The sequence below is a fragment of the Lissotriton vulgaris genome, chromosome 1_1 (genome assembly GCF_964263255.1).
Source record: "Lissotriton vulgaris chromosome 1_1, aLisVul1.2, whole genome shotgun sequence".
NCBI lineage: Eukaryota > Metazoa > Chordata > Amphibia > Caudata > Salamandridae > Lissotriton > Lissotriton vulgaris.
In genome coordinates, this window is record NC_141685.1 from 65,136,671 (window position 1) to 65,280,849 (window position 144,179).

Here is a 144,179-nt window from a genome sequence, read left to right on the forward strand (position 1 = left end):
TAAAATCTAACCAACCCTTACTTTATAATGACTATAGCATTAGGGATTAGTGCGAAAAGACAGATAGGCTAAAGCAGCAGTAGCAAGCAGAGAGCGTGGTGAGAGACAAGCGGCCATATTTTGCATCAGCGCGCATGAGCACAGAATCCCTCCAGAATGCGAGTGCGTCACATCACATGGGTATGACCGACGCATGCGCAGACTGAATTTCGGCAAAGCAGCCATTTTCAGTGCAAGCTTCGTTTTAGTACGGAAGAACAAACAAGCAAGCATCCTGGGGACACCCGCGTGTTGGGAAAACACTTTATAAATGACGAATAATGAGGTTAATATTATTATGCAGTTTAGACAAGGGTTTTGCATACGAGCAAGGCGCTTTACATGCGAATCCTTGCTCCATCAATCCCCTCTTTGATGATATTTACTATCATCACTACATGAAGGAAACAGATGCCAACTTTTCTCATTCATCCACATCGTTCATTTCAATTTCAATAAACTTATTGTTTAGTTTTCTTTCAGCTTCCCTATGAGAGTGGTGATTCTTCGCCTTTTTTTAAATTGCACTCTTTAACTCTTCTAGTTCTAGTTCATCAATGTTTCTTTTCACCCCCCTCTGATTTACTGTATATTTCTTTTTGCACTTTTGGCATTTGCAGCAGATAAAAATGATCAACACAATCACACCTATTATAACTATTGGCATCAGTATTTTCCACAAAATATTCTTACCTAAGTTAGTAAACCAACTACCTATAGAGGAGAGACCTCCAGTCAGTCTCGTCCAGGCACTGTCAACCTCCAATGGTTTGAGTTCCCTTTCCAAATTAGTTATGTTCTTTACATATTGTTTTAATTCGATACTTTTATCAGGAATGTAGGTGCAACAATGTTGCGCTTTCAGCATTCTACAGACTCCGCCCTCTTTTGCTAATAAGGTGTCAAGGGCAAGACGGTTTTGTAAAACCATTGATCTGATCGCAACCATTTCCGTATTGACCAGCAGGAAACCAGCAGCAGTGTCCGTTGATAACGGTCCACTACTGTAGACAATTTGCAGATTCTATGGGTGTTCAGAACTACCCCCATTCCAGGTATCAGTGCACTAAAAATATCACCTATAATTTCACCTACACTTTCACGTCTACTACGCACTAAGCCATTAGTTTCTTCATCGCTTCCAGCTGCATTATTCACATGGTATATTTTCGGGAAAACAATGCCAAAGTAGCAGCTTCCATACCAGTGATCCGGCAATTTGAAATACGCCTTGTTCCCACATATATAATATATTCCGGGAAACACAGGTTCTGACCCATTTTTGAAACCCCAACCTCCAATTACCTTGTAATTATGTTCACACTCGCTGGAACCGATGAATACATTGTTATAGTATTCTGTCTTTTCCCTATGGATACAAAGTTTCCCCTTTCTTTCAAAATCCAGCAACAAGGCAGGACTGGCTTCGCCTTCCGAGGTGTTATCCATGTGCTCAGCCCACCTAGGGATTCTATCCTTCTCGTCATTTGCCTTCTTCTGAAACTTTTCTCTCCTTCTGTCTGCCATCTTTATAAACATCTTTTCCTGCTCCTGCAGTGAACAGGTCAGATTGTCTTCTCTTGCTTGATCTAAATCTATGTTACCTATAGTCAGGAAATATTCTCCCATATAGCGGGTCACGTCACTTGTAGTATGTACACGGTTCAAGTGTCCTCTAACAGGAAGTTCAGAAAATACTACGTCATCATTTGAATAATAGTACTGCAAGGTGCTTCTATAGAACAGGCTAGCTAATATACTACAGGAGATTCCATAGGTCAAAGGTAGATGGTGGTATGTCACGCCTTCAGCCACTGAGGTTGGTAGCTTCATGCAGACATAACAGTCCTCTATTTCCATAGCTTCTACATAATGCACTAATAAGTTAGCAAAAACATTTAGATGCGTCCTGTTTTTCATTTTGTGAAAATGTAGTCCATCCTCATCTGGTGCTTCTAAATTAGGTCTTGTGTGTGTCAGTCCTACTCTTTTGTCGTGTCTTACTAGGCTACGTGGTGTTTCTGCAGTCTGTACAACCCCTACTTCTACTGCTTCGGATTCAGTAGGGGACAAGTTTGGATCTTTACTTATCATAAAAGGTAGAAAAACAGTTAGTCCTATCCACATTACTATTAGCATGGCTACACTACACAAGCATATCTTACAACAGGTTTTGAGACACCCACACCGGGATCTCCCAGAGACATTCGGATCAGACATATTTAGCTTACAGGTGGCTTTTGCTACCCCTCTTCGTTTCTTTGCACCAAAGGCTCACTTCGGGGCTCTCTCAAGGAGGGTCTTCGTCCGAACTCCGATCAGCAATGGACTCGTTGTCACTGTTGCCACTGTGGTGTGGTTCGTCAATTTCCTCCAACACAAAGTACGTCCACTCAGGGCTCCGATACAGTCGGTTCTGTTTCTTTATTCTGTCGCTCTTTCTCAGCGATTTGCCTTGGGCTGCATTTCTTTCACTTTGAGCCCTTTTTCGGTCTCTATCATTTTCTTCGACTGTCTTTAGTCTGAGCCTTAGTCTCTTGACGTATCGGGGTGCACTTCTTCCTCCGTGCCTCCCAGTGGTTGAGGAGACTGCGCCTTCCTCGTGCACTCTTTTCACTTTTTGGGGTGGCACCTCTGTTTTCCTGCCTGTCTGACTAGTTCCAGGTCTTTCGTCTATTTCTTCTGCCTGGTCCCTATTCTGACCCTGCTCAGATTCAAAACGCACCTTCTTCTTATTTCTGGTTACTGTTGTTTCCGTTGTCTGAGCACTTTGATCTAGTTCTATCTGTTCCTGTTCATGCTCTTCGATCTCTTCACTTTCTTCTGCATGAACGTCAGCTCTAATTTCTAACTGTCCCTTTCTCGGCTCCGGAGTTTCAGGAGGAGTCTCGAGGTCTTGATCTGACCCTACTTGGCCTATGTCCTGATCAGGTGTGGTGTGGCTTTCGTTGACCTGACCTTCTTCTTCTATCTCTGACTCACCTGGACTATCCCACTCACTGTCTAAGTAGGAATATTTCCTGGTTCGTATTGGATCATGAACTGGTTCGTCGGCGGGATACCATTCAACGTCTCGACTTGTGCTCGGCAGTTCGATGTCAGCTAGCTCCGGACTCTCTTCCTCAGAAGCCTCTTCAGCTGCGCTGCCTTCAGCTCCAGTCGCGTTTTCTCCAGATACCCGCTTTGTGTGGCTGGCGTGGATCCACTTCGGTACACCAGCACACTTCACAGCAGTGGTAGTGACGAGGATCACTTGTCGTGGCTTTCCCCACCTTGGCTTCAGGCAACTGCTCCGGGTGTGTTTCTTTAACACCACCCAGTCTCCTGGTTGCAGATTGTGTGCTGGAGTCTTTGGCCACTCGTCTTCTGTCTCTCCAATCTGCTGAGAGAGAGAACGCACTTGGTCACCCAGCTGCTTGCAGTATTCTAGCACCATATCATCAGAAATGCTTAGCAGTTTGTTTCCGGGTACCCATGCCTGGCGCATCACTCTTCCCATCAACACTTCATGGGGACTTAGGCCAGTCTTTCGGTTCGGAATACTTCTCAAACTCATCAGCACCAGGGGTAAAGCCTCTATCCAGTTCATTTTTGTGGAATCACACATTTTTCCCAATCTGGACTTCAGGGTGCCATTTATTTGTTCCACTACCCCAGAAGCCTCTGGATGGTAGGCGCAGTGCAATCTTTGCTTCATTTTGAATGCTTTACAGAGTTCCAATAGGACATCGTTGGCAAAATGCCCACCTTGGTCCGTTTCGATTGTCTCTGGGATCCCATACCTAGGTATCAACTCCCTGAGCAATAATTTGGCTGTGGTGATAGCGTCATTTTTCTTAGCTGGATATGCTTCCACCCACCTGGAGAATAGACAAACTATGACTAAGATATATCTATATCCTTTGCATCTGGGCATGGTTATGAAGTCTGCCTGCATTCTAACGAAGGGCCCTACTGCCTTTCCAATAGTGCTCTGTTTCACAACAGTCTTTTTTCCTGCATTGAATTGCTGACACGCTAGGCACCTCTGGCAAAGCCTTTCCGCCTGGTTCCTGAACTTTGAATTACAGAACACCTGTTCAAACACCCGACACATCGCGTCTCTTCCCATATGTGTTGGTTCATGTATCATTCTGACCATGGGGTCGATCAAACTATCAGGCAGTACAGGCACCCCATCCGGATTTACCACCACACCATCTTCTCTCAACTCGCATCCATTTGCGGCCCACCTGCCCTTCTCTTGCCTGTCTGTGGCTTGTTGTAACTCCTTTAATTCTTCCCACGTTGACACATTCTCAAACAACATAAGTTGGCAGCTGGTTCCATCCCACAGGGCAATTTGTAGGGACATATGGTGTCGGGCACAAAACTGTGCAATTTGGTCAGCGTACCTATTACCGGCAGTCACATCATCATTTCCAGATCTGTGAGCCGCACACTTGACCACAGCCAATTCTTTGGGTAATTGGATAGCTTCCAGTAAGTCATGCACCACCTTCCCATTTCGGATAGGTGTGCCTGAGGAGGTCATGAATTCTCTTTGTAACCACAATTGGCCGAAGTCATGAACGACCCCAAAACAATACTGGCTGTCTGTGTAAACAGTTATTCTCTTGTTCTTACCCCTCTTACAGGCTCTGGTTAACGCGATGAGCTCTGCCACTTGTGCAGATTTCACCTCGCGCATGTAAGATGCCTCGATGGTTCCTGTCAGTGTAACCACAGCATAGGCAGCACTCAGACTCCCACTCTCATGTCTCAAACACGAGCCATCCACGAACATTGTTTTATCCCCGTCAAGTAGTGCTATTTCACGGATGTCTGGACGGGGTTTTGTGCTATATTCAGTTAGATCGATGCAATTATGTTCCCCGTCCTCATCAGATTCTACATCCAGAGGGATAGGTAACAGTGTCGCAGGGTTTAGGACATTGCACCGGGAAATAGTTACATTTTCAGCACCAATTAAAATTCTCTCATACTTAGTCAGCCGACTAGGTGTGAGGTACTGGGTCTTAGTTCTAGTCAGTAGGATGACAACAGAGTGAGGAACATAGACAGTGACGGGATGTCCCATGACAATGTTCTCACTCTGTTCCAGACTGACGCAAGTAGCAGCAACGGCTTTTAAGCATCCAGGCAGTCCAGCAGCCACTGGATCTAGAGTGGCCGAAAAGTAGGCTACTGGTCTTCTGACTAATCCGTGCTCCTGGGTCAGGACTGAAAGAGCACAATTCTCTCTCGTGTCACAGAACAGCTCAAAGGGCTTAGTGTACTCAGGCATACCCAATGCAGGTGCGGTACATAGACAGTTTCTCAGAGTTACCCAAGCATTCATGCTTTCACTGTCCCAGTGGACGGGGTCTTCTACTCCTTTCTTTGTCATATTTATCAGGGGTCGGGCTAGAGCCGCAAATCCTACAATCCATTGTCTGCAGTAACCCACAACTCCCAAGAACATTCTCACCTCCTTCTGTGTTCTGGGCAGTTCCATTGCTTTGATTATTTTGATCCTTTCGGTAGTGACCTTCCTGATTCCTTTTTCTATCTGGTGCCCCAGATACTTTACTGAGTTTTTACAGAATTGTAATTTGTCAGGCGACACTTTATGTCCTCCTTTTCCTAGGTGATTCAGCAAGGCAATTGTGTCAGTGACACAGTCAGTCTGGGTTTTAGATGCCACTAACAGGTCATCTATGTACTGTACCAAAACAGACTCTCTTGGCAGCACTAGGGATTCAAGGCACTTTTTCAGTATCTGGTTGAAAATCGATGGACTTTCGGTGTACCCCTGGGGGACACGATTCCAGACATAGATATGGCTGTCAAATTCAAAACTGAAAAGGAATTTGCTTTCTGGATGCAATGGGATGGAAAAGAATGCGTGGCACAGATCAATGACAGTGAACCATTCTGCGTTCCAGGGAATCTGATATAGAATTACTGCAGGGTTGGGTACAATAGGACAGCAAGGCACAACAATTTGGTTTACCTTGCGCAAATCTTGCACCACCCGGTACTTCCCACTAGGCTTTTTGATCCCAATGATAGGCGAATTACAGGGGCTGCTCAACACTTCTTCTATTATTTCTGCTTCGAGCAGCCTCGTAATTTCAGTCGCTACTCCTGCTTTTACTTCTGCACTCATTTTGTACTGTCTGGTTTTGGGGTATACAGCATTTGTTTTTATTGCTATTTTAACTGGGTCCACGTTTGCCATCAGGCCTACATCTTTTCCTGTGAAATCCCACACTTCTGGTACTACCCTTAACTGGAGCTCTTCAGGTAAATCCTCAATTGTCAAAGGCTTGATATCAGCATCTTGTCTGACTAACATCAGTTTGTACAGGCCATCTTCATCGGGGGTCTGAATTTCGACGCCATTTGGTGTGCAGAAAATGGTACAACGCATCTTGCACAACAAATCACGTCCTAGCAGGTTTACAGGACTGGAATCACAGACCACAAATCTGTGCATTTCCTTGAAATTTCCTATAGAAATTTCCATTGGTTCAGTTACAGGGGTACTTATTATCTGATTTGAGACTCCCACTACTTGGATTGCTTCTCCCGAGAGGGGTAGGTTAGGAACATCCACTGTTCTTACAGTAGATCTGGTAGCACCAGTGTCCAACAGAAAGGTGACGTCTTTTCCCTCTACCTTTCCTTCAATGTATGGTCCAGTCTGGTCTACCGGTAAGGAGGCGCCAAGTACGCACTCCTCATCCTCCCCTCTCAGGCCCCGTCAATCTTGATCCTCACAAAGGAAGGTATCGTTTAGCAAGTACTGTGGAATGACTGCGTTTCTTTCACTCTCAACCTCCCATACTTCCGCCCTCTCATTCTGCTGACCCTGACTCTTAAAATTCTGTCTAGGAGCGCGAGGTACTGGAGGTAATTTTACCTGTTGCTGGGTTTTTCTTGTCCCCTCTTTCGGCACCTGTGGATTTAAACCATTTACAGGGGCATTACCGGCCTGTAGGTGTGGACACTCGTCTCTCCAATGCCCCATCTGGCCGCACCCATGGCACGGAAACTTTTTCATGGCCTCTTCACGACTCATTTTAGGTCTGGGCTTTCCTCCCCCCCCAGTATTGGTATTCTGAACATTATTATCAGAAGTCATTTTACTTAACTGTTTTTCTTGCTGTTCAGCTAATTTCACCTGTGCCCACATGACCTTTTCCTTGAGGGCCTTCTTTTTATTTTCGATTTCATCTTCGCAGTATTTTGCATATTTCAGGACATCATCTATGGGTTTTCCCTGCCAACTGATTTTGTTATCTCGAATCCATTGGGAGATTTCAGGCCTTAATCCTAGCACAAACCTATAACTGAAATGGGTCATGTCTTTCATGTCTACATTATCGATACCACTGTAAGTTTTGAATACCTGCAGTAACCTTTCATAAAATGAATGCACCGTTTCATCACGTTCTTGGGTGGTTCTATCTATACGGGTCCAATCTGTCTCTTTTGCTGGCACCTTTTTCTTGAGGTATTGTATGACTTGCTCATATTTCCTCATTACTTCAGGTGCGGGAGCTCCTGTTTTCTCATCTCTGGGAAACTCCTCACTGGGCCAATCAATTTCAATTTTACAGTCGGTCCACAAATCTACAGGGACCACAATGTCGAAAAACCCATCCAGGTCTTTCAGTAGACACTTCTGAACTTTTATGAAACGTTCTACCTGTCTGTACCAGTCAACTGGTTTCTCACGTAATTTCGGGAAGTCGTTTGTAAATGACACAATGTCTTGTCTGGACCAAGGGACATGGACATATTTTCCTCCCGGGACCTCTCTCATGGGGCACAATTTTTCTGTTGGGGTTACTTCCTTTAATACGAATTCTGAAGTTACTGACCCAGCCCTGCTGCCTTCCTTTTTCTTTGCCCACCTGGTTCTCCATTTCCCCACTTCGCCCCATTTCTGCAAGATTTTCAACAATTCTCTTACTTGGATCTGTTTTCCCATCACATTCAGGCTTTCTAAATCCTTTTCTGAGAAGTCCACTCTGTAGGGTTTCTGAAGAATTTTGGAGCGACTAACATCAACTCCCATTTCTGTGGCGGCATCCATTATCTTTTCATGGAGCACCCTAGCACTCCGGGTAAGATTTTTACTGATGAATAGTAACTCTTCTTCATTATACGAGCTTAGGCGCTCAACTCCCACGTTCCCAGCCATCATTTCTTCTATTTCTATTCTTAATTTATATATTTCCAATGCTTTAGGTTGGGGTGTGGTCTCCTTCTCTAGCTCCTTCGTCCATCTGTCCAATTCTTCAGGGGAAACTAAAGTGGCACTCCTGACTCCAGTTGCACTTTCAATCACCACCTCCTTTTGTCTGGGCTGACTTCTTGTCCCTACTATACTGGCCCTCGACTCCCTTATGGGCAGATCCATCAAACTTCCAGAGTCACACTCACTTTCCTGATCCTCATCTATGAATACTTCCTTCCTCGGGGTCTGGAGGCTAGGAGTAGGCAGTATTGGGGTGATAACAGGAGGATGGGGACTAGTCAGGTCATTTCTATACATTGGAATAGCAGGACCAATAGTTACCGGAATGGTCAAGGAATCAGGATGGGGATGCATCTGGGCAATGGTTCTAACTAATTCCTCTCGCTGTTTAGTCAGGGCTTCTTTCTCTTTTTCCTGCAACCCCCTTTCAGCAGAATTGCCATGCAATACCTGAGGTACTAAGGACGGATAAATACTCGGGGCAGTCGGAGCAACCAATCGAGGGGGACTCTCTCCGAATGGCTGATAATTTGGGACTGTGGACTTAGGTCTGCAAAACCCATCCCTTTCACTAGTTTTACTGCCTGTAGCTGTTCCGTCTGTATCACTTTCCCTCCTACTTCGGGGGTAATTTGTAAAGGGATTTTGAGAATGCACCGGTTCTAATTCTGCAGCATAGGGAGGTGGATTCTTCATTAACAAATCTTCCAGGTGTTCATCTTCTATGTCCCCCATAGGTGCTAGGTGATGGGTCCTTTCTTTACATTTTCCTCTCTTTTCTTCTAATACCCCCATCATAGGGAACAGCCCTTCAGTTAACATAGATTGCCTCCACTGTTTCATTTTCTGCTCTTTGGTTGGCGTTGGAAGTCTGGGATACCACTTACTCACTCCCTTATCCATTCGGGGTTTATCTCGCTCTGCAGCCTCAATCTCCCATTCCTCCAAAGCTTCGTACTGGGTCAACCTAGGTCTAGGGTGTAATTCATTCATGCGGGTCCTTAAGTTAAACAGGATCCGTCCATTAAATGTACCTTCAACAGGGAATGCTAGGACTCCGTCATCTACAGTATACTTTGCCCAATTTTCTAGCCAGACACAAGTGTGATACCCTTTATCAAACAACATGAAAGAAGCAGGGGTATTTGGCGGGGGAATAAGTACGCCTTCCCTCGTCCTAATGGGCTTGTCAGTTTTGAAAAAATTCTTTACTTTATCGGAAAATGACAGTTTTCTCTTTATTCCATACATCATGTGCGGTCTACCTCGTATAAGCTGATCCTTATGAAATCCTAGGTGCTTTGGATTCGGTATGAAATCTGGATACCACATACAACTCTCCAGACTCGCTTCTAACTCGGCTTGATTAATTTTGTTTACCTTTGTGCTTCCAATGCTAGCGCGACTTATTTTTCGCACTACCCAATCAGGTCAAAGAATACAAATACTGTTAACCAATGGGTGCGCGGCCTTTTCGCAAGACTGCGTCTCACGCTTCGGCACTCACCCCTCCTTTACAAATTCAGCTCCACTACCCACCCGCTGTTTTGACCAATACCAGCGCGGCACGGAGTGACGTCAGAGCAGCTCTCCGACTGACTCCCTCCTTCACAAGGTAACGGAAACTTTTTACTCTCTCTAAAGTGCGAGTGCAAGTTTTAGTTAATAACACGCAACGTTTGCCACTATGTCTGAGTGTTCTAAAAAGAGAAAAGACTTTTCTTTCGCTACTAGTAAACCACTTCTGTCTACTTTTCATTCACTCTGGATAGACTTCGTTGCCTGTCCCTTCACACCAGTAATATAGAACCCGTTATTCTTCTGACTCATCCACCTTAGTCGGGGATATGTACTGAGCCAGGATTTCACCAGCGAACTATTTTACTTACCAGACAAGCCTCGGAGACCCTACTACTCCTTCCGTATGCGACCCTTACTAGGTGATATCGCAATGAAAGTTTTATAACGGACTCGTAGCTATCATTCACTCCAGAAACAAAGGTCCTAATTAGTGCTTCCAGTTACTCCTTTAACCCTGCACTAATGCCTCGAACTTAGTGACTTCAACAGCTAACCGGATTCTACTCACCGTTAGCTAAAATACTTCCCCGGGGATTCAGACTACACTGAACACTTACAAACAATTCTGGGTTAATTCAACATACAATAATTATAGCAGCAATGCAAAATCATGTACATTTATATAGAAAAACACATTTCATAGTTTTTGAAAACATACAGTAGAAATCAGCAGCACGTTTTATTTTCACGGTTTGTTTATGACCTATCCTGTCTACCTAATCTAACTAGTCCAAACCATCCTCTGGCTGCCAGAAAATTACTGCTAGAGCGCGCAGTTTCCCCCAGGTCACCCGAGTTACCAATTCTTTTACACGCACTGGGCCCTTTGGCGTGAAGAAAAACCTTTTATTACCACACTAATTTGTTTGGGTGAACCGGGTGAGGATTTCTCCTCCTGCACGCTGCTAAGAGTAATCAAGTTTGGATTTACCTCTGCTTACCATGTACCCGACTTACCACAGGCACAATTCTTCGACGGACCTAGAGCTATTAGGGAAATAGTAGACAGGCCTAACATCAAATACCTTATAATCAGTAAAATACTTTCCACAATTCTGTAAAATGACCACAGACACCTGATGAAGTTTAAAACTTTATATAAGAATTCAAAGAGAAGATGCCAAGATAATAAGCGATACACAGAATAATATATCAAACATTAAAATTAACACCAATAGGTAACTTTGCATCAAAAATATGACCATTAGGATATATGGGAAGACTAAAGGTAGAAGTTTTTAGAACAAAACTAGTCACTGCAATTTTATACTAGAACGTAGGAATGGGGATGAGACCTAGAACATGTACTTAACCTAAGTGTTTAAGCTATTTTTGCTAAGTTCACTGCAATCCACTAAAGGAAAGGGAAAAACGGGAACATGCTATTACTTTTATAAAATCACTGAACTCCTAAAGGAGAGGGGGAGAGAAGGAACCAACTAAAACCAGACACATATATTTGATAATTCAACTGCAATAGAGCAATATCACAGGTAAGAATGCTTTAATAGATCAGAGAAGAGAGAGAGAGGGAGAGAGATACGCAAACCCACAATCAATAATTACCTAGTTCAGATTGAAGACCAACCCTGGCCACGGGTCAGTTGGGAAGACGGGGACAGGGACCCTCAGAAAAGGAATGCCAGAATGCGAGCAGGTACAGCTCACGGACAGTAAGGACAGGATACCCCTCAGGTTCAGGTCAAGGACTGGGCCTCCCAGGGTACGACCAACACCCACAGCTTCGGACAGCAACGCCTGCGTTACCCCCTCCTGCAAGTAATCCGCCAGAAACCCCGATTGGATTTTCGAATTTCCCAGCAAAGTGCTTCGCCAGCACTTAGGATTTTCCACCCCTTAGGAGATTGTGGAAAGTATGGACAAAGTGCTCCGCAGCACTTTCAGAATGAGCACCTATTGAGATCGTAGGGTCAGTGACAGGTCTGCTACTCGGACAAGTCGGACAATTTTCCTAAGCTAAACTAGGGCAATTATACGGTTTTGGGGACCCTTAGACCACCCACTAATGTTGCAAGTGACAGTTTCCCACATTGTGATTGGTCAGGAGAGGTGGTGCGGTCATTACCACCTCCTAGAATTCAACGTTCCCATCATAATTATTCAATTTTGCACACCCGCCCCCCTGGTTCACGTTCCCAGGCATAGGAATACAGAAGACAATGCAAGAGTCCAGCATATAGCAACAGTGTATGACAATTCAAGGTGTAATCTGCATCTTCGGGATGGGTTCCCAGGCGCATCGGGCTTCAGGAGCCAGCTGGCTAGTTTTAGCTTCTGCGCAGTTAGGACTCTCCCTGGTCAGCTGACAGGGTTCAGAGGAGCCTCAGCATGGCGTCGCTCATGTATGCCCCAGCCCACAAAGACGCGGTACATGAAAAGTAAGCGAAAACAAATTAAAATCATACATAAAAATGATCGCACTGTATACCATGATAAAATCTAACCAACCCTTACTTTATAATGACTATAGCATTAGGGATTAGTGCGAAAAGACAGATAGGCTAAAGCAGCAGTAGCAAGCAGAGAGCGTGGTGAGAGACAAGCGGCCATATTTTGCATCAGCGCGCATGAGCACAGAATCCCTCCAGAATGCGAGTGCGTCACATCACATGGGTATGACCGACGCATGCGCAGACTGAATTTCGGCAAAGCAGCCATTTTCAGTGCAAGCTTCGTTTTAGTACGGAAGAACAAACAAGCAAGCATCCTGGGGACACCCGCGTGTTGGGAAAACACTTTATAAATGACGAATAATGAGGTTAATATTATTATGCAGTTTAGACAAGGGTTTTGCATACGAGCAAGGCGCTTTACATGCGAATCCTTGCTCCATCAAACACACATCTTTTTCGGGGTTGGGGCAATGCACCAGTGAGAAAAGACCAGGTAGAATGTACTACTTTTCACAGTTCTCCCATTAGAATCTAAATAATGTTGATAACTCTGCAGTGTAAGCATCTTGTAGAGTTAAGCACTTAAAGGAAATAGGCCCCAGAGCTGTGAACACTTCACAACTAATGTGCTTGCACCATTTGCTTTGTGGAAACATCGAGCTGTAAGACTAGAATCAGTTCCTATTTTAAACATGTTGTTACATTGAGCAGAAAAAATGAGAAGACCGAATGCACTCAACTATACCTGGAACAAGAAGCCAGGTGCTTTGAAATTCCGTTTAACTGTATCCACTCTTGAAACACCCGCCATAGGGCACCCTGAGTAACTAGAAACGTAGACACCTTGTCTCAGACCCATCAGGACACCCGGTGACCTGTCAATGGCGCCTGTGTGAGGCTTTGCATTAACTGCGCATGCGCTGAGGATAGATACACCTGAAGAGTGCATGCTGCTTAACAACTGCGCATGCGTGGAGGACTGACCACAGCTGAAGATTGACCATTGAATAACAACTGCGCATGCGCGGCGGACTGACCACAGCTTAAGATTGCTTTTGATTAACAACTGCGCATGCGCGGAGTTCTGGCATTTCGTTCCCACTGCGCAGCACCCGAGCGAAGGTTACCGAGGGGCTGTTGGATGAACCACCTGAGCATGCGCTGAGGACAGACACGACCGCGATTGCGGGTTGAAGATAGTCTCATGATTAACAACTGCGCATGCGCGGAATACTGATACTACGATCCCACTGCGCAGCACCTGAAGAAGGGTTACTGGGGTGGGGGGGGGTATGTTGGGTGAACCATTGCGCATGCGCGGAGGACAGATAGAACTCTTGGGCCTAATATTAACAGCTGAGCATGCGCGCAGGACAGACTTTCTCTCGGGCCCTACATTAACTGCTGAGCATGGGCGGAGGACAGACACTCCCCTCTGTACCTGAGCACGAGAAGTCATCGAATGAAGTGCATTGGAAGAAATAAATATCAGACATTTCTATATTTTGAACAATGAGAAGCTCTAAACATATTTTGAAAATAATGGGAAACGACTGGAATGAAAGGTCACTAACATACAACCTCTTTCTAATATAACTACATTTTTAAACTAATTGCGGCAAAGTTTGATGGGGCTGAGAGACACTTGCTTAGCTTGACAAGACCTCACTCGTGGATCAACACTGGGAAGCAGCAGACAAAAAGGAAGTTTTAGAGGCCAGTGCGTCAAGAAATATTGACGGACCAGTTAGTCTGAATCACTTTTGCAAGTGTGCGCTCAATACAATTATACAAATCTCAATCTCGGCTGCACAGAGAGTGTTATTATTGACCTTGAATAATCTTTATTCGGCAATTTTTTCACCATAAAAGAACACAATATATAAAAACAATTCAATTCAGATATGAGATTAAAATACAATAGGAACAATGTCACATTCACAATTTGCTGACAATAAAAATCGTCCTTAACTAGAGGATTTTCCCGTTTGGAGTCTCGGCAACCGGCAACGTGTCCTCCACGCACTCCCTAGGAATTTAGCCACCCCACAAATCATACTAGCAGATGAAGAGTCTGACGTAAGGACACGTAGTGCCTGACTATGGCACCTCAAACCTAGTTCCCTACAGACGGGTTTCAGCCAGAATTTCCGTGCCCCTTTGTAGGCTGGGCAAGCGAAGAACAGGTGGGCCACCGTTTCCTTGGGGGCCGCACAACCTGGGCAACCATGTGAGCTAGCATCTGTATTCTTCCATTTACTCGTGAACTCATGCACCGGGAGTGTCCCATACCGTAATTTTAGGTACAGTGCTCGATCCTGCGGTTTAGTTATTAAGTCTAAAAAAGGTTCCATGTTGCGTGTACACTTAATGGACAAAAATTGGTCAGTAAGAGAACCCAATTTCCTAGACCGCATAACATTGTTCTGTACCCAGTCCCAGTATAGTTTTTTTATAACCTCTTTCGGTGGAGGTGATTGCAACTCCCATGCCTCACTGAGACCCAGAGTAAAAACCAGTTCCCTCAGGTTGTTTAACCATACTATTTTTTTACCGGTGTCTAGTAAAAGTAGTTCATCTAGGCCTGCTGCATACTTTGCCAGCTCTTCAGTTCTTCGTAATCGGGACCAAAATAACAACGGGCGGAGCCTCACCAAATCCTTTACTGATTTCCTCCCCAGATCTAGTCTTAATGGGATCATGGGGGTGGATGTGGGAAGGGCTACCACTTTCCTAAAAAAGTTGTTTTCCGCTGTCATCAAGTCAGAAATCCCTTCAAACCCCCACAACTCCGATCCATAAAGTGCTGCAGGTAGGATCTGACCCTCATAGATGGTCATAGCTGGGGAAACCGGTTTGCTGGTTGACTCGCGTATCTCCTTCAGCGTCACTCCGGATACTCTTTGGTGGTTTAGTAGCATTTTGGACAGATGATCCTTCCAGGACATGTGGCTGTTAATTCGGACGCCAAGGTAATCAAAGGACTCGACCAGTTCAAGGGGGGCGTTGTTAAGCACAAAATTATTTTTAAATCTTTTCGAGGGTGCAAAGGCCATCAACTTGGTTTTCGAAGTGTTGATAGTTAAGCCCCTGGAGGTGCAGAAGGAGCTAAACCGATCCAGGAGTTTTTGCAAGCCCACCGGGGATTTAGAAATTAATAGGGTGTCGTCGGCGAAAAGAAGTGTGGGTATTTTCTCCCCCGCCAGGGATGGGGCATCCGACTCCACCCCCATTAGATGGTCCACCACTCCGTTTACGAATAGGGAGAAGAGAGTCGGAGCCATAACACACCCCTGTCGCACTCCTCTCCGTACAGGGATCCTATCTGTAAGTTGACCCTGGGATCCCCATCTCACCCTTGCATAGTTCCCCTCGTGCAGCTTAACAATTAGGCTCAGAAGCCCACTGGGAATACCCAACTCTCTTAGAATTCCCCAGAGTTTTGTGCGAGGGACCAGGTCAAATGCGGTTTTAAGATCAATGAACGCCATATACAGACTACCCTTCATGATAACAACCGCCTTCCAATATATGGCGAACAGACGAAAGACCTGGTCCATCGTACCTACCCTCCTTCTGAACCCCGCTTGTAAGTGGGAGAGGATACTAGCCTCCTCTATCCAGTCACCTACTCTTGAAATGATGACCCTGCCGACTACTTTCTGAATTATATCAATCAGACTAATAGGTCTGTAGTTTGCAGGGTCATCTCTGGCCCCCTTCTTGTACACCGTGACTACCTCGGCCCCTTTCCAGGAGTCTGGGACCTGGTGTCCCCTCATGATCAGATTCATAATAATCGCAATTAAATTTGCCCAGGCCTCCGGATCTGCCAACAATAAATCCCCCGGGATCCCATCCTGCCCAGCGGCTTTTTTTGGTGTTAGGTGTCTAATCGCCAAAACTACTTCACCCGTTGAAAAGAAAAGATCGCTAATATCCGTAGGAACCCCTTCACCCTGACTATCCATCCCTAGGCTAGTTAGTTCTTCCGAATCGCCATAAAGAGTTGAAAAATGTGCAAACCATTGCTGACAAGTTATATGATTAGCCAATGGTTGCGATCTTCTCTGCCTTGATCTGTTGACCAATTCCCAGAAGAGGTTGGGGTACCTGCCACTCGCTGCATTGGCAAGATCCAACCAATGCTGTTCCTCCCACTCCCTCTTGGCCAGTGACAATGCTTTCTGGTAATCCCTCCTGGCCGCTCTAACCAATGTCGGGTTCCCTGAAAGCAAAGCATCTGTCAATTTTTTCCTATAATTTTTACACTGGTCATTATACCATACTTTGCTAAGAGTAGAGGGTGTAGCAGGAGCCCTATTACCTTTCCTCTTGGAGATAAAAAATTGACCAACTTGGTCTATTGTCCTTTTATAGGCAGAGTCAAGGGTGGGGTATTGGGGGGTGTCGGTCCTGTTTTCACCAACCCATATATTTAAGGTAGAAGACAGGCCTTCAACCAGTGCTTTGATACTCCCTATATCACCCTCATTGAGCCTGGCCTTATCCCATTTCAACCTACGATTATTATTAAAAGGGATAACTTCTTTAGTTATTTTTGGGATGACCACCCCTCGTCTGTCTTCCCGTGCTCCCCACTGAAACTTACAGCACAGGGGATTGTGGTCACTATCCTGGCTTGGGACGACCTCCATATCAATCAGGTCCGGCCAGGATCCAACATCTATCAGGATGTAGTCGATTCTGGACGGGCCCGTAAGTCTATTGAAGGTCCATGCCCCTGAGCGGTCGGATATTGTCCTGCCGTTCAGGGCTCTTAATTTATGGTCCCTTGTCAGTGCATTAATTTGTATAGCTCTGGACGACCATTTTCTAACAGGGGGCAGGGAAAGGGATGGGATAGACCATTTTGAATCCTCCTCTTCGATTCCTAAGGGATCGTCTCCGAGGAGGGGTTCAAAAGTACAGTTAAAATCACCCCCCACCAGAATTTTAGCTGAGCAGGGGCATTCAGCTAAGGTCAGGTCCAGGGTTGTTAGGGTCAAGGAGGTGGAGTCACCCTGTGTCCCTCTTGCATAAACATTAAAGAGGTCGAGCCTAACAACGTCCTCCCCTCCTTTCACCGAAAGGTGGAGTATATCATTGCACTCCAAGCTGTGTCTTGTAACCACCCAATTCAAATCTAGTTTTATCCATACTATCAAGCCGCCCGAAGGTCTGCCCCTACCCTTGCTTACAGCGGGCACACAGTAGGTAGTATACCCCGATTTATGTAGTGGAACAAAACTCCATGTCTCCTGAAACAGGCAGACATCGAACTGCTCAATTTGTGTGTGCCACTCCGGGATTTCTAAATTCCGCTTTAGCCCAGCAATATTCCAAGAAAGGAGTTTTATTACCCTCCTTCCTCCAGGCATAGAGGTATAACCCATCTTGGGCAACCTCTCTTCAACCACCCTGAATGGAGAGCGCCTCCCCTTCTGTGTTAGTGTAGTGAGGGTTGCAGAGCAGCCAGCCGTGCTCATCACGGGCTCAGCTGACCTGGAATCCTCTGATGTTACAAGGGTGGTCACCATACGGTCTACAGCTAGACTAACTTCTTTTTTACCAATGCTATCCCGACGAGAACAAGAGTCTTCAACCCCAGGAGGTTCATTATCATTCCCCCCACCCCCTAACCCCCACCTTCAATCGCATTCTTCCAGTCCAGATAGCTGGGAGAACCGGTTGTAGGTTTCCAGCGGGGTAAATGGCATCAAGTGGTTCATGTTAGGCCCCTGGTTTAGCATGTGTCTATGTGGGACCATGGACCAGGGGGAGTGTAGATCAGGCACCCTAGGCAGCTGATGGGCATACTGAATTTGGTTGTTGATATAGGGCGGGATCAGGAGTGGCCTATAACCTTGAGGTCTGTTTGTATGCTTAGAGTTAATAACTTTTGACCTGGGATAAAAGTGTGTTAAGGCCCGTGGGATAACACAGGTTTCCCCAATCCCAGGTGGCCAGTTTAGAATGTAATCAACTGCCCGAGGGTCTCTAAAATTGACCACCACTAGGTCTCCCTCAATATCTTTGGTTCTACTCCCCAGCCAATTGATCCGTCTAACATGAACTATGTCCCCGTCTATGTTAGGTGCTATCGGCCTATGCAACCTTAACCAATGGATAATTTTGTTTTTGAGGTCAGAGAATCCCTCCCTCTTGTTCTCTGATAATTGCGGGACTCCCGTTAAGATTACCACATAGGGCACGGCTTCTGGGGGAATCTCCACATGTGGGATCTTTTTATGAGTCATTCTGCTTTTACCCTCGTCTCCTTGTGCAATTTGATTATTGCTCGATGGGGCCTTTGGGGGTGGTTTTGAGGGCCCTGCTCCCAACTCGGTAGCTGATGTTTTAGGTTGTTTGGCTGGCGGTATATTATGAGTTGGGGGCACAGCTCCCCCCGAGGGCTGACCAGTTGGCTTAGACAAAGCAGATGCGGGAGGAATGCTAGATTTATTTTGCGGTGTGGTCGGAGGGGGTATCGACTGTACCGCCACACTTCCTTTATTTTTGGTATGGACAGCCATACTAGTTATGGCGGCTTCCAATATAGTTAGTCTAATTTCCACCTTTTTAATAGACTCATTAATTGGTAGAAGGAGAGATCTTAACAAAAATTCCAGTTTTGCTGATGCCGCGGCCGGAAGTGGAGATGATATGATAGGCGGGGTAGCTCTACTGGGGTTATCAGGGACCTCATCTTGTCTAGATGCTAAAGCTGGACTAGGACCCAGTGTAGCAACTACCTGTGGGGTATGCACCTGCTCGACTACTGTGGGAGTCTCGGATGAGGTCTTGGTCTTAATCCCTTTACCAAACTCAACCTGTAGTGCTTTTGCTTTAGCCATGGACACCCTATGTTTCCTTCTTTTTTTACTAGGGGGCGGACGATGTATCTGGGCGACGGGACAGATGTTAACTTTCTGCTTCTTAGATTTGGATACATCAGTCACCTGACTAACACTAGGAGTGGGTGATACAATTATAATATTATCCTCGGGCAAACAAGGAGTGGCTACAAAGTCACGAAACAATAAGGGGATACCATCTTGACTTACATTGTCCTCACTTAGGCCATTCGAGTCACCTTCCCGGTTCAGTTCGAGTATACTGTCAGTGAGGGGCCTATGTTTCATATTCTCAACAGAGCGACGACGCTCTGCCCTACGCTCCGCTAAGGTGAGATCCTTATCCCCCTCGCTCCTCTTGGGAAAGTAATTCTCCAGGGATCCATTACGTAATCTAGATTTTTTCCCCGGGGTTTCTGTTTCGGTAGCCGTATCCATTATGTGGTACACTGTGTTCTCCGCTATGCAAAAGAGAAATGACCTGGCCCAGCCCGGCCTCCTTCGGCCCCTGACGGCCACAGACGGTCCCGCCCTTGTCCCGGGCTTCTCCCGGCGCACTCCCGCGCGCTCCCGCGCAGCGGGAGTGGCTGCTTCTTTTAAGATGAACTAGGGGGCGTGGCCGGCAGGGAGAGGAGCCCAGCTGACACGGGCGCGCGGGGACTCCTGGAACTCAGAGTCCACCCGCTCTACCCTCGCAGCCCTGCCGGTTTCCCCCTAGCCCCAGGTCAAGTCCGCACTCTGCAAACCGCGAAGCGGGACCCGCGCAGCGGGTCCGGCGAGCAGCAGTGGTCAGCAGGCAGGATTCAGGGAAGTCCGCAATGAAGGGTCCGTGGCGTTCAGGTAGCAAAGTGTTTCCCGCTGAAGTTGGAGAGGGCGGTGATTAAAAGCAGCTGAGAAGGGGCGCGGCCGGCAGGGAGAGGAGCCCAGCTGACACGGGCGCGCGGGGACTCCTGGAACTCAGAGTCCACCCGCTCTACCCTCGCAGCCCTGCCGGTTTCCCCCTAGCCCCAGGTCAAGTCCGCACTCTGCAAACCGCGAAGCGGGACCCGCGCAGCGGGTCCGGCGAGCAGCAGCGGTCAGCAGGCAGGATTCAGGGAAGTCCGCAATGAAGGGTCCGTGGCGTTCAGGTAGCAAAGTGTTTCCCGCTGAAGTTGGAGAGGGCGGTGATTAAAAGCAGCTGAGAAGGGGCGCGGCCGGCAGGGAGAGGAGCCCAGCTGACACGGGCGCGCGGGGACTCCTGGAACTCAGAGTCCACCCGCTCTACCCTCGCAGCCCTGCCGGTTTCCCCCTAGCCCCAGGTCAAGTCCGCACTCTGCAAACCGCGAAGCGGGACCCGCGCAGCGGGTCCGGCGAGCAGCAGCGGTCAGCAGGCAGGATTCAGGGAAGTCCGCAATGAAGGGTCCGTGGCGTTCAGGTAGCAAAGTGTTTCCCGCTGAAGTTGGAGAGGGCGGTGATTAAAAGCAGCTGAGAAGGGGCGCGGCCGGCAGGGAGAGGAGCCCAGCTGACACGGGCGCGCGGGGACTCCTGGAACTCAGAGTCCACCCGCTCTACCCTCGCAGCCCTGCCGGTGTCCCCCTAGCCCCAGGTCAAGTCCGCACTCTGCAAACCGCGAAGCGGGACCCGCGCAGCGGGTCCGGCGAGCAGCAGCGGTCAGCAGGCAGGATTCAGGGAAGTCCGCAATGAAGGGTCCGTGGCGTTCAGGTAGCAAAGTGTTATTATTAGAAAAGAATGATGCTTCATTTCAACCGCGCTATTCTAAAACACAGACTCTTATTTCCTCTGCAAACGACGTAATAATTAATTGCCGGTTAATTGTCAAGGTACGAAGTTGTGGCTAACATGAGGCTTTTCCAAAAATTACATTGCCATGAAGTAAATGCTAAGTAAGGGATTTTAGCACATTGGTCAGGTGGGCTGAGGGATTTCCTGACGCTTTAAATCACAGACGGGCACAGTTAGTTTATGCGATTGTTATTTACGAGTGGGAGGCCAAGGGGGGGAGTCGGAAGCATCTCTGCTGTGTGACTGTGTGTAAGTGTCTAAGTAGAGTAAGTGAGGAGGGAGCGTGCTGGATGCGGAGGGCCAGCGGCAGCGTTTAAACAGCAATCACGTAACTGCCTCCAGATGCTATTGTTTGTGAAATAATTTTTTCTGTTGATGATCAGACAGACTCGTGCCGCTCCGCAGCTGTACTGACACAAAAGTACAATAATAAACTGACTGTACAGTTCTAAGTCAGTCACGGCTCTGCCTGACGCGCAGCACTTTGCCTGTTGGGCTGATGTAACTTAAGTAACACTTACTTGGACTAGACGAGTTCAGACTGCTGTCTCTTCCCGGTCCGTGACCGTCCGGTCAGCAGTGCACCCAGACTAGTTATGCCACACAATGCACATGAAGGACAGGTTGCCGATGATGCCCACGGCGAAGATGATCGATGAGAGCAGCATCACGGCATAAGCGCTATACGAGTTCTCCGTCATGGGGTAGAGTGGGTTCTGGACTTGCGGGCGCTTCTGGTCGGTCGTGGTTCGGTTCCCCAGGGTTCCCGCTCTCAACCCTGTCTGTCTCTGAGGCCCCGCCATGCCTGACTTTGGACGGGTCTGTGATTTACGTGAGTAGTGGCTTGGTAGGCCTCAGGTGGCTCATACTGCTGCACGGCCTTACATCTGAAGTCCCAGGTCTTTACAGGTATACATGCTTGTTTGTGTGAATTGTATTCACTGCTGGAGGCGGCGGTTCCGTCAGTGGCCACTAGAGGGTGCTCCTCGCCTGCTGATGAAACCCACTGAGCCGCACATTGGATGAAAGGGAGAAGGGTTTCCTCTTCCGGGTCAGCGGCGGCAGAGACAACACCAGCAGCGGTGCTGACATCACTTCCGGCCTCTCCTGGTGTGTTCAGCCTGCTGCAAAGGAGGAAGGAGCCATGTCTGGTGAGCAGTTACCTTCATCTTTCGACCTTCACAGACCCGCCTCCCAAGACACCAGATCTGCCCCCCCAGCCCCAGGGAGAGGAGAGAACCTGGACATATCTGCGCAGGTCTCTGCTCAGGTAGGAGATTGTCTGCACCTTCTGCTGTGTTTGTAGAAATAGACTGAATAATCCTGGAGGGATTCTCTGCAGGTTTGCTATGTGTGACATTTTCATAATTTTAGTGTAATTGTGAGTGACATTTCCATAGCTGCCAAGGTTTCAGATTGGTATGTGTGACACTCTCATAATTTCAGTGTAATTATGAGTGACATTTCAATGACTATGAGTGACACTTTCTCGCGAGCAAAATCAAGCAATGAAGATGAGGGAAACACATAAATATCAGAAATGACAGCCATTTGAGCATTGAGAAACTCTAAGAAGATCTTAAAACCACTCCAAAGCACCAGAAATGGAAGCACAATAACCAGAGATAGACTGCGTGACTGCAGTTCTCAGTAAGGGGGGGTGGTGGGGTGGGGGGGGGGGTGCTGCTCAGAAGTGAATCTTATAGATCTGATCATTCATGACTGTGAAATAGCCTAAAAAGCAAAGTTTATAGCATAGCATATTCACAGTGCTTTCTGTAGCAGACTGGGACCCCATAGCACTATAATACTGTTTACCACTGTGCCAACCTGTACTGTATTATGTTTCTATCTGGTTAGGCACAAAACGTTTGCAGCGATTGCATTGAAGTTGAGCAGCGCCATATCATACTTCATTGTATATTGACAGCTTGGCTTTTGGACTCTGGCGCAGACAGAAATCACCACACATCATTCACACACATACATAATATTCATTCTTACTGTGAAACAAGTTAACCCCCAGCATTTTGGAAGAATAACATGCCTCTTGTGTAAAGTATCTGGAGTATTTGCACTGACCTAATACATAGCTGTCAAATTTTGAGACTGCCTATGTGTGACATAGCCATATATTGAGTCTTCTGACATGTTACATATAAATGTCTTAAGTGTAGCACTTTTAGTGGTGCATGAATGCCCATGTTGTGGTATGAAAACTGCCTCAAAACTGCCCAATGTTCCTAAAGTGCCTAAACAAGATCACCGACCTGCTTTCTTTTACCAACAGGGTCATGTGGCAGATATATTTGGCATCATAATAACCAATAAAATATATGTTTGGGAGCATGACTATAGTTTAATAAAGTTGAATGTGAAGTCTAGTATACATTTCAGTTAAAACAAATGGTTTGTTAAGCCATAACAGTTAATCTCAGAGAGCAGCCACCAAAAAAACTCGGAATCTCTGTGCCACTTTCATGAAAGCAACATCTGGCGCATCACCACGGATAAACTGTAACAGGTTACAACATACGTATTTTAAAATGGTGATGATTAACATGGAAAACGAAATCTGAAAGTTTCTTTTAAGAATACACGCATTTGCCAGTTTCAAGAGAAAACTATCCAACGGTGGCGCTGTGCAGAAGGTTAATGATGGATCATGTATAGTGGCTTTAGTAAAACTGTGTCAAGTGAACGTTTAGCCAGCACAGCGAAATCATGTTACATCAGCCCACCGGTCTGAGAAAACTGTTGTGCCGTAAATGTTGTGTGTGTCTGCGTGTCACTGACTGCCCACCTTATGTGCAAGTCTGTGTGTGGCTGCAAGTGTAGGTGTGACTCTTGTGTGCGTGGAACTTGTAGGAGGTCGCAAGGGAAGCCGAGCACAGATTTGCAAGTTAGTTTATTAGCACAATAACTCTTCTTTTATGCCCTTCACTGACTCCAGGGCTAGGCATACTCTTATTTGAAATGAATTCAGGGGAGGACAGCTCGAGAACAGCTGCATTTAATGATTTCACGCGATGCTGGCCTGCTCCCCTCTCTCTGTGGTGACTGGCCGGCCGCATGATCAGGATGCCTCTGACCCTGCCAGCTCATCTTCACAGAAGTAAGACTACAACTTCGCAACACATGACTACAACGTACAGTGGCGGCTGCCTGACCATTTATTACCTACTTGTTCTATCTCTCTGTCTCACTGTCACACAGCCGGCAGTGAGCCGCACGGCTCGGGTCTCCAGACTCTCCCGCAATCATCTGGAGGATCACGATGCCTGATGCGCGGGCCCTTTGCTGAGACTGTCTTCGGGGGGCGCTACTCAGTCCCACACCGGTCTGTGCCCTCAGAAAGAGAGCACTTCAGTGCTCTGCGTCACTGGGTGCATTTTAAAATAAGCAAAACCCTTCATGTGTACTGCTTTTCACCTTACTCTGCAGGCGGGGCCTCAACAAATAAGAATGCTTCTTCTGCAGCTTTGGGTGTCACTGGTACACAGGCCTTACAATTTCATTAAAATCTCAGAATACAGCCCATGGGTTCATTAAGGATCTGGTCTAAGTTTATAAGTACTTGTAACAATGTGCCTAATCTAGAATAATTTCGGACCTTACCTCTACACTTCGTATTAAATTCTGCAAAAATGCATTTAGAAAGCGCGTTGGATGTTAGCTCACACAAAAGAACGCATGGAGGAGGAAAGTGCCTTGTTTGAATGAGACAGTTGGAGAGCACCATTTATGGCACCACGAGTAAAAGATAAATTCATCACCCATCGGTTGCCATGCTAAGATAAACAACGTGCAAACAGAGGCCTCCAGACGGTACAGAGTGTACAGCTGTAGTTACTAGTGACAGTCACAGCGACTCACTGCAGGTGACTCAATGGATGATGTTTTCCGTTACGGTCTCGTCCCAGCCAACCACTTCGGCGGCCGAGCGGTAAATAATAATATTACATTTTATGCGCAGGCTGAGGGCCCGACCAGGTCACTTACTGCACTCACTGCCCAGCCACGATGTGCACTCTGCCACAGGCTGAGGCAGCTGCTCGCCACTCGAGTCGAGTCCTCTGGGCCCCCCGGGCGCGGCCGCTCACAGGCCTTTGATCAAAGCTCAGCTGACTGTCGCCGGCTCGGCTGTGGCCAGGTCATCAAGGTGAGGCTGGGCAGACAGCAGTGTTGCGGCGCAGCTGCCCGCCGCAAATTAATCGATTCTTTCCCCCTTTTGCATGGCGGCGGGCGGCCATGAGACTCGAGTCTGTCTCTCGTGCTGCCTGCTGCTCACTCGGATTCCCCGCCACTTTTGCCAGCCTACTTCCTCTTCCAGTCGTGACGGCACATCCGAATTAAAATCCCGGCCCCCATGATGCCACAACGGTGATTGATAGCAGTGCTATCGAGTCTACTAAGAGAGGGCAGCCCTCCCTCCCCCTGCAGTGTCAGATGAGTAAACCCCGAGCCTCCGGCGCCGCATTCAGTTTCGAGGGCAGAGTGCAGATACATTGTAGCGCTCCCAGCCACTCCGAAAGGATGAGAGCAGTTAACTATTTAGGAACTCGGGATCAGGCAGCACAGCACGTCTCGAGCAGCAGTCAGAGCGCTGGCACAGGCGCCGCTGGTGGCGCGCCTGGCACTGGTGGCAAAATGCGTTACAATGCATTTCAGTGCGGTGATGCGGATCCCCGCACTGAAATGCGTGAGTGTCACACCCGTTGCGTGACGCTTGGCAGGACTGCCCTACTGATCACTCTGGGGCCCCTGCTGCTCACTCTGGGGTCCCTGCTGCTCACTCTGGGGCCCCCTGCTGCTCACTCTGGGGCCCCCCGCTGCTCACTTCGGCCCCCTCCCGCTGCTCACTCTTGGGCCCCTGCTGCTCACTCTGGGGCCCCTGCTGCTCACTATGGGGTTCCTGCTGCTCAATCTGGGGTCCCTGCTGCTCACTCTGGGGCCCCTGGACATCCTGACTTTGCAGCCTTCCCTGTCTCTCCTTTTTACTGATAACGCGGGGGGCCCAAGCCGGGGCCCTCTCATTGTCTGCAGGTAGGGGCCAGCTGCCTTCATCCGGGGCCCAGGAGAAGCACCCGGGACCCAGGAGAGGCACCAGTGACCGGGAAAGACACAACCGTGACCCAGGAGACAGTGCTTAATTAAAAAAAAAAAGTGCTAGGGTTCTGGTCAGGAGGGCACTGCGGGTTGCACTATACATTGCCACTGCTTATGATAATTACCACACAACGACTAACCATCACACTCCTACAAGTGTGACAATTCGGATTATTCCAGTCCCGTGAAGGTATATGAATGTTTTGGGCGCCAGGCAAGTCTTTTTTTAATGTATATTGCATTAATAATTGAGTGTGGTTGTGGTCATCTGTAAATTAGCTAGACAATGCCACCTTGTGGCTGAATGTCACAAGCGCCGGTGTTGACAATTAAGTGCCTGTAGTGAGCACGGAAACCACTGGTGAAAATTAAGCACTGCAGGAGAGGCACCAGTGACCCAGGACAGAGGCACCTGCAACTCAGGAGAGAGACACCCATGACCCTGGAGAGATAACCGGGGCCCAGGAGAGGCACTCAGGGCCCCAGGAGAGGCACCAAGGAAAGGCCCCAGTGACCCAAGAGACACACCAGGGACCCAGGAGACACACCTGTAACCCAGGAGACACACCCGTAACCCAGGAGACACACCCGGGACCCAGGAGTCACCCCCATGGCCCAAGAGAGAGGTATCAGGGACCCAGGAGACACACCCTGGACCCAGGAGACACACCCGTGGCCCAAGAGAGCGGCATCAGGGACCCAGGAGACACACCCGGGACCCAGAAGACACACCCATGGCCCAAGAGAGTGGTATCAGGGACCCAGGTGAGACACCAGAGACCCAAGAGAGGCACCCGGGACCCAGGAGAGGCACCCAGGAGAGGCACCCGGGACCCAGGAGAGGCATCCGAGACCCAAGAGAGGCACCCTAGACCCAAGAGAGGCACCCATGCGAGCACGGAAACCACTGGTGAAAATTAAGCACTGCAGGAGAGGCACCAGTGACCCAGGACAGAGGCACCTGCAACTCAGGAGAGAGACACCCATGACCCTGGAGAGAAAACCGGGGCCCAGGAGAGGCACTCAGGGCCCCAGGAGAGGCACCCAGGAAAGGCGCCTGTGACCCAAGAGACACACCCGGGACCCAGGAGACACACCTGTAACCCAGGAAACACACCCATGACCTAAGAGAGAGGCATCAGGGACCCAGGAGAGGTACTCGTGCCCCAGGAGAGACACCCAGGGCCCAGGAGAGGCACCCAGGAAAGGCACCTGTGACCCAGGAGAGGCACCTGTGACCCAGGAGACACACCGGTGACCCTGTTGACACACCCATGGCCCAAGAGAGAGGTATCAGGGACCCAGGAGACACACCCTGGTCCCAGGAGACACACCCGTGGCCCAAGAGAGAGGCTTCAGGGACCCAGGAGACACACCCATGGCCCAAGAGAGAGGTACCCGTGACCCAGGAGAGACACCCAGGGCCCAGGAGAGGCACCCAGGAAAGGCAACTGTGACCCAGGAGAGGCACCTGTGATCCAGGAGATACACCTGTGACCCAGGAGACACACCCGGGACCCAGGAGTCACACCCATGGCCCAAGAAAGAGGTATCAGGGACCCAGGAGACACACCCTGGACCCAAGAGAGAGGCATCAGGGACCCAGGAGACACACTCGGGACCCAGGAGACACACCCGGGACCCAGGAGACACACCCATGGCCCAAGAGAGTGGTATCAGGGACCCAGGAGAGACACCAGAGACCCAAGAGAGGCACCCGGGACCCAGGAGAGGCATCCGAGACCCAAGAGAGGCACCTGGGACCCAAGAGAGGCACCCATGACCCAAGAGAATTGAATTTGAATTTGAGGGATGTGTAAAGCGCCTGGTTACCCAAAGACTGCCCCGCGCTGACGGTAGGAGCTGAAGTGACTGACAGAGGACCCTTAGTAGCTGAGTGGGAAAAGCCAGGTCTTCAGCTTTTTCCTGAATAAAAGTTTGTTTTGCTGACTTCTCAGGTCCAGCGGGAGCTTGTTCCATTGTATTGGAACCAGGTGGGAAAAGGATCTTCCACCCCATCTAGATTTTTTTAATTCTGGTGGTGCTGAGGAAGTGAGCGTGGGAGGACCGTAGATATTTTGCAGGGACATAGACCGAGATCAGGGATTTAAGTTTAGGAGGGCCTTTGTTATTTACTGCACTAGGGGCAATAACGAGGGCTTTGAATTTTATTCTTGACGCTATTGGCAGCCAGTGGAGGAGTTTCAGGGAATTGCTAACTGACTCTTGCCTCTGGAGTTTGAGCCAGAGCCTAGCCGCGGCACTCTGCACCGTCTGGAGCCTCTTTATCACGTACTAAGGGGACCCCAAGTATAGGGAGTTCCCATAATCTAGACGGGAAACTATCAAGGACTGCAGGACAGTTTTCCTGTGTTGCTCTGGGATAAAAACCAAGATCTTTTTCAGCATCCCCAGGAGTCCAAAGCAGACACCAGACAGTTTGTTCACCTGCTCGCTCATAGAGAGTGCACTATCGAACCTTAAGCCTAGGTTTTTCACCACCAGTTTAGGAACCAGTGGAGTGCCCATGCAGGGAGGCCAGTGATTTAGAGGTCGCGGAATGGCCTTATTTCCCAGGTTCATGAGCTCTGTTTTATCTCTGTTAAGTTTTAGAAAGCTATTTGACATCCAGTTGGTAAATTTATTCAAACATGGGCCCAGAAGTGTGTCTCCCTGGTGGGGGTCCTAGAATGCCAAATTCCTGTATGATAGAAGAGAGCTGCCTCACATATATGTTAAATAAGGTAGGGCTTAAGGAGGAGCCCTGCGGTACACCAGACTTTAAGGGCCGGCTGTCAGAAAGGCAGTCCTGATCCTTAACCTGGAGCAACCTGTCATCCAAAAAAGAGCAGAGCCATTCCAAGGCTCTGCCCTGGATACCTATTCCCTTTAATCCATTTTGTAGCAGGGTGTGGTTGATGGTATCGAAGGCCGAGCTTAGGTCCAGCAGAATAATCGTGGCAGACCCTCCTGTGAGAAGTTAGCCTGGCATATGATGTCCACTAGTTCTAGTTCCAAGACATAGCACCGAGTCTGCATTGATTGCAGCCACTGAAAGCTTACGTGCGCAACTAGATCAGGGCGGGAAGGCAATATTAATATTGCTTGATTTATCCACCACGTTTGACCCAGTTGATCACCATATACTTCTTCAGCGGCTGGCAGAAATAGGTATTACAGATAGGGCCGCAGATATTCTTCAATCCTACCTAGCTGATAGACAACAAACAGTGACGTTAGATGAGCACAAATCTCCCTCCTTTTTTATACCATGTGGGGTACTTCAGGGCTCGCCACTCTGGCCCACCCTGTTTAACATATATGTAGCCCCACTGGCAAAGCTTATTCGCTCCTTTAGCTTTACAGACATATGCTACGCTGACGACACGCACATTGTCATCTCACTGACTGCTATATCAGCACGTTTTAACTCATGCATGAGCCATATTATCAATTGGAAGCAAAGCAATTGCTTAAAGTTGAACACCGGGAAGATGGAGTTAGTAACGTTTGGCAGGGACTCTTCTCTTTGGAACTCCGCTTGGTGGCCTGATACAGCAGGATCTTGCCCTCAACCCATAAAAAAGGTAAAAAACCTCGAAGTCCTAATTGACGATTGTCTTTCCCTATCAGACCAGGTCAACAGCATTACCTCTTCCTATTTCTATACCCTAAAAATTCTTAGGAAAATCCTACCTTTCATTCCTATGCACCTCAGGAAAAGGGTAGTCACAGCTCTGATTTTGTCAAAAATAGATTATTGTAACTGACTCTACCTTGGAGCAAAAAAAGTGTGACACAAACTGCAGACTCTACAGAATGCAGCTGCGTGACTACTACTAAATCTACCCAAATTCAGCTCTATTAGTCATGTAATTCAAGAACAGCTGCACTGGCTCCCCATCTTAGCAAGGATCCAATTTAAGTCCTTGTGTATCTTACATAAGACATTGCATGAAAAAGGACCAGGACAGATTAGACAGTATGTTGAGTGTTATGCTCCACAGAGAGTTCTCTGCGTTGCCTCTGCATCCTTACTTTTAGTTCCAAGGATAAAGACGCTGAAGTGGGGCGGTATAAGCTTCCGATTTTTAGCTCCGAAGTTATGGAACTCTATGCCCCTGCATCATAGAACCCAAAATAATCTACTTCAGTTTAGGAGGGATCTCAAAACCTGGCTGTTTTAGCTGTACATAACCAGCTGCATTTCTCCTTACTCTGTATTTTTGATAGTTAAGCGCTAAGACACCACGGCAGACACACGCTCTATAAATACCCTCATTTCATTTCATTTCAAGGCTCTGTCCTGGATACCTATTCCCTTTAATCTATTTTTTAGCAGGGTGTGGTTGATGGTATCGAAGGCCAAGCTTAGGTCCAGCAGAATAATCGTGGCAGACCCTCCTGTGAGAAGTTACCCTGGCATATGATGTCCACTAGTTCTAGTGGGCACCTTGCACCAGTCTAATCAACCCTTATTGATGGTGGTTGTAAAGTCAACCTTATAGAAAGCCATCCTAGTCGTAGTATGGACCAGCAGTCATCAGCCTAAGACTTCTGTAGGCGAGTTAAGCGAGTTGTTTTACCATTTATAATCTCTTGAGTATCAAATGAAAGTACACCACACAAGGTATATATCAAATATATATGTATTTAGTCTAAACACAACCCCTCTGCACCCTTTATGAGGTCAGAGGTCAAAGTACATTACAAGAATCCCAATTAGCATACGATAAGTTGCACAGTATACATTTTGCCCTAGGGGCCTCACAAACCATATACTAAAATAGTGGTATAAGAACCACGTCTGGGATAGAAAGCAGGCCTGGGGCCTGTGGAATCGCTGGGGCTACTCTGAACAACCAAAGGATAGGAAGTAGGAGTGCCCCAGGGGTCTATATTAAGTCCTCTCTTTTTTAACATCTACATGGCACCCCTCCTCGCTGTGATAGAATCACATGGGATTCTCGTCACGTCATATGCTGACGACACTCAATTGGTCATCACTATTGATAAACAGTGGACGGACGCAGATTTACGGTTCAAAAACTGTCTCTCTGATGTATTCAAATGGCTAAATACAAACCACTTAAGATGCAATAGTGCCAAGACAGAAATCATTCCACTGGGTAAAAATCTGTCTTTCTGTCCGAAAGACTGGTGGCCCTCAGGATCAGAGGCCCCTCCCAGTGCAGTATCATCAGCTCGGAACCTAGGCGTGCAATTCGATTCATTCCTCTCTTTTGATGACCACGTTAGGATTACTGCCGGCCGCTGTTTTGGACTAATAAAATCCCTGAAGAAGTTCTTTGATTTCCTTCCCATTGCAGCCCGAAAGTCAGTCGCGGTAGCCCTAATTCTCTCCTGACTTGATTACTGCAATGGTTTAATGGCCGGAGTGAAAAAATCCACCCTCCGAAAACTGCAAAGTATACAACATGCAGCGGCCAGACTGGTTTTACAACTCCCCAGAAGGTCATCAGCGTCAGCAGCACTAAAATCTCTGCACTGGTTACCGTTGCATAAAAGAATCCTCTTTAAACTGCTCCTTACAGTTTTCAAATCTATGCAAAACACAGGGCCCCACTACTTTGCAAATCGTTTTACGCGCTATAATCCCCCGCGTTGCTTGAGATCCTCTGGGACAAATCTTGTCACAATCCCCAGATTCAAATACAAGACTAAAGGTGGGAAATCTTTCACTGTTCTGGCAGCCAAAGCCTGGAACAACCTGCCAGTCAACCTTAGACTTATTGAAAATGAGAACAGTTTCAGAAAGCTCCTCAAGACATGGGTCTATCAACAATCAGACACCTCTGTATTGGCTGCCATCTAGTTTCAATCTTCCTTCACATCTCACTTTTTCAGTTATCCACTGCAGTTTGCTTAGCGCCATGATGCTCCCTTGGGAGCGAACGTCTGCGCTTTATAAATACACATAAATATCAAATATATCAAATAAATAGGAGGCCCAAGGGAGACGCGTGCAGTGTCTGAACACAGCCGCGGATTACCATTGACTTTCTATGGGAAATGAAGAAGTTACAAAAGTACAACTTAAGGAAACTTCCGGATGGACTACGATGGAACCCTTTTAAACTAGGACACTTCGAGAGTCAAGACCCACGGGAGCACCGGAGTACTCATGTTACCTCACCCATAGGTGCCGTTCGGTGTCGGGTTTCGTCGTCGTTTTCAATGGAGAGCAGCAAAGAAGTTCTGCAGGCGACCAGAGGAAAAGTGTCCGGGTGTATCCAAGGGCGGATCAAAGATCTGAAGAACCTGAAAGCAGAAGGGACAGAGTCTGGGTCACTTGCCAGTGACCAGGATGGCGATGGGAAGCTGCCAGCCAAAGTCGGGTGATTTCAGGTGAGGAAGTAAAGTTTGTCTCTTCAGCCACGGGGTCCAGGAGGCATCGATGATGACCAGGCGCAGGATTCGAGCTGTCGCACAAAGGATCTAGTTGACTGCGGTATCGGTATCCGGATTGGACTCAACAAGCCTTGGCAAATGCAATCCATGCAGGAAGTCGAGATTGACTTCTTTACAGACCAGCAAGGTCTGTGGCGCTTCTCCTTTGTAGGGAAGCTGGAGCAAGCCTGGAGCAACCAGGAAAGCAAGTTAGATTCAAAAGGAGGTCTTCAGGGGGCTCACTAGTCAACGGGCAAGGAACTGCGAAGACACGTCGCGCTGCAGGACACTCGTCGAGTGTGGGGCTCCGAGCTTCAGTGCAAAGGGTGATCGTGGCTGGGGCTTCTCGAACCCCAATGCACAACTGCGCGTTACCTCAGGAGTCGATGCAGTTAGCATCCTGACGCTCCCATCCGGAACCTTGATTCGGTAAGCCCCCCAACCGGGTTACTTGCATGGCCCTGCTACATCGTTCACGTGTGCACCGCCCTGATTTTGAATGTTTTTTTCAGGTTCAACTAATTCAACTGAACTTTCCTGCTGCATTCGCAGCCACCCTTGATACCTAGTATCCCACCAGCTTGCAAACGGTAAGCCTGACCTATCTTAGTGCCCCCGTCCGCCTCCCTCACCAGAATTACTCACCCGTGTAAATACCAGATGCATACCGCTTCACAGTATCTGGCATTCTCATGGCACCATCGCCCGCAAATCGTCCACTGCGACTATTCACCTTACTATGTTGCCATTCCTTAATGCTCCGGCCCACGTTAATTCACCAACGTCAGCACCGTGTATGGGCACTTTGTCACAGTATCCGTCGATTCACCCGCAACTATATCCACCTTATTTCAGCTTCACTCTACTCTTCACCATAGCTCGTATTCTCCACAGGACCAACCTAGGTTCCACTCGCATGACTCATTTGTTTCCCAGATACAAGGATGACTCATCACCAAGCGTCGCTACTCCTCACCTCACTGCCCCTGTTGTATAGGTTCTATTATCTTAAAAGTTTGTCTTTAATTACTCTCCCTATATTTTCCTTCTCCCCCTCTCTCCGTAGGCAACTGAGGCTTCCAACTGATAGGCATTTATCAAATGTCCTGATGATGATCCGAATGATTTGTTAAACGGATCGAAACGCCGTCGACATATGTATGCACCTTATACAAATGAAAAACGTTATTGCCTTCCAAATAATTGTAAAGGTGCTAGTAATGGTATGCTCTATATCTTATAATTGTACAAAGAACGAGATAACAGAGCGTGAATCCCTTGCCTAAAAGCCCTTTGTTTTTGTTTGTTTCTTGAGTTGTTCCTTTTTTCCCCTTCTTTTCATTGTGTGTTAAGCTAGGTACAGGCTTGTGCCCCGCCTTGTACATTGTATGTATAAACTGCCTGACATTGTTTAAAAAGTAAATATTTGACCTCTACCCGGCAGGGCATGTCACTTCAATATAATATAAGATTTTGTCTATATTTATTAACTATATTCCCACGCTTGTAAGGGACCACTGTTGCTTTAATGTTATCTTATGCTGATGACACAAAGCTGATACTGGAAAAATGCCAAACACTCGGACCAAGTATCCCGACTGCATGACCAAAGTCTACGATTAGATGAGAACATACTCTCTCAAACTAAACACTGACAAGACCGAAGTTGCAATTGGCAGCAGATGCTCCTCACCATGGGACTCCACCTGCTGGCCGACCCACCCACTTCACCCACGCCAAGAACCTCTTTTTAGTTATCGACCATCAGCCCACTATGACCACCTCCTGCTTTCACACCCTGAAGATGCTGTAGAAGAGCTTCAAATAGTTCCCCACCAGCAACCACTGAACCGTCATTCAAGCCCTTATCATGGGCCAACTGGATTACAGAATGTCCTGTATGCATTTGACTAGACGACTCCAAACCATACAAAACCCAGCAGACGTGTTCACACTCCTGCATACACATCCCTCTGCACCCCAGGGAGCTCCAAAGGATTCACATTCACAAACAAGCTATGTTCAAACTCATCACAAACACATTCAAAACACTACACAATATGGGCCTGCTTACCTCAACAACTGCGTCAGATTTCACAAATGCACTAGACACCTCCACCCAGCCGGATGCCTGTTTGCATACACCCCACGCATACGCAGAACCAGAACCGGTGGTCATGCCTTCCTCTACATCCCTCCTAAAGCCTGGAACGATCTGCCTCTGCACATCAGAACAGCCTCTTCAATTCTTGAGTTCTGCACAGAGCTTAGGACACGGCTCTTCAACTAGGCTAATTCTAGGCTCAGCCTAGTATGCTCCCCCGTCAACAGAATTCCTGCCCAGGTGATAGAGTGCTTTACAAAAAGTCTTAACATAACATAACAAAATATCAATTTGTTGTTCTCCTCATTCTTTTTATGGCATCTTCTTGTTGTTCCAATCGTTGTTCTTTTTGTTTCAAGAGGTAACAAAGCGCCTCCAGGGTATCTCTTACCCTCTGCTCCAGATCATCAACTCGTGTCTCAACATTGTGAAGCTCTGCCTCACTCCTTGCCATTCTGCTCACCCCAAATGGGCCTACTGGCCACTGCCTTCTTCTGTAAACCCACCTCTTCCTCTTTCACTTTTCTAATCTCCTGAAATATTATCCCTAGAGAAGATTCCTCTTGATCATGTTCCTCCATTCTTTGCACAAAGCCCCATTCATTAAATTAAATATACACTTATATAGCGCAAAACTGCCACCCTACGGGTATCCTGGCGCTTGGATTGTCGAATAGACACCACAAAGCAGACTCAGTTGTCAGTGAGAGGATCTAAAGATCACCCTTTGGAAATAGCCAGGTTTTCAGGCTCTTCCTAAAGCATGTCAGGGAGCTGGCCTGTCTAAGGTCCAGAGGTAACTCATTCCATACACGTGTGGCAGTCAAACCAAAGGCTCTGACCCCCATCCGAGACCTCTTAAATCTGGCAGTTCTTATCAGATTTACATTTGAAGAGCGGAGCCGCCTCCCAGGATTATACCAGGTAAACATCTACTGCAGGGGGACAGGACCCTGACCATGTGCTGCTCTGTATGCAATGCAGAGGGATTTAAAACAAAGTCTCTCCTTGATAGGGAGCCAATGAAGATCTCTCAAGGCCAGTGTTGTAGAGGTCCTTCCCTGTCTGTTTAACACCAGCTTTGCTGCCACAGACTGGACTCTCTGCAACCTCTGCACAATGTATTGTGGCGCTCCCCGGTACAGGGAGTTGCAGTAATCCAGCCTAGACTGAGGGACTAACTCTCGCCACGATTGAAGGGTGAGAAACGGCTCTTATTGGAGAGCACTCTTTTTAATAAAATTGTCGTGAGTTGCTAACTCTTTTAAAAATCTCAATTGATGAAATTCTGAATTTTAGCCTAACCACATACTTGCACTATAAAAATGGATACTACTCACTCGCTGCTTGGGCGGGGCAAAGACCATTTTTGGAACCGGACCCGATTGTAGTAGCGCCATCTTGGGTGGATATCTCTAGTATGCGAAGATAGAGGACTAGAGGTTTTGTTTTTAACGGAGACATGGATTACTGCCGAGTCAATGGTGGAAATAGGGCTTTCATGTCCTAATAGATATACAATCCTGCATAAGCCCATATCCCGAGGTAGAGGGGGAGGAGTGGGAGTCATCTTCAAGGAGGAGCTGGACTTCACGATGTTATCAATAGACGAAGTGGAGGGGATTGAAACTATGAGTTTCTCGTTACAGATACCCAGCGGCAGTCTACTTACAGGATTATTATGCTACAGACCTCCTGGTAGTAATATGCAATACCAACTTTTCTTAGATATTATCACCAATCTAACTCTGACACACACAAGAGTGATTATACTGGGGGATTTTAATCTTAGGGAAGATGGGAATCTTAGTAATCACCTGAGAGACCTAAAGCATACGTGCACTAATCTCAATCTCCCACAGTTAGTAGAACAGCCCACCCATCAGGGGGGACACGTGCTAGATTTACTGTTTTCAAATCAGAATATCTCTAAGATATTAGATGTATCACCACAGCCGTGGACTGATCACTATCTAATACAATTTGAGGTTAGGTGACCATGCTCCAAGTCCAAAAATATCCAATAATGCACCTACAGGAGGGGTAGGGAATGGGCAAAGTTGGATAAGAGTGGCTGCCGCCTAACTATTAAGGATGGTAATCATTTCTCACCTTCATTGACGGTTGAAGAGAACTATAAAACATATACCAGCCATATACAGATGTATGAGATCAGATAATTCCAGTAAAGGAATTAAAAAAACAGGAATAAAATGTCTGCACCCTGGTATAATGAAGGTTTGAAACAGCTGCGTACACTTCGTAAGAAAGCAGAAAGGAAATGGAGAAGGGGTTATAATGATTGAAGACAAAAAAAATCTAAGCTCAATACAATTGAGATATAAAGAACTTATCCTTAAAACTAAGGCAGAATTCTATGCTAGCTCCATCACGCAAGCACCGAATGGTGCTAAAGCCCTGTTCAAGATCATTAAGGACCTTTCCTCCCCCACATGCCTAAAGAATAAGGTCGCAGCATCGCAAAAACTATTTGATGATATCTCCCTTTAATTCCAGGACAACATTTCCAAAATCCTTGATACATTCATTCCTAATAGTGAGGGCGTAGATGAGGTAGAACAACTGCCGAAGGCCGACCTACCTCAGTCGTCGGTTCTGGACAGCTTTCCGGTCCTCACCACCGATGTATTTAACGGTCTAGCTTACAGTGTTACATCAGGGTCTACTCTTGACCCCCTTCCTCATAAAGTTTGGAAGACGTTTGGTAAAGAAACCTTCCCTTGGCTGAGACAGATCTGCAACCAATCATTGATGGAAGACACTGTCCTGGAAAGCTGGAAACAGGCAATGGTAACACCACTGACAAAAAAACTTACACTATATCCATCCAACTTCACCAGCTTTAGACCAATTTCCCCCCTACCTTACCCGGTTAAGATCCTGGAGAAGGTAGTCAGTAGGACACTGTCGGGTTTTTTGGAGGATAATCTCCTGCTGGATAGAGACCAATTTGGGTTTCGTCCGAGACATAGTACGGAGTCAGCGCTCGTCACTATGATGGACAACCTGTGTATGCGAGCCGACAACGGGAATGCCACTATTTTAGTGCTTCTCGATATGTCGGCAGCATTCGACACGGTGAATCATACCATCCTAGTGGAAAGGCTTAGGAGAATAGGAGTGAAAGGATGAGCATTACAGTGTCTCCAGTCCTAATTGGTGGGGAGACAGCAGGAAGTGACTCTGGCACCATTTCCCCCCGCTAAAGCCTCAGTAATACATGGGGTCCCGCAGGGCTCTGCGATTGGTCCCATCCTTTTTAATGTATATTTGCAGCCCCTGCTCCCTATTATCAAGTCTTTTGGGGTCAGCTTAGGTAACTATGCTGACGATGCCCAGTTAGCATTCTCTTTAGAAGGGGAACAGGCGATGGTAACACCACTGACAAAAAAACTTACACTATATCCATCCAACCTCACCAGCTTTAGACCAATTTCCCCCCTACCTTACCCGATTAAGATCCTGGAGAAGGTAGTCAGTAGGACACTGTCGGGTTTTTTGGAGGATAATCTCCTGCTGGATAGAGACCAATTTGGGTTTCGTCCGAGACATAGTACGGAGTCAGCGCTCGTCACTATGATGGACAACCTGTGTATGCGAGCCGACAACGGGAATGCCCTTATTTTATGTCACTGCACGGCGGGCTGGCTTAGGGGAAATTCTCTCCAGTTTAACAGCGGAAAAACTGAAGTGCCGTACTGCTCTTCTGGGAGGATCCCTAAACCCCTACCTTGTGATTTTAAACTCTCTCCGGAGGAGAAACCAATAGTGCAGGTGAAGAAGGTATGCAACCTGGGGGTTTTGATTGACGATAACCTCCAGTTGGAGTCTTACGCAAGCAAAACTGCCAATGTATGCTTCTCCTTAATCCGTCTACTATGTAAAATACTTCCACTACTACCATTGGAGTCAAGTCCACTGGTGGAAAGGAGCACCGTGCTATGCAGACTTGACTATTGTAACTCTCTGTATTCAGGTGCCCCTCAACATGTCATGCAGGGTCTACAGAGAGTACAATCTGCAGCAGCGAAGCTCATCCTCCACCCTGGCTCTGAGAGAGCTGCATTGGCTACCCTTTAAGGAAAGAGTCCAGTTTAAGGCCCTGTGTATGATTTTTACAGCTGTGCATAAGACTGGCCCTATTCCCCTACAAGAAAAGTTTATGTGGTACCAACCTAGGAGGTAACTCGGCTCTTCGAGTGCTGGCTTTTTAATGGTCCCCAGATTTAAACGTGCCAGATCTGGCGGAAGGGCATTCAATGTGGTGGGAAATCACCTATGGAATGACCTTCCGACTAGTCTTAGACAAATGGATACCTTGTTGGAGTTTCGAAAGAGATTGAAAACCTGGCTCTTCCCAAAAGCCTAAAATTTTCCCCTTATCTGCTCACCTGGGCTTGACTTGGTTCAATTCTGGTCACCTAATTCAGTCAATAGCGCCAGGATACCCGTAGGGTGACAGTACGCGCTATATAAGTGTACAATCAAATCAAATCAAATCTGTTACCAGTCACTATGAGATTCCAGTCCTTGGTACATCATACCATGAACCCTGCTGGGCGGGAGGATGGAGCCGGATTGCTTCTCAGGCCATATCTGGAGTGTTCTCCCTGTGAGGACGGCAATGACGAGGTCAGTTCCGGCGAGACCCCACCCTCTGGAGGTCGCGCCGGGGGACTTGGCAGTGAACTGTATGGCGTTCCATACAGCGAAGGGGTGCCAAGGTCAGATCTGTTCAGATCATCTGCGGGTATCATCCCTTGGTCATCATCCATTCCTTCCTCCTCTGGCGGTTGATGTGTTATGGCACCCAGGTTGTCCGATAGCGGCTGGTCTGTAGTCCCGGCATGTACCTTTTTGAAGAAGGATATGTTGAGTGTGATTTCCTCGGTTCCTGTCCTGGCTGTTATCATTGTGCCGGTTCGGCGGATGTGTGTCCATGGCTGATGTTCGAACGGAAGCCGGAACTTACTCCCGGGGTACCTGCCGTTGACTTACACTCTGTCCCTTACATGAATGGCTGACATTCTGGCTCTTCGGTCGGTGCTGGCATCAATCAGAGACGGGTCCAGCTTGGGTGATGCGAGATTGGTGTCTCGCACCACTCGGCCCATGCTTGCCGGCCTCTGAGCTGCCTCGTCGTGAGATGGGGCGTCAACCGGTATTCTCTCAGGAATCTGTATACAGCTCTCTCAAGGGGTGCTCTGTCAGCGTGCGCAATGCGTATTACATTGTTGAGAGTGGGCATGAACCTCTCTACTTCCCCATTTGCTTGGGGCCAGCGCGGGGTCACCTTCCGGTGTTGAATTTCCCAAGCCTTGAGATAGTCTGCAAATTATTGTCCTTGGAAAGGTGGGCCATTGTCTCTTTTCACCACCTCAAATATTCCATGGGTTGGAAGGGTTTTTTCTAGTTTAGTAATTACTTACGTGGCTGTCTGACTTTCTACAATCTTGATTTCGGGGTACTTTGTGTAGTCATCAATGATCACCAGGGCATAGTGTCCATCCGGAAGGTGTCCGAAGTCAACACTCAGGCACTCCCATGGCCGTTGGGGGTTTTCTTCAGTGATGATGGGGTGAGGGCGATCTGGTTGGCCTGATACCCGGCACGATGAGCTGTCTGTTCAACCATTGGGTCCATCCCCAGGACCCACACCTTGGCTTTCAGCCGGCTCTTTGTTTTTACCATGCCTTGATGTCCCCTGTGTGCGAGATCCATGGCTTGTTGAGCAAGGCTTGATGGGATCACCAGTTGTGGGCCTCTGAGTAGGCAGCCGCCGCTGTTGACCGAAAGTTCATCTTTGACACGCACAATTGACTCCAGGATGGCCTTTGCTTGCGGCGTCCGTCTGGTCATAGTGGATTGAATGGGGCGCCACTTGTTCGCTTGAACCGCTATTTTGGCCAGTTGCAGGCATTCATTGGTCCGGGTGGATTCTATAATGGTTTCAAGACTCATGGGAAGTGGTCGGATCTTTCCGATACGAGCCAGACATATTCTTCAGTGTCTTCAGCATCCTCTTCTTCCGCTTTGGTGGCGGCCCTAGGATGTCTCGAAAGGTAGTCCGCCGGATTGGATGAGCCTGGCTTGTATTCTACTCGATAGTCATACCCCTGCAGCTGAAGAATCAATTTTTCGATCCTCGGGGGAGGCTTGTATGCTGACCCTTGAAACAGGGGAATGAGGGATTTAAGGTCGGTGGACATTGTGAATGGATGGCCGTACACATAGACATGGAAGTGTCAACAGGCCCAGTGGATGGCGATCGCTTCTCGTTCTATCTGCGAGTATCTCTGTTTGTGTCTGTCAGGGAGCGGCTCATGTATGCAATCGGGGCCCACTCTCCATTTCCTTTAACTGCGTGAGCACAGCTCCATGCCCATATGGGCTGGCGTCAACAGAGACGTTAGTGGATCGGGCCAGGTCGAAGTATGACAGTGTAGTGTCTGCCGACAGGGCTGCTTTAGTGTCCTTGAAGGCTTGTTCCTGGTCAGGGCCCCACTGCCACGTGGTGGTGGAATTGGTCATTTCCCTGAGGGGCTTTGTGAGGTTGGATAAGTCCGGGACAAACCGCCCACAGAAGTTCACCATCCCTACGACGCTCCTTATTTCTGATATAAAGGAGGGTGCTGGGGCTTACTAGACGTCTCGCACCTTTTGGGGGTCCGGGCCACTTTTTTGTCAGAGAATGTGTAGCCAAAGAAACTGATCTTGTTCTTTAAGAACTGGCACTTTTCTTTGTGTAGGGTCAGTCCGGACATCCTGGTGGTGGATCTTGATTCTGTACCTTGGAAGTCGTCTCCTATTCCGTCGCGGTTGGTCTACTGCGAACACATAGTGGACCGGTAGTCTCCTGTGTCATCATCCATGTCCTCACTGTCGTGTGCTTCGGCCACTGTCTGTTCTGCTTCTTTCAATGTCTTCGAGGACCGGCATACTGCCACGAAATGGTTCATCCATCCACAAGCAGTGCTCCTTTTCCCTCTCAGTTGGCAGTCCTGCATGCGATGGGGCGCACCTCCACAGTAGCCACATTCCTTTCTCTTATCTTGCTGTCTTTTTCCTGAGTTTTGGCGTGCTTTTGGCCTCACCACATTTGCCTTTTCCACCGCGTTGACTTGTTCCGTTTTCATAGGTCGGTGGAGGGCAGCCTCCATATGGGATGCCCTGGCTTGCGACAGTTCTTTTGACCGGCCCAGGATGACGATGTCCGCTAGAGACTTGCCTGACTCCTGAAGGATGTTTACTCTGAGCTTGGACGAGTGGCACCCTTGTATAATCTGTCCTCGGATTTCTTCCTGTTCAATTTAAAATCCGGACGTGTTGGCCAGTTTTTTTAAACGTCCGTGGAATGCGTCTAACACCTCCTCCGCTTCTTGCTTAGCAAAAGATTAATCTTTCATAGTCCCTGTTCACCATCGGCTCGAAGTGTGCATTCAGGGCGTTGAGCAGCGTCACATACGTTTTGGGTGTGGCCTCCGCTAAGGTTTTGTAAATGTGGTGGATGTCTTTGCCTTCTAGATGGAGGAGCAGGGCTCTGCGCCTGTCCCGGGCTATACCCGCCACTTCAAAGTAAATCTGGAGACGGCCACTCCAGTCCCTCCATCGCGGGTCAAGGGATGAGGGGTGCCATCCACCACAAAGGGCTCAATGGTGGGAATTGATGCAGACGCAGTCACACCTTGCGGCACTTGCACTGCCTACCTCCTGGGCGTGGAAGTAGCCGCCTGGCTGAGAGCGACGAAGGCGCAGTTGGGTCCTCCGTCTGTGGCCTGTGGGTGCTAGGCCTCACTGTGGTGTCCTCTTTCAGGGTGCTGGGGGCATACACGTGCGTGGGCTCTGACACAGTGTGCAGATATAGCCCCTCTTCTTTCCAGGCACTCTCAGGGGCTGCAGGGCCCTTACTGGAGGCAGCAGACTTTCCAGGGGCACCCAGCAGGCCTGCGCAGGGCTGATGGTTCTCACATGGTTTCAAGGCCTAAATCAAAGGCTCTAAGCCACTCCGGAGAACAAAGCCCACTGATTGCTGTAATTGGGCTCGTTACCACCTCGTCACCAGTGTGATATGCGATGCACGTCTGCCTGTAATCAGTGCTGGGGTCGCAATGAGCAAGGGACACTGCTTGTGTAGTTAACCGCGTGGTCCCGACTGCCTGAGCCAGGCCACGCCCCTTTATTTATATTGCCGGCACATGACAAAACGCGCCAGCACTAGCTTGAACCCTCTGAGACTAGGTAGACTGCACCGCTACCCCACTGGAGGACACTACATAGCCTTCGTAGAGGCAAAAGTGGATTTTTATTTCATTGGTCATCCACCACGCTACTGTCTCATAGTACATGGCTCTTTGACACGCACAACATTGCTACTTACAAAAGACCTATTTGTAAACTGAAAAACCAACTGCAGAAGTTTGGGGTCCCTTCCTACATGGGTAGTGGTATACGCTGACACCAATCGGCCTGGTTCCGTCCTCTTTGCCTGCCCCTTGACTACTTCGGGGGTGGGAGTTGGCTTCTTGAGGGGCTGCCAGGTGGCCTGGCACCCTGACGTTTCTCTCCTGTTCCCCTGTCCCTTCCCCTTGTGTTCTCCACGTCCCCCTTCCCTGTTATCAACGTATTCTCTTCTCACAAGTTCTAGTTTACACAGTATCTTGGACTCTGCTGAATCGATAATCTTTCATACCTGTTATATGCTGATTGTATAAGGAAAATCAATAAAGAATTGAGATATTAAAAAAGGCCATTAGAGACATTACTGAATTTATAGACATGATGCGAACACATGTAAAGTGATACAATTAACAACCAAGTCTCACTAAAATAGACATTCACATTAGCATTCTATAGAACTGTAACATGTGCAGTGCTCAAGGTCAAATATAAGAAAGGGGTTGCCACCAAAATGTGGGACGGGGAGTCTGCTCTGTGCAGAAAGTTAGTGAGATGCTACTCAGCACACACCAGAAGTCATGTGTGATGTTCTAGTTGATCCCTATAGTCTTGAAGAATGAACCAAGTTTCAGTGAGACTTCAGCATGACCTCTAAATGTGTGAGGGTCACTCATGATGAGTGAGGCTTTAGGGCTCTGATGTATACACCTCTGAACTAATGTCCACGTCGAGGCACCCAAGGCTGCTTGCATGACAATGCTACAAAGAGTTGACGCACTCACTAATCAATGGTGTATTGATGATGAGGGTACTGTCATATAAGGGCCTATGTGAAGGTGAACCATATTTTTGAGTAGTAAAATGCCCCTCCCCTGTTCTTCAGACCAGTAATACCCACCAATTTTTATGATACTATGTAAACTGTGTAAGAAATTTCTGGTTCATACTTGATATCTCTATCTTAGGAATTAATTGTTTCAAAGATATATTGCTTTATTTTTTGTCAGTGAATCTTTGTTGAGAGAGGATGGTGGTTACTTTAAACAAAACAACAAAGCCTGGAAGAGGCCGCTATCTTAATATTTTAGGAGACAGTTGTGCTCTTAAACCAGAAACTCAAAACCTAATTAGGGCCTACATTTCAATCTTGTTCGAGGATATAAAACCGTATTAAAATCTGCAATATGCCACAGACACAGGAAAATTAGAAATACGCTGTTCCTTAAATTTTCACTTTGACACATGACCTATGCTGCATGGTCACTGATCTGGTGTTTGAAACTCCATGGTATCTTCCTCTGTTTACTTTGCTACGTACTGCGTTGTGGATATGAAAAACTGCAAATAAATTATTTTAAAAATAAATAAGCTGCCCAGTTTAATTGCAAAACTGACCGGCATGCTCATATATTAATTGAAATAGAGATATATTAATTGAAATACAGATATATTCATTGAAACGCAGACTGTCGCTTCCAGTTGTCATCTTTCTGTAAATACTCAGTGTTTGGAAGATGCTCATCTGAAGTGAAGCTATACATCCTTTCCACAGCAGCAACCAAGTGTGAGGCCTGTACTTGAACTGTCTGACCCTTAAAAACATTCACGTCTGTGACATCTGAAATCCCAGGTCTTTACATGTACCAAATCTTGTTTCCCTGCTGGAGCCTGGATCCGGCAGTTCTGTAAGTGGCCACCAGACAGCGCTCCTCGCCTGCTGATGAAACCCACTGAGCTGCTCATTGTATGAAAGGGAGAAGGGTTTCCTCTTCCGGGTCAGCGGCGGCAGAGACAGCACCAGCAGCAGTTGTAACATCACTTCCTCCCTCTCCTGGTGTGTCCAGCCTGCTGCAGAGGAGGAAGGAGCCCTGTCTGGTGGGAAGTTACCATCATCTACAGACCCTCACAGACCCCCCCCCCCCTCAGACCCCAGATCTGCCCCCCCAGCCCCATGGGGAGGAGAGAGCCTGGACATGTCTGCACAGGTCTCTGCTCAGGTAGGAGATTGTCAGCACCTTCTGCTGTGTTTGTAGAAATAGACTGAATAATCCTGGAGGGAATCTCTGCAGGAGCCGGGCTGAGCTGGGCTGAGCTGGGCTCTTCTATCCGGGGGCCCCAGGGGCTGAGCTGGGCTCTTCTATCCGGTGGCCCCTGGGGCTGAGCTGGGCTTTTCTATCCAGGGCCCTGGGGCTGATCTGGGCTGTTTTATCTGGGGGCCTCTGGGGCTGATCTGGGCTGTTCTATCTGGGGCCCTGGGGCTGAGCTGGGCTCTTCTATCCGGGGGCCCCTGTGGGCTTTCCTTCCAGTCTGGGGGGATTTGTGGGCATCATTGGAGTTAAAGAGGAGATGTGTGCACTGCACTGCAACTTACTGTACTGTGAGGAGCCTGTGCATGCTGCACTGCGTCTTACTGCACCATGAGGAATCTGTCACTGCACTGCATCTTACTGCACCTTGAGAAATATTTGTACCTCAGTGCATCTTACAACACCGCGAGGAGTCTGTGCACACTACACTGTATCTTACTGCACTGTGAGTAATCTGTGCACTGCATCTTACTGCACTATGAGTAATCTGTGCACTGCATTTTATTGCACTAGGAGGAATCTGCACATTGCCCTGCATCTTACTGCACTTTGAGCAATCTGAGCATGCTGCACTGCATCTTAATTCACTAGGAGAAATCTATGACACTGCATCACACTGCACTGTGAGGACTCTGTGGCACTGCATTGCAGTGGATCGTACTGCACAATGAGAAATCTGTACACTACACAGCATCTTATTGCACCGTGAAGTATCTGTGCACACTGTGCTGCATCTTAGTGCACTGTGAGAAATGTGTGCACATCCTTTATTCGTCTCTCCCTGTTAATTTGTTTACTTGCCCTCCTCTACCCCTATGTTCGCAGCATGTCCCCCAGGCAGTTGATGTCAAGGCTGCCCTGCTCGCCTGTGCCCCTGTACCCCTCTTACCCTTGTTCCCATCCCTCAGACTAGGCAAAGGCTTCAGTCATTGCAATGGTTTCTTGTGGCGTAGGCTGGCTTGAGGCATTGTCTGACCTTGAGCCTGCCAGGTAGGAGGCCCGTCAAGCAGAGAAACTTAGGTGTCTGTGTGTTTTTAATGTACCTCTGCAGGGGGATGTGTGTCTGCAGGGTCGGTGTGTGCTTGTGAAGAGAATAGGGATGTCTTTGCGTGTGTCTATGAGGCGTGTCTGTAGTGTGTCCAGCTCTGTGCAGGGTGTCTGTCATCGCAGATGTTGATGGCGCTGCCCGTCACTCTTCCTGGCCTCTGCTCTGCTGTTTGAGTAAGTCTTCAGCCTGACCTCCAAATGTGTGAGTTTCCCCAAGTACCCAGCGGTACATGTATACCAAAGCTACGTAGGGTCGCGGCACTCTCTCATCATGCATTGATGAGGAGTGTACTATGATTAGGCTTCCCTGTTTTCAGTTTCTATTTTTGGTTCTTTTCTTCAGTGTTTTCCAGTGATTTCAACACCTTAAAAAACATTGGTTATTGGTGGTTACACATTTTTGCGTCATAAAAAACAACAGAAGCAGTGTTTTTCCGTGTTTAAGGAATGTTTTGCTTTTATTTATACTTTATTTCTGTACTGCATGGTATATAGACAGTGTATGTACCGCATATATGAGGTCCAAATGCATTTCTACAAGTCACCCTATTGTAGTGCACCATTCAATACTTGTTTAGTGAGTCTTTGGTCATTCTTGCCCACTCTTTCCTTCCCATGTTAACTTTTATCTGTGAAAAGGCCCTCTCAACATTGGCACTTGAAACAGCCAGGACACAATTTGCTAAATATGGCCCCTGACATACCTTTCCATGCCAATGCTGGTGCACCTGAAGATTGCTATTCTCTGGGACAGGTACCGCAACATGCGCATTGATCTAGGCGCATATGCCCGCAGAGTTATTGAAGCGGTTAAAAATGAAGCAGTACTTTTCAGAGTCCTGAGAAATGTCCCTTTAGGGAAGGGATCTAGAACGTGCTCAGCGAGAGTGCCACAGGAAGGCTTCATGGACTTCAAAGGCCATGGTTGCTGAAGGGACATTCCTATGCATCATTGCAGCCATTTCTTAGCATTGTAAACTAGCATTTCTTGATTTGCTCCTCAACATTTCTTTACTTGTCAAGTGGCAAGAAATCTAACATGGAACCCACATGGTATCATTCTTTGAGACTGTCCTTGCATACTAACTGTAACTTGTATTAGAGTTTTCCTTGAAGTGCATTTTATGTGAAGTGTTAGGATAGTAGCTCATAGGCGTCAGTATTGGGGTGGTTATCTAATCTTATCTAGGGACCTGGTAATGCCTGATACTCGCTGTGGTAATTTGATTTTGCCAATGCTTTAGTACTATAATTATTGTTTGACTGTAATGCTAAATACTCAACTAATATAACACATTTTGGGAAAATCATGAATGCTCTTTAGTGTTGGACCTTGTATTATAGTGGTTTATAAAGGAGTGCTGTGTATTTCTGTAACCGTGGTAGGCATATTACATTTAGAAATTTGTCACCAACTTGTGATGGCATTTACGGTTTACACTCTTAAACATACAACTGCACTCTGTGGGTTAATTTTGGGAGGGGATGGTTGTGGCAACTGGAAAACACCAATTCAATGCCTCATAAGGGGTTGTAGGTGCTTTATAAATACAATTTCCATATATAGATATAATTACAATTTGGCAAAAAGGTAGGTCTTGGTCTAGAAAGCATGCTTTTTTTTAATGGTATAAATCCGTTCAGTAGTTGCTGAGAAATTTAAAAAATAAAAATTTCGATAACTGAGTACCGAGGAGGATTCGCGAACCCTCCTGGGCACGAGTTTCACTCTGATTGGCTGTCAACACTCCAACCCAGGACGTGTTGGCAGCCATCTTGTGACTTGGCAACCGAGTCACAATTAAAAGGGGGCAAAAAAGATGAAAAACAAGAGAAGGGGGCAGGGTAGAAACACCCTGACCCCCTAGGCCTGCTCAGGGGGTCCCAAAAAAGCATTTTGTTTAATCATCAGAATTCGTGTTGGGTCCACGAATCCTGCTGAGAAAATTTAAAAAAAATAAAGCGCGGACTCCGATTTTGGGTTGTATTTGAAGTCTGTCCCCCTCATTTAGAGTGTGGCTGGTGGCCGGCCGACTGTCAAAGGAGCAAAGGTGATAACCATCCACCACATTTAGACATCTCCAGAACCTGGCAATATCCAAGCCCTCAGATAAGCCACATCAGCTCCTCGGAAAGTACTGAAAATGTGCTCAGTGGCCTCCATGTTTCACACAGAAGCTCATCAAATTGTTTGAAAAACTAAATAAATAGTGACTTTCACAGCCTGGGAGTTTTTTTTACGAGGGAGGGGGGTTGACTTTTTGAATATTTAGGGCTGGCGTTAGCCAAGACATTTTTGGTTTACAAACGTGATATGTATAATACACTTACTTAATGGGGCTTTCCGCCAGCTCTATTCATCCATTGGTCTACTGTTGTGTCAGTCACATTTTGCTTCCTCCCTTTACAGCATACAGCATGGGGCAGTGGGTCAGCATACTTCAGCCACTGGTTAATGATACTTTGAGTGACTGCATTTAGTCTTTCACAAGGAGCACATCTGCACACAAGGAAGTTTCCTACAGTCCCAGTGTTTATGTTTTTACGTTAGCATTAGGTCTCAGCCTTACGTGAGCAGTGCATGAGCTGCTCTTGTCCTACGAGGGTTTGTTGGAATTGAAACGATTGCAGAAGTCATCTCGCGGCTCCGCCTCCAATTTTCATTGGTGCGCGTTGTTTTGAGTCATGGCTGATGCAAAACACAGTGTAATGATTGCACCGGAGACAATCATTACACTGAGAGTTGCCACCCTGTCCCCTTTTGGCCCCGCCCACCGGGATCCGATCGTTTACTTGCGGAGGAACACGGCCTCATTCAATTACTCTATAAGCACTATTTACATGTAAGCACGTCGGGGAAAAACACAAGCGAGTCAAACACTTCTTTCCGTGTCATCTTTTGGCTCGTGGAAAAGCGAGCGCGCCTAGCTTGGAAGTGCCTATGTGTCAACTTCTCTGATGTGGATATGGAAAAATTGCCTTGGGTTTATTATTTCGGGGAAGAGGTTTGACCAGCGACGTAACCCCGAGCAGAAAATGAGCTTGCGAAAGTGAGTTGGCTTGCCCGTCTGGTGGTGGGTGGGCCCTTTACTGGCAGACAGGGGACATCCCGCCGGAGGTTGAGCTACCGCCACGGCGACTTGACGAAAGAGGTAAGGGATTGAGGAGGGCTCTACGAGAAGCGTGCAGCCCTGGAAGCTCTAAGCAGGGTCTGTGAAAGGTTCACAGAAAGGTTTGCGAGGAGATACCCCGCACCTTAGAAGATGTCTGCAAACAGCAAGGGCAGATCTGAGCTGTTCGGAGGAAGGACTGTCGTGTGGAAAGAGAGACGATTCTGGCTGGTCCTCCGGGGTACCCGCTGACGTCATGGCAGGGCAGCCTTGGGAACCAGCCGCAGGTGCTGTCTACTTTGGTCGGCGCAAGGAGGGCATTTGCAAGGAGTGATGTGACCAGTTGTGGTCGGTGGTGGGAGTAGCTGACGGGCGGTGATGTGGATAGCGGGAGGGCAGGGTGGGGGGGTAGTAAACTATGGATTACGGAGGAGTACAGGTAAGTAAACATATAAATAAATAAAATGAATTTCGTTGCGAGCACTGCATCCTGAAATGTCGGGTGCCCCCTACCGTATTTTATATCGCTGGGAGAAAAAGGGCTGGATTGCGTCTTATTGTTTGTTTTTCTCCCCTTTCTTCGCACATCTTGGGTCGATTTGAAAAGAAAGAGTGGGAGCAGCAAGGGTGTGGCTATTAAACAGAAAGCCTATTTTGTCCCAAGAATCGTGTAGCACAGTAGACACCCCCGTCGAGCAGTGTGTTGTTTCTGCAAGGGGATTTCCTGTTATAGTCCAGCCCTCTTTTATGAGAGCCACCCCCCAGATGTGCATTTTTGTTTCCATTTCCCTTTTTTGCTCGGCTGCAGCGCAGACTTCTCATTTGCAGGGGTTTGCTAAAGCAGCCATGACCGTAGTTTCCTTGAGGGGGCCCTAGTGCAGGGAAAGGAATTGCCCCTCCCCCTACTGCTATTTGAACTATAAAATACATCAATCATCAGGATCGAGAGATCTCTCTGCACCCCGGTGCCACTGCACCTGCTGCACCAGTGGAAGTTACGTTGCTGCGCCTGACAGGGCCTGACATGTCCTGCTGCGACTGGAGGAGGCTGGCAGTGCCCTGGCTTCACCCTGGCCTGGCTGAGAGCCAGGGGGGCCTTAGCTCTGGGGGCCGCCCTCCCTCACACCGTTGCTAGAATCCAACCCTACGGGTTAAAACTTTTCCACACCCAGGCCTGCAAGAGAGACAGGGACATATTTTCGTTCAATACAAATTAACAACTTTTCCGAAAAGGTATGTGGTGGCTTGGGAACTGATTTTCAATATTTTGCCTCTGACCTATGGAAAATACCGTCCGGAAAGAAAGCAGGGGAGAGGAGGGTTGGTGAAGGGGCATTCCTCCGAAATACGCTGTCTATTCTGTATATGTTTTATAAGTTTTCAAGGTCATCGGGGCAATTATTCAAAAAGCAGTATTCCCAAACTGCATTTTAATAATCTGCCCCTAGAGTCTAGTTTTAAATGGGCTCACTGGTTTGAGATGAGAGCTGTGCGCTGGGTGCAGTTGAACCGCCCTCTCTGCGCTGCACTCACTGATGACTCTTTCATGAACCTGGCCACAAATGTAAAGAGAGCAGCACTCCGCATATTGCATCAAGATAGTCTGAATGCGGCGCATTCTTTGCACAACTTGCAAGGGATTCCTGTCCCAAGTGACGCCATGAGCCAGTCGTGACTTTTCAAACACTAAATTGCACCAAGTGAGGTTTTGTCAACAAAGCATTTGCCCGAAGGCAAGATTGGCAATAAAGCCCACTCTGACTCATTGTATTGTTGGGGGTGGGGGGGACTTTAACATATGGACTCTGGCGGGGTTGCACAATGGAGAGATAAGACCTGTTCGGCCGGAGCCACATGCCTCAGTTCAATGTTTCCTTTTATTGGGCTCATGGCGCATGTGTTTGATGAATAAAACTGACTCTCGCCTCAGCCCCCCTTGAACAATAAACAGTGCCGCCACTACAAATAATACATCCCATGCCAATCGGGCAACCAAAAGCAAAATAAACATTTCCACAGTGTCCCGGATAGGCATCTTTGTGCCAGGAGTCTCAGCCCAGTCTGCGCAGGGCAGTAAAGGGGGGTCTTTACTGATATTAGGATTCCTTTCCAGGTGGCCTTGGCACAGTTCCAGCTATTCCACTGGTCAGGGACTGATGTCCACATTTGGAGCTGTCTCTGCGTCTTCTTTTACTCTCATGCTCACACTTTGATCACTCGCATTGGTAACAAACACCTCTGGAGTGGACTGGAAGCTAGTTTGCCTTTGTCTCGAATGCCTGATGACTGGCACGTGACAGTTAAGGCTAATGAAGGATGTCATTTCCTATGACAGCTGCCAGTGTCTTTCTACAGTCATCAGAGCCACGGACTGAGGGTCAAAAGCTGTTCTAAACTTCCAGCTTGGATGACCGCCTCTGACCAACACTGAGTCCTTCTCTGTAAGGCTCATCGTCTTGACACCACTGAGTCCTTCTCTATAAGGCTCATCGTCTTGACACCACTGAGTCCTTCTCTGTAAGGCTCATCGTCTTGACACTACTGAGTCCTTCTCTGTAAGGCTCATCATCTTGACACCACTGAGTCCTTCTCTATAAGGCTCATCGTCTTGACACCACTGAGTCCTTCTCTATAAGGCTCATCGTCTTGACACCACTGAGTCCTTCTCTATAAGGCTCATCGTCTTGACACCACTGAGTCCTTCTCTACAAGGCTCATCGTCTTGACACCATTGAGTCCTTCTCTATAAGGCTCACCGTCTTGACACCACTGAGTCCTTCTCTAAGGTTCATCGTCTTGACACCACTGAGTCCTTCTCTATTAGGCTCATCGTCTTGACACCACTGAGTCGTTTTCTGTAAGGCTCACCGTCTTGACACCATTGAGTCCTTCTCTGTAAGGCTCATCGTCTTGACACCACTGAGTCCTTCTCTGTAAGGCTCATCGTCTTGACACCACTGAGTCCTTCTCTACAAGGCTCATCGTCTTGACACTACTGAGTCCTTCTCTGTAAGGCTCATCGTCTTGACACCACTGAGTCCTTCTCTATAAGGCTCATTGTCTTGACACCACTGAGTCCTTCTCTATTAGGCTCATCGTCTTGACACCACTGAGTCCTTTTCTGTAAGGCTCACCGTCTTGACACCACTGAGTCCTTTTCTGTAAGGCTCACGGTCTTGACACCATTGAGTCCTTCTCTGTAAGGCTCATCGTCTTGACACCACTGAGTCCTTCTCTACAAGGCTCATCGTCTTGACACCACTGAGTCCTTCTCTACAAGGCTCATCGTCTTGACACCACTGAGTCCTTCTCTATAAGACTCATCGTCTTGACACCACTGAGTCCTTCTCTCTAAGGCTCATCGTCTTGAAACCACAGAGTCCTTCTCTATAAGGCTCATCGTCTTGACACCACTAGGTCCTTCTCTATAAGGCTCATCGTCTTCACACCACTGAGTCCTTCTCTATAAGGCTCATCGTCATGACACCACTGAGTCCTTCTCTGTATGGCTCATCGTCTTGACACCACTGAGTCCTTCTCTATAAGGCTCATCATCTTGACACCACTAAGTCCTTCTCTCTAAGGCTCATCGTCTTGACACCACTAGGTCCTTCTCCATAAGGCTCATCATCTTGACACCACTGAGTCCTTCTCTGTAAGGCTCATCGTCTTGACACCACTGAGTCCTTCTCTGTAAGGCTCATTGTCTTGACACCTCTGAGTCCTTCTCTGTGAGGCTCATTGTCTTGACACCTCTGGTCATTGTCTTGACACCTCTGAGTCCTTCTCTGTGAGGCTCATCGTCTTGACACCACTGAGTCCTTCTCTCTAAGGCTCATCGTCTTGACACCACTAGGTCCTTCTCTATAAGGCTCATCGTCTTGACACCACTGAGTCCTTCTCTGTGAGGCTCATTGTCTTGACACCTCTGAGTCCTTCTCTGTGAGGCTCATCGTCTTGAAACCACTGAGTCCTTCTCTATAAGGCTCATTGACTTGACACCACTATGTCCTTCTCTATAAGGCTCATCGTCTTGACACCACTGAGTCCTTCTCTCTGGATTTGGTGCCCACTAGGACAGCCTGGTTGGAGCCAGCAGGGACGGTGGCCGTCCCATGATCTATCATAATGACTGCCGCAGAGATACCGTAAGTCGATTGGTGAAGAGCAGATCAATACTCCTTCATGACTTGGGAAAGCATGTGCCTTGTAGGTGCACCTCTTGTTTGTTTGCAGAAACCATTGCCTTTTTTACTGTACTCGTGAACCTCTTAAATTTGCTGCTGACTTTGTATGTAAGTTGATAAGGCAATCTTAAATGCCAAAGGATGCGAGGTATAACTTTAGTTTGTGTGGTTGATATGGGAGAACCTGTGCCTGTTTTTGTTTGCTTTTGTGTTTACTCTGTTGGTCGCCAAAATCAACAATATTATATTTCTGATTCTTCAGGTATGTTAACCAGCAGTTCGGCGTCCGGGACACAGGCATGTTTATCTAGGGGGATAAGGGCTTGACACCCATTAAAGTGCTGCAACTGTTGAAACTCAGCTGTTTTCAGGAGCCACATTCAGTGGTTGGGTGGTGTGGGGTTGGCTTCTCTGCTCATCTTGATATTGGACGCATGAGGCATGACCCTGCCTCACGTTCCACCTGGTCTTAGATATCAGTATCACTGTCCCCTGATGTCCTACTGGTGACAACTTGATAACCTAGGGTAAAATGGTGTCTTAACAGAGCAATCCCTCCTTTGAAACAGACGCCTGCATGCATGGCCATGTTTATCTTAATTTTAGAGCCACTAGGCTTACTTTATTGATTCGAATCAGACACCGTCACTCATTTACTCTGCCTCTAATACCACATCTTCATATGCAATCAGACACAGTCAAATCAAAATCAAACTTTTTTTCACATTAAAAATGCATAAAAGTGCATACCATTTCATTCCTTGTGTCTTTACAATAGTTGAGTAACCACGCTATTTCTAAAACAATAAAAAAAATATAAAACCAAATTTACAACAATTAATTCCGATTCAAATTTACAAACGTTCTATAAAACCTTCTTAAAAACTCTATTCAGTATGACGCACCCAGATATCATTGACATTTGAAATAAATTCCGATATACACCCTTTTACATAAAAGGAGAGTGTGCTATAATGATGGGTAAGCTGGTGAGCCAAACACAGCCATCAATTCACAAAGCGTTAAATACATAAAGTAATCTGTACATTTATCCATGGGCTATAAGTTAACTGTGTCTTACTAAGCTACCATTGTAGTGGCAGCCCTTGTAGTCTTTACAGCAGCCTGTAACAAGCATTAAAAATGCAACAGGTCTCGCCTTTTTTCAAGTTAAAGCCATTTGCTTTGCTGTACAATATCATTAGCAAAGCAAATGGCTTTAACTTAATCAAAGGCGAGACCTATTGCATTTTCAATGCTTGTTACTGTAGTGCGTCCTTTGTGTTTAGATCTGATGTGATAGCCGGATGCCCTCTACCCGCTCCTCATGTTTTCCTCCTGTGCCTCTCCAAGATCCTACACTGCTCATGCGTGCTTCCTCCATACCCTGCTCTCCTCATCTCCTTCCCAGCTTCACTTTGCTCCTCACCTCTGCACAAGCTCTTAGCTGCTTGTGTGTGTTTTTGGTTAGTTGCTAAGAGGCAGCTGCCTAAATTATGGTTCTTGCAAGTGCTGAGTATATTGCGCTGTCTGTGACTTTCCTCTTGAAAGCGCAGTAAGTGTAATGGGAAGAAATTCATTGCAATCATTCTGGGTGCTTGTTTCGGTTTCCCTTTAGCAGCACATGTATGGACGTTTTTCTTTTGGTAAAGTTGTTGACATTTTTAAACACCTTCGTACCCCTAACGGAGCAAAGACAAGGAGATGATGGACGGAGCGCTGAAACTTTTCAGACACTCACCTCCAATCACAGATCTGGGTTGAATCAATCAGTTCGTCACCTCAGTTCAGACCCAGCGATATGCAAATTAGCCTTGACCCTGTGCCTCATGGGAACAGTCCAGATCGAACTGCCAAGCCAGGTCCTCCCTGGACCGGGTGCAAGCATCCTGGGACAGGTTTCGGGCTGACATCCCTCATCAGCCAGGCTAGCTTGAATCCAGTGGCAAAGTGAGCAAGGGACCCACGTCTGAGCATACCCTGCCTACTGATGGATTCAACCCAGATCTGTGACTGGGGGTGAGTGTCTGAAAAGGTTTAGCGCTCCGTTCATCATCTCTTTGTGTTTGCTTTGTTTGCCATAAGTGTGGCAGGGTATGCCCAGACGTGGGTCCCTTGCTCCCTTTGCCACTGGATTCAAGCTAGCCTGGCTGATGGAAGGCATTTGCTCTTTTTAGGGTTCGCTGCGCGGTTCTAACAGGTCTCATTAGGCATCATTTTCTTTGGAGCTCTGAAAGGAAACCCCTCTACCATCTAATAGTCATTCTCCAAGTGTACCTTTATTTTTAAACATGAGGTCCTCAAAGCAAGGAGTGTTAGGCAGTTGGATAATAAAACTGGACCTGGATCACAACAACCCAAAATCCTTTGTGTCAAGGATTAAAAGCCTCCAGAAAAGAAAGCTACAGGTCCGATTAGATAAATTACAAATTGTATCAGAGCTTTGCTTTTTACAATCCATGGATGCATCTTTGTAATTTTCCTGAAATTATTCAGTACATGAACAGTACAATAAATGTAAAGTTGTGCATCTGCAGCCATCTGTTGCTAAAGAAGTGACTCTCAGGGTCCAAGGAAAATTTTGATTTGTATCATTAGTTCTGAGCTTGTCTTTAATCATACGTGTTTTATATGGTGGCCAGGGTTAGCTAGAGGCAAATGTTCTTTTTTTTATTTTTAGTTTTTGGCACATGATTGAAATAATAACAACATTCTAACCATCGCAGCCCAGCCTGCCAAGGACAGACATATTATCTTTGCTTTTTTTTGCTTTTGTGTCTTGGGACCACCAGGATTTTCCTCGTAGTTCTAAATAAAGGATGGAATAAGTTTATAATCAGCAAATTGCTTAGTTTTTCTAAAGTTGACTTTCCTAAATAGAAATGAGCATTACTTGTAACAATGTATTCAATAATGGGTCCCAGAACAGAAATAGCCACATAGTATTTCTTTTAAGGGATTGATTAACACCTTCCTCGTTGTCTTTGCTTCAAGGACTGGCTTAGATGGCCTATAGGATAGTCCAAATGTCTCTTTGTTTGGAATCCATTCTTGCGCTAGGTTTACCACTTTTCAGAGTTACCGGTCAGCAGCATTGCTTTTATCTTTGATATTTTTTATGTTGGTACGCTCGTGTTTAATTTCTTGCATTTGTTCGAGTGATTGCAATCTCTGCAAAATGTTAATGTTGTCTTCCAAATCAGATTTAAACTCAACTTGTTTTCTAGAGAGAGTGAGGTCAGGAACAAACATAGATAAGTCAAATAAAAGTTTACAGATTTATTACTCTAGGCAAATTATGTCATTCTCACTGAACCTGATAAAGTCTATGAAACCACGACAATCATGAATACAGGGCGCTAGCTATTGAGTCTTGCTACAATTGTCTCACTTTACCACAATCTAGATAGAAATGACTCCCAAAGAAGATATAGCATCCATACATTCCTTACTGGAGAAAGCAAGGCCATCATCTGAATGAAAAGTATGAACTGGTTTCATTTCTACATGGTACTACAAGTATTTTATGACTGCTCCAACAAGGGCAGTGTTGTGCTGCCACACCCATAGAAATCAAGAGCAAGAAACAACTCCAATATGACGGTTGACGGTTGAAAGCTTTATTTCGATATGCAATTATATCTTGAAAGCATTACATACATGTAAAAACTGCAGATCGACAATACAAATGTCTCAAAAATTAAGAACAAGTAAAAATGCCATTTATGCATTCAATAAATTAACTAAAACTGGATTAAATTTAGATAGACAATCTGTTTCTGCGAATCAACCATGACCATTTTAAAAATTTGGAGACACCACAAACTATGGGAGGGAAAGTGTCAATTAACAAAATACGTAGCGCCACCAAGTGTTGGCGTGTCCCCAAGCGTCTAAATAGCGGTTTAAGCCAGCACCTCCTTGGACGAATATAGTCTGGGCACTCGAAGAGGATATGCGCCACCGTCACAGGTCTTGTAGGGCAAAAGGCACAAAAGGGTGATAACTGCACTGGCGATTTCCATCGGGATAAAAGTCCCCAATTGGAAAAGTGCCTACTCTAAACTTAAAGTATAGAGCCCTATCAACTGGCATGGTGATCAAATCCAGATAGGGTTCATAGGCCACCACGTCCTTCATTTTTAGAAATGCTGCAGTTGAATTGCAGTGGCGTGGATTACCAATAAGTTGGGAGGACACCCAGTCCCTGTACAGTTTTTTTAGGATAGCCTTGGGTGGAGCGGATTTTGTAGCCCAAGAGTCTCCCAAACCCAGCTCCCCCAAGAGATTTTTAATATCCCTCAGCCACTTGATCTTGTGCCAGCCCCCCATTTCCATCACCTCGGACAGCCCATCAGCATATGATTTTAACTCTGGAACCCTCCACAAACGAGCCCATAAAAGCAACGGCCGGAGACGAGCCTGGTCCTTGATCGACTTGCAGCCCACATCCAAGCATACCGGAGTAGTGGGGGTACTCAAGGGGAGAGCAAGTAGGTCTTTCAAAAATTTGCTCTCCGACTTGGATAGGGACTCCAAATTACAAAAGCCCCATAACTCCGCCCCGTAAAGTGCGGAAGTGGCTCCTCTTGCTTTATAAATGTCAATTGCGGGTGCCACAAACTGTTTGGATGAGGCGCAATACTCCCTTAACAAAGCACCCCCTATCCTTTTATGGCTGAGGACCATCTTGTTGATATGTGGCGTCCAGCTCATAGTGTCGCACAGGCGTATTCCCAGATAGTCAAACTCGGAAACTTTCTCAAGAGGGACAGAGTTCAAAACTGGAGGGCGTCCTGGTTTCCGTGGTGGATGCATAATCAGGTATTTTGTTTTGTCCACATTAATCACCAATCCCCTTGCCAAACAGAAATCCTGGAATCGGGTCAAAAGCTTCTGAAGACCCAGGGGAGTCTTGGCGATGAGGAGGGTGTCGTCTGCAAACAACAGTGTAGGGATCCGTACGCCCCCCAGGGAGGGTGCGTCCGTTGGTTCTTGAAGCAGGTGCTCTACCACACCATTTACATACAAGGAAAATAGGGTGGGAGCCAGCACACAACCCTGTCGGACACCCCTACAAACCGGGATCCTGTCAGTCGTTTCCCCATTCTGGCCCCACCGCACCTGGGCATAGTTATCAGTATGAAGTTTCATCAGGAGCGACAGAATGTAGGGGGGCAGCCCAAGACCCTGCAAGACCCTCCAGAGTTCCTCCCTGGGAACCAGGTCAAAGGCAGTCTTTAGGTCAATGAAGGCCAAATAAAGACTGCCCTTTCCCAGTTCCACCACCTTCCAGTGCAGAAGCATTAGTCTAAACACTTGTTCAATAGTACCCGTTCCTGAACGGAATCCTGCCTGGAAGTCAGATAGGATATGGTTTTCATCCACCCAGTGGAGGATCCTCCCTAAGATCACCTTCCCCGCCACTTTTTGTGTCGAGTCAATCAAGCTTATCGGCCTGTAGTTCCCTGGATTGTCCCGACATCCCTTTTTGAATATGGGGACGACCTCCACCCCCCTCCAAGATTCTGGGACAGGTCCACCCTCCATGATTGCATTCAGAAGGGCGGAGATCAGAGTGCCCCATTCAGTCGGATAGGCTCGGAGTAAGTCCCCTGGAAGCCCGTCAGGGCCGGCTGCTTTCAGGGGTACCACGGTCTTGATTACATTTACTACCTCCCGGATGGTGAAAGAATCAAGGACACTATCCCTTGCCAAGATGGGGGGTGAAGCTGGCTCATTAAGGGGCCCTTCTACCGGAGAATATAAGGCCCCGAAATGATTGAACCAGGTCTGGGACGGGATGGTACAAGTCCTCAGTGTGTCATCAGGTCGGTTCCTAGATCCCACCAGGTTCCAGAAACCCCTGGCGTCCTTCCCTTGGCTAGCAGCCAGAAGGTCCGCCCAGAACTTTTCCTCCCATTCCTTTTTTGCTGTTTGTAAACTCTGGGAGTAAAGCTTCCTGGCCTCCCTAGTCCTAGTTTGGGATTTTGACTTAACTGCCTCCACCAACATTTTCTTCCTTACCCTGCAAAGTACCAAAGACATAGCATTAACCTGTGATGTGAAATGAGAGAGCTAAAGACAAACCCATCCAGTTGCTAATTTGTCAGTCTGAAATTAGAAAAGATGGGATCAATCTTGGCTTTCCTGCTTAGCCAAATTGTATTACCCATGGCAATTGTTTAATTTCACTTTCGCTCCTTTTACTTCATTATCACACATCTGAGAGCAACTTGAAATTCATGAGTTCAGGATGAACACTGTACAAAACATCTTTGTTTGAATTAATAAATGATATTTTTTTCCATGTATAATAACAGCACAGGTCACATAGATGGTGCACAAGACAACTGCCTAGACTCTTGATTTGATAATGGTATTGTCGTCAATGTGTGGAAGGTATGAGATATTTTCTAAGATGAAATTTGGGAACTAGCCCTTTTAATAAATGCCTCTCAATGCAGTGATACAATCTGATGCATTTAAGTGAAAGTTTGGGCTATCGAGCAAGAACAGGACTCTAGGAAGTGTGTCCTTATGTCAAATTGCCTCATTTGATAGACATCTATGGACATTAGACCCTCGTCTGGCCATGCAATTAATAGTTAGTACCCACTACCACTACGTATCAGACCGGCTCCCTCCCTGAAAGTGATGAAATTAGAGTTCAAGAAGGACTCTAAACGAAGTTCGTCATTTCATCTTTTTCTAAGGCTGACCCTTTGCTTATAATAATTAAGCACTTGTCGAGCGCCTGGCTACCCTCAGGCATTCCCGTGCTAGGCTGGGCTATTTTCCTCTGTTCTCATCCCAGTATACACTTTCCAGGAGGTATGTTGTAAGCATGCTCAGAATTTAGAGTTTCCAAAGTGCAAAGTGTCAGAAAGTGACCCCTGTATTACATGCAGAGAGCAGCGCATTATGCATTACTTTCCTTGCCATATTCTTACACCAGCCGAGTTAAATGCAGTCATAAAAAGACTGTGTTTCCCAGAACCAGGTGGAACGCTTGATTACAGAAGACTAAACCGGGCGCCTTATCATGGCTCTCTGGATCTCATTCAAGCCTCCCACGCTTGCAGCCAGCCCTGGCTCTCTGGATCTCATTCAAGCCTCCCATGCTTGCAGCCAGCCCTGGCTCTCTGGATCTCATTCAGGCCTCCCATGCTTGCAGCCAGCCCTGGCTCTCTGGATCTCATTCAAGCCTCCCATGCTTGCCGCCAGCCCTGGCTCTCTGGATCTCATTCAAGCCTCCCATGCTTGCAGCCAGCCGTGGCTCTCTAGATCTCATTCAGGCCTCCCATGCTTGCAGCCAGCCCTGGCTCTCTGGATCTCATTCAAGCCTCCCATGCTTGCAGCCAGCCCTGGCTCTCTGGATCTCATTCAGGCCTCCCATGCTTGCAGCCAGCCCTGGCTCTCTGGATCTCATTCAAGCCTCCCATGCTTGCAGCCAGCCCTGGCTCTCTGGATCTCATTCCAGCCTCCCATGCTTGCAGCCAGCCCTAGCTCTCATTCAAGCCTCCCATGCTTGCAGCCAGCCCTGGCTCTCTGGATCTCATTCAAGCCTCCCATGCTTGCAGCCAGCCCTGGCTCTCTGGATCTCATTCAAGCCTCCCATGCTTGCAGCCGGCCGTGGCTCTCTAGATCTCATTCAGGCCTCCCATGCTTGCAGCCGGCCCTGGCTCTCTGGATCTCATTCAAGCCTCCCACGCTTGCAGCCGGCCCTGGCTCTCTGGATCTCATTCAAGCCTCCCACGCTTGCAGCCGGCCCTGGCTCTCTGGATCTCATTCAAGCCTCCCACGCTTGCAGCCGGCCCTGGCTCTCATTCAAGCCTCCCATGCTTGCAGCCAGCCCTGGCTCTCTGGATCTCATTCAAGCCTCCCATGCTTGCAGCCGGCCCTGGCTCTCTGGATCTCATTCAGGCCTCCCATGCTTGCAGCCAGCCCTGGCTCTCTGGATCTCATTCAAGCCTCCCATGCTTGCAGCCAGCCCTGGCTCTCTGGATCTCATTCAAGCCTCCCATGCTTGCAGCCAGCCCTGGCTCTCTGGATCTCATTCAAGCCTCCCATGCTTGCAGCCGGCCCTGGCTCTCTGGATCTCATTCAAGCCTCCCATGCTTGCAGCCAGCCCTGGCTCTCTGGATCTCATTCAAGCCTCCCATGCTTGCAGCCAGCCCTGGCTCTCTGGATCTCATTCCAGCCTCCCATGCTTGCAGCCAGCCCTGGCTCTCTGGATCTCATTCAAGCCTCCCACGCTTGCAGCCGGCCCTGGCTCTCATTCAAGCCTCCCATGCTTGCAGCCAGCCCTGGCTCTCTGGATCTCATTCAAGCCTCCCATGCTTGCAGCCGGCCCTGGCTCTCTGGACCTCATTCAAGCCTCCCATGCTTGCAGCCGGCCCTGGCTCTCTGGATCTCATTCAAGCCTCCCATGCTTGCAGCCGGCCCTGGCTCTCTGGATCTCATTCAAGCCTCCCATGCTTGCAGCCGGCCCTGGCTCTCTGGATCTCATTCAAGCCTCCCATGCTTGCAGCCGGCCCTGGCTCTCTGGATCTCATTCAAGCCTCCCATGCTTGCAGCCGGCCCTGGCTCTCTGGATCTCATTCAAGCCTCCCATGCTTGCAGCCAGCCCAGGCTCTCTGGATCTCATTCAAGCCTCCCATGCTTGCAGCCGGCCCTGGCTCTCTGGATCTCATTCAAGCCTCCCATGCTTGCAGCCGGCCCTGGCTCTCTGGATCTCATTCAAGCCTCCCACGCTTGCAGCCAGCCCTGGCTCTCTGGATCTCATTCAAGCCTCCCACGCTTGCAGCCAGCCCTGGCTCTCTGGATCTCATTCAGGCCTCCCACGCTTGCAGCCAGCCCTGGCTCTCTGGATCTCATTCAAGCCTCCCATGCTTGCAGCCAGCCCTGGCTCTCTGGATCTCATTCAAGCCTCCCATGCTTGCAGCCAGCCCAGGCTCTCTGGATCTCATTCAAGCCTCCCATGCTTGCAGCCGGCCCTGGCTCTCTGGATCTCATTCAAGCCTCCCATGCTTGCAGCCGGCCCTGGCTCTCTGGATCTCATTCAAGCCTCCCATGCTTGCAGCCGGCCCTGGCTCTCTGGATCTCATTCAAGCCTCCCATGCTTGCAGCCAGCCCAGGCTCTCTGGATCTCATTCAAGCCTCCCATGCTTGCAGCCGGCCCTGGCTCTCTGGATCTCATTCAAGCCTCCCATGCTTGCAGCCGGCCCTGGCTCTCTGGATCTCATTCAAGCCTCCCATGCTTGCAGCCAGCCCTGGCTCTCTGGATCTCATTCAAGCCTCCCATGCTTGCAGCCAGCCCTGGCTCTCTGGATCTCATTCAGGCCTCCCATGCTTGCAGCCAGCCCTGGCTCTCTGGATCTCATTCAAGCCTCCCATGCTTGCAGCCAGCCCTGGCTCTCTGGATCTCATTCAAGCCTCCCACGCTTGCAGCCGGCCCTGGCTCTCTGGATCTCATTCAAGCCTCCCATGCTTGCAGCCAGCCCTGGCTCTCTGGATCTCATTCAAGCCTCCCATGCTTGCAGCCAGCCCTGGCTCTCTGGATCTCATTCAAGCCTCCCATGCTTGCTGCCGGCCCTGGCTCTCTGGATCTCATTCAAGCCTCCCATGCTTGCAGCCAGCCCTGGCACTCTGGATCTCATTCAAGCCTCCCATGCTTGCAGCCAGCCCTGGCTCTCTGGATCTCATTCAAGCCTCCCATGCTTGCAGCCGGCCGTGGCTCTCTAGATCTCATTCAGGCCTCCCATGCTTGCAGCCGGCCCTGGCTCTCTGGATCTCATTCAAGCCTCCCATGCTTGCAGCCGGCCCTGGCTCTCTGGATCTCATTCAAGCCTCCCATGCTTGCAGCCAGCCCTAGCTCTCATTCAAGCCTCCCATGCTTGCAGCCAGCCCTGGCTCTCTGGATCTCATTCAAGCCTCCCATGCTTGCAGCCAGCCCTGGCTCTCTGGATCTCATTCAAGCCTCCCATGCTTGCAGCCGGCCGTGGCTCTCTAGATCTCATTCAGGCCTCCCATGCTTGCAGCCGGCCCTGGCTCTCTGGATCTCATTCAAGCCTCCCACGCTTGCAGCCGGCCCTGGCTCTCTGGATCTCATTCAAGCCTCCCATGCTTGCAGCCGGCCCTGGCTCTCTGGATCTCATTCAAGCCTCCCATGCTTGCTGCCGGCCCTGGCTCTCTGGATCTCATTCAAGCCTCCCATGCTTGCAGCCGGCCCTGGCTCTCTGGATCTCATTCAAGCCTCCCATGCTTGCAGCCGGCCCTGGCTCTCTGGATCTCATTCAAGCCTCCCATGCTTGCAGCCAGCCCTGGCTCTCTGGATCTCATTCAAGCCTCCCATGCTTGCAGCCAGCCCTGGCTCTCTGGATCTCATTCAAGCCTCCCATGCTTGCAGCCGGCCGTGGCTCTCTAGATCTCATTCAGGCCTCCCATGCTTGCAGCCGGCCCTGGCTCTCTGGATCTCATTCAAGCCTCCCACGCTTGCAGCCGGCCCTGGCTCTCATTCAAGCCTCCCATGCTTGCAGCCAGCCCTGGCTCTCTGGATCTCATTCAAGCCTCCCATGCTTGCAGCCAGCCCTGGCTCTCTGGATCTCATTCAAGCCTCCCATGCTTGCAGCCGGCCCTGGCTCTCTGGATCTCATTCAAGCCTCCCACGCTTGCTGCCGGCCCTGGCTCTCATTCAAGCCTCCCATGCTTGCAGCCGGCCCTGGCTCTCTGGATCTCATTCAAGCCTCCCATGCTTGCAGCCGGCCCTGGCTCTCTGGATCTCATTCAAGCCTTCCATGCTTGCAGCCGGCCCTGGCTCTCTGGATCTCATTCAAGCCTCCCATGCTTGCAGCCGGCCGTGGCTCTCTGGATCTCATTCAAGCCTCCCATGCTTGCAGCCGGCCCTGGCTCTCTGGATCTCATTCAAGCCTCCCATGCTTGCAGCCGGCCCTGGCTCTCTGGATCTCATTCAAGCCTCCCATGCTTGCAGCCGGCCCTGGCTCTCTGGATCTCATTCAAGCCTCCCTTGCTTGCAGCCGGCCCTGGCTCTCTGGATCTCATTCAAGCCTCCCATGCTTGCAGCCGGCCCTGGCTCTCTGGATCTCATTCAAGCCTCCCATGCTTGCAGCCAGCCCTGGCTCTCTGGATCTCATTCAGGCCTCCCATGCTTGCAGCCAGCCCTGGCTCTCTGGATCTCATTCAAGCCTCCCATGCTTGCAGCCAGCCCTGGCTCTCTGGATCTCATTCAGGCCTCCCATGCTTGCAGCCGGCCCAGGCTCTCTGGATCTCATTCAAGCCTCCCATGCTTGCAGCCGGCCCTGGCTCTCTGGATCTCATTCAAGCCTCCCATGCTTGCAGCCGGCCCTGGCTCTCTGGATCTCATTCAAGCCTCCCATGCTTGCAGCCGGCCCTGGCTCTCTGGATCTCATTCAAGCCTCCCATGCTTGCAGCCGGCCCTGGCTCTCTGGATCTCATTCAAGCCTCCCATGCTTGCAGCCAGCCCAGGCTCTCTGGATCTCATTCAAGCCTCCCATGCTTGCAGCCAGCCCTGGCTCTCTAGATCTCTCATTCAAGCCTCCCATGCTTGCAGCCGGCCGTGGCTCTCTAGATCTCATTCAGGCCTCCCATGCTTGCAGCCGGCCCTGGCTCTCTGGATCTCATTCAGGCCTCCCATGCTTGCAGCCGGCCCTGGCTCTCTGGATCTCATTCAAGCCTCCCATGCTTGCAGCCAGCCCTGGCTCTCATTCAAGCCTCCCATGCTTGCAGCCAGCCCTGGCTCTCTGGATCTCATTCAAGCCTCCCATGCTTGCAGCCAGCCCTGGCTCTCTGGATCTCATTCAAGCCTCCCATGCTTGCAGCCGGCCGTGGCTCTCTAGATCTCATTCAGGCCTCCCATGCTTGCAGCCGGCCCTGGCTCTCTGGATCTCATTCAAGCCTCCCACGCTTGCAGCCGGCCCTGGCTCTCTGGATCTCATTCAAGCCTCCCATGCTTGCTGCCGGCCCTGGCTCTCTGGATCTCATTCAAGCCTCCCATGCTTGCAGCCAGCCCTGGCTCTCTGGATCTCATTCAAGCCTCCCATGCTTGCGGCCGGCCCTGGCTCTCTGGATCTCATTCAAGCCTCCCATGCTTGCAGCCGGCCCTGGCTCTCTGGATCTCATTCAAGCCTCCCATGCTTGCTGCCGGCCCTGGCTCTCTGGATCTCATTCAAGCCTCCCATGCTTGCAGCCAGCCCTGGCTCTCTGGATCTCATTCAAGCCTCCCACGCTTGCAGCCGGCCCTGGCTCTCATTCAAGCCTCCCATGCTTGCAGCCAGCCCTGGCTCTCTGGATCTCATTCAAGCCTCCCATGCTTGCAGCCGGCCCTGGCTCTCTGGATCTCATTCAAGCCTCCCATGCTTGCAGCCAGCCCTGGCTCTCTGGATCTCATTCAAGCCTCCCATGCTTGCAGCCGGCCCTGGCTCTCTGGACCTCATTCAAGCCTCCCATGCTTGCAGCCAGCCCTGGCTCTCTGGATCTCATTCAAGCCTCCCATGCTTGCTGCCGGCCCTGGCTCTCTGGATCTCATTCAAGCCTCCCATGCTTGCAGCCGGCCCTGGCTCTCTGGATCTCATTCAAGCCTCCCATGCTTGCAGCCGGCCCTGGCTCTCTGGATCTCATTCAAGCCTCCCATGCTTGCAGCCAGCCCTGGCTCTCTGGATCTCATTCAAGCCTCCCATGCTTGCAGCCAGCCCTGGCTCTCTGGATCTCATTCAAGCCTCCCATGCTTGCAGCCGGCCATGGCTCTCTAGATCTCATTCAGGCCTCCCATGCTTGCAGCCGGCCCTGGCTCTCTGGATCTCATTCAAGCCTCCCACGCTTGCAGCCGGCCCTGGCTCTCATTCAAGCCTCCCATGCTTGCAGCCAGCCCTGGCTCTCTGGATCTCATTCAAGCCTTCCATGCTTGCAGCTAGCCCTGGCTCTCTGGATCTCATTCAAGCCTCCCATGCTTGCAGCCGGCCCTGGCTCTCTGGATCTCATTCAAGCCTCCCATGCTTGCAGCCAGCCCTGGCTCTCTGGATCTCATTCCAGCCTCCCATGCTTGCAGCCGGCCCTGGCTCTCTGGATCTCATTCAAGCCTCCCACGCTTGCAGCCAGCCCTGGCTCTCTGGATCTCATTCCAGCCTCCCATGCTTGCAGCCGGCCCTGGCTCTCTGGATCTCATTCAAGCCTCCCATGCTTGCAGCCGGCCCTGGCTCTCATTCAAGCCTCCCATGCTTGCAGCCAGCCCTGGCTCTCTGGATCTCATTCAAGCCTCCCATGCTTGCAGCCGGCCCTGGCTCTCTGGATCTCATTCAGGCCTCCCATGCTTGCAGCCAGCCCTGGCTCTCTGGATCTCATTCAAGCCTCCCATGCTTGCAGCCGGCCCTGGCTCTCTGGATCTCATTCAAGCCTCCCATGCTTGCAGCCGGCCCTGGCTCTCTGGATCTCATTCAAGCCTCCCATGCTTGCAGCCAGCCCTGGCTCTCTGGATCTCATTCCAGCCTCCCATGCTTGCAGCCGGCCCTGGCTCTCTGGATCTCATTCAAGCCTCCCATGCTTGCAGCCGGCCGTGGCTCTCTGGATCTCATTCCAGCCTCCCATGCTTGCAGCCGGCCCTGGCTCTCTGGATCTCATTCAAGCCTCCCATGCTTGCAGCCAGCCCTGGCTCTCTGGATCTCATTCAAGCCTCCCATGCTTGCAGCCAGCCCTGGCTCTCTGGATCTCATTCAAGCCTCCCATGCTTGCAGCCGGCCCTGGCTCTCTGGATCTCATTCAAGCCTCCCATGCTTGCAGCCAGCCCTGGCTCTCTGGATCTCATTCAAGCCTCCCATGCTTGCTGCCGGCCCTGGCTCTCTGGATCTCATTCAAGCCTCCCATGCTTGCAGCCGGCCCTGGCTCTCTGGATCTCATTCAAGCCTCCCATGCTTGCAGCCAGCCCTGGCTCTCTGGATCTCATTCAAGCCTCCCATGCTTGCAGCCGGCCCTACTCGCTGATGGTGCCCCTTGGAAACATTTTTAAAAAATCAATCGAGTAAAGAGCTTCAGTCACTGAAAACATTAGAGTGAAATAGTCGCAAAATCGACTCTTGACAGTTCTTGAGCATCGTTGACAGGAGCTGAGCAAAGAAGCAAACAGAAACACAACAGTGGTGGCATTATAACTCCAACTCACAGCTGCACTGAGAGGATACTGTCTTTAATAAAATGGAGACTTTCTGACACTTAAAGGACATCGGACACACGTCCACCATGGGCCAGATTTAGAGTTTGGCAGGCGGATTCTAAGGTCACAAAACATGACAGATATCCCGTCCGTCTTATTGCAAGTGCATGCTATCCTGGGGCAGTTGTAATAAGGTGAGCAGATGGGATATCTAGACAGAGTTACCTGTCCGAGAGGCAGGTGTAGAACCAGAGGCGTTGATAAAGGAGTCAGAACTTGATATTGTGGGAACGCCCTGAGAAGCAGAGTGACTTTTAGGATGCTTTTGTCTCCGAAGCTTATGTTGTGAGACACCTGGGCCCTCACCTGGATCACCCCCTCGCAGCTGTGTGCAAAGTCCGTGACTCTTATCCTAATTCCCTGCTTGTGTGCCTTTTGAAGTGGTGGAGTGCAGCTTTGGATATTTTACCGCCGCCGAGGAGAGTGTGAGGCGCTTTCAGCAGGGGCCGGGACTGCGAGACCCAGGGTTCCGCGCAGGATCAACGCAGCGCACCTGGAGTCTCTTCCCGCCCCTGCTCCTCCCCGTTTGCCTTGCCTGGCTTGCTACGCTTCATAACAGCTCGCGGCCCCCGCTTTGCGGGTGCCGCTCGCAGCTGTGTGCAAAGTCCGTGACTCTTATCCTAATTCCCTGCTTGTGTGCCTTTTGAAGTGGTGGAGTGCAGCTTTGGATATTTTACCGCCGCCGAGGAGAGTGTGAGGCGCTTTCAGCAGGGGCTGGGACTGCGAGACCCAGGGTTCCGCGCAGGATCAACGCAGCGCACCTGGAGTCTCTTCCCGCCCCCTGCTCCTCCTATAAAATCGAGCCCTTGACGCATAGCGGGACGCGTGTGCGGGACGCCGGACGAAGCCCGGACAAAGGGCGGACAGTCTTAGACAGTCCGAGACAGGCCGAGACTGGACTGGGCACGCTACTCTGCCCCTACTGTCATCGTTCAGTGTGGTTCTGCAGTAAGACTATTCATACTTGTATTTACTTCCTGGATATACCATCAGCCATTATAACATTGTTGTTACTTGGTTACTATTACTCGTTCAAGAAGAATGCCTAAAAAGAATTTAGCGGCGGGAGGTAACTCAATAGAAAATTATATGATACAAGTAGTCTCTAAGATTAACAACGAGAGGCGCGAATCCTTAGGTCTTAGTCTGTCCCCTAACTTATCTCCCCTAAGCCCTTCACCTGATTCACCCTGGATTGATATACCTTCTCAGGTTGAGGGAAGTGCAGTTTTAGACTCTGATACCTTAGAACATGGCATTTTAAACCAGAGTATTCATACAACACAAGGTCAAGATATAGCTCGGGCAAATGACTCGGAATGTCAGGTAGTTGACAGTGATCAAGATCAAGATCAAATTGTGCAGGAGAGTGAGCAGCCAAATAATGAAGCTGATCCCCCAGTTCCAGATTATGCGCCACGTGCTATCAGGAAATGTAGAAAAACTCAATTATACCGTGGGGGAGTTCTTCTAGGGAAGAAGAGGGTTGCGTCACCTGTGAGAAGTAGGGATAAAAGCAGGGGGAAAGTAGAAGAATCCGAGAAGTATAATATGGATGAGGAGTTATTATCAAGGTTAGCTGATCTAATTGACACTAAACTTAAAATCTTAATTAAACCAGTAGTGACCAAATTGGACAAGCTATCTGCTGATATAAAGAAACTAGGTGCTGATCAAAAAAAGTTAGCAGAAGCTGTGTCTTATATATCAGACACAGTTACCAGCCTAGCTCTTCCCGTAAAAGAGGCTCTTTTTCCTTCACCTGAGGGAGGCACTACTTCTAACACTATACACGCAAATTTACAGGAACAGTCCTCAACCACAGCGACACATCACTTACTGCCAGGAGATACACTACCCCCAATTCCGCCTGTAATACCTGCACCTATTACAGAAGAAGTTACGGTACAGTTTCTGGAAGACGCGGCTCCACTTGTACTGGTATTGGCTAACGTCCCCCCACTAGCCCCAGACCAATCAGAATCCCCCCCGGCAGTAACAAGTAAGGCCCTGCACTGGTTATCAGGTAATATGCAGTTGGCCCCGTGGGGGAAGCAACAGCTAGCTGGTGACATTAAGTCAGCCAAAAGAGTCCCATGGATAGGTCAAAACCCTAAAAAATTCAAGGGCGACTGCATTATTATAAATTTTACTAATTCTGCAGTTTTACCTAACATCCTGCCAAATATTTTGCCGCCGCAGCGCAGAAGAGGTACTATCATTCCTCTCACCCTAGAATTTTTCGGCAAAAAACAGCGGAGTATGTCCTATCCTAAGCCTACTCATAATTTCACTAGGCCTATATGGCCAGCGACACCAAATGGCTTGGGTTTTGAGGTACCAACTAACAACTGGGGGTATAGTCAGGATAGAAGGGAACGTCCAACACGGCCACCCCCTCCAGATCATTATTTCTCTACTCATCTTTTTAATAACCACTTTAACATCCCCACCTCCAATAGGTATGGCATTTTCTCAGATGAGGGGGGATTGGACGGGGTGGAATGACTACCTGACACACCAACTAACCTCCTCTCCACCGACCGATCGTTAGAAGATACAGACTTCGTAGATATTCCTCAAGGGTTAGAACCGCAAGGCAGTAAGGATGGGGGTTTGGATGGCTGGAATCAAATAGATATACCAGGTTTACCCACTGATATAAACTCAGCCTGCCCTCAAGCTTGTTCTTCGGCTAATCCCGGGACAGACCGGGTTCGCTGCTGTACAGGCCTAACACCTATTACTCAAATTGCATGTGGAAATGTGGCTATAATACAACACGAACCAATTAAATATAAAGAGGGGCTATTATCCTGGAATATAGCTGGTCTGCAGGACAAATTGTCTAACACAGAATGGTTATCCTTTGTTAAAGATTACCCCGTTATATGTCTCCACGAAACCTGGGCAGTGGGGAAAAATATACACATTGACGGTTATGAGAGTTTTATAATCTCGGCAGTTCCTTCACCTAGTGGTAGAGCTAAAGGGGGTTTGGCAATCTTTGTTAATTTGTCACTAATCTGCCTTAAAACTGTACATCACTCTGGCAATAATAATATTCAGGTTGTTGAATTTAAGAGGGGCAGTACAAGTTTTGCTCTGGTCAACTTTTATAATGCAGTGAGTCAGTCTGGTGGTTGTAATATTGAGTCATTGCGTGAATTCCTAAGGGCCAAACATGATTCCCTTCCCCGCCTTAAGATAATAGCGGGTGATTTCAACACTCATTTATGTGGGAATCCTAACCTGAGTCCCGTTGGTCATTTGGGTTGTAACCATCTGGAAGGAATACACTTTGATCACTCGCGAAGGGGTTCATGTTTAAATGACTTAATGAATGAATATAACCTTTTCACTGCTATGTCATTAGTTGAGGAACAAACTGTATTTTCAACCCCTACTTTTAAAGGTCACGCAACAGGGTCATATATAGACCATATTCTATTATCGGCAGAATTTGTTAATTTTGTTGGGGATTTTTCGATTATTTCAAGCATATTCAGCGATCACAATCCTTTATGTATAACTATGGGTGTGAATTTTCTCGAAAAACATAACCCTCGAGAGGACTGTGGTACCACTAAATGTATTAATGGCAAGCGACGTTTAAAGTGGTCAATGGTGGACTGTAAGCAATTTTATTTTTCTATTAACAATGTATGCCATCAAGATCTGATAACATGTACATCTACTGCTTCAGCTCCATTACAAATTCTGACGTCTTTCACTGAGATTGCTAAAAAGGTGGAGTCACTTTTAACGTTACCTGCTAAGAGGATAGCTAATTCATCCAATAACCCAAAATGGTTTGATAGTAACTGTTCGAAGGCCAGTCGTGAGCTCAAGAAAGCTTTAAAAACAAAACCGAGAGATTCCTCAACCATTAGGGTGTTGCGGGCTGAGTATAAAAAGTCTCTTGCCACTCGCAAACGTGCTGTTAAGAAAAACGTTTGGGAGTCCTTGTTAGATCCAGAGATACTAAACAACAGTTCTAAGTTCTGGGAGATCATTAACAAGCCCTTATTTGATCATTCCAGCATTTTAAGTACAGGCACCAATATCCCAGAAGAAGTTTGGATTAACCACTTCAGTTCCATTTTTAAAGGTAACGGTTCCCAGGTACAATGTAGTCCAAAAGAAATTAGTGAAAAATCCTTGCTCTTCACAATTGATGAGGTAATAAAGGGCATAGAAGGCCTATCGAACAACAAGGCCCCAGGACCTGACGGTCTCCCCCCTGATCTCTTCAAATCTTGTATAACACTCTGGGCACCGGTCCTTACAGCTGTTCTTAATGCTGCTGTGCTCTGTGGATGCCCAAAATCATGGGGGGTATCCACTATCGTACCTATTTTTAAAAAAGGTGATCGCAGTAGCCCTGCCTGCTATCGACCAATATCTTTAATAAACTCCGTGGTTAAAGTTGTGGGAGGAGTAATATTGAATAGATTGGTCAGATGGTCAGAAGAAAATAATATAATATCTTCAATCCAGTATGGATTCAGGCCTGGTCATTCTACGATTTCACAATGTTTAAACTTATACCTCATCATCGCGAAGTATACCAAGGCCCGAAGAGGTACGATCCACATGGCGTTCATGGATCTTTCCTCGGCTTTCGATTGTGTGAGCCGGGGAAGACTCTGGGACGCCATGCTAAAAATGGGTGTGGACCCAAACCTGGTCGATTTGTTAGATGATATGCACTCGGACACCAATGCAAATGTCAGATTCACCCAGGACCTGAATGTGACCAAAGACTTTGGGGTGCATCGTGGTGTTCGTCAAGGCTGCATCCTGGCCCCATTTCTTTTTAATTTGTACATAAATGATCTGGAAGAGCATCTTTTAAGCACCAAGACGGATTTTCCGTATATAGGCCGTAGGGGGCTGCCAGTCCTTTTATATGCGGACGACGCAGTTCTCCTATCAAGAACAGCAAACGGACTTCAAATCTTATTAGATTCCTTCCATTCTTTTATGACCTCAAGAGAGTTAAGCATTAACAACTCTAAATCATACATAATGAAGGTCGGACAGGGAAATAAAAAAGTAAACGGCTTAAATGTAAACGGTGTGCGTATTCCTACCACACATACATTTTCCTATCTCGGGGTCCTTTTTGACAGTCAATTAAACTGGGGTCCCGTGATTGAAAAAAAGAAGGGAGAAGTCACTAGGGTAAACGCGGCAATAATGGGCTTTTCTAAGAAAGTGGGCAATAGTCCAGTTGCCGCCTTACTCCAACTTTATCAGGCAAAGAGTATCTCCACAGCGTGTTATGGTTGTGAAATTTGGGGTTATGTTTCTCCGGATCCCCTACAGACTGTTGAGAACAATTTTTTGAAATTAGTATTAAGGGTTCCCAGGGGAACGGCCAACTTCTCCGTGCACGAGGAACTGGGGGTTTCTTTCGTAAGTGACAAGATTGCTGTTAATCCCATGTTATGCTGGATGAATTGTTTGTTAAATGATAACATTCCACTCACCCAGCTTATTTTAAGAGAGTCACTCACATGGGATAACAGGATGAAGGTTCCCTGGTTAAAGTATCTTTTTAAGTGCTTTGCAGATCTAGGTCGCCCTGATCTCTTTTCATCTCCTGAATCGATCACTAAACAGGATATTATAACGGTCAAGAAAGCTTTTATTGATCATAGAACTCAAGATAGGGATTCACGTGAGCTCAAAAAAGAAAGTGTTCGTAATCATGTATTAGTAAAGAGCACCTTGCTCATGGAACCCTATTTATCCTGGCATTTGTCCAGTTACGACCGTTTTTTACTGATCAGGTTCAGGTTTAATCTGTTTCATTTTTTGCTGGCTGTACCAAGGGGTTCACATCGTGGATAAGTGTTGCCGGCTTGCGGCTGCGACGACATGTCTCCACAAGACCTGGCACACTTTCTTTTCTTTTGTCCCTTTTATACTGTACCGAGGAATCTATATTTAAAACCCTGTCTGAAAAAACTAAATTTTATACAATATCGTCCTGCACTGCACTTTCTACAGCTATTAAGTTGTGAATATTCTTTGTATTTATGTAGTTTTTTAAAATTGGCAGTAAAATTTAGTAATAGTATGGAAGGATAAAAATAATATATGAATTGCTATTACCTCTTTTTATAATGGACTCCGCCAAATACTCCGAATGCTGTTGTATATTTGTCTTCACCTGCTCATTTTACAACTGTATTTTATTCTTATGTATTAACGTGTTCTTTTTAAATGTAGTGTAAATGCTTTTATGGTTGTCAATTCGCACAACCAAATAAAGTTTATTGACTTGACTTGACTTGACACCCCCTTGAGGCAGGCAGTCTCCAGATGTTGGTTTTTGTGAGGCTTTAATGCTCTCAGGTGAATGGTCAAGTGGTAACACCCACTCAGCTAGCGCCCATGTGAGGCCGCAGGAAGAGGATTCATTGAAAACCAATACTCCGCCTAATTTAGAGGGAAGCAGACCTAGAAAGGAACATGCACCTGCCTGTGCACCTCTTCTGTGTCCCTCATAATCCTCTACCTGTGCACCTCCTCTGTACCTCACAAGAACCTACCTGTGCACCTCCTCTGTTTTTATCTCATAAGCACCTACCTGTGCACCTCCTCTGTTTTTATCTCATAAGCACCTACCTGTGCACCTCCTCTGTTTGTACCTCATAATCCTCTACCTGTGCGCCTCCTCTGTTTGTATCTCAGAAGCACCAACCTGTGCACCTCCTCTGTTTGTACCTCATAATCCTCTACCTGTGCACCTCCTCTGTTTGTACCTCATAATCCTCTACCTGTGCGCCTCCTCTGTTTGTATCTCAGAAGCACCAACCTGTGCACCTCCTCTGTTTGTACCTCATAATCCTCTACCTGTGCGCCTCCTCTGTTTGTACCTCATAATCCTCTACCTGTGCACCTCCTCTGTTTGTACCTCATAATCCTCTACCTGTGCACCTCCTCTGTTTTTATCTCATAAGCACCTACCTGGGCACCTCCTCTGTTTGTACCTCATAATCCTCTACCTGTGCACCTCCTCTGTTTGTAGCTCATAAGCACCTACCTGTGCACCTCCTCTGTTTTTATCTCATAAGCACCTACCTGTGCACCTCCTCTGTTTGTACCTCATAATCCTCTACCTGTGCACCTCCTCTGTTTGTACCTCATAATCCTCTACCTGTGCACCTCCTCTGTTTGTACCTCATAATCCTCTACCTGTGCACCTCCTCTGTTTGTAACTCATAATCCTCTACCTGTGCACCTCCTCTGTTTTTATCTCATAATCCTCTACCTGTGCACCTCCTCTATTTGTAACTCAATTCAATTCAATTTCAAAATGCTTTATTCGGTATGTATGAATACAACCATATAGCAACAACATAAAATAAAATAAAAAAAGCATATATTTATATCAATTTTGGTTTGCCAAATGCCATGATTACTTGAATACGGTATACATTTAACAACACATATCCGACAGTCTTTAAAGTGCTTTTTGGTGCATTTGTGTACTAATGTATGTGCAAATTTAGCAATATTAAAGTGCAAAATTAATTGAATCATCCTTACATATGTACAACTTACATTGGAGCATACTTCTACTAGTACATGTGCAAAGTGGCAAGATAAAGTACCAAGTGGCAATACCGTTCTTTCTGAACACAGTACACAATAGCAGCGCTTGTCTGGCAGTTAAGGTGCCTATTTAGTGCATACGTCTGGAAGTAGATGTGCAAGCCAGCATAATAAAGTGCAAAGTGACTGTACCATCCTTCCTAAAGTGCAGTATACATTTAGCAGCACAAAACCGGATGCTCTAGAAGTGTTTCTCACTACATTCCAGTAACAAGACATGTGCAAATTCGCAGTATAAAGTGCTAATGTGATATAGGTATTGAAGATATTCGATTTCTACATATAAAAAAAGGGATACAAAGCTGTCATAAAAATGCATCATTGATTGAGTTCATACAATAATTGATTTCCGTGCAAAAATACATTTTAAAATAAAAGTGGCCACATAAAAACATACATCTGGGGTCTCTAAATTAAACATCAATTGCATCGCTGTTTTTGTACTACGCATATTGTATTTTAAAAAGATGGGTTTTTAGATAAAATTTCCTGAGAGGAGTATAAAATTTAGAAAATAGCAAAAAGTGACAAATACTCTGTTTGGATTTTCCATCACAGGGACATAAACATGTACCGGGTTTCTTAACTGTAGGAAATGCCACAAGATGGTGCACAATTCCCAACCGCAAACGTGTTAATACAAAACGGTGGGAACTGGTACTAACAATAGTTAGGTAAATTTGGAAGCCTTCATTGTTGTTATATTCCAGATATAGATTAAACGTACTTTGTTTTACATATCTTTCCGTTCTAATTCTGTCTGTATGTTTAAGGAATGAGACTTTGAGCTCCCGCTTCGACAACACAAACCCCGTTGTTAAATCTTCAAAGATGTTTTGGCCGTACAGTGTCTTATACCAGTGTTGTATGTGGCATAACCAGGGGATATTTGAGCGGCGATCGAGCTTTAAACAATCAGAAATTACATCCTGAGTAAATTTTGTCTCTTCCTTTGCCCAGATTGAGCGCCATAGGGACAGGGGTCGTAAAGCAACTAAATCATTAACATAATTCATGCCAAGTTCCCTATGTACTATCTCAGTTGAGGCCGTTGCCGGGGCACAAATTAATCGTTTTAAAAACACGTTTTCCTCACGCTGAATGAAGTTAGTACTCTGGGCGCTATAGCCCCATATCCCGGCCCTATATATGGCTGATGGTATACATCTTGAGTTATATATTGACAACATTTCATGTATTCTACGACCCCCCCCAATTTGGCAGCAAATCTAAAAACGCAGCTTGTGTTCCTAGCCATTTTAAAAAGGACACTTTCTTGTTCACTAGTCCATTTCCTATCTCCTGAGAAAGTGATGCTAAGGTAACAAAAACTCCTAACGGATTCCAGTCTCTCCCCGTCTAAAAAAAAGGACCTACATTTTCTTGGTTTCTTGCCACATGACATTGTGACAGTTTTTCCTTTGTTTATTTTCAGCTTGCTACTTTCGGTAAATATGTGGAACCTATTGATCAGATGTTGTAATCTGTTTTGGGTCCTGGAAAGAAGGACAGCGTCATCCGCATATAAGAGGAATGGGATTGGGTTACCGTTAATGATAGGTGCATCTACGTTAGTTTGTCTTAAAATTTGATCTACTTGGTTTATAAAAAGGGAGAACAGGAGTGGGGCAAGTACGCATCCTTGTCGGATTCCTCTCTTGATTTTAAAAAAGGGGTGCACTCTCCATCTGTTCCAAATCTAACTTTGCTGGACAGGTTGTCATACAGCCTGGCAAGCAAATGGATAATTTCAGCGGGAGCACCCATTGCCAGCAAGATAGGCCAGAGCAGTGCGTGTTCCACCAGATCGAATGCTGAACTCAAGTCAGCAAAGCACAAGAAAAGATTACCGTCTTTAGCTTTGGTGTACTTGCTGACTATTAGTTCCAGGTTCACGCACTGCTCCATTGTTCCCATCCCCTTGCGGAACCTGTACTGCACTGGGGATAAGATTTCATTTTCCTCGGCCCAGGCTTCCAATCTCACTAGTAGGATACGACTATGGATTTTAACTGTCGAGTCCAAGAGTGAAATGGGGTGGTAGTTTCGTGCTTCAGACCTGGAGCCTTTTTTATAAAGCGGCACAATGATTGACTGCCCCATGTTATAGGTAAACTATCTTCTACGGCCGCGTTAAAATAACGTGTTAATATTGGTGCCCATAGAGTCATTTCGTGTTTATAAAAGTCCATGGGCACCCGATCAGGCCCAGGTGCTTTGCCACCCTTACTATTTTTAATTGCCTCTGTAACTTCATTTAAAGTTAAAAACAACTGCATTTTCTGCCATTTAGGGCATGGTACTGTATCAACACTTAAAATAGACCCATCTGGATTAAAATCAGAATTAAAAATCCCAGTAAAGTGGGCAATCCATGCGTGGCAACTAACATGCAAACTAATTTCAGGGATGTTATCGTTCTTTAAAAAAGGACCATTTACAGTTTCCCAGAATAGTTTGTGGTCTTTTGTTTCTGCAGCCATATCCAATTTCAGCCATGCTTCATTTTGCAAATCTTTTTTTCTAGATGCTACGGCAATTTTATAGTTAAGTCGCTCTTCTCGGATTTTATCTTTATCTCTCGGCTTAACATCAAGCGCTGTTTTTAGATTTTTTAATGACTGGGCGCAGTGCTTATCAAACCATGCAGTTTTATTCCTCTTAGGATTTCTATTTCTTACTACCAGGGAATTCTCAATAGTATTAGTAATTTGCAAAAAATTAGAAAGTAAAGTGGACGCAATTTATTTATTTATTTATTTATTTTGCAACTTGTACCGCGCAAACTAAAACCCGAAGGTGTCAAGGCGCCTAACAGAAAAGATCAAAAGCGGGCAGTAATGCACTTACATGTACGCTTGAACAAAGAGGCGAGTTTTAAGGGCTGCTCTGAAAGTTTGGAGGGAGGGGAGGGACCTAAGTTCTAATGGAAGATCGTTCCACCATTTAGGGGCCAGGAGGGAAAAAGCCTTACCACCCCATCTGGCTTTCCGAGTACGGGGGATGTGGAGGAAAGAGTGATTGGAGGAGCGGAGGCTCCTGCCAGGGTTGTAGTATGTCAGGATGGCTCTGATCCCTGTGGGGCTGCTTTTGGCCAAGGCTTTATAGACCATACACATGGACTTGAAGACAATCCGCTCCTTAATCGGAAGCCAATGCAACTGCTTCCTGGCCAGCGTGGCCGAAGAGCGACGGGGAAGATCAAGGACAAATCTAGCTGCCGCATTCTGTACTACCTGCAAGCGCTGCATCTGACTCTTATTCAGTCCAGCATACAGCGCATTGCAGTAGTCCAGGCGCGATCCCAAAAGGGCGACAGCAAGTTGTCTTCTTGCCGGCTGGGAAAGATAGTTCCTTATTTTCCTGAGAACATGAATTATGCCCCAACAGGTCGATACCGTCCTGTTGACCTGCTGGCGCATGTCCAGGATAGGGTCAATCATCACCCCAAGATTTTTAGCTGAAGAAGTAGGTTTGGGGCACAGACCAAGCGAGTCGGGCCACCACTCCATGGACCAGATATCTTCCCTTCCACCGAACACCATCACCTCGGTCTTCTCCCCATTCAATTTGAGTGAGTTGTATATCATCCACTGGCCGACGGCCTCCATACAGGATCTAAATCTGGAGGCGGTCAGCTCAATTGACTGGGAGAGAGACACGAGGATCTGTGTGTCGTCCGCGTAGGAGACTACCTCCATCCCAAAAGATCTAATGAGTCTGGCAAGGGGGGTCACATAGATGTTAAAAAGGGTGGGACTAAGCGCCGACCCTTGAGGGACCCCACATTGCACAGACAGGGATGGAGATAGAAATTTTCCCAACATTACCCTCTGCTCCCTATGATCGAGAAAGGAAGAGAGCAGACCCAGGGCTGCCCCCCGAACCCCAATCTCGCCCAGTCGAGATGTTAAGACCTGGGGAGATAGGGTATCGAAGGCAGCTGTGAGATCCAGAAGGATCAGGAGGGATGTCCGGCCCTCATCCACACTCATGCGGATGGAATCGAGAACCAGGGTGAGGGCGGACTCGGTGCTATGTTCCCTCCTGAAACCATGCTGGGAAGGGTCAAGGCAGCCTGAATTCTCCACAAAGGCCGCTAGATGCTCGTTAAGATGGGACTCGAGCATCTTCGCAGGGGCCGGAAGCAGTGAGATGGGGCGGAAGTTTTTTAAGACCCCAGGATCAAGGGAGGGTTTCTTAAGAAGGGGTTTAACCACAGCATTTTTCCACTGCTGCGGAAAGACACCCTCCCTCATGGCCCCATTCATGATCTCAAGTAGAGGGGGTAGAAGAGATCCCCTGCACTGCTTCAAGATCTTAAGAGGGCAGGCATCTAGTGGAGATCCTGACTTGGTTTTATCAAGCCGCTTGTCGAGATCTTGTAGGGATAGCGGGGGGAAGGATTCCAGATAACCGGCCACGGGAGACTCTGCCGATGGGACATCAGGGACTACGGTAACTGATGGCTCTGCCGTAGAAAGCCTCTGAGACTCCAGGGCAGTGTAAATGTCCGCTATTTTGGACTGGAAGAAGCGAGCGATGTCATTACAGAGCTCCTGAGATGGAACAACTGGATCGGGGACCTGAAGAGATGTGATAGAGTCCATGATCCTGAAGAGCTCTTTGGGAGATGAAAGGGAGGAAGTCAGGGCCACAAAGTAATCTTGCTTGGTCCTGATAACTTCCGATTTATATCTCTTGAGCAGGGTTTTGTGAGCTTCCCTGTCTTTGAGATCCCAACTGGCATGCCATCGACGCTCCTGTTTCCTTACTTCCTGCCTAAGGAGTCTGAGTTGTTCAGAGAACCAAGGAGCTGATGGTCTTTTCCTTGCTGAATAGCAGGACCGAGCCGGCGCCAGTTCGTCCAAGGCCTCTTTCAGAATGTTATCAAAATGTGGCACCGCTGAGGAAGGATCCATCTCCCGAATAGAAGACAGACTAGAAATCCAAGGGTCAAAAGAGTGTTTATCGATCTTTGTGAAGTTCCTACGTACTTCAAAAGTACTTGGGACTTTCCTGACACTTTCCTGACTAGGGAGGGCCACTTTGAAAGGCACGGCCAAGTGGTCTGACCAGGAGAGGGAGAAAGGAACCGTAACTGAGAGTCTCTGGTCATTAGAGAAAATGCCATCGAGCGTATGACCAGCTCGATGGGTGGGTCCTTTCACCAGTTGAGTGAATCCACATGCTGTCAGGGCTTCCAGCAGCACGGAGGTGTCATGTGATTCCAATAGTTCCAAATGAAAATTAAAATCACCCAAAATAGTCAAATTCTCCCGACCAAAGTAGGGTTCCAGGAGTTGAAGCAGTTTTAGACTAAAGTCCGCTCTAGAACCGGGCGGACGATAGACCAAGATCCCATTAAATGGGGAGACATGGGACTCATGTAATGAGAAGTAAACCACCTGAGTAGCATCCTTGGGGTCAGATAACAGCGTGGTATGACATTGAAAGTTGTCCCTATGCAGGATGGCTAGGCCTCCACCGACCCGGCCGACTCTATCCTGCCGAGTCAGACAGTACCCATCAGGGACTGCTTCAATAAGGTCCGGACCAGAGGAGTCCTTAGCCCATGTTTCCGTAATAAAAGCCCAGATCGGATTCTTCTCCAAGATCAGCTCCTTAAAAATGATATTGTTTTTAATAAGTGAGCGCGCATTAAGGAGCAAGCATTCTATACCCAGTTCACAAGGAGAGACCGGTGTGCAGGACTTCCGAGGAGTGACGGACAGAGCGGGAGTCATATCGACCGAGTCTGTCGAGGAGCACCCGCATCCCTTGGACACGATGAGGTCTTCTGGAGTGAGGCTGTGAAAGCAAGGAGCCGTTTTGGGTCGAAGACGTAGCATATCCCATAGGGAATATTTCAATATTCCATGGCCCACAGTATTCGACCTATAGGTCCCCCCGTCCAGCCCGTCCTTGGCGCGGACGGGCGCAGACGGGCTTGCCTCTGGCGCGCCGCCGGCGCGCCCGCTGCGCGGACGGGCAATATTGTTGTTTTTATACATACTTTGGGCGGGGCGGGAGGAGGGTGGGAGGGGCGCCGATCTCTCCGGCGAGCCTGCCCAATCTAAAATGGCTGCCAAAGAGGAGTTCAAAGCTTCCCTGCGCCTCGCTAGAGCGACGCTGTGGAAAGGGGGTGCCTCATCGCAGTAGTCTCGCTGCAGGGGGTGTCAGGGATATTTAAAAACGCTCCCAATAAAATATGGTACAGTATTTAAAAGTATTATTAAACAATTCAAAAATCACTCGTTTTTAAGGCAGAGGTGCAAGAGAGCACAGTAAACCTCCGGCTTCCGCCTCAGAGGGAAATAGCAATCATTAATCACACGAGCCCGATTTTCATCCACTTAAATACCCAGGGAGGGCGGGAGGGGCGCCGATCTCTCCGGCGAGCCTGCCCAATCTAAAATGGCTGCCAAAGAGGAGTTCAAAGCTTCCCTGCGCCTCGCTAGAGCGACGCTGTGGAAAGGGGGTGCCTCATCGAAGTAGTCTCGCTGCAGGGGGTGTCAGGGATATTTAAAAACGCTCCCAATAAAATATGGTACAGTATTTAAAAGTATTATTAAACAATTCGAAAATCACTCGTTTTTAAGGCAGAGGTGCAAGAGAGCACAGTAAACCTCCGGCTTCCGCCTCAGAGGGAAATAGCAATCATTAATCACACGAGCCCGATTTTCATCCACTTAAATACCCAGGGAGGGCGGGAGGGGCGCCGATCTCTCCGGCGAGCCTGCCCAATCTAAAATGGCTGCCAAAGAGGAGTTCAAAGCTTCCCTGCGCCTCGCTAGAGCGACGCTGTGGAAAGGGGGTGCCTCATCGAAGTAGTCTCGCTGCAGGGGGTGTCAGGGATATTTAAAAACGCTCCCAATAAAATATGGTACAGTATTTAAAAGTATTATTAAACAATTTAAAAATCACTTGTTTTTAAGGCAGAGGTGCAAGAGAGCACAGTAAACCTCCGGCTTCCGCCACAGAGGGAAATAGCAATCATTAATCACACGAGCCCGATTTTCATCCACTTAAATACCCAGGGAGGGCGGGAGGGGCGCCGATCTCTCCGGCGAGCCTGCCCAATCTAAAATGGCTGCCAAAGAGGAGTTCAAAGCTTCCCTGCACCTCGCTAGAGCGACGCTGTGGAAAGGGGGTGCCTCATCGAAGTAGTCTCGCTGCAGGGGGTGTCAGGGATATTTAAAAACGCTCCCAATAAAATATGGTACAGTATTTAAAAGTATTATTAAACGATTCGAAAATCACTCGTTTTTAAGGCAGAGGTGCAAGAGAGCACAGTAAACCTCCGGCTTCCGCCTCAGAGGGAAATAGCAATCACATCAGGTGCTAAGCAATAGCCTACCTCTCTATAACATTTGCGGATAATATCCGCCATTAGTTTATTGGGGTCTATTTTGATCCACTTGATCCTCATGCCATTTGGTCTCTCAGCCACATTCCCTTGGACGGGTCTACCATGCACATTTGTTTTTGGGCCCCCGCCCTTTAATTCCATTGATATAATATTGTGATCACTCACAGGCTGTTCTATTACCCAGACATTGGAATAGACAGAACCATTGGACACCAAGATATGGTCAATGTTTGAGTGGGCACCTCTCCCTCTAAATGTTGGGCACTTCTCGTTGTTTTTATTCTTAGTACAATCTAGTAGTTCCAGATCTAATTTAGCTACCAGATTGTTCAGTGCACTACCATAGTTATTGTGGGAGAAATGATTAAAGATAATACTATCACCACCAGGGTACACCTCTCGGTGTCCACAGATCCCCTTCTGAGCGTGTCTGCATGCTTGGGTATTAAAATCTCCTGCCCAGAGTATTACAGGGCATTTGCTTGATAATGCAAGTGTTTCTTCTATTGCCCGCTCAACATCCGATACGATCATACCCCGGTTGGGACCTACAATATTATAAAAATTCACAATAAGTAAGTCCCTACATTCGTTATGTGTCAGTCGTAAAACTGATGCATGCGGACCCACCTCCTCATATCCACCAGTACTGAATTCCGTTAATTTAGTGGATACCAGAGTCAATAAACCCCCCTTTGCTCTACCTACCTTGGATGCTAGGGCTGTCACACTATAGGTGGTATATCCTATTTGATATTATATAATATATTTGATCTCTGTGCCACGTTTCTTGCAGACATATTATATCGTAACCCTGTATGATGAAGTTATCCCAGAACGGAGTAGTTAATTTAGCAGCAATTCCCGCTATATTCCATGTGCAGACCTTTAAACAGTCAGCAGGGTTGCCTTGTGTAACATCAGGATAGTCAATCTGTGACAGTGTTTCTAAGCTCACGTTCGGGTTTGTCTCTGTAGGGGTGGTTACGATTGGCATAATTGCATCGATATTTGTACATTGTTCAGTGCTAGTCGTGTTTAACACAGTTACATCTTCTAACCCTATTTGACCCCCTAACCCTTGTTCAGTTGTAGCTATTTCACCAGATACAATAGATTCACAGAGTGGGATCATAGATGGTACATTCAGTCAGTCGTTCTCCTCTAGTGAGTTAAACACCTGAAATCTGTTGCAGATCGGAATTGTGAAATTATCATATACATTATACAATGGTGCTGGTACAGAGGGTACAATGGGGTAGTTGAGGTGTACAGCTCTAGGGTGCTTAAAAGTCTGCGTTGTGGTTTGTCTTCCTAACTGGTTCCTATAGAAGTAGTCAAGTGGGAACAACGTGGTGTTATATTCATGATTAGATGGCATTGGTGCATTTAAGATTGAGTCTCTTGCCCATTCAGTGGCCCTATAGTTTATGACTATACAGTCCCCATTTATTTCTTTTTTACTTGGTCCCACCCAACCTACTCTTTGTGTGGAAACATCTGATTTGCACCTCGTGTTGGGAATCCACAGTTTTTCACGAGCCAATGCAAAGTTTTGTTTTTCAGTGTTTCCTGATTTTCGAATTGGGTAGGCTTCAGTTTAGGGGATAGCTACATATGGTCTACATTCCGGTGGGAGGTTAATCATAGCAGGGATGGTATTGTTAATGTGGTGCCTAGGTGCTGGTAAGATTGTGTTGTTGTAACTGGGGCCACCTGTCTCCCTTTGTCCTGCTGCGACTTTCTGGCCCGTTGTAACATTTGGGGCGATGGTATTTAACATTTTCACTCCACTTGTGGTTGCTACCGGGGTCACTGCCATAGTGGGTATACTAGGGACTCTAGTTGTGCTGCTTAGAGTGTTTTTGCTCGGTCTCCCTGTTGGTATATTAGTAGTAGGGGACTTGACTTGCATGCCCAGATGTTCTAGAATGTCTAAGTTGGCTATGCCTAGTTTTTCCAAGTTCTCCACTTTTTAGGTTTTGCCTAGCCAATGCGTACGAAGTACGCGTGCGCTAGGAAAAACTTAATGATTTCTGTGTGTGGGGACTGGACCGTCCCCACTCTCCCATTGGCTAGCTCCATAAATGGAGGCTAGCCATTGGGAGAAGACTCTGTCCGCCAATCTCGGACCAGATTCGGGAGCGTTCCCGAGAATCTTTGGCTTTTGGCTATGTCAGCCGAAAGCCTGTTCATGGGAACGCCCCCGAATCTGGTCCGGCATTGACGGCACCCGGAAGAAGTCCAGGTGAGTGCTTGCTTTTTTTTTTGCTTGATTTTTTTTTTTTTGCCCGTTCCCACCCTCTCTCCCGCTCTCCGTGTCTCCGGACCCTGATCCCGCCCCCCTACCGCTGCCTCGCTCTCCGTGTCTCTGGCCCCGTTCCCGCCCCCCTCCCGCTGGTGCCCGTGCGTTTTTTTATGCATGTTCGGCTCGTCTTCCGGCCCCGTTCCCATTCCCGGGGGCATTAATGCAATAGAAATGCAACTTGTTTGTTTAATGTAACGCACACGTCCTAACTTTGCGGACACCCACAAACATCCAGCAAAGCTCAGCCCACACTCTGGTAAGCAGCTAAATTACTCCCAGGTCAATCAGGAACAGGCAGAGAGGAGTTTTCTTGTAACACTGCCAATACTTAACTAAAACCGCTGACATCATGGTGTTATAATTAACCGTGGCATTAATTAAGCTGGAATAATGATTTTTTTTAATAAGAGCTACTCCTCCATAAGAGTGCAAACGCTGAAAAATATATTTGTTGAGTGATGGCTGGTTTTTTGCTTCCACGCAGCCTGGATTTATTTCGGGATCGTTAACGTGCACAAAGTTTTCAGTGTTGCCTTTTTAAGGAGAGAAGAGGACAGACTGAGGGAAATTTGAGTTTTTCCAACAAAAAAATTACATTCATGATAAAAAAAAGTCCCCAGCTGCCAGTGTGACCAGTAGGTCACGACTTGCAATAGAAAGAGGCTGGGGGGGCACTGGGATTGCGTGATCCTCCTCCCCAGTAAACACAGGCATTTCTTGTATATTCATGATTTTCACATTTATTTGCTTGTAATTAGTATTTTATTTCCACGCTGAACGTTGTGTAGTGACTCGTTTCAATACACCGCTGGTGTGGTTTTGGAAGTTTTAATTGTTTTTAACGGTGACATATCGTCGTGCATACACTCTGTCCGTTATTGGGAGACAGGGTGTTACCGGGAGAGCCCCCTTCACATTTAAACCATCTATCTGCTGCCCGGACTTGTGGGGTCAACAAAGGCTTGATGCTTAACGTAGGCAACGGCGAGACAAAACGTACCTTTATTTGTAGCACTTTGTTGAGGACGGTGTACTTGATCAATTGTATCAGTGCTGTGATAGTTCTATTGTCTACTTGGGCACAAGGGATGTTTTTGGGGGTTAAATCTCTTTTCATGACCCTAAACTGCTATCAGACATAGCACCCCTCCCTCCGTTTGCCCTTGAACGATGTTTATGTGCCTCGCATCACAATGACAGGAAGCCCCCCGCCCCGCCTTCATTAGGAGCACTGGTCCTAGAGGGGGTGCTAGGCATTTGAAAACAGGTACTCTAGGTTGTAGCGGCGAAAGGGCTTAAAACACCTCTGTGCCTCGGCCTATCTCTTCTGTTTCATGTCTAGTGCTACCCTTTGTCCTCGCTGCCCCCTCCCTCCTCTTTGTTTTCGACGCCCCCTCCTCACGGGGTACCCTTGTCCTCCCTGTTCCGGCTGGCAGGGGTCCTCCCACAGTTTCACTTGCTGGTTTGTTTCAATGACCCCTACTGACCCCTCCTTTAGTGCGAAATTCAGCTACCAGTTACACGTGTGTTTTTGTTTTTCAACCACCTCTTTAATTGTACGAAAATTGTGTTTATGGTAGGAATCTTGTACAGGAGACCTGGCCTATGTAATTTTACAGTATGGCTGAAAACCATGTCAACTAAAATCCTGACCAGTCAATTTGAATGGATCGGTGTGACCTTTCCCTTATTGCTGCCAGACATATCAGTCTACAACAAACATTTGCATAAAACAAGCCAGGCCGATTGGCTTTGCCAGTTTTTTGCAAGTTGTATCAGGCAAATGAATAACCACAGTGATTTTGTTGTGAATACTTATTATTGAAAATGTTTATATTCTGAAAATGAGACCTTGTATTAAACTCTGCTAAGGTCTGTGAAAGAGGTGGTATTTGTAGCGGTGCAGTCGCCCCGGCTCTCCCATTGGTACCACTTGTCTTCTTCAGTGTCTCACCCTGGTAGATATGTGTGCCTTTTTTTTCGCACATCTTTCTATTTGTTTCACATTTCCCCACAAATACGATTGACACATAGGCAGCCATCACAGATTGAATGAGCATATCGTTTGCACAGCTGTATTAATTAGTCACTGGGGGAAACGTGCGCTGCTTTCTGACGCCACTTCCAGAGCGCTCCATCGCGGCCCGTAAACGCCCACCTACCACCTGAATTCACTCAGACACAAAGAGGCAGTATGTGCTGAAAGAGTCCTATGTTTAGTGAACAGCAATATAAGAACGCAAACTTTTATAAAACAAAAAAAAAAGCAAATACTCCTGGACAATGCAGGATGAAGTAAAATGTAAACGGGGATTGCATTGCTGATTTTCATATAACGCGGCTAAACTATGGAACTCGCTTCCCCCAAACCTCAGAGCCCAACCTAACCTTCTTTCCTTCCGTAGAGCGCTCAAAACATGGCTTTTCCCATAGGGCTCGTCACACCAGGTTCTTGTCTATCAGCGCTGGGACGCCCATGGGCAGCCATGCGCTCTACAAATCCGTAAAATAAAATAAAATAAATTTGTAAAGCGCAGCTAATCACCCGTGGGGGTCTCCAGGCGCTGTATTAAATACCTTAAGGGGTTTTCAGTCAATAGTTGGGAAATGGATCAATGCTTTTCCTAGTAAAGTTAGAGGCGTGGGTGGATATATGGTGCTCCAGGGAATCGATGTCTGTTTTTTAATTATTGCCATGTCTGAAACCCTACAGGACCCACCACACTTAAAACATGCTGTTTAGAGGGAAACTCAGAATTGAAGTTTCAGACATTCGAGGCTATATTCCGGCTCAGTGTCTCTCACCCACCATGACATGTCAGATCACGAGCAACTTTTAACATTAATAGAGCTTGTCTGCAAACAAATTAAAGATTGTGTATCGTTGGGGTTTTTGTCCTCAGTCGGTTTCATTACACGTGCTGTTTTTCCTACTAACTACTGGGCACGTACATTTTATTATCCATACTGAGGAATTAGATCAGGCTGTGATTGGATAACAGGAATTTCCTCCAGGGCTCAGATGTTTGTGGCCTAACTCCCCCCCTCCCCCCACACACCTTCCAATAGTCTTTGCGCTCGGTTATGGTGGGGTCACCCCGCCACCCCCCAGTGGATTCAATCTAACAGGACAGTCTACTGATTTATTGGTTCTCCCGCCCCAAAAACTGATGGTTCTGTCTGTGTCCCGTGTCATGCTGCCTCCTGGCTATGTTGCATTGTCTTGCATGTTAACCTCCCAGTGACGGTTGATAATGCAGGCTCCTTTGTGGCTGTAAGTCAGATTGCAGTGTCATTTGGTGTAGAGCTGGGTGAGTTGCATTGCATGCGTTTTCCTCCTCCCATAGATGTGCTTGCTTCCCTGCCCCCTCGCTGTGCTTGCTTCCCTGCCCCCTCGCTGTGCTTGCTTCCCTGCCCCCTCGCTGTGCTTGCTTCCCTGCCCCCTCGCTGTGTTTGCTCTCCTGGGTGTGTGGGTGGCTCTGTGTATGTGGTTCTGTATGTGTGGTTCTGTATGTGTGGTTCTGTATGTGCCCCTGTTGCCTACTTGTGCCTCTGTGTGCCCCTGTTGCCTGCTTGTGCCTCCGTGTGCCTCTGTTGCCTGCTTGTGCCTCCGTGTGCCCCTGTTGCCTGCTTGTGCCTCCGTTTTCGTGCCCCTGTTGCTTGCTTGTGCCTCCGTGTGCCCCTGTTGCCTGCTTGTGCCTCCGTGTGCCCCTGTTGCCTGCTTGTGCCTCTGTGTGCCCTGTTGCCTGCTTGTGCCTCTGTGTGCCCCTGTTGCCTGCTTGTGCGGTTTGGGTGTGTGTGGAGGGCTCTGTGTGGCTGTGTGTGTAGGAAGCTTTGTGTGGCTGTGTGTGGGGGGCTCTGTGTGGCTGTGTGTGTGGGGGGCTCTGTGTGGCTGTGTGTGGGGGCTCTGTGTGTGTGTGTGTGTGGGGGGGGGCTCTGTGTGTGTTTGTGTGTGTCATTTGCGAGAGATAAAGCTAGTGGCATTGTAAATGACAATGCCATTTATTTATGTAAAAAAAAACATAAATAAAAATAATGTCAAGAGCAATGCCTATAGCTCTAACTTTAACAAAGGCAAAACCATTGCATTGTAAATGCTTGTTTACTAAGGGATTCTAAAATTTCGGTCACTGGTGTAATGTAGGATTTTATTATATTCTCTATATGTTGCGTCAGTCCCTCTATGTTAATTGTGGTTAGTTTCTCCTTGAGCTATGTTGCAATACCTCTCCCTCCTTTCCATGATCTGTGGAAGTTTGGGTTACTTTCTTTCTTTTGCATCTGTATCTCTTGCCCAGTTTATTAACTAACAACATCTTCCTACTGTGAGTGGGTTTACCTTTGGGCCGAGTAGACCCGTGGTCAGTCACACTGCTTAACAGACTAGTGTTAGTTGAATCAGGGATAGGGATAATGTCATTGATATTACAACCGTCCATCTCCCCTGTATCATTAGGCACGTCATTCAATATTGGGGGTTGGGGTATATCACTTGTTATCAAATTAGGTGTTAATGATAATCTACTCTCCCTAGCAGAAATCACAGTAGGTTCTAAAGGTTGTGGTGCAACAACATGGTTTAAATCATTCCCTGGCAGACCTGCGAAAGATTGTAATAACATCGAGTCATGTGATAGTGTTGTTACATTAGTTGTATTTGCAGGGGATTTCGCAATTTGTGGCGATTGAGAAATTAAACACATACTGGGTGGCAAAGATAGTCTTCTTTCAGTGTTTTCAATCGCATTCACAACAACCCCAATTGTTTGCTGCAACATTCTACCAATTGCGGTTAGGGTAGGTAGTGGGGTTTGCACCAGTGTTAATTTCCTGGTTTCAGATCGTGTATGCATTGGTGTCTTTTTGGCCGCAGCCTTACGTTTAGCCTCCATCGGAGCGATCGATTACCTTAGTTGGTGTGTTCACAAAGCCAAGGGGGGTGGCCCAGTCCAGTCTCTTTCGGTCTCTAGAGGTCCACAGAGGGCCCGCCCTTTGCCCGGGCTTCGCCGGGCGAGTCCCGCACGCGTTCTGCGGGACGAGGGACTGGCGTTGCCTTTATGCGCCTCCTGGCGCTGTTGTGGGAGTCACTGGTGGTGGGAGGGGCCCGGCGGAGCCAAGCCCGGCCGGGAAACAGGCGGAGCAAGGCCCGGCCCTTTGCGGCTGGTGTGGCGCTCCGGCGGAGCAATGCCCGGCCGTGAAGTCTGCAGAATCAAAAACAAGGACCCCCACTCGACTCAGCCCTGGCGCTGCCTTTATGCGCCTCCTGGCACTGTTGTGGAAGTCACTGGTGGTGGGAGGGGCCCGGCGGAGCCAAGCCCGGCCGGGAAACAGGCGGAGCAAGGCCCGGCCCTTTGCGACTGGTGTAGCGCTACGGCGGAGCAATGCCCGGCCGTGAAGTCTGCAGAATCAAAAACAAGGACCCCCACTCGACTCAGCCCTGGCGCTGCCTTTATGCGCCTCCTGGCGCTGTTGTGGAAGTCACTGGTGGTGGGAGCGGCCCGGCGGAGCCAAGCCCGGCCGGGAAACAGGCGGAGCAAGGCCCGGCCCTTTGCGGCTGGTGTGGCACTACGGCGGAGCAATGCCCGGCCGTGAAGTCTGCAGAATCAAAAACAAGTCCCCCCACTCGACTCAGCCCTGGCGCTGCCTTTATGCGCCTCCTGGCGCTGTTGTGGGCATCACTGGTGGTGGGAGGGGCCCGGCGGAGCCAAGCCCGGGCGGGAAACAGGCGGAGCAAGGCCCGGCCCTTTGCGGCTGGTGTGGCGCTACGGCGGAGTCTGCAGAATCAAAAACAAGGAGTTATTTGTAACTCATAAAAATCTTGAAAAAATCTAAAAAAATCTTATGCATCTACCTGTGCACCTTCACTGTACCTCACAAGAACCTGCCTGTGCACCTCCTGTATTTGTACCTCATAAACAGTTGCCTCTGCAATTCCTCTGTTTGTACCTCATAAGCACCCCCTGTGAACACCTCCTCTGCTTGTACCTCTCAGGTACCTATGCACCTAGTTTGTCATCCCTGCACTGCTAACCACGGGCACTTGACTTTCAGGCCAGTACCTGTCTTCTGCTATTTGCATGCAGGCAGACGCTCCACTGCTTTGGAAAAAAATGCACCCCGAGTTACCTTTGTTTTGTACCTCCTGAAGTTTTAGTTTTGTTATATACTTGTTATATACTTCCCGAAGAGTTACCATTGTTATACACTTCCTGAAACTGAAGAAACAGCAGCACATCCTGATCCATCTTCTTCCATAATCTGTTCTTGTTCAAATAAAATCTTGATCATTTGCATCTCCCTAAACGTGTGCCTGTAGCAAGTGGGTGCTCCTTGAGTGCATTTTCTTCGCTGAGTTACCTTGTGAACACTGATATATCACCTCCTTTTCTGCAGTCAATAAGATGTGTTGTGCTAAACAGAACTTCTAGTTAAATATCTGTGTATGGGGGAATATCCCTTACTAAGTTTCAAGGATGGTAAAGACAAGATGTCTTTTACTACCATTTAAACATTGTATATTCACATTCCAATACATTTGCATGTAGTAATTATACATCTCTTTACATCCAACAGAAAAGAAGCCTTGAATACTTGAAATGAATATGGATAATGAAGATATTACTGTACATCTGCAAGAACAATGAAAAACTGGGCTCCAGTATTCAGGAAAACACCAGCACAGTCATAGACAGACGAACCTGAACCTTAACAGACAGATCTTGGAAGAAGCAGATAAGGGCAATTCAGTGAATATACAAGTCTGAGCTGTGCACCTCCACGTCACAAGGCCAAGAAAAGAACTCTGGAAGATTTAGGAAACACCACTGATAAACTCCTATTGTATAAAAAAGTATCCAGTACAAGCTTTGATCATGGGATTGGTATGATGTGCTTACAGTAGTGCTTTGCTTCGTAAAATGACTACTACTATTCAGTCTTTTATGTATATTGTAAACCATTTCTGGCCAAACCACAGGAACCAGAAAAAAGAACAACGGAGTGGAGCTGGACAACTGAAGTTTAGATGGAAGTCGAGTTCTGCTAAATAAAATGAAAACCTCTGTCCCAATTTGCACAAACCAGAAGGAAGATTAATCTTTACCCCTAGCTTTACAAAACCAATAGCCATTCTAAAGGCACTATCACCCACAAAGACGTATTACACACATTATGAGTGTAACAGATATTTGGTGCCCTTTGCACTTTATTGTTAAATCGGAAACCAAATGTGCAAAATAGCACACACATTTAGGGAGTGTGAGAATAACACAATTGCTTTAACAGACATGTTGACCCTTCAGGAAACACAGGTATGTGATGTAGAAAAATATATACCCAATCCAGAGACACCAACAAAGAATAAAGAATCAGACACATGCATCGAGTGCTTTAGTTTGTCATCACTACTAAAGCGCCCTCAGCAAACACACACAGGAGAAAAACAATTCAATTGCACTGAATGTATGAAGAGCTGTAATCAGTTATCTGACCTTGAAAGACATCAACAAACACACACAGGGGAAAAACCATACCATTGCAATGAATGTATGAAGAGCTTTTGTCAGTTAGCAAACTTCCTAGTACATCAACGAACACACACAGGAGAAAAACCATACCATTGCAATGAATGTGCAAAGAGCTTTAGTCACTTATCAAACCTCCAAAGACATCAACAAACACACACAGGGGAAAAACCATACCATTGCAATGAATGTGTGAAGAGCTTCAGTCAGTCATCACACCTCCAAAGACATCTTCGAACACACACTGGGGAAACACCATACCATTGCAATAAATGTGGGTGTAGTTTTAGACATTCCTTAACATTAAGGAATCGTCAGCAAACACACACAGGGGAAAAGCCTTCTGGGTGCAGTGAGTGTGTTAAGAGCATCAGTCGGTTATCATGTTTTCAAACAGATCAGCGACACACAGGGGTAAAACCATTCAAGTGCAGTGAATGTGGGAAGAGCTTTTGTCAATCGTCAGTCCTACTCAGACATCAGCGAACACACACAGGGGAAAAACCATACTACTGCAGTGAATGTGGGAAGAGCTTTTGTCAATCGTCAGTCCTATTCAGACATCAGAGAACACACACAGGGGAAAAACCATACCTTTGTAATGAGTGTGGAAAGAGCTTTAGTCAATTATCAGACCTACAGTGCCATCAGCTAACACACACTGGGGAAAAACCTTACCATTGCATTGAATGTGGGAAGAGCTTCAGTCAGTCATCAGTCCTACACAGACATCAGCGAACTCACACAGGGGAAAAAGTCAGTCAAGTGCAATGAATGTGTGAAGAGCTTTAGTCAATTATCAATTCTGTAAAGTCATCAGCGAACACACACGGAAAAAACCTCACCATTGTATTGAGTATAGCAGTACTTTCAGTGACTCCTCAAACCTAAGGAAGCATCCGAGAACTCCCACGGTAAAAGCCATACAAGTGTAATGAATATATGGAAGCCTTTAGTCGATTATCAGTTCTGCACAGCCATAAGCAAAAACACACCTTCATTGAACAATTGAAATAATCCCAGAGATGGTGAAAATTTGGCAAGAATGTAAGGGCCATTATAGTTACCCAACTGTGGATACACACAGGAGCAAACATGTGCAGTTATTGAGAGAAGAACGAATTACAGAAAATTGTAACATTACAATTAAGTGGGACATTCCATTACCAGATAATAAAAAGTAGAGGATAGAAGACCCGACTTGCAGGAAAGAAGAAACACATATATATTTTTAGAATTAGGAAAGTGTCTATTCTTCTCTACATGTAGGGAAAACCATGAAGTACTAGGAAGCATATTGGAAGACTAGGATAAGGTTGACTAAAAAAATAAAATATAGTTGCTTTTCAGTGAGTGAAACAGTGCTCTTAACAAGGGCATGCAAAAACATGCATATCTGATCATACTTCTGGTAAAAGCAACACTATGAACAATGCTTGAACTAACAAGGATCGTTTCAGCTAGATTTCGGGATTAGTGATAAAACCTGTAAATTCATAAACCCAAAACACATGCACTCCCATGGAAAGCTTAACCAAAAAGACACGCGTAGTTCCTCATAGCGAGCAGTGAAAGTATCAAAGTCATCCAATCAGACAGATGGTAAAGAGGATCTATTCCAGGGGAATGACAAGAACAAGAAGAGCCAACACAAGCTGTAACACAACATGCAAATTAGACATGCTACTAACAACATCTGTCAAAAAATATCCTAGGATAAAATCTGAATATGAACAGAGTTGTTGATCTCTACAATAAATAATACAAACAACCACTTGTCTCTTTATTAAAAAGTGTTGTAACTACCAAATGTAATGTTACTTATTTTACCTAACATAGCTCAGTATGTCTGACACAGCCTGTCTGCCATCTATTGCTGGTTTTATGCCAGCTTGTATTTTTATAAAACTTACCTTGGAGAAGCAGAAGGTGGGAATAATACTATTATTCTCTAAATTCTAAAATAAGAAATCACTTTTGGGGGTAAGCAGCCACTTCAGTGAATTTCACATAATAAATAAACCATTCATGTTGTCTATTAAAATGTATGATGACTATAAAAAATATGTGAAAACATTCATTCTCTGTAGACTGTGTGCTGTTTTATATTGTCATCACTGGCAGACGTTCATAGACGTGACATTTTAAAAAAAAGAGTTTTGTTGCAAGACAGATGCTGATAACATCACATGTAACAAATCCAAATTGAATGGGTTGTAGGTGCCATTTGTATATGAATTACACAACCTGATCAAGAGGGGAAATGTCTGCAAGTAGCCATTCAGGACGAAGAGGCCAGAGAAATCCAGGGCAACCCCAATGATGCCGGCTTCGACAAGGCATATCATCGAAACAGCATGTTCCATAGTTTGTACCGTACTGGAGAACATACTGTGCAGATGTATTTTAACATCACTTTTTATTTTATTTTTAATAACGTTTCACACATTTATATTAGGCATATCCACAGTTTGCTTATAATTATTTGTTGCAGTTATATTATCAAGGCTTTAGTTCTTGATTAGATATTAATTGTGTTGCATAACATCAAGAACAATATCCTAGTGTGTTGTCTTACCTTATTCTCGTATAAGGTGGTTGCCTTCACATAGAACCAAAAGCAAAATCAAGGTTTATTTGGATCTCACGCAGGTAGAACAATAAGACCTTAAAGTCATGAAGCTGCACACTGTAAGATGACCCGGCCGAGCACAGGGCATCCCCCCGGAAGAGTGAGGGCTCATTCATGAAAGTCACAGAGCTGCAGCTGTGTGCAGCCAGGCCGAGCACAGGGCATCTCTTCAGAAGAGCGAGGGCTCATTCATGAAAGTCACAGAGCTGCAGCTGTGTGCAGCCAGGCCGAGCACAGGGCATCTCTTCAGAAGAGCGAGGGCTCATTAATGAAAGTCACAGAGCTGCAGCTGTGTGCAGCCAGGCCGAGCACAGGGCGTCTCTTAAGAAGAGCGATGGCTCATTAATGAAAGTCACAGAGCTGCAGCTGAGTGTTAGTCAGGCCGAGCACTGGGCATCTCCGCAGAAGAGTGAGGGGGAATTAATGAAAGTCACAGAGCTGCAGCTGTGTGTTAGTCAGGCCGAGCACAGGGCATCTCTTCAGAAGAGTGAGGGCTCATTCATGAAAGTCACAGAGCTGCAGCTGTGTGTTAGTCAGGCCGAGCACAGGGCATCCTTCAGAAGAGTGAGGGCTCATTAATGAAAGTCACAGAGCTGCAGCTGTGTGTCAGTCAGGCCGAGCACTGGGCATCTCTTCAGAAGAGTGAGGGCTCATTCATGAAAGTCACAGAGCTGCAGCTGTGTGCAGCCATGCCGAGCACAGGGCATCTCTTCAGAAGAGTGAGGGCTCATTCATGAAAATCACAGAGCTGCAGCTGTGTGCAGCCAGGCCGAGCACAGGGCATCTCTTCAGAAGAGTGAGGGCTCATTCGTGAAAGTCACAGAGCTGCAGCTGAGTGTTAGTCAGGCCGAGCACTGGGCATCTCCGCAGAAGAGTGAGGGGTAATTAATGAAAGTCACAGAGCTGCAGCTGTGTGCAGCCAGGCCGAGCACAGGGCATCTCTTCAGAAGAGCGAGGGCTCCTTCATGAAAGTCACAGAGCTGCAGCTGTGTGTTAGTCAGGCCGAGCACTGGGCATCTCTTCAGAAGAGCAAGGGCTCATTAATGAAAGTCACAGAGCTGCAGCTGTGTGTTAGTCAGGCCGAGCACAGGGCATCCTTCAGAAGAGCGAGGGCTCATTCATGAAAGTCACAGAGCTGCAGCTGTGTGTTAGTCAGGCCGAGCACAGGGCATCCTTCAGAAGAGCGAGGGCTCATTAATGAAAGTCACAGAGCTGCAGCTGTGTGTTAGTCAGGCCGAGCACAAGGCATCCTTCAGAAGAGTGAGGGCTCATTCATGAAAGTCACAGAGCTGCAGCTGAGTGTTAGTCAGGCCGAGCACAGGGCATCTCTTCAGAAGAGCGAGGGCTCATTCATGAAAATCACAGAGCTGCAGCTGTGTGCAGCCAGGCCGAGCACAGGGCATCTCTTCAGAAGAGTGAGGGCTCATTCGTGAAAGTCACAGAGCTGCAGCTGTGTGCAGCCAGGCCGAGCGCAGGGCATCTCTTCAGAAGAGCGAGGGCTCATTCATGAAAGTCACAGAGCTGCAGCTGTGTGTTAGTCAGGCCAAGCACAGGGCGTCTCTTCAGAAGAGCGAGGGCTCATTCATGAAAGTCACAGAGCTGCAGCTGTGTGTTAGTCAGGCCGAGCAAAGGGCATCTCTTCAGAAGAGTGAGGGCTCATTCATGAAAGTCACAGAGCTGCAGCTGTGTGTTAGTCAGGCCAAGCACTGGGCATCTCCGCAGAAGAGTGAGGGGTAATTAATGAAAGTCACAGAGCTGCAGCTGTGTGCAGCCAGGCCGAGCACAGGGCATCTCTTCAGAAGAGCGAGGGCTCATTCATGAAAGTCACAGAGCTGCAGCTGTGTGTTAGTCAGGCCGAGCACTGGGCATCTCCGCAGAAGAGTGAGGGGTAATTAATGAAAGTCACAGAGCTGCAGCTGTGTGTTAGTCAGGCCGAGCACAGGGCATCCTTCAGAAGAGTGAGGGCTCATTCATGAAAGTCCCAGAGCTGCAGCTGTGTGTTAGTCAGGCCGGGCACAGGGCATCTCTCCAGAAGAGTGAGGGCTCATTCATGAAAGTCATAGAGCTGCAGCTGTGTGTTAGTCAGGCTGAGCACAGGGCATCTCTTCAGAAGAGTGAGGGCTCATTCATGATAGTCACAGAGCTGCAGCTGTGTGTTAGTCAGGCCGAGCACAGGGCATCTCTCCAGAAGAGCGAGGGCTCATTCATGAAAGTCACAGAGCTGCAGCTGTGTGCAGCCAGGCCGAGCACAGGGCATCTCTTCAGAAGAGCGAGGGCTCATTCATGAAAGTCACAGAGCTGCAGCTGTGTGTTAGTCAGGCTGAGTACAGGGCATCTCTTCAGAAGAGTGAGGGCTCATTCATGAAAGTCACAGAGCTGCAGCTGTGTGTTAGTCAGTCCGAGCACAGGGCATCTCTTCAGAAGAGTGAGGGCTCATTCATGAAAGTCACAGAGCTGCAGCTGTGTGCAGCCAGGCCGAGCGCAGGGCATCTCTTCAGAAGAGCGAGGGCTCATTCATGAAAGTCACAGAGCTGCAGCTGTGTGTTAGTCAGGCCAAGCACAGGGCGTCTCTTCAGAAGAGCGAGGGCTCATTCATGAAAGTCACAGAGCTGCAGCTGTGTGTTAGTCAGGCCGAGCAAAGGGCATCTCTTCAGAAGAGTGAGGGCTCATTCATGAAAGTCACAGAGCTGCAGCTGTGTGTTAGTCAGGCCAAGCACTGGGCATCTCCGCAGAAGAGTGAGGGGTAATTAATGAAAGTCACAGAGCTGCAGCTGTGTGCAGCCAGGCCGAGCACAGGGCATCTCTTCAGAAGAGCGAGGGCTCATTCATGAAAGTCACAGAGCTGCAGCTGTGTGTTAGTCAGGCCGAGCACTGGGCATCTCCGCAGAAGAGTGAGGGGTAATTAATGAAAGTCACAGAGCTGCAGCTGTGTGTTAGTCAGGCCGAGCACAGGGCATCCTTCAGAAGAGTGAGGGCTCATTCATGAAAGTCCCAGAGCTGCAGCTGTGTGTTAGTCAGGCCGGGCACAGGGCATCTCTCCAGAAGAGTGAGGGCTCATTCATGAAAGTCATAGAGCTGCAGCTGTGTGTTAGTCAGGCTGAGCACAGGGCATCTCTTCAGAAGAGTGAGGGCTCATTCATGATAGTCACAGAGCTGCAGCTGTGTGTTAGTCAGGCCGAGCACAGGGCATCTCTTCAGAAGAGTGAGGGCTCATTAATGAAAGTCACAGCGCTGCAGCTGTGTGTTGGTCAGGCCGAGCACAGGGCATCTCTCCAGAAGAGCGAGGGCTCATTCATGAAAGTCACAGAGCTGCAGCTGTGTGTTAGTCAGGCCGAGCACAGGGCATCTCTTCAGAAGAGTGAGGGTTCATTCATGAAAGTCACAGAGCTGCAGCTGTGTGTTAGTCAGGCCGAGCACAGGGCATCTCTTCAGAAGAGTGAGGGCTCATTAATGAAAGTCACAGCGCTGCAGCTGTGTGTTGGTCAGGCCGAGCACAGGGCATCTCTCCAGAAGAGCGAGGGCTCATTCATGAAAGTCACAGAGCTGCAGCTGTGTGTTAGTCAGGCCGAGCACAGGGCATCTCTTCAGAAGAGTGAGGGTTCATTCATGAAAGTCACAGAGCTGCAGCTGTGTGTTAGTCAGGCCGAGCACAGGGCATCTCTTCAGAAGAGTGAGGGCTCATTCATGAAAGTCACAGCGCTGCAGCTGTGTGTTGGTCAGGCCGAGCACAGGGCATCTCTTCAGAAGAGCGAGGGCTCATTCATGAAAGTCACAGAGCTGCAGCTGTGTGTTAGTCAGGCCGAGCACAGGGCATCTCTTCAGAAGAGTGAGGGTTCATTCATGAAAGTCACAGAGCTGCAGCTGTGTGTTAGTCAGGCCGAGCACAGGGCATCTCTCCAGAAGAGTGAGGGCTCATTCATGAAAGTCACAGAGCTGCAGCTGTGTGTTAGTCAGGCCGAGCACAGGGCATCCTTCAGAAGAGCGAGGGCTCATTCATGAAAGTCACAGAGCTGCATCTGTGTGTTAGTCAGGCCGAGCACAGGGCATCTCTTCAGAAGAGCGAGGGCTCATTAATGAAAGTCACAGAGCTGCAGCTGTGTGTTAGTCAGGCCGGGCACAGGATATCTCTTCAGAAGAGTGAGGGCTCATTAATGAAAGTCACAGAGCTGCAGCTGTGTGTTAGTCAGGCCGAGCACAGGGCATCTCTTCCGAAGAGTGAGGGCTCATTCATGAAAGTCACAGAGCTGCAGCTGTGTGTTAGTCAGGCCGAGCACTGGGCATCTCCGCTTAAGAGTGAGGGGTAATTAATGAAAGTCACAGAGCTGCAGCTGTGTGTTAGTTAGGCCGAGCACAGGGCATCTCTTCAGAAGAGCGAGGGCTCATTAATGAAAGCCACAGCGCTGCAGCTGTGTGTTAGTCAGGCCGAGCACAGGGCATCCCTTCAGAAGAGCGAGGGCTCATTCATGAAAGTCACAGAGCTGCAGCTGTGTGTCAGTCAGGCCGAGCACAGGGCATCTCTTCAGAAGAGTGAGGGCTCATTCATGAAAGTCACAGAGCTGCAGCTGTGTGTTAGTCAGGCCGAGCACAGGGCATCCTTCAGAAGAGTGAGGGCTCATTCATGAAAGTCACAGAGCTGCTGTTGTGTGTTAGTCAGGCCGAGTACAGGGCATCCTTCAGAAGAGCGAGGGCTCATTCATGAAAGTCACAGAGCTGCAGCTGTGTGCAGCCAGGCCGAGCACAGGGCATCTCTTCAGAAGAGTGAGGGCTCATTCATGAAAGTCACAGAGCTGCAGCTGTGTGTTAGTCAGGCCGAGCACAGGGCATCCTTCAGAAGAGTGAGGGCTCATTCATGAAAGTCACAGAGCTGCAGCTGTGTGTTAGTCAGGCCGAGCACAGGGCATCTCTTCAGAAGAGTGAGGGCTCATTAATGAAAGTCACAGAGCTACAGCCGTGTGATAGCCAGGCCGAGCACAGGGCATTTTTCAGAAGAGCGAGAGCTCCTTCATGAAAGTCACAGAGCTGCAGCTGTGTGTTAGTCAGGCCGAGCACAGGGCATCTCTTCAGAAGAGCGAAGGCTCATTAATGAAAGTCACAGAGCTGCAGCTGTGTGTTAGTCAGGCCGAGCACAGGGCATCTCTTCAGAAGAGCGAGGGCTCATTCATGAAAGTCACAGAGCTGCAGCTGTGTGTTAGTCAGGCCGAGCACAGGGCATCTCTTCAGAAGAGCGAGGGCTCATTAATGAAAGTCACAGAGCTGCAGCTGTGTGTTAGTCAGGCCGAGCACAAGGCATCTCTTCAGAAGAGCGAGGGCTCATTCATGAAAGTCACAGAGCTGCAGCTGTGTGTTAGTCCGGCCGAGCACAGGGCATCTCTTCAGAAGAGTGAGGGTTCATTCATGAAAGTCACAGAGCTGCAGCCGTGTGTTAGTCAGGCCAGGCACAAAGCAACCATAAGCATTTACAGCTTTTGCAGAGTTGTGTAGAGGGCAGATTTGATAATGGAGTCCAATCTTGAAATGTCTGTTCAACGTAGGAAATGAAAAACAAAACATTGTTCCCATTAAAATATGATACAAATAGAATCAATTCTGATGCTATAAAATGTACAGAGCAATGATGGATTTTACATGCTAATAAGAAATGTATGTTTTTTGTGCTCCAGTTCTTGTCAAGGTAGGGAACTCTGTCTAAAAATGAACATGAATGATAATTTAATGAAGAAAACAAATTGGCCCCACGAAGAGGGATCTAAAAATGAATCTATTTGCTTTTTTGAATGGGTAAACCAGAAAACTCTTTTTATATCTGTGCCCCGATTCTCTTGAAAATAGCTGCTAGCTGATATGTTTATAAAACTGGTGAATTATGCAGATACAGCAGTCACTATGCTAGATTTATGTGCGGTAGCCTGGAATGAGGTAACTTTTAGAACTTGCAAATTAAACTGTTACTTGCTGTTGAGCACCGGGATGAGCCCAGCACATGTATGGAGCCTGACGTCTGTCCATCTTGGCATGTTTGGTGTTGAAGTGTTTGTGAAACAATTACAGTCAAGAGTGTCAGCATGTGACTAAAGAAAGACAACTTCCTGGCCACATGACTACCTTTCCTGGATAACACAGCTGGGGTTCACTGAGAATTGCCTTGTTCCCCTTGGCTGAGTGCACTAGTTATGTTCAACTAATTTAAATGATTGATTGAGAAGACATCGGTCCCTAGTGTTCAGTGTTGATGACTACGTACCAAGTGGAAGAAACCCGGGCTACAATACTGACCGTCACAGAACGGATTCTGGCTCAGACAACTCAGATTCCACCACCAACCACACCCGTCACAGCACCCGGAGACTCAGGAGACCACGTGGTGGTCACAGCAGGTACCCGAGGGGACAGAATTTCAACTAGCCCACATACCCTGGTCTCCAACCATATGGACCGCTGCCTTTCTTCTACGGACCACCTCAGTTTCCACAACCCTACCACCAATAACAATACCAGCACTATGAACAAACCCCAGGAACAACAGAACCAGTCTTTTTTAGGACGGGGCAAAGGATCCAGAGAGGAAGGAACAAAAGAGGACAGCAAGTCCAATGGGCACAACCCCTGTAGACCTCGGGGAGCCACACACGGAGCATGGGCCCACTGGAAAATCCTTCAACGAGCACGTCCCAGTTTAGTTGTGAATCTCTCCGAGGCCACACTTATACCAACTCAACTGGCAGTTCTTGAAAAAGGTCTGGGTTTTGTACCCATGCCCACTATGGACAAGTTCAACTCTGTTGTGAACTCAAGGAGTTCATTAGGAAAATTAAACTTGAGGTTTTCTTCAAGGACAAACCACCAACAGAAGAACAAAGGAGCGACACAGGATTGAGGAAAAAATCTACCTTCACACCACCTGCAACTAATTTACCTACGGAACTTCTAGCCTTTGAGAAGGCAGTCATGAAAGAGGTCACGAAGTTGAATCCCAGAACCATCAGTGTTCCACAACACAAGCAACATGGAGCAAGAGGAAATATAACAATTGTCTAATGACAAATCTATAACCATCAAACCTGCAGACAAAGGGGGAGCTACAGAACACCGATGACTACCGGAATGAATGCCTCTGTCATTTGGCGGACAAAAGGAACTATATTAACATCAAAGAAGACCCCACAGAATGATTGCGAGTCGACATTGCTTCTCTCATTGAGGAATCACTGTCTAATGACTGGTTGAGCAGAAAAGAAGCAGGCTTCTTGGAGAACACCAACCCAACTACTCCCTATTTCTACACCATTCCCAAAATCCATAAATCTTTAGAGAAACTGCCTGGAAGGCCAATTGAGTCAGGAATAGGCTCCATTTTAGAACCTCTATCCAAATTTGCGGACGCATTTCTATGTCCCTTGATACAAAACACAGACACTTATTTGCAGGACATGAAGGCAGTCCTCTGCCTACTAAAAGATCTCCGATTTGACCCCACATCAAGCACAATCATTGGCTTGGATGTAGAGAGTCTCTATACTAGCCTTCCACACAAAGAAACACTAGAGATCCTAGAGGAGGTCCTATTTGAGAACGAGTGGACCTAACACACCCCAAGACACATAGTCCTAGAATACTGCAGACTGGCATTAACTGAGAATTTGTTCAGCTTCGAGGAGAATCTGTATCACCAACAACATGGTACCAGCATGGGGAGCACTTTTGCGCAGAGCGTGGCAGGCCTCTATGTGCATCATCTGGAAAGACACAAGATACTAATCAATAACAACCCTCACATACAACATGTCCTATTGTGGAAAAGGTACATAGATGATGTACTACTGATCAGGGAGGGCACAGAGACAGAAGCATCTGAAAGAATACCTCCCCATTTGGGTAATTTTTACGCCTGATTAAGAACTGCACTGACAAACAAGATTACAACTCGCAGGCCAAAGATCTTAGTGAGAAACTGCTGAGGCGCAATTACACTTAACACCTGGTGTTTAAAGATAGAAATAGGGCCTCCAACAACAATAGGGAAGCCCTGCTAGAGCCCAAAGTTCAGAACACCACCGAACCCAAGAGACCCATCTGCATTACCACATTCAGTGTAGCATCTGACAAAGTGACTAAGATGTAAATGTAAATGTAAAAGTACAGGAATTTATATAGCGCAAATCACCAAGCGGTTTCTAAGCGCTTGCTTAGGGAACCCGTCCTGGTATTCCCCTGTGAGATAACCCCGGCAGGGTATCCGCAAGGTGAAAGTCAGGCATCCCACCGCGAGGGGCCGTTGTGATAGTCAAGAAACACTGGCGCACACTTAACAGTGGGGGCCTGAACATACCTACACCCATGTTCAGCCACAAACGAGGCATGAACCTCAGGAACCACCTAGTACATACAAGACCCAGTACCACCAATGAGGAAGAAGGGAATGTACGACGCCTACACCCACTGCCCTTGGGACACTATCCCTGCAGTAATTGCAGCGTCTGCCACCTCACTTCAGGCACCAAGACAGTGATTTTGAACAACAACACCACATGGGAATTGAGACAATTCACTAACTGCAACACAACAGGTGCGGTGTACTTAATTATGTGCACTTGCAATCTCTACTACATAGGGATGACTACAAGGAAAGTCAGCGCCCGGAAAGTAGAACACCGGAGTAACATACGCTGCAAACGTACCCCCACGAGAATGACTACCCATTACCTCGAGAAACAACACACACCTAATGACATGAGGTTGGTGGTCCTGGAACACATCAAAAATAAAGATAACCTGGTGAAAAGGTTGCATGAGAAAGACCAACGCTGAGTTTTCAAACTTCGCACTGACTCCCAGGGTCTTAACGATGACATCCCCTGGGCCAATTCTACTAAATGGTATCCTCTGACCACCACCTTCAAGACCCATTGAGTAATCTACCCACGATAGCTTCACCTCCTGGGTGGGGGGGCAGTTACCTCATGTTCCCGCTGTATCCGTGTGCATACATGTTTCAGAATACATAAGCCACCATTGATTATGGCTGTCTGGAGTTTGTGTCAAATGGGAAGTACCCCATTCTCCTCACTCCACGTTTTTTTGAGTGGTCGCATATGGTCGCATATGGTCTTTTCCGCCACATTGATGGTAACACTGCCTTTTGAAACCACGTGTCATTTACTCAGACACCTCAGGACATACACTGGGCACATTCTGCAATAACACCTGGCTATTTTATCCAGGCATTCACTGAAAATATGCTCGTTTGCATTTTTAGTAATTTCTAACAACCCTTTTCTAATATACATTAATACAATCTGTGCTGTCTCCTATACACCAAGGCGAAGTTCACTTCCATTTTCGCCGCTTTGGTGTCTATATTGACATAAAATCAAGTACTGAGTAACTTTAGAATAGCGCAGAGCTCACGCATTCTACCATCATGGTCTAGTGTTTGTAGACCTCGACGCAGGAGAATTCAGACACATTTATTCAGTCCCCCGCCGGATACACGCTAAGATGCGGTCGGACCGGGAGACTAATAGGTGACCAAATGTGGTGTTCTCTACTTTGAAGTAAGTCATGTTTGCTTCCACATGAACCACACACCGATTTCCTGGGCAGTTTTTCTACACGCTAACGATTAACTACCCGTTTTCTCTCTTATTTTTAACAGAAGTTTTCTCAGGGAAACACCACCTACCTCGACTCCATGAAGCACAGTTTTAGTCAATTCTAAGTATGTGCATTTAGTCTGTGATCATGGTTTTCCTATCTGTATGTGTGTCATGTGTTAGTCACCTAATATATGTTGCGTGTTTTTAACATTTACCATACACCACGCAGCGCGTTCGCCGGGCATGTTTATACCTTTTTGGATGCAACCATGATGCGAGCCTGGACGACTGCATGCCCCATTAAGGAGAACCTCACCAGCATGGAAGTACCTTATAATGTGTATCCACCTACTCCATATGAGAGAGGGGGCTGTTCTCTAACCATGTTATTTTAACTGTTACAGATACACTACGTGACATAGAGATCGAATGTGTAATCATGCATGCTTTATTAGTGGCAGCGTTTTGATCATTTAGATTTTCATTTACCACATTCAGGTTTAATAGGAGTGGCAAACACAGGTATTGGTCCCTGTGTGGTCCAGATGAAGAGCTAGGGGTAGGCTCGAAACATGTTGATATTACACAGAACTCCTACCCATTACAGTTAGGTTTTTCCGTGTAACATCCCGTTTTAGATATACCAACCTAGGAGCGATAATAAAGTATTTTAGTCCACTAGCAAGGTATTTTTAATCACTTTTACCCACTCCACCACACTGTGCACCACACATAGTCTTCCATTTCAGTGCTCATACGTAGTTTCCGCAAGTCGCAGCACACCCCAGTTCTTAGAGAACTGGGATGGCCCCAATGATGAAGCATGTCACCGTGGGGAAACCCTGGTGAGCGAAGGGACTCAAGAAAGATATTTTTCTTTCCTGAAGGCTATTTCTGACCATATCATTTCAGAGCCTCTTTCTTTTTGACTGGGTCTTCAAACCCGAGCCCTCGGGCACCCTACATATGACAGTAATTTTATACAACAAAAAAGAGTTATTATGTTCGTACAGAATTGATATTTGCATATAAGTAGAACAGGTTGAATCGGGAATACCACAAAATAAAGTCCTGGCAAGCTGTGCCAAGATTTGACTGAATAAGAATCTATAGCTCTTACTAAACAAAAGTGTACAACCAAACAGTCTGCTTGCATGGCTTTCACTGTTTGTGTTTAATGTATTGTCAAAACAATGAACACAAGTGTGGTAAGGGTAGGAGACGACAGGAAAACAAAATTGACTGGGCAGATATGACCGAGAGGAGTCCAGAGAGATATAGTAGCATCCTATGTGGCAGCATGGCATCGAAGAACCAGGATGTGATGCATAGACCCCTGAAAGATGAACGCGTGAGAGAAAGAAACCCTCCGATCAAGCTACCCAACTCCTCCACTCGACCCCTCCATGGGCATAAACTGGAGGTTTGGCAAGAGCAAAGAAACCGTTTCGGGGTAAGTGTCCGACACTTTCCCTTTCCCCCTCCATGCGATCAGTTAGGTGACATATTAACGGGAGGGAACCCCAGCCCTATTCTCTGTTTCCTTCCCTGCCTGCGCCCACGGGATGAGTTGTGGGCATGAGACCTGCAGACCCTTTTTCTTCTACCCTCATATGAAAGCTCCATAGGGAATCGCAATGGGTGTTGGACAGTCTACATGTCGCGAGTCCCCACCAAAATAGACCCCTGGCCACACTATATACCAGTAATCTGGTAAACCCATAGGCCAATACATAGAGGAGGGGGTGGGACTCTAATGAGGACGGAATGAAGTCCTTTACGAAGCATGGTACCTTTGTTATCAATCTACAGAAGCAACTGTAGGACCCAAGAATAACATATATGCTACTCTTCATCTATGGCATGACAAGGAGCATAATCACATAAACAAATGTCCAGAGTATGAAAAATACTGAGGACCAGTTGGAATATCAAATAAGCCACCTTAGAGACAGGGTTAGGACATGCACTCCAGCTGTTCTGCCTCCCTTCTAGCTATTCCCGCAGATCACTGAACCTCAAGAGAGGAAAGAGAGCAAGGATACTAGGGAAGAACATTTGTTGGACACATCCCCCATGCTGGCTGCTGGGAATGGGGCACAACTGGAGTTGCTTCTGAAAGTGGACAGCACCTGTGGATCCACCAACGGCTGGTGGACAAAGAGATAACGTGCAAGCGAGCAATGTGCTTGGCTGGCACTACAATGGCCAGTCTGGAAGCTGATTTTACTACTGAGGATCGGTCTCGAGGTGAAGGAACCAGAAAGAGTGAAGTCCTATGATCACTCTTAAAAAAGTAAGATAAACCTAAGGGTGACTGTCTAGATGGCTTCATTTTTCTCAAGTAGTGCTGATGACATGGGCCTGTCCCCTTCAGCTCTGTACCCTCTAAAGAACTGCCCAGCAGCCAGGAGAATAGGATCCCCTCAGCATCAGTACTTTTTGGTTATAGTGGATTATGGCTCCAGGTATCAAGAGGCGGAGCATAACCGCGGAGGTGAGAGTTAGAACTTTCGAACAATAGACTGTAATTTCTGACCAGGGAACCCATTTCACACTGTCTCATAGGACAGATGTGACAGCAAGCTGGTGTGACATATAATTTATTTAATGCACAGCATCCACAATCTAAGGGGTTAGTGGAGAGGTTGAACAGGACCCTTAAAAGCATAAGGTGAGCTTTTTCAGAGAACTTCAGGAGCAAGTGGGATCTTCTCCTGCCATGTCCCTTATTCGATAACTAGAAGAATCCAGATAAAGGCATGGATTTCAATCACTTTGGACTTCTGTGTGGGCACTCATTGCGTGGACCATGCAGCTTGATCTGTGAAGGGTGGAAGGAACTTTCAATTCCTCTACAAAATTAATGTGGTGAACTATGTGATAGGCTTCAGAAGTATAAGAGCATAATACATGAGGAAGGCGAAGAAAAACCTGCAGGCTAGCCAGGAGCTAATGAAGCAGTTATATTACAAGAAAGCAATGCTGATTGGGTATTCAAATTTCTGGCAGTGTTTGTGCTAAAGCCCCTATCTCCCAAAGCTTTGGAGAATAAGTGATGTGGGACATCGACGGTAATGCAGAAAGTGTCTGATCTGAAGTATTTGGTGGACACAGGTGGCACACTGGAACCTTGAAGGGTGTTTCATGTAAAGCAGGGCTCGAAAAATCCACTCGCCCGCTTGCATTTGCGAGCCAGATTTAATTAGGACGAGCTATTTTTAGGTCCTACTCGCCCTTTCTAGCAAGTAGGAAGACAAACTGACTTTTAACCTCTGTCTCTGAAAGCAGAGGAAATGGGACAAGATAGCAAGAGTTAAAAGCATCTTTATTGCTCACAAAGTGAATGAGAAATAAAAATGCCTTTAAATCTTGTTAACTTGTCACATTTGCTCCGCTTTCAGAGACTGAGGTCAAGAGCATTTCAGTCAGGTCGACTACATTTTTTAGGTTACTAGAACTGGAGGTCTAGTAAAAATTAAATGATGTTTCGAGCCCTGTGTAAAGTGGCTGAATCCTTCCCTCTGGAGAAATAGCACAGTGAACATCATCTTGTGGAAGAGGAATATGAAAAAGAATACAAGCATGGTGGCAACAAACTAGGCTGCACAGGAAAACCCTAAGTCACAGATAATGGATTCACTCAGGGGCTACACAGTAAGCTTCCTCTATCAGGGGATGAATGATACCTCTATCCAAAAGAGCTGAAACCCTCCAGTTAAGATTAAGAAAAGAATAAATTAGGCAATGATAAATCAAAAGAGAAAGTATGTAAGGGCTAACAGTGTCTAGATAAGGCACCCTAACTAAAGAACAAAGAAAAAACATCCTCTCCAACACATGATTGGGTAATTGCACAAACTAGTGACAAGATCAAGAGCAATATTCTCTAGGGATCATATTGGTGAGTTTACAGAAAAAAATGACTGACCAGAAGGCTCCATTTGGCAGACCAAAATAGCAAGCAATGAGGCAGGGCTTCAGAAGTTAAGGCAGGTCGGGAGCAGATGGTAAGTTATGCCGTGGACCAGTGTGTTTATGTAATTTGGCCCTTTTTTACCCCTTGACACCAAAAGAACAATTATTGAAACAATAAGAAGTTGCCATACAAATGAATGAGGAGGAGCAATAAATTGATATCTTGTTATGTTATGGTAAGAGCATTTGTAAAGCACTACACCGCCCTTGAGGGAATCCTGGTGATGATGCAGCAGCATACTGGGCCTAGCCTTGAACTAGTGTAGTTGAAAAGCCACATCTTCAGCTGCTTGCAGTATTACAAATAAATGGAAGAGGATGCCTTGGTGTGCAGGGCAGGTCATTCCAAGCTTTAGGAGTGATGTAGGAGAAGGCACAACCACTGTATTTGGTTGTGCATATGTGTGGGGTCTGTGTAATAGGAGTCCGGCTGAGGGGAGGTGTCTGGTAGATTTATGGATTCTGATGCGGGCGTTGAGGTAAGCTGGGGCCGTGTTGTGTTGATCTTTGAAGGTGTGTGTGATGTGTTTGAACAGAGCTTGTTTGTGGAATGGAAATCCAGTGGAGCTTCCTGGGTTGCAGGTGATGTGCATGCAGTGTCGTAGGCTGAGTGTAATCGTCCTTGCTGAGTTCTCTATGGTTTGGAGTCACCTAGTCAGTTGTGTATTGAATCTGGCATACAGGATGTTCCGTCGTCCAATTTGCTCTGATAAGGGCTTGGATGACGGTTCTGTGGTTGATGGTGGGAACCTATTTGAAGATCTTCTACAGCATCTTCAGAGTGTGGAAGCAGGAGTCATTCATGGTGAGTTGATTGCCAATAACTATACCAATGTTGCTGGCCTGGGTGTGTTGGGTGGGTCCATGTCTTGCCATGGTGTGGATTGCCTGCTGAAGATCACAACTTCTGTCTTGGCAGTGTTGAGTTTGACCCAGATGTTTTTCATCCAATCGGTCAGGGAATTTGGTCTGAGTATTCGGCATTTCGCGTGAGAGTATCATCTGTGTTTCATCAGCGTAAGATAAGATGTTAATTTCACATGCACAGATAATAGTGATGTAGGTGTTGAAAAGTGTCGGACTCAGTGATGAACCTCCACAGATGAAGATGCAGCTGACGGGGCAGTAGGGGCCAGCCTGACTGGCTGGGTTAGGTCAGTGAGGAAGGAGCATATCCCATTGAGTGTGGATCCTTAGATGCCAGCTTTGTGAAGTTATTGGATGAGGATGATATGGAAACCATGTTGAAGGCAGTGGAGAGGTCAAAGAGGATGAGGGTTATGGTCCACAATCATGTGGCTGTTGTCTGGTATGAGGGCTGTTTCCTTGCTGTGGCTCAGTCTGGAAGCAGATTGAATGGCATTGAGGAGATGGTTGACATTGAAGTGGGTGGCTATGAACTTAATGATCCTTCATAGCTTTGGCAGGATAGGGTGGCAGGGAGATACGTCTGTAGTTGACTAGGGTAGTCGGGTCCACAGAGGGCTTTTTGAGGCGGTGGAGTACTAAAGTGGCATGTGTCCAGGTGCTTGAGTTGACTGTTGTAATGGAGATTTTCAGGATCAGGCTGAAGATTGAACTAGTGGGTTCTAGTCCTTTGATTGAGACATGTTGGAGGAAATGGTCCAATGGGGCTCTGGAGTGGATAGAATGCATGATACTAGTGGTTTCTTCTGTGGGACTGGCAGGCTAGGCTGTCAGTGAGGCAGAGATGCAGGGGATTAAATCCTTGTATACACCAGCAATTCTGCCTCTGGGCTTGTGTTATCTATCCGACTGGCAATCTTGTGAGTAGGTGGGACAGCCATGGCAATGTCTGGGAAAGACTCAGGGTAAGACAATTTTACATGAGGAAGAGAAGGTCTGATGAGTGGTTGTGAATCTGGTCTCAGATTTGGCAGCATGTTTGGCACAAGGGCGTTGTTGAGGAGTGTGCATAATGGGCGGTCAAAACGTCAGATTTTTTTTGAGGGTAATAGCATTATTAATTATTAAGACTATCACACAGAAAGACGAAATTAGAAAACATCTCTCCAATTTAATGGTAGTTGTTGCTCACAATTTCATGTACTTAATAAAATACAAACCGCTCACTTCCTGATCTCACCTTCACTGGTAAAAAAACAACAGAGCAGAGGCCACAAGCTCAATATTGTAAGAGGCAATTATGCTCTTAAACTGGAAACCTAATACCTAATTGAGGCCCTGCACTTGAACTGTTTGTGCCATCAAAACATCCATGTCTGTTTATTATGTTATTATGTAATTGTTTGATGTGTGTAGATGTACGTGTAATTTATAATACTTTTTAATAATTTATAAGTTTATATTAAAATGTTTATGTATATGTTTAATTAATGTTGTATTATTTATTAATTTTAAACATTATTAAATATTTTTAACTATGTTTATTTGGTTTATAAGTATTATTTACTTTATTTTACACTTTTTTTATTTAAAAAAACGATATTTTTAATTACGATATTTTTAACTTCGATATTTTTGTTTTGATATTTTTGTACTTACCAAGTTGTAGATAGGCTGTCGATATTCTTGCTTCCGATATTCCAACGTCGATTTTTGTGTAGGTCGATTATTTTTCAATCGATATTGTGTTAGTGATCCGATGGCCGTGGCAGTTCTGCTTCTCGAGGCCTCTGCCATGTGTTGTTTGGTTGTTCAGTGGGAGAAAACAGGCAGCACCTTGCAGACCGCCAGTGAGATGCACTTTGAGGTGGGGCGGAGCTTCCATAAGGTGTGGTAAGGCCTTATGAAGTTCCTTGTCGTTGTACCAAACAGCTTTTAATAGCAATTTCTGGGGTTCTCCATCAGGCGAATTCAATGTTGCCTTGAGCTCCAGGAACTCTGGCTCCGCCCCTATCTGGAGCTGGGTGCGGAATGTCTGTGGGTCTGATGGGAAGCAAGGTAGTATGAATGAAGGTGTGAATGGTGTGAATGCCCCGTAGCAAAGGTCAAAACCTTGGCGTGGTGCTACTGCTCACAAGTTTACCCATGAACTTGTGCTAATTTGACCTGCCTTGGATGAAAGGGGCGTGCACTGTCTTTATCCTGTTCTGTGTCTTGTTCCAAGCTGCTTTCTTCCTGCTTATTTCTTTTCTTAGTTTTAACATCTACATCTCACCTCATTCTCCACAAACTTTCTTTCATTCCTTCCTTGTTTAATTCTTCTGTGGACTTTGTGTTTCTTATTGTTTTAGTCTTAATTTTGTTCTTTTATCTCATTGCCTTCCCACGCTCCTCATTGCTTTTCTTCTTTCTACAGTTCATTCTCGGACTTTCTCTTGTCCAGAATATCTTTTCTCATTCCTTCGTCCATACTTTATCTTTCTCTTTTGTTTCTTCGGCATTCTTTGCAATGTCTTTATTTCATTTTTTAATTTCTTTATCTTGCATTTTTACTTTCATCATGTTATTATCCGTGCTCCTTATGTCATTTCTTTCCGACATCGATTTTTCATGTCTTTTCTTTTCCTCACTTTATTCGCTGCTGTTTTGTTTCTCATCTTACTCTGCCATTCTTTTATTTCTTACTTGATTTTGATTGTTGGTGCAATTCCCAAGTTGTTTTATTTGCTCTCGATTTTAGTTTTTACAAAATGCACACAGATGATATGATAGGGCATCGGGCCATCCATAGTGACGCTGCAGCCCCAGGAGGATGGGGGACAGGGTGGGCCAGACCGTCATGCGCAGTAGCCTTTCTCCAACCCTTAGCTGTGTTGTACAGCCAGGTGGAGAACCAACACAGACTCCCAGTTCCTGTCTGGGGCCGAACCAGGAAACAGTATTATTCCCAGCATGAGAAAAGCCCTGGGATTGGCATCTGGGATCCTGCCCAGTGGGCAGCAGTTTCTGACATCAGGAAGAAGAGTTTCGGGAGCACTTGGGCAGTAGTCAGAGCAGGTAAGTGCAATTTTATATATTTTTAATTCTGTCTTCCGTGATGTTTTTGGTTTGTATTCGCCCTCTCCCGCTTCACCACTTTGCAATGGGAGCAGCCGCTACTTTGATATTCGAGTGCCTAGAATTCCTTCAGCGTGTCTCATCAGTTCAATAGTTGTGCTATATAAACATTTATTTGAAAGAAACACACATTTCAGACAACCCTCACATATCTCAGACCTTCCACAAACCCAGAACTCATGGTTGTTGCATGAGGGAGTGGGTAGTACACATTACCTGTCCACACTAAGGTTTACAGCGTATTTCTAAAGACTCCCAAATGGTTAACACTTTTAACAGAAGTGGGCGATACATTGATATCGCTGCTGGTGAGGCTGATGTAAAGGCAAGTGAGGAAGCGACCCAGTGTTTGATGAGAAACGGTCTGTTGCAGGCGCTTTAACATAAGCTAGGCACTATATTTAGTTGATACCGGACACAAGCATATCTATAGGGTTATGCCTGAAATACATCAAGCATTGGTCTTTACTAAAACTTTGCTGCTGAGACGTTTTTTGTATTTTTCTACAACTGGAGGGGTTTCCCTCTACACGTCATTCACCACAGAAGCACACCTTAAGCTAGACGCATAAAATACCTTGCAGGCGTAACACAAACTGATACCAAGCAACGACAGATATACATGGACGTCAATTCACCAAAATGCCAGGGGTAGCGGAAGTGACATTACACGCCCTTTGACACCCACTTTCATTCACACACACATACTTACACATTAGTGTGATAAAGAATTGACAGAAAATAAAGAGTTGAGCCCAAGCTGACCCTGTGTTCCTGGCACTGAATTTGCCACCTCCGAGGCCAGGGGTCGCAAAGGCAGTGCCAGGGGTAGCAAAGGGCAAGCCATGGGTCGCAGCTTCGACCCTTAAAGGACGCCCATGATGATATACAGTTTAATGGTGCATTGTGGGTGATTTTGGTGGGAGAAACGTTCCCTCTTTCCTAGTACTTTCAGTGACTGTTGCCCCTGGGGTGAAGGCCTGGAGGCCTGCAGGATACACACGGCTGCTGGTGGGGCATGTGTAGTGCCTGCTCCAGCTGTCAAGGTGCATTACACTGGCGACACATTTCATGTGTCTCTGAGTTGAGGAAATAGGAAAAAGAAACTGGGCAAAAGTAGCTAGGAAAGATCCTGTGCTCAAAAGGGGAGAAGCAGAGAGACACGGAAAGAAAGGTTCCACTTTCATAAGATCAAAAAAATGTTGAAATCCCCGCACCTGTCCATAGAGGTGACAATCTCTGGGTGGAGCTTCTGGGCACTACAAGTACCTTAAACGTAAAACGAGGACTGGGCAGTAAACCATGGAGCTACACCCCCACCCAATGCCTCCCCCACGGATCAAATTATCCACGTGGTCAATTAAGGTGATAAATGGGAGAAAAAATGTCCCTGGAATTATAGATATCCATTTGAAGTAAAGTGCCTGGTAATTTCGTGTCTACGTCATCTTTCTCCATTCTGGAAACAGAGGTTCGTCATTGCATGTTGCAGGGTGCCATAACCAGCTGGAATCAGTAATTTTACCAAGCAACTGGTACCCAGGCACATGGTCTACTGTGACGCTCATCTTGAGATCCACTGATGCCTATTCTAGCTTGGGGGCCATTAATGCCTGTTAGAGCCTGTGGACCATTGATGCATATTATAGAATGAAGGCAATTGTTACCTGTTACACCTTGAGACCCATTGATGCTGATTACAGCTGGAATCACATTAATGTCTGTTATTACTTGGGGCTGATTGATGCCCAGAGCTGCTTGGGGCCAATGAGGCCTTTGAGTGTGTCACAGGCTCGGGGCCTAATAACGGCAATTACAGCTTGGGACCTACTGCAACCTGTTACAGATCGCTGCCCATTTGATTCATATTAAAGCTTCGGACCCGCTGAGGCCTGCCACAACTCACTGCCCATCAATAGATACATGTTACATCTTGGGACCCACTCCGTCCTGTTACAGATCGTTGCCCTCAGATACATATTAAATAATGGGATCCACTTCGGCCTGCTGCAGCTCGCTGCCCACTGATAGATGTTACAGCTTGGGACCTGTCACAGCCTGCTTCTCATTGATTCATGTTACCAGAAAGCTGGGTCTGGGGCTCAGTGGACTAATGCATCCACTTCAGGGTCCTGTGTTCGACCTCATGGTCACATGTTCAAATCTCGGTGGGTCCACTCAGCCTTTCATCCATCTGAGGTCGATAAAATGAGTACCATTGAGTTGGGTAAAAATAAATATCTGTTATTCAGTGCCAAGATACCTCTGGGTGAACATGCGCTTTACAAATACTCATGTTATGTTATGTTACCTCTTGGAACCCACTGAGACCTGTTACAGTTCACTGCCCATTGATTCATGTTACCTCTGGGGACCCACTGAGACCTGCACAGGTCGCTGCCCATTGATTCATGTTACCTCTGGGGACCCACTGAGACCGGTCACAGCTCGCTGTCCATTGATTCATGTTACCTCTGGGGACCCACTGAGACCGGTCACAGCTCGCTGCCCATTGATTCATGTTACCTCTCGGGACATACTGAGACCTGTTACAGCTCACTGGCCATTGATTCATGTTACCTCTTGGGACCCACTAAGACCTGTTACAGCTCACTGCCCATTTACACATACTACAACTTGGGCCCACTGAGACCTGCACAGCTCGCTGCCCATTGCTACATGATACATCTTGAGACCCACTGAGACGTTATATGCGGCTGCCCATTGATACGTATTACAGCTGGGGACCCACTGAGACGTTATATGTCGCTGCCCATTGGTACATGTTACAGCTCGGGACCCACTGAGACCTGCACAGGTCGCTGCCCATTGATACGTATTACAGCTTGGGACCTACTGAGACCTGCACAGGTCGCTGCCCATTGATACGTATTACAGCTGGGGACCCACTGAGACCTGCTACAGGTCGCTGCCCATTGATACGTATTACAGCTTGAGACCCACTGAGACGTTATATGCGGCTGCCCATTGATACGTATTACAGCTGGGGACCCACTGAGACCTGCTACAGGTCGCTGCCCATTGGTACATGTTACAGCTTGGGACCCACTGAGACCTGCACAGGTCGCTGCCCATTGCTACATGATACATCTTGGGACCCACTGAGACGTTATATGTCGCTGCCCATTGATACGTATCACAGCTTCGGGACCCATTGAGACCTGCACAGGTCGCTGCCCATTGGTAAATGTTACAGCTTGCGACCCACTGAGACGTTATATGTCGCTGCCCATTGATAGGTATTACAGCTTGGGACCCACTGAGACCTGCTACAGGTCGCTGCCCATTGGTACATGATACATCTTGAGACCCACTGAGACGTTGTATGCCGCTGCCCATTGATACGTATTACAGCTTGGGACCCACTGAGACCTGCTACAGGTCGCTGCCCATTGGTACATGTTACAGCTCGGGACCCACTGAGACCTGCTACAGGTCGCTGCCCATTGGTACATGTTACAGCTCGGGACCCACTGAGACCTGCTACAGGTCGCTGCCCATTGGTACATGTTACAGCTCGGGACCCACTGAGACCTGCTACAGGTCGCTGCCCATTGGTACATGTTACAGCTCGGGACCCACTGAGACCTGCTACAGGTCGCTGCCCATTGGTACATGTTACAGCTTGGGACCCACTGAGACCTGCTACAGGTCGCTGCCCATTGGTACATGTTACAGCTCGGGACCCACTGAGACCTGCTACAGGTCGCTGCCCATTGGTACATGTTACGGCTCGGGACCCACTGAGACCTGCTACAGGTCGCTGCCCATTGGTACATGTTACAGCTCGGGACCCACTGAGACCTGCTACAGGTCGCTGCCCATTGGTACATGTTACAGCTCGGGACCCACTGAGACCTGCTACAGGTCGCTGCCCATTGGTACATGTTACAGCTCGGGACCCACTGAGACCTGCACAGGTCGCTGCCCATTGGTACATGTTACCTCTTGGGACCCACTGAGACCTGCACAGGTCGCTGCCCATTTACACATACTACAACTCGGGCCCACTGCAGCCTGTTACAGCTCGCTGCCCATTGCTACATGATACATCTTAAGACCCACTGAGACGTTATATGCGGCTGCCCATTGATACGTATTACAGCTTGAGACCCACTGAGACGTTATATGCGGCTGCCCATTGATACGTATTACAGCTGGGGACCCACTGAGACCTGCTACAGGTCGCTGCCCATTGGTACATGTTACAGCTTGGGACCCACTGAGACCTGCTACAGGTCGCTGCCCATTGGTACATGTTACAGCTCGGGACCTACTGAGACCTGCTACAGGTCGCTGCCCATTGGTACATGTTACAGCTCGGGACCCACTGAGACCTGCTACAGGTCGCTGCCCATTGGTACATGTTACAGCACGGGACCCACTGAGACCTGCTACAGGTCGCTGCCCATTGGTACATGTTACAGCTCGGGACCCACTGAGACCTGCTACAGGTCGCTGCCCATTGGTACATGTTACATCTTGAGACCCACTGAGACGTTATATGTCGCTGCCCATTGGTACATGTTACAGCTTGGGACCCACTGAGACCTGCACAGGTCGCTGCCCATTGGTACATGTTACATCTTGAGACCCACTGAGACGTTATATGTCGCTGCCCATTGATACGTATTACAGCTGGGGACCCACTGAGACCTGCACAGGTCGCTGCCCATTGGTACATGTTACATCTTGAGACCCACTGAGACGTTATATGGGGCTGCCCATTGATACGTATTACAGCTTGGGACCCACTGAGACCTGCTACAGGTCGCTGCCCATTGCTACATGTTACAGCTCGGGACCCACTGAGACCTGCACAGGTCGCTGCCCATTGGTACATGTTACAGCTTGAGACCCACTGAGACCTGCACAGGTCACTGCCCATTGGTACATGTTACAGCTTGGGACCCACTGAGACCTGCTACAGGTCGCTGCCCATTGCTACATGTTACAGCTCGGGACCCACTGAGACCTGCACAGGTCGCTGCCCATTGGTACATGTTACAGCTTGGGACCCACTGAGACCTGCTACAGGTCGCTGCCCATTGGTACATGTTACAGCTTGGGACCCACTGAGACGTTATATGTCGCTGCCCATTGATAGGTATTACAGCTTGGGACCCACTGAGACCTGCTACAGGTCGCTGCCCATTGGTACATGTTACAGCTTGCTATCCAATGAGACAGTGAGATTGAGAGGCCACACACAGATTAACACAAAACATGCACCATCAAGTCCACTATCAAGAACAATTCCATAATTATAGACAAATATTCTTAAAGAGATCTTTTGGTATTTATTTTTTCTTTTTTCCGATCTTGGTTACAAATGGATGCAACCAACGTGTTTCACCTCAAACAAGATCTTCTTAAGGCTTTAAAAATTCAAATGTTGAGGTGAAGCTGTAACTGTGTAGGGGGAGTCCTACCAAGGTTCCAGGTCTTTCACTACCCGCTGCATGATTTCAGCCTGAAATTTGGGAAGTCCACCATGATACTTAAACCGGATATTTTAAGATCAGTACATTCAAGTGTCTGTGTTCCAGAAATATGAGTCCCAGCGCTACAAGTGCTCTGTTTGGCAGCGCCGTCTAGCCTGCCACCTCTGTGTGTACTTGCTACCCATCGATACATGTTATAGCTTGGGATCCACTGAGACCCATTTACAGCTCACTGCCTGTTGATACATGTTACAGCTCGGGACCCACTGAGACCTGTTACAGCTTCGTACCCACTGCATCCCGTTACAGCTCACTGCCCATTGATACATGTTATAGCTTGAGATCCACTGAGACATGTTACAGCTCGCTGCCCATTGGTACATGTTACAGCCTGGGACCCACTGAGACCTGCACAGGTCGCTGCCCATTGATACGTATTACAGCTGGGGACCCACTGAGACCTGCACAGGTCGCTGCCCATTGGTACATGTTACAGCTTGGGACCCACTGAGACCTGCACAGGTCGCTGCCCATTGATACATGTTACAGCCTGGGATCCACTGAGACCGGTTACAGCTCGCTGCCCATTGGTACATGTTACAGCCTGGGACCCACTGAGACCTGCACAGGTCGCTGCCCATTGATACGTATTACAGCTGGGGACCCACTGAGACTTGCACAGGTCGCTGCCCATTGGTACATGTTACAGCTTGGGACCCACTGAGACCTGCTACAGGTCGCTGCCCATTGGTACATGTTACAGCTCGGGACCCACTGAGACCTGCTACAGGTCGCTGCCCATTGGTACATGTTACAGCTTGGGACCCACTGAGACCTGCACAGGTCGCTGCCCATTGGTACATGTTACAGCTTGGGACCCACCGAGACCTGCTACAGGTCGCTGCCCATTGGTACATGTTATAGCTTGGGATCCACTGAGACATGTTTCAGCTCGCTGCCCATTGATACATATTACAGCTCGGGACCCACTGAGACCTGTTACAGCTCGCTGCCCATTGGTACATGTTACAGCTCGGGACCCACTGAGACCTGCTACAGGTCGCTGCCCATTGGTACATGGTATAGCTTGGGATCCACTGAGACATGTTTCAGCTCGCTGCACATTGAAACATCTTACAGCATGGGACCCACTGAGACCGGTTACAGCTCGCTGCCCATTGATACATATTACAGCCTGGGATCCACTGAGACCGGTTACAGCTCGCAGTCCATTGATACATATTACAGCCTGGGATCCACTGAGACCGGTTACAGCTCGCAGCCCATTGATACATATTACAGCTCGGGATCCACTGAGACCTGTTACAGCTTTGTACCCACTGCGGCCCGTTACAGCTCACTGCCCATTGATAAGTAATAAAGATTCGTACCCACTGCGGCTTGTCACAGCTCGCTGCCCATTGATACATATTACAGCTTCAGATCCACTGAGACTTGTTACAGCTCTCTATCCATTGATACATATTACAGCGTCTTACACCATGAGGCCTGTTTCAGCTCGCTGCCCATTGCTACATATTACAGCCTGGGATCCACTGAGACAGGTTACAGCTCGCTGCCCATTGATATAAATTACAGTCTGGGATCCACTGAGACCGGTTACAGCTCGCTGCCCATTGATACATATTACAGCTTCAGATCCACTGAGACCTGTTACTGCTCGCTGCCCATTGATACATATTACAGCTTCAGATCCACTGAGACCTGTTACAGCTCGCAGCCCATTGATACATATTACAGCCTGGGATCCACTGAGACTTGTTACAGCTCTCTATCCATTGATACATATTACAGCGTCTTACACCATGAGGCCTGTTTCAGCTCGCTGCCCATTGATATATATTACAGCCTGGGATCCACTGAGACCGGTTACAACTCGAAGCCCATTGATACATATTACAGCCTGGGATCCACTGAGACCTGTTACTGCTCGCTGCCCATTGATATATATTACAGCCTGGGATCCACTGAGACCGGTTACAGCTCGCAGCCCATTGATACATATTACAGCCTGGGATCCACTGAGACCGGTTACTGCTCGCTGCCCATTGATACATATTACAGCCTGGGATCCATTGAGACCGGTTACAGCTCGCACCCCATTGATACATATTACAGCCTGGGATCCACTGAGACCTGTTACTGCTCGCTGTGAATTTATACATATTACAGCCTGGGATCCACTGAGACCGGTTACAGCTCTCTATCCATTGATACATATTACAGCTTCTTACACCGTGCAGCCTGTTTCAGCTCACTGCCCACTGATATATATTACAGTCTGGGATCCACTGAGACCGGTTACAGCTCGCTGCCCATTGATACATATTACAGTCTGGGATCCATTGAGACCGGTTACAGCTCGCACCCCATTGATACATATTACAGTCTGGGATCCACTGAGACCTGTTACTGCTCGCTGCGAATTGATACATATTACAGCCTGGGATCCACTGAGACCTGTTACAGCTCGCACCCCATTGATACATATTACAGCCTGAGATCCACTGAGACCTGTTACAGCTTGCTACCCATTGATACATATTACAGCCTGGGATCCACTGAGACCGGTTACAGCTCGCTGGCCATTTATATATGCGACAGCTTCCTTGCGAGAGATACGGACGTATACCAGGAGACGCACTATGCTTCCTGCCATCCTGTGATTGAGAACAGGCAGACCTCCATTATTAATATTATTCTGAGTTCAGGCATACTAAACTCAAATTTCTACTATGTTCCCTAAGTCTGTTAGGAATGTAGAATGTAACAATTCCACAGCCCATTCTGGCCTATGAGAACAGGTAGCCTTACAATAGTGAAAAACGAAAATGGCTGTAATTCACTATTAGGAAATGCCACACACATCAGGGCTTGTCCTACCTTATGCTTACAATGCACCCTGCCCTTGGGCCTACCATAGGAGTAACTAATATGAAGTTAAGGGAAGGTTTAGGGACTGGCAAGTGGGTGCACTTGCCCAATCAGCATGACAGTACCAGACTGCATGCAGGTTCTACATCCGCAGACCTTAGACACATTTTACAGGGCTGCTTCTGTGGGTGGCACAATCAGTGCTACAGGCCCACTAGCAGCATTTGGATTTACATGCCCTGGGCACTCCTGGAGCACTTTACTGGGGTCTGACAGTCAACCAAATAAGTCAATCATGGAAACCAATCAACATGTACACTTTATACAGGGAGCACTTGCACTGTGGCACTGATTGGCAGTGGCACAGTGCTCTGAGCAGCTAACATCAGCAAAACACATGAGGCAACAGTAACAAAAATGTAAGGGAGACCCACGCCAATGGTGCCAGGTCTAACAAGTGTCCCCTCCAGCTGAAATGTGGAGAGAACTACCCTACCCCAGGGAGTTCTCCTCACTAAGGTGGAAAAATCTGGACAGACCGGCAGCATTGGCGTGATCTGTACCAGGGCAATATTCCACTGTGAAATCCATACCCTGTAGGGAAATGGACCACCTTAACAGCTTTGGATTCTCACCCCTCATTTGTATCAACCATCTGAGGGGGCTGTGGTCTGTCTGAACCCAGAAGTGAGTCCCAAACAGGTAGGGTCTTAGCTTCTTCAGTGCCCAGACCACGGCAAAAGCCTCACGCTCAATTGCACACTCCACCTCTGTTCCCTTGGAAGTAACCGCCTACTGATGAAGGCTACGGGTTGGTCAAAGCCCTCCTCAGTCATCTGTGAGAGAACAGCCCCTACAGCATGCTCTGAAGCGTCTGCCTGCACAAGGAACTCTTTGGAGAAGTTGGTTTCCAGGAGCACGGGCGCCGTGCACATAGCAGTTTTCAGGGTCTCAAACGCTTTCTGACAGGTGTCAGTCCAAATCACTTGATTGGGCTGCTTCTTGGAAGTCAGCTCTGTCAAGGGTGCAACAATGTTGCCATAACCCTTGACAAACCTACTGTAGTACCCTGTGAGTCCTAGAAAGGCCCTCACCTCTGTCTGGGTCGTTGGGGGTTCCCATGCCAGGATGGTTTCAATCTTGGGTTGGAGGGGCGTCACCTGGCCGCTTCCCACTTGATGTCCCAAGTACACTAGGGAACCCTGCCCGATCAGGCACTTACTCGCCTTATTCGTGAGGCCAGCCTTGAGCAGGGCCATAAACACTTCCCAGAGGTGGTGCAGATGTACTTCCCTTGTGACACTGAACACTGCGATGTAATCCAGGTAGGCGGCACTGAACTCCTCCAGCCCAACCAACACCTGGTTGACCAACCTCTGAAAGGTGGCAGGGGCATTCTTCTTCCCAAATGGCATAACCTGGAACTGGAAATGCCCATCTGGTGTGGAGAATGCTGACCTCTCTTTGGCCCCATCAGTCAGGGCGATCTGCCAGTACCCAGACGTCAAGTCAAACGTGCTGAGGTACCGTGCAGCCCCTAACCGATTGATGAGCTCATCAGCTCTGGAGATGGGGTGAGCGTCAGTCTTCTTGACTGAATTGAGTCCTCTGTAGTCCACACAGAACTGGAGTTCAGGTGTGGCACCCGGCGCTGCAGCCTTCGGGACCAGGACTACTGGACTGGCCCAAGGACTGATGGAGGACTCAATCACCCCAAGAGCAAGAATCTTTGAGACCTCCTCTTTCATGCAGGCCCTGACCCTGTCAGTCACCCTGTAAGCCTTGTGCTTCATAGGTAAACTGTCTCCTGTATCCATGTTGGATTTGGCCATTCTGGCAGGTTCACCACTGAACTTTTTGCGTTTGCGCTAACTCGGATGGACCCGAGTTAGCGGTCCAGCGGAGGGAGGGGCTGTGGCTACAAATAAACATGCACTTCAAGACGCGCAGCGGACACGCGCTGCGGGCGCACCGTCTGCGCGCCGAAGGAGCGCCAAAGGAGGGCCCGTCTGTGCCCGTCCGTGCCTCGGACGGGCCCAGGGCCAACCACTTTGCCAACACTCCTCGGCGACCCTATAACAATCCCATGCGGTACTCACGCGGGTACCTCATGGCGCTGAAAGCCAGATCCTGCTTGTGCAATGCCACATGGGAAGTGGCAAACAGTGCATCCCGGGTCTGCCAGGTGTGTAATTTTCGTTTTCAGCCTACTCTTAACTATTTGCCTCTTCGTCCCGCTGACTCTTCACTGGTTCAAGCCGGTTTGATTAATGCTAGGTCATTGGTCAAACATGCAGCAGATATTTTTGAGCTGCTGAGTGAAAATCAGCTGGATTTACTTTTTATAACGGAAACCTGGCTCAATGAAACCTGTGCCCCCTCTGTTGAACTTGCCATTCCACGCGGTTTTAAAATTTTTAGATCTGATCGCCCTCTAGGTAGAGGTGGCGGGACTGCGGTTGTCTTTAGAGAACAGTGGACTTTTTCTTACGACTCCCAAGAACAACTGGCTGAAGCCGAGATGCTCCACTTTTCTCTAATATTCAACGCTCACTCCTCCATAGGTGGCACGCTGGTTTACCGCCCCCCCGGCTACGTTGGTAATTTTGTGCAGGTCTTAGAAGAGATAATAGTCCCTCGGATTTTACGTCACTCCCGGTATCTCCTTCTGGGGGACTTCAATATTCATGTTGATAGTTCGGACCTGCCAGAGGCGGCTCGCCTTGCAGAAGCTCTCTCTATGGCCCAGCTAAGACAATGGGTGGCTGCTCCAACCCATCTAGGAGGTCATATTCTGGATCTGGTATGCTCAAATTTTGACATCACTATGGCCCATCCTGAGCCAGTAATCTGGTCGGACCATAAGCTTATCAGATTCTCCTGGCCTCTACTGACTTCTGCTGTGATTCATCCCCAAACCGCCCATACACAGAAGATTAACTTAAATACCCTTTCTGATGGCCTTGCTGCTTCTCGCCCTTTGCTTCCTCCTGATATTGAGGCTGCAGCCAGCGCATTTAATTCATGGGTGGAATGCGCGACTGTTGCATCAATCAATAGCAGCCGGGTCTGCAGACTCCGTTCTACCCCCTCCAAACCCTGGTTTTCTCATGCCCTCCGCGACCTCAAATCAGGCTGTAAAAAGCTAGAGAGGTTGTGGAGACAAGCCTATCTTCCCGAGGTGAAAAAGGATCTGCGGGCTGCGCAAAAAAAGTATTATGCAGCCATCAGATCTGCCAAACGTAGCTACTATGCTGGTCGTATTAATAAAGCGAACAACAATAGTAAGGAAATCTTTACGATTGTAAAAAGTTTTGTATCTCCCTGTGCGTCACAACCTCTGCTACCTGCATCGAAGGAATGGTGTGAAGAACTATCTGAGTTTTTCATTGAAAAAATTGTTAAAATTCAGGTGGATCTGCAAAATGTTTGTAATGGCCCCACATCGTCTTTAACTACTCTGCTTCCTTCAATGCCTCTACGCACTGAGCAACTGGCTAAATTCACCCCACAACTAAATTCTGACATCATTGCTATTGTTGCTGCTTTAAAATCAGGATCTCCTTCTGACCCTTGCCCGGCTAGAGTATTTGCGGGTTTAGCGGAAACAGTGGGAAATGAGGTAACCCAGATCATCAACCTCTCGCTTCTTACGGCTACTGTCCCCGCCTGCTGGAAGCAAGCAAAATTGCTCCCATTGTTAAAAAAAAATGGATTAGATCTGGCCACTCCGTCCAATTTCCGGCCAATATCTTTGCTCCCAGCTCTTGCAAAAATCTGCGAAAAGACTGTTTTCAATCAGCTGGATAAATTTGTTGAATCGACAGAGGCCCTACATCCAGCTCAGTCTGGTTTCAGGGCCGCCTATAGTACCGAGACGGCCTTAGTCGAAATATCGGAGGCTATTCGGGAGTGTCTTGACGAAGGTGGCAGAGCGGCTCTGATCCTACTAGACCTCTCTGCTGCCTTCGATACGGTGCCTCACTCCCTTTTACTCGCCAGACTAGCCGACATTGGTGTTATTGGCCCCGCATTTGACTGGCTGACTTCATTTTTAAAAACCCGCACACAACAAATTTGGCTGCCTCCATTTGCCTCTACCCCTAAATTACTTTCTACTGGTGTTCCACAGGGGTCCACTTTAAGCCCTTTACTTTTTAACATTTACCTTACCCCTTTGATTTACCTTGCTGAACAGTTGGGGGCAAAAATTATGGCGTACGCTGACGACACACAACTTTTGTTTACCTGGTCTAAAGATAATTTAGATACGTCGGCGGCCCAACTTTGTTTGTCCTCTGTTTTTCAATGGTTAGCACATGCCCAGCTAAAATGTAATGAAAGTAAATCCGAGATCCTGCTGTATGGCTCTTTTCCTGAGGACTTTAGTGAGCGTCTTTGGCCTGCTGACCTACCCCCACCAAAAGCCACATCTGGCCCGGTGAAAAACTTAGGGGTTTGGTTCGGTAAGAACCTTAAGTTTGAGGACCACTTAAAGAAACTCACTGGGGTCTGTTTTTCTACCCTAAAAACTTTACGTAGGTTCTTCCCTTTCCTACCGAAAGAAGCTAAAGAGACTGGCATTCGTGCCTTAGTACTCTCTAGGCTGGATTACGCGAATGGACTGTTCTGTGGATTGCCGGCATACCTGGTTCACCGTCTTCAGGTCATTCAGAACGCCGCTGCCAGACTCCTGTTTAATGTCCCTAGGCGTTCCAGTGCTCGTCCTCTGCTATGTGCTCTCCACTGGCTTCCAGTTGCCCACAGGATTTTGTGTAAAATGTTAGTGCTTGCTTACCGAGCTATCCATCAAACTGGCCCTGTCTACCTGAGGAAAAGGTTTTGTTTGTATGTCCCTAATCGCCCCCTGCGATCGGCCAACCTGTGCCAAATGTCCGTTCCCAAATTCAAATATTGCAGACTTGGCGGCCAATCAATCTCAGTGAGAGCAGCAAAATCCTGGAATGCTCTTCCCCTCCACTTAAAAACTGCATCGACTCTTAGTGCTTTTAAGAAAGGACTAAAAACTCACCTTTTCAATATTATAGTCTAATTTTTTCTATTTCTGTTTCCCGATATTTGTCCTCTCCCATACTGCCCAGCCTTCAACGCGCCAGAATACTATTTTTTTAGTAATAGAGCGCGCTATAAAAGCCTTTAATAATAATAATAATAATCATTACAGTGATTTCTGGTCTTTGCGCACTTTAGCACTGTGGCGCAGTGTAAAGTGTGTGCCCTCTCTGAGTGCGTGTGTGAGATTGGCCTGCCCTTCCATAGGAATGCATGGGGGATATGTGTGTCCATGGTAATTCCTGATGCGTGGGGAGTGAAAGGCTGAGTTTGGTATGTGCGGACTCGTGTGATTAAACGCTGCGCGATGATGTGTGCGGCCTTAATGTGTATAGTGTGGAAGTGCCACTTCTAGAAGTTGGCCTGCCTGTGCTGTAAATGTGAATTGAATGTCTGGCTTGTGATTGGCTGGAGCTGGCTGGTGTGCCTGGCTCCAGAAGTCAGGATGGGTCTGCCCCGGTGGTGAATGGGGAGATCTGTATGTTGATGGCAGGGAGGGGCTGCACCTGGGACCTGAATAGGGCTGCGCTTTCCCTCCACAATGCTGGCTCCGCCCCCTGTGGTGCGACTGATGACCCTAGCCTGTCCTGTGAATGGGAAGAGGGGCTGAGCAAACAAAAGTGCTCCAGAACCAGCTGCGTCTGGTTTTCCCCACCCATCACCCTAGAGACAAAGGGATTTTGTGTATAAAATGAGGCTGTGACCTCATGTTCAATGTTCTTGTTTTCCTGACTAGAATCTACCAGGGCGTGCCGCTGCTGGGGCCCAGGGGAAGGCTTGCCTCCCTGGGCCCTGTCCAGCCCCTGGAATGCTGATGGACTTCTTGTGGACCCTTCTTCCTGGCCCTGGAAGCCTTGTCCTGTGATGTCCTGCATGTTGCTGGGCCCTTTTCTTTCCTGGGGGGGTCATTCCTTGGGGGCCTGGTGGGCTCTGTGGCCCCCCAGCACCTAGTGAGCGCTTTATTCTGCATTTATAGGCAGAGCGCTGTTGTATTCCCTCTGGGGGAAGCGCTCCTGCCCTTGTGTACCTCGCAGGGGCCCACCTTGTGTTTTGCCCGTATTTAGATTTAACTAAGCGCGGGTGCCACCCCGCTTATTTTTGTGGTAATCACCGCGGGTGCACACCCCGCTATTTACTTTTTCTATGAGGGAGCCTACCCCTCATTATAGACCCTGACACGAGAAGCCACCGCCGCGGCAAAACCGGAAGCAGGCCCGCGCCGGCCTGACTGTAGGCGGGGCCTGGATTGACTCACTTCCGCTTACCCCCTGCCTGGTTGAAGCCATGCCTGCTTTGACGGTCTCCCCTAGGGAGAAGGAGACCCGGGATGCTGCCCGCGAAGGAAAAGCTGCCTGGAGCCTCGAGGGCTCTACACGAAGTCCCGGCCCATGAGGAAAGAGGACCGGGTAAGGCATGGCGCCTTTGCAAAGGCAGGGCTCCCAGAAGCGAGGGAGAGCCCCGCAGGTGTCACCGAGAGTTCCAGAGAAGCGGAGGGGCTCGAGGCACATTGCCGGTGCCTGCCCCGCCACCAGATGAAGAGAGCATCCCCACGTGCCGAGAGCCGGTAAGTTGAGACGGCTGGGGGGGAGGATGGGAGGCCACATGTGCTCCCCAGGCGCCAGAGTGGTGCCCTTCTTCAGAGCGGCCCCAGATGGCAGCTGGCCGCTCCACCAATGGCTCTTTGGTATTTTTAAGGGCCCTTGGGGTTTCCGGGGGCCCGTGTCCCCCAGAGCCATGCGTGGCTCCAACGAGGGCCTCAATGATCCCAAAAGCCCCAGTGGGGGTCCCAACGGCCAGAGGGGCCCGTGTTCTTGCCCCTGAGGGTACCCGTTGTCCTAGAGCTAGAGGGCTCCACCGTTGGGGGCCAGTCCTTTTTCTGGATTGTGCATAATTAGTTTAGGAGCTCCAAGGGGCATAGCTGATTTCAGAGCCTAGAGGGCTTCACCGTATTCGCAACATGTATTTCTAGAGTCAGAGGGCTCCAACAGTTGGCGCAGTTTTGTTCTGAAGGGCTAGGGAGGGCCCCTGGCGCAGTTTTGAGATCCCAGCTGCCCAGCAAGAACTGGGAAGCTGCACCATTTAGGTTTTCCTTCCTAGGGACATGTACTTTGGACTCAGGAGTGAGTCGTACTCCTTCATCCCTACTTTGGCCTTCCCCAGCTGCGCAGCACTTAGTGCCAGCCGCAGCGCTTAGGCCCTGTTCTTGTCCTCAGCTGCCCAGCAAGTAGTGGGCAGCTGCTACATTTAGGTTTTGGCGCAGCGGCTCAACCTGGACTTTAATGTGATTTCTGCGCTAAATGTGATTTATGTGCTTCTTAGGGTGCTGGGAAATGTACTGTGTGTAGAATGTTTTGCGCACCCTGTTCTGATACCTCTAGACATATGTTTATGCTTAGGAGGTTGTTTTTCCAAGTATAGGTTCTACTAGGGAGTTCATGGTTCCCTGCGTGATATTTGCCTCAAGTGTGTAGGATTGCGTAGGTGGTACTTACCTTTTACCAGTGGTTACTGGTTGTGTGCTACATTTGTTATTTGGTGCCACAGTTATTATATGTGCTAAGTGTTATTCCTACTAAGTGCTAATTCTACCAGGTGCTAGTTCTAAAAGTGCTTATTCCTGACAGTGGCCCACGTAGCCCTGTCCCAAGTACATAATCCCCTGTAAATTCTGCCCGTGCCTATGGCACATTGTAAAGTGTGTGTTTCTTATCTAATGTGTTTGGTATAATACATAGGCTATTTTTACATATAACCTTGACTGGAGTTCCTTTTGTGGGGTGCCTAGGATGTTGTTGCTGGTGGGTGTGTGTGCAAATACTTAACTTACATTGCCTCCGGGATAAGCCTTACTGCTTGTGGCACGTTACCTAGAGGGCGAGCAGGTGTTATCTTTGGCGTAGAACTCCCTTGCCCTGACTAGAGTGGTGGTTTCTGCCTGGCTTTGGCGCAAGCCTTAACCAACCGGAAATCCCATTTCTAACATTGTGGCAGCGACAGGGATACGGATTTGTGTTTGCGCAGTACCACAGCGACAACTGGCTCCACTACAAAACTCCGCATTTTAGATAGTCACATGTAAGGGAATTATTGTTTTTAAGTTTGTTCTAAATGTCATTTCTTTGGAAATGTGTTTCTTGTGCACTATGAGTTAGGTGTCCCTAGCTCGGGAGGGTAGACCATCTCCTAAGTGCAGTATGAATTTTCTGGGTTCACCAGTAAGGGTGGGATCCAGTGGTGGCAGCTTAAATGTGTCCAGTGCTTGTGTTCCCCGTCCCGTTCCCGGAGTAATGGTACCTGTGTCTCGTGTGGGTCTGGGGGAGGGGGGGTGGATGAATGGTGTGTTGCACTGGACGTGAGTGTAAGTTCTCTGAGATAGGGAACTTGCTGAATAATTGGGTGTGAGTTCTCTGAAATAAGGAGCTTGCTGAATAATTGCGTGTGAGTTCTCTGAGATAGGGAGCTTGCTGTGTCTGGAGAACGTGGAACATCTGTAAACAGGGTTTCAGTAGTTCTGGTGTCTGGCAGTAACGCTCCAGTTGGGAGGGTGCAGAAGTCCAGATGGAGGGGTGTGAGGGGGATAGGCTCCCCAGTGGGGGAACCAGTGGGTCAGGGGCCAGCCAGAAGGGTTGTGTCATCGGGGAGTAACCATGGTGCTAGCTCTGAGTAAGCTACTCGAAGTAACAGCCTGTGCCCAAGCCTTTACACTGCTGGGGGATTTTAATTTCCACCTAGAATGCGGCTCGGACCCAGACACTCGCGATCTGATTGACCTATTGCAGGGGGTGGATTTGAAGCAATGGGTTTGTGGTCCGACTCACAAGGCAGGACATACCTTGGACGGGATTTTTTCAAACCATCCCAGCCTTAATGTATCAACAGTGCAGCCGGTCCCCTGGTCTGATCACTCAGCAGTCCACTTCAATGTCTCTCTAGCCACCCCCGTGAAAGCATCCAGTACTAGAAACGCTCCTAGACAGGTTAGGAAATGGAACAACATAAATGGTGAAATGCTGGAGGGCGTATTAAAAACTTCCTTGATGCCCCTCTCTGGAAATGTGGAGGAAGCAGCCTCAGCCTACACAAACTGGCTTGAGTTAGCTTGTTTACAACTGGCTCCCCCTAAAATTACTTACTCCACACGCCCAAATCCCGCCGCCCCTTGGTTCTCCGAACAGATCAGGGACCACAAAACTCGCTGTAAAAAATTGGAAAGAATTTGGCGGACAAACTATAGTAAGAAAGACAAAAAAATTCTCAATATGGAGCAAAGAGCCTATAAAGAGAGGATACAACAGGCAAAACGGGCCTTTCTCACGAAATGGATTAAAGAAGCCAGCAATGCCCGAAGGAATTATTCCGGACGGTGTCATCCCTGGCAGCCCCCAAAACTATAGAGATACCCCCCAGTCTTCTACTCTGTGAGAATCTTGCCACCTTTTTCCGGGAAAAAGTGGAAAAAATCTTCTCTCCCCTAGACAGTCTAGTAAGGACCCCCCCCTCTAACTCGGGTCCAGAATCAGACAGCAATTCGGAAAAACTCCTGCAATTCACACGAATCAGTGAGAAGGAAGTAGCGAGCCGACTACTGAAGATAAAATCGGGCTCCCCGCATGACCCATGCCCGGCTGCAAACGCCAAATTAGCTCCTGCCGCCATTGCAGCCGGACTTACTCCTCTCTTCAATCTCATGCTGGATAGTGGGGAATTTCCCGCAAAATGGAAACAAGCATCCATTCTACCCCTCCTAAAAAAATCTAATCTGGACATTGCGGAGATGAACAACTACCGGCCTATTGCAAGACTACCCCTTCCAGCCAAAATATGGAAGGCACCTTAAATGCGCAGCTAAGTGCCTTTTTGAGTATAGGAGAACATCTAGATCCATCCCAACATGGTTTTCGTGCAGAACACAACATGGATTCCGCCCTGATCAAGTCCATGGAAGACATTAGAAGAGTGATGGACGCAGGAGGCAGAGCCGCCCTGATCCTGTTGGATCTCTCCGCGGCCTTCGACACGGTTCATCACAAGTTGCTGATGGACCGGTTGAGGGCCTGCGGAATTCAAGGAAAGGCATTGAAGATCCTACAGGCCTTCCTCTCCAATAGAACTCAGACGGTGGCCCTGGGAGACTTTGAATCACGGCCTTTTGTGCTTCCGTGTGGAGTCCCCCAGGGGTCCTCACTCAGCCCCACACTTTTTAATGTGTACGTCTCTACCCTAGCGTCGGTCATTCAATCCTTTGGTTTTAACCTCACAGCATACACAGATGACACGCAGATAGTGGTGTCACTGCTGCCGGGCGAAATAGATAGCACAGCAGACAGGTTTAGAGGCTGTATGCGTGATGTGGGCAATTGGATGGCACAAAACTGTCTTACGCTCAACTCTACAAAGACAGAAGTGATGCTCTTTGGTTCCAAGGATAATTTCTGGTCCCCTAGATGGTGGCCTGATGAAATGGGTTTCCTCCCCTCCCCAGTAGCAAAGATTAAAAATTTGGGTATACTGGTGGACGACTCTTTATCCTTTAAACCACAGATTAATGCACTATCCTCTTCCACGCATTACATCCTCAAAACAATTAGGAAAGTGCTGCCATTTCTGGAGAGGGAGCATAGGAAAACTGTCGTTACTGGACTGGTTCTCTCGCGTCTGGACTATTGTAACAGCCTTATGCTGAACGCCCAACAGGGCCTACTAAACAAGCTCCAGATCTTGCAGAACGCAGCCGCCCGCCTGATCACTGACACCCCTAAGTTTGCCTCGGTAGCTCAGGACCTGGTGAAACTCCACTGGTTGCCAGTCCGGAAAAGAATAGTCTTCAAAGCACTTTGCGTGGTCTTCAAGGCTCTACACGATCTGGGCCCTCGGTGTATGAAGCTGCTCTTCCACTGGCAAAAACCAGCAAGAAACCTTAGATCCGGAGAGCAGGCGCTGGTAGCAGTCCCTAGAGTCAAGAAAGCGCGATGGGGGGCAGGAGCTTTTCCCTAGGCGCGGCAGAAGCTTGGAACAGATTACCACTCAATCTCAGACAATCGTCGGACCTGCTATCTTTCAGAAGAGCGCTCAAGACCTGGCTCTTTACTCACTAAGCTTTCAACCCACATACACTGGTTTCAATCACGTTAGCGCCAGGACACCTCCGGGTAAAAGAGCGCTCTATAAATGTGAAAAATAAATAAATAAATAAATGGTGATGCCACTTCTGTCCTAGATAACAGGCAGACTTGTGACATGACACATTAGTTATGTGTCACCCTCAAGGAAGTCCTGGTGCGCCAGGCATCTGATTAAAGGGTACGTCCCTCGGTTGGGGAGCCAGTAGCCTGTGGTTCCGGATCTGGACGTAAGGGCAACTGTACGTATTGTCCTGAAGTTACAGGAAGAAACCTCTGCCTGAAGAGAAGGAACCGGGTAAGCAGTATGGAGGAGTACTGTCCCTGACCTGGGGGATTGGCCTGCAGTGGTTGCCTTGCTGCTGAAGGAGAAGAGAAAGCCTTAGACTTTGTTTTCAATTTGTAGAAGTCCTGGCGCGCCAGGCATCTAACCAAAGGGTAGCGTCCCTAGGTTGGGGAGCCAGGTTCAGGTGTTTGCCTGTCCTGGACGGCAGGGCGAATGTGGCCAGTGTCCTGGCCGGTTTGCCTTCTAGGGGTACCCCTGTGAACACAGGTGGGGCTCATCTTAAGTGAAGAGACCCTTTGTTTCCCAGAAGGGGTGGTACAGGCCTAGCAGGGAACTTTAGGGTTCTTGGCTGAGTGTTGTGGTACTACCCTGAGAGCAGGTGTGGCCTACCTTAAGTGGAGGGACCCTGTTCTACAGTGGGAGGGTGCAGAAGTCTGGAAGGGGTTCAGAGGGAGTCTGACCCCTGTGCATCCGGTGAAGTTGGATCGCAGGTGGTATACCAGTGGAGGGAGAAAGGTCCAGAACTGGTGGGAGAGTTGTGTTCTGGAGGGAGCTTCTCCTGGGAGAGTGCGCAACCCCAGAAGTGGAGGTAGAGAGGGGCATTCTTGCCCGTGACCTCTGGTCAGCCTGAGGGTGCGGACCCTAGGTTGAAGGATCAGTGATAGTTTGGAACTACACTGAGAAAGGGAGTGTAGAATGGCTATTGTAGGCCAGGTGTTACCACCCCCCACTCTGTGGATGGGCAAGGACCAGTGGTATCTGGGTGCCCTAGAGCCTGGTCCTAGCTGTGGACAGTTGGGTAGCCTAGATGGGTTTGAATTTTTTTTGTGTGTGCTTGTTTTGTGGAACAACATGGCGTAGAACCGGAGGGTGTCCCTGCAGTGTGGGCCCGCGTCTGTGTTCTATCGCCCAAAGCAGGGAAGTCCATCACAGTGGTGATTGGTCTGCCCTGCGTTTTGGCTGGAAGGGGTTTGTGTTGGATTTGGCCTTTTTGGCAGGTTCACCTCTGAACTTTTTGCCTTTTAATGTTACATCATTATAGTGATTTCTGGTCTTTGCGCACTTTAGCACTGTGGCGCAGTGTAAAGTGCTTGCGCTCTCTGAGTGCGTGTGTGATTGGCCTGCCCTCCCATAGGAATCCATGGAGGATATGTGTGTTCATGGTGACTGTCTGGCTTGTGATTTGCTGGAGCTGGCTGGTGTGCCTGGCTCCAGAAGTCAGGATGGGTCTGCCCCGGTGGTGAATGGGGAGATCTGCATGTTGATGGCAGGGCGGGGCTGCACCTGGGACCTGAATAGGGCTGGGCTTTCCCTCCACAATGCTGGCTCCGCCCTCTATGGTGCGACTGATGACCCTAGCCTGTTCTGTGAATGGGAAGAGGGGCTGAGCAAAACAAACTGCTCCACAACCAGCTGCGTCTGGCTTTCCCCCATCTTGCATCCTAGAGACACAGGGATTTTGCGTAGAAAATGAGGCTGTGACCTCATGTTCAATGTTCTTGTTTTCCTGACTAGAATCTACCAGGGCGTGCTGCTGCTGGGTCCCGGGGGAAGGCTTGCCTCCCTAGGCCCTGCCCAGCCCCTGGATTGCTGATGGACTTCTTGTGGACCCTTCTTCCTGGCCCTGGACGCCTTGTCCTGTGATGTCCTGCATGTTGCTGGGCCCCTTTCTTTCCTGGGGGTCATTCCTTGGGGGCCTGGTGGTCTCTGTGGCCACCCAGCGCCTGGTGAGCGCTATATTCTGCATTTATAGGCAGAGAGCTGTTGTACTCCCTCTGGGGGAAGCGCTCCTGCCCTTGTGTACCTCGCAGGTGCCCACCCTGCGTTTTGCCCTTCTTTAGATTGAACTAAGCGCGGGTGCCACCGCGCTTATTTTTGTGGTTATCACTGCGGGTGCACACCCCGCTAATTACTTTTTCTACCGAGGGAGCCTACCTCTCATTATAGCCCCCGACACGAGAAGCCGCTGCCGTGGCAAAACGGAAAGCAGGCCCGCGCCCACCTGACTGTGGGCAGGGCCTGGATTGACTCACTTCCGCTTCTCCCCTGCCTGGGGGAAGCCATGCCCGCTTTGGGGGTCTCCCGTAGGGAGAGGGAGACCGGGGATGCTGCCCGCGAAGGTAAAGCTGCCCGGAGCCTCGAGGGCTCTACGCGAAGTCCCGGCCCATGAGGCAAGAGGACCGGGTAAGGCATGGCGCCTGTGCAAAGGCAGGGCTCCCAGAAGCGAGGGAGAGCCCCGCAGGCGTCACAGAGGGTTCCAGAGAAGCGGAGGGGCTCGAGGCACATTGCCGGTGCCTGCCCCGCCGCCTGATGTAGAGAGCCTCCCCCCGCACCGAAAGCCGGTAAGTTGAGACGGCTGGGGCGGGGGGGAGAAGGCCACATGTGCTCCCCAGGCGCCAGAGAGTGGTGCCCTTCTTCAGAGCGGCCCCAGATGGCAGCTGGACGCTCCACCAATGGCTCTTTGGTCGTTTCAAGGGCCACGTGGCCCTGTCCAATGTACATAATCCCATGCAAATTCTGCCCGTGCCTATGGCACATTGTAAAGTGTGTGTTTCCTATCTAAAGTGTTTGGTAAAATACAAAGGCTATTTTTACATATAACCTTGTGCAGAGTTCCTTTTGTGGGGGGGCTAGGATGTTGTTGCCGGTGGGTGTGTGCGCAATTACTTAACTTACATTGCCTCCAGGATAAGCCTTACTGCTCGTGTCACGTGACCTAGAGGGTGAGCAGGTGTTATCTTTGGCGTGGAACTCCCTTGCCCTAACTAGAGTGGTGGTTTCTGCCTGGCTTTGGCGCAAGCCTTAGCCAACCGCAAATCCCATTTCTAACAATCCACATCAAGGACGCACCAGTCAGTGATACTAGGAACAAGGGAGAACAGGTCAGAGAACTGCCCCAGCAACTGCCAGTAGTCATTCTGTTGCTCAGGGGTCAGGGTGGGAGAGAGGTTAACTCTATCCACTGACCCATCTTGCTCTCTGGCTACCAGGAGGTCAGGAAGAGGCTCAGTCTCCTCCTCCATTCCATCATCTGTTGCCAAGAGCATGCCCACTTCGGACCTCTCCAAGTGGGTCTTAAGGCGGTTGACATGCAGGAACCTCAAGGGGTTCCTGAGAGATTACAAGTCCACCAAATAAGTAACTGGACTCTTGATCTCCACAACCTCAAAGGGGCCTGTCCACTTATCCTGGAGCGCACAAGGCTCCACGGGGGCCAAGACACACACCTTCTGTCCAGGCTGAAGCTCTACCAGAGTGACATTCTGGTCATACCACCGCTTCATCTCCTCCTGGCTGGCTTTTAGATTTGCCTCAGCAAGTGCTCTGAAACGCCTAGTCTGGTTCCTGAAGGCCAGCATGTAGCTATATACATTCTGGGGAGGTTTCCTTGACCAGACTTAGAGGTCCTCTCACTGGGTGATCATACAGGAGCTCAAAGGGGCTGGACCCTAGAGACTTCAGTGGCGCCTCACGGTAAGCAAAGAGCAGGCATGGCAAGCGGACGTCCCACTTACGCCTCATGGGTTCTTCCAGACCCATAAGCATGCCCTTCGGAGTTCGGTTGAATCTCTCAACCAACCCGTTTCCTTGGGGGTGGTAAGGCGTGGTGAATTTGTAGATTACACCACACTCTTGCCAAAGGGATTTCATATACTTAGAGATTAAATTAGTACCCCGGTCAGACACCACCTCTAGAGGGAATCCCACTCTGGAGAAAATTCCCATCAGCGCACGTCCCACCACGGGGCCGCAACTGTCCTCAGAGGGATGGCGTCCGGGTACCAGGTGGCATGGTCCACCAGGACCCGGATGAACCTGTTGCCCATGGCTGTCCTGGGGTCCAGTGGCCCCACAATGTCAATTCCCACTCGCTGGAATAGGGTACTGACTACAGGGAATGGCTGGAGAGGATCCTTCTGCTTCCTCCCACTCTTTCCACTTGCCTGTCAAGTCTGGCAGGTCCTACAGAGAGGATCAGAGTTCGTGTGCATTTGAGGCCAATAAAAGTGGGTGACAAGCCTTTCATAGGTCTTGTCCTGCCCCAAATGCCCTGCCAATGGCACATTGTGAGCCAGCCCCAGTAGGAAGGTTCTGAATCTCTTGGGTACCACCAACGCACGGGCTGACCCTGGTTCAGCAAACTTAGGCTCTGAATACAGGAGATCATTCTCCCAATAAATTAAATGTGTTCCAGACTGATCACCGTTGGCCTGGTCTGAAGCCTGCTGCCGCAGACCTATGAGAGAAGGACACTCTTTCTGCGCCCTGCAGAATTCCTCCCTAGAGGGGCCTCCTTCCTGCTGCCAATGGGTCAGCTCAGGCAGGTCCCCTAGTTCAGCTATCTGTTCCCCGGCTCCAGGGCATCCCCCTCAAGGTCTGCTTCCTCCTGGGCCGTAGGAACTTCAGGGGCCGGTTTCCCGCGCCTCCTGCGCCTTCTCTCTAAGGCCGGTTCCTAGGCCTCTCCCTCAGGCTCCAGGACCTCTTGAGCACCCCTACTGGCTGCCATTGACCGGGTGGTCACGTACGCCCAGTTAAGCAGACCCACCATCCTTAGTTGAGTTTTTTTCTCCACCTTTACCCAAGGTGAACTTTCCAAGTCGTTCCCTAACAAACAGTCTACAGGCATGGCACTTCTCACAGCTACTTGAAGTGTACCAGAGACCCCCCCCCCCAATCAAAGGGAACCTGAGCCATTGGACAACAACTCTCTGTGTTGTCAGCATTGACAACCCGGCAGTATGCATGGGGGACAACCTGTTCTTGAGACACCAGGTGCTGCTTGACAGCAGTCACACTGGCTCCAGTATCTCTAAGAGCCTGCACCCTTTGGCCATTGACGGTCACCCACTGCCCATATTTCTTAGTGTTAGAGGGCAGTTGGTTCTCAGGGACCATCTCACTGTCTAATAACGAGACCAGGGTCATCTGAACGGGATCCCACCCACCTTGGACTACTACCTCCCTCTCAAAGGCTACACTAGCCATCTGCCGGGGCGGAGCACCAGTGGGGGCTGGTTTACCAAACAGGCGACTCTTGGGATCATTGGCAAAAATGCCCCAGTTCACCACATTTGCAACACTTTAGGGGCCCTCTTTGAACAGGGGTACCTGTCGGGGCCCCGTAGGTTTCTGGGGTGGGGGAGGCTGAGAATCTTTCCCTTGGTTCCCTTGGGGATTACTTTGGGGCCTCTCCTGAAACTCCCTCTGTTTGCCCTTGTCCCCCCCACTCCTCTGCTGGGGACCCTTCCCACCCTTGGCGGAGTCTCCCACTTGACCCTTGTGGACCCTGGTGCTGACCCAGCGGGCTTTCTAGGGTTAGTCAGCTTGCTATCAATCAGGTGCTGGCTTAGCTCAGGAAAATAATTACTAGACAAGTGCTCCCATGCCATTAAATCAAAGAGACCTTGGAAATCATTAACTTTGCTACCCTTCACCCAACCATCCAGTGCTCTGCAGAAAAAAGTTACATACTCAACATACATACTGTTAGGAATCTTTGCACAACCCCTGAACCTCCGTCTTTACAATTCAGGAGTTAACCCATACTTGGTCATCAAAGCTTCCTTCATGTGTGGGTAAGAATTATAAACTTCAGAGGGCAAATCTAGCAGTGTGTCCCTCCCCTCACTAAGGAGCCGCCCCCACAACCCCGCTCCCCAATCTCTCTCAGGAACCCGGTGGGAAGACATAGCTACCTCATAGGCCTGGAACCACTGCCCTATGTCATCATTCTTAAAACATTCTTTCACCACGTCCTTTGGCATGTACACCCTTGATTCTACCTGCATTGGCTATGCGCTGCCACCAGAGGGAGTAGTTTCCATACTTTTAGCTTTCAGCTCCAGCTCCCTCAAATTCATTTCATGCTCCATTTGAATTTTTCTTTCTTCCATAGCCAGCCTTTTGCTTTCCATCTCCAGCTGACCATTTAGTTTTGCCATATCCATTGCATGTGCCCAGGTTTTCTTCCTGTCTGCCAACCCCTCTGGCGACAGGACTCTGCCAAAATCATGGATTTTTTCTGCTGGTTCAATTTCCACTCTATTCTCAGGTGCTCTTGACTCAATCCACGCCCTCAGCGCCTTTTGGAAGTGAGCTTTGTTTTTACATCCAGACTGTGAAACTTTAAACTTTAAGCAGAAGCCCTTCAGCTGGGCTAAGGAGTAGCTCTCTAGTCTCTCTTCTACCCATTCTATTCCTTCAATGTCAGAGACTACAGATGCTGCCTTTTCTCCATTGACTGAATCAGGCATGAATTTTCTTTAAAAAAAAAAAGGGACATCTCTTGGCAAAAACAAAAATCAACATGTATGTGGCTGCGTTATTGATCTGAACTCATTACGTGGTGTTCACCAATTACATATATTTATCACAAATGCAAATTCGAAATCCTTACCGCTGCCTCCAATGTTAGATTTGGGGGTCTCTGCTTGGCGCAGTTGAGTACTTGTGACAAGCAGGGACCCTCTCCTCTAGTCAGGGCAAGGGACTTACTCTTTAAAATAACCCCTGCTCACCCTCTAGGTTGCGTGATGCGAGCAGACAATGCTAAACTTCAGAGCGTTATGGGTTAAGCATTTATGACCACATACAGTAATTCAATGACACACCACAAAATGACACCAGTCTACTTTTGTATAAAAAATAAGTATCTTTATATAAGGCTTAGCACAAGACTCAAATAACGTTTGTAAAATGAGGCCACAATACTACTTAGCAATAAAATGAGGATTCTGTTAAAAATGCGTAATTCTTGGTTCCTGTGCGCGTTGCACACTCTTGTCCGACTCTTACCATTGAAAAACAATGTCAAAAAGGTATTAAACCAGCGTTGCGGACTCCGTGGTCCGTGGCGTACACGCTGTGGTACACGTTGAGTGACAGTACCTTTTCTGAGATGAGGAGTCCGGTTCGAATGCAGCGTCCAGGACGTGCAGGCAACACAAAGATGCTGGCGGTTCCTCTGCGAGGGGGGCCCAGGCTCTGATAGGTGTCTCGGTTAAAAGAGTAGAGCAGGGGGGCCTCGAGGAGCGGGGCGGGCAAAGCGGGTTGCCTCCGGCGTTCACAGCTTTTGAGCTGTACCTTCGGTTTGTAGCTGCTGATTCAATGCGGGCAGGTGCGGCAAGAGGCAGCCAGTACGAGGCGTACGGCCGGGCTCTCTTAGTGCGGCGCGCCACGAGTGCGATGTGAGGCGGCTGGTACGCTTCGTGTGTACAGGCTGTCTTTGGCTTCATGAGGCACTCCGTTCGGCTTCCAGCAGTGGGGGAGGCGAGGCGAGCAGTGCGGCTCGAAAAGGAAGGAATAGTGAGGCAGAGTGTGGGCGGCCCAGCGGGACGATGCAAGGAACGGCTTGAAGCAGAGCAGGCACACAAGGTGCGGGGTCGGCCAGGCACAAGCGCCACGGCAAAGGATGGGACGAGCTGCACTGGGGATCGCGGCTCCAGCGATAAGGAAGGGCAAAGTTCAGCAGATTTGTCAGCGAAGGCAAGAGGAGTCCACTAATCCCGGGACTCTGTTCAGGGGGCAAGCTCACCCACAAGCCCTTGGAGATTGTTTGAAGCACAAGTAGCAAAAGTCTCTTTCAGTCCTTTTTCTCTTCTTTCTCAGCAAGGCACCCACCACAATATACAGTTTAGGGAAACTTTGCCTTGATTGGATACACAGATCTACACTTAAGGATGTAAAGCAACACTTATCTTTACTTAAAGATGGCGCTGATCTTAGGAAATTGTTGCTAGGACCAAGAACCCCGCGTCTTAAACGTTTTATATACGCCGGTTTCTTTGCTGCTTATAAGGAAGCATGGAAAATTACGCAAGCAGAGACTGCAGAACGAATCTGAGAAATTGATCGTATTAATTTAGAGAAATCTCTCTCTGTGGTTGACAATGGGTTAAAGACTCTGTGGTCCACGATATATTCTTTAGATAGCATAGTATCTTCTGCCATAGACATCATGGAACAGGACTTGGTCATGTTGCAACATGGTCAGTCGGAAGTACGTTCTATCATGCTATTAGGCTGGACGTTGCAAAACCTTCATTCAGGGTATACTACGTCACTGTTTTCAGAATTCAATCTCACTGATATGCAGATCAAATTGGCACCAAGGGGAGCAGACAATATGATGCCGAGCATTGAAAAACTGGAAAGATTGCCATTTACTGTCGCTGAAAAGCCAGTTATGGAATGGATTATACATTGGAACATTCACTCAGTCTGTTACAATTTTCCATTTTCAATATTGCCTACAACATATACCAGCAGGCACATATAAAAAGTTGGGTAAAGAATACATCAAGACATCCTGGGAATTGCCGTACACATACAGATGTTGGAGTGGGGGTCGTGAAATATTTCTTTGCGGGGAAAATTGTGAAAATGCACTAAACGGTTCTCTCCTATGTCAGGGTATAAACTTACACAGGGCCTGTGATAGTTTCTCTAAAAACTTATCCTGCCACCTGCAAGGTTTTTGGACAACTCTCGAATGGGAGTTACCTTACATTGAATGATTGCAGCTGCTGGTGCATGTTGCCAGGCATACCATATCTAGTAACTGTGTCAGCCAGGTTCACTTGCTGTATGCAAGTATTGTTTCCCAAAACCAAGACAGCCGGGAATCGCCACTTTGGCCTTCACTGAACTTCTCTTCTATACAAATTGATACTTTAAGCAGAGTGAAAACAATTCTTTTGCAAAAAAACAGTGGCACTGACCTCGGCCAAAGAAACCTATGATCTGCAAGTCACAAGGACTTCTGCAGGGTTACATGCCCTCTTAACTACAAATTGCCCTATACATTTCTCAGAAATGTTAAGTCGTATCTTAAACATGTCTGATACGAGTGGTATTCTACATGTATTTAAGACCGTATTTTCTGGACTGTTAGCACCTTTTGAAGCAGTCCTAGTAATATTTCCAAACTTTGTACACTCTGTGTTTGGCGGATTGCCTCTCATTTTTGGGACTCGTTGCAGGAATACTATTTTTGCTTCTATTGTTGCGACATGGCAAGTCATTTCACAAATGACACCTAGTTCTCCATGAAGACAACTCTACTGGTGGTGAAGTGTCGTGAGCGCATCGTCCAAATTTTGGGACTACCTTGTCTAAGAGAATTAAATACCACATGGTTTCTGTCATTCAGACCAATTTGGCAAGATTGGATCCTACCTGTTCTACGCTGCCTGCTATGCAGAGAAGAATGAGTGTTAGACACATGTCTCACACTCCCATCCGTCATGCCAACGGATGTTGATACTTTGCTTGAACCAGTAACGGCCCATGCACTGTGTTGTCCCCAGCGGCTACCGATTCTGATGACAGCATTCATTGAGATCTCACAGAGGCAAAATGCTACTGCTGTAATTCATGAATTTTTATCTTGTGTTCTGATTAACTTGGACCTATTATATTTGTCAATCTGTAATTTGGAAGATGTTTTTCTTTTATAAAACCGAATAAAGTTTGTTGCTAATAATCACTAGGGGATTCATTTACAGGGTAGCATGGTATCCCTCACACTGACTCCAGGAGTCACAGTCCACACAATGGACATGCTTTGTTCCCCCTACTTCCAACCTTACATGTACCCCTAATCACCTGCCCAAACCTCTCCCTGCTGTTGCCTATGTGGTCCACCGTCATCCCACAGACCATATTTTTGGCCGCTTTGAAACTGCCCATACAATAAAAATGCTGCAGTTGTAAATACATATCAACTACCATTTGTTGTGTTTGAAACATTTTATTGAATAATGAAAGCTAATAAACATAAGCTGGTTATTAAAGCAAAACAAAACATCAGTCGCCATACACATAAGAGACAAAAGTAGTACATAAAAATCAACATACTGTAACACAGCAAAGTTATGTAGAGCACAATTCCTAATTTCGGCCAATCTTTAAAGTTTAACAATAGAAACGTTCATATTGAACAGGAAAGGAAACAAAGAAGGTAGGATACAGTGATTTCATTAATGTAATGCTTCCTACATATAGAAAAACAAATACTAATTATTTAGCTTAATCAATAAAGTCCTCACATTAAAATACGAAGATAAATATATTGAACAATGAACATTTCATATGTAAATAGAATTCAATTTGAATATTTTAACCTCCTCAGCATTATTTGACTCATGATTACAACCTGAATGCTTTCTGGAAAGGAACCACCTCATGGGGTTCAAAATCACATCTTTTCCAACAATAGGATTCAAATGATAAACTTGAATTTCAATTCAATTTATTTATTTAGGCTATTTTGGAGATCAACAATTTGAAATATATACAAAATCCATACACTTTTGTAAAATTGTCTCCTAAACTTGAATTCCATCCACTTTTTGATTAAACAGTTCCCATTCCAGCAAGCATCACAAGACCACTTGTTGATATCTTCCCAATTAGTGATAATTTTTCGGCTGGCAATAACAATAAATATGTTTAGAATTTTACCTCCGAAAGCAAAAACATGACATTTCTGAATCCTGGTGCACAATAAAATGTAGGAACAGAAGGGCATCTTTTGGTGTAGCATTCATTAAGGTTTGACCAGGCTTGAAACTAGAATTCCTGATTTTTTGGAAATTTAAATGTCATATTTTTGAAAGAGTTCTAACAGACCCAGCACGAGCTCTGTGAAAAATAGAATATGACTGAATTGTACTTAGAGAAAATGTGCTGATAAGTAATCTATTGATGTAAAATACAGTGGTCAGGCAATGCTTGAGTATCTAATCTATTCAGATTTTAACTCCATAGTTTGTTCAATAAATTGACTGAGCATAATACTTGAAGGTCCATCTCTCAGATAAGTTCTATTACAGTTTTAGTTGCGATAACACTAATACAGATCATTGATAAATAGATTTTAAAAGCCATGGGTGGAATTGACCCTTGGTCTAAATCTAGATTATTGTCTGCAGTGGAAACCAGTACAAACAGATCAAATCTAAATTCATTGAATATGTTTATTATAGTGGTTTAGAGTAAACACAGAAGACATACATTGTTCCTGAAACTCAGAAAATTTATCTAAAGATTATGATTACATCCTATCCAGAGACTGCTTTAGCTGCTTTCCTGTTTAAGTGACAACATTTGCAAATATATTTAACAAAACATTAACGCTGGACGTCAGTAATTCTGTCTTTAAGTATTGTGTAAGAGTTATGTGTGATAGTTTGTATTTGATCTGAAGCAACACTAACACTAAATAGGTACATGCACCAGTTATCATTCAACTAACAATATTAGCAAACATAATTTGGAGGGAATTGAGAAAAATTGCCTCATGTTTTATTGTTAAAAAAATCTACTGGTTCAGTAATGCACAGAGTTTGCAAATGCTAAACCCCTTTTTGAAATGTACTAAGCCCATTTAACAATTCAGAATTTGGAAGGGGAATGTTAATAGTTTCCCTTCTGAATATTTAATACATTGTTAAGGTATGTATTGAGCTTTGAAACCATATGTGGACTGAAAAACAGTAACAGGAGGTAGTAACCCAAGGGGACATTTGTGAATCTGAAAGTAAAATGGGGTGCATTAAAAATGCCTTTATTTAAAAGCTATCACAGACAAAGTAGTGTGCTGACTCTACAAGCAACCACTGTTTACCAAATGGATTATTAGTACATGAACCTCAGTATTTCCTATATTGCTGAAATG

The 144,179-nt window shown here is 47.8% G+C and overlaps 1 protein-coding gene across 3 annotated transcripts; it reads left to right on the forward strand.

Moving 5' to 3' along the window:
- Positions 1-22,057: 22,057 nt before the first annotated feature.
- LOC147737306 (uncharacterized) lies at positions 22,058-94,242 on the forward strand. Of its 3 annotated transcripts, none has more exons than XM_086925043.1 (2): positions 22,058-22,194; positions 91,525-94,242. In XM_086925043.1, the coding sequence occupies exon 2, from the start codon at positions 92,178-92,180 to the stop codon at positions 93,246-93,248; it is 1,071 nt and encodes a 356-aa protein (XP_086781169.1). In that variant the 5' UTR covers positions 22,058-22,194; positions 91,525-92,177; the 3' UTR covers positions 93,249-94,242. The 3 variants fall into 3 exon arrangements, with proteins under 3 accessions (XP_086781169.1, XP_086781177.1, XP_086781174.1); XM_086925051.1 differs by lacking the exon at positions 22,058-22,194 and adding an exon at positions 44,789-44,963; XM_086925048.1 differs by lacking the exon at positions 22,058-22,194 and adding an exon at positions 45,463-45,498.
- Positions 94,243-144,179: the final 49,937 nt, after the last annotated feature.

Coding starts and splice junctions, on each gene's coding strand:
- LOC147737306 (XM_086925043.1), top strand. CDS start 92,178: ATGTGCAAAATAGCACACACATTTAGGGAGTGTGAGAATAACACAATT.